Source organism: Vitis riparia, chromosome 13 (assembly GCF_004353265.1).
Source record: "Vitis riparia cultivar Riparia Gloire de Montpellier isolate 1030 chromosome 13, EGFV_Vit.rip_1.0, whole genome shotgun sequence".
Taxonomy (NCBI): Eukaryota; Viridiplantae; Streptophyta; class Magnoliopsida; order Vitales; family Vitaceae; genus Vitis; species Vitis riparia.
In genome coordinates, this window is record NC_048443.1 from 20,868,297 (window position 1) to 20,990,528 (window position 122,232).

The following is a 122,232-nucleotide window of genomic DNA, read 5'->3' on the forward strand; positions in this document are numbered from 1 at the left end:
TACACATGTAAGTTGGTTACCCTAATCATGTTATGTTTAGGATAGCGGACTTGGAGAGATTGGTGTAATTGAGAGATAGAGAAAAACCTTGAATGTGTGAGGCTTTGTAATCTCTACTATTTCATCATAGTGAAAATTTGTAGTCAAGTAAACGCATCTCTCACATTGAGAGTCAACCATTATAAATCTCGTGTGTTCTTATGCTTTAATATTTTTATATTAGTTTATTATCGCTATCGGAAAATAGGATTTCAAACATATCTTATACATAGAATATATAGGGAATTCTAAAGAATATTAGATTAGTAGGAAACTTTGAGGGTTGAGATAATTCCTTAAACATAGAATGGCCTCCTTACGTGCATACCATTTTGTAAGGAGGTTTGCTAGGAATTTAAATTTATTTGAATTGCTTAATTTTGAAAACCTCCAGCATTGATGAATGCATGGCAATTTGAGTTCGTGAATGATTTGTAATTAATTTTTTTATTTTAAAATATTAATGGTGAAATACTAAAATTATTACAAAAATGCAATTGAATGTAATGTTGTCTTTCCAACTTGTTTTGACATGGAAATATATTTTTTGGGTATTGACATAATCAGCCTTCAGATTTAAAGAAGATCTCTGTTTCAATTCAATATATGAAAACATTATTTGATTTATATTGTAATTGCATTGGAATTAGTATTCCATCTAATAATAGTAGTAAAGCTCAATTAATACTTTGATCGGAGAGTGACTTCATGTATAACATATATTTTAACCTTATTGCTCAATGGCCAAAACATTAAGGATTTCAAGTGTGTCGTGTTCCCCTACCATCCACTAGAAGCTGTTTGGGCAAGAAGAAAAGAAACAACTCCATCCACTAACACAAATGTTAGGTTCATACAGCAAAAAGAGTTGAAACGGTATATTGCATTCCTAATATATCTAGCAATTTAGGATTTCTCCATGGGAGATGAACAAACTAGTCTTCACCTACAGATGGTTCTTCATCAGATGCTCCTTTTTTGTTCCTCCTCTCATTCCATCTGGCCCATGCCCACTTGAGAATAATGAACCCTCCCAGAGCATAAACCTGAAAGAAGCCAGACTAACTTTCATTATTTAGAGAAATTTCCATGGTCTGGTCATCACATAAGCTGATACAAATTGTAATTGTAATAATTGTATGTGCACCTCAATGGTCAATCTAAGGAACTAAACCCTAATTAGGGTATAATCCTGTTGAAAAGAGCACAAGTGTATTACTGCATACACTTTCAACTAATGAAAGCCATTGTTAAGAAGGATTAACAGGTAGGGGTGACCATTATTTCACAGACTTGGGTTTCTCCTAAGCAACCATGGGGCAATTAAACAACTCGGGATGCTTGACATTGCTAAGTCAGCCTTGCTTTGAACCAATTGCTAGCATGCTAAGCAAACCTAAACAACTTGGAAGATAGAGATGCTCAAAGGAGGGCCATTTAATGAGTTTGACAGAATGTATAACCAATTCTATTTATTTAAAAGAGGGCTTACCTCACCATGCAGGAAGCTAAAAATTGGGTTGCCATAATTAAAAAGGTGCTCACCTCAGCAGCGTAAATCTTTGAAATTTTGACGATTAGATGTTAACGAGCATACCAATTGTATTTGTTTCAATGGTTTGGCCATTTCAGTAAATTGTTGAAATTGACAGACTACATGGTAGGAACTGATGTTGGTTATAAGAAACTTCTAGAGCTAGCAAGTTAAAACTAAGAAAAGAGAGGATTTAGTTGTTCCTTACAAGATAATTCAGAAAAGAAAATAGAAAAGGAAGAATTTAGAGGTAGGGGTGGAAGTTCTTGATGACAAGAATGGAGAGAAAAGTAAATCAACTAAAATGTAATTAGCGCATCCAGATTAGGACAAAGCTGCAGCAAAGAAGATGCTCAATAAAGTAGTGAAGCAAAAAAGTTTGAAATAAAAAAATAAAAAATAAAAATGAAAGACCATTACCTAGTGCAAGTCCCGTTTCATAGTTATCAGAGGGCTGACACACAAGGCTGGCCCTTCAAGTAGCAGGAGGGCAAGCCTATTGCTAAGAAGGATATGGGGTAACAATAGTTGCTCTAGAAGTGGAGAACTGAAGATGTATTTATCCACAGTCATCCTAGTCAACCCACGAGAAAAGCAAGAGTATCAAAGATAACAAAATTTAATGAATGAAAACATTCTTCGTACCAAATTTGGGCAGATTACTTTGATAAGCTAGCATCTTTTTTGCTAGTAACACAAGGTACCATGTGATTACTTACTGAATCAACTCCAAAAGTTGACTATCCTAATCGTTATAATGTAAATATTTCACATGGAACCCACTAAACTTCAGCCCTACTCTTCTTTTTGGAAACACATTTACAGGGAAACAATGTTAATTTTAGTTTGAATATGAAATAATTACAGACATTATTTTCAAATTAAAATTTTGTAATATAAACTTCATTCTTTTGCATGATTTTCAACCCAGTTTTAGTACTCCACCATAAATCTGAAATGTTATTAACCATCTGGTGAATTTTAAATGTGCCTCCACTCTGCTGTCCAGTGTCATATATCATGCCTAAAAGAAGGACGAACGAACTGGGAAGGAGATAGTGAGAAGAAGAGGGTGCGAAAGCCAATAATCCAACAAGGTCATAGGCTGAAGAGCGAGCATTGTGCACAAAGAATATTTAAATTAAGTATTTTCATTCGGTTAAAGAATGCACTTACACACAATTAATACATACAAATTAACTCAGTGCATCAATATTTCAACTTAGTATGTAGGACATTATAAGCTAGCTAAAATGATGGTGATGCCCCAAAGAAATACCGACAACAATCAGAACTGAACAACAGTGGATGCTATCTCCAATTAGGTAAGACCAGAAATGTGGAAATCTTGTGAAGCAACCAAGGAGCATTAAAAAATTTTAAAAATTCAAACATCCCCTTAATTCTTCATGTGAGCGAATTCTAAATGACCTTTTACAGTCTTATGGATACATAGATCAAATTAAAGCCATGTGTTCATATATTCATCCATCAAAATGGCAACCTTAATAACAATGAATGGAGCACACTAGTAGATATTGCTGGAAAGCAGCGAAAACTGCATTGAAATCAGGGTCTTTCTAAGTATCTGTTTATCTTAGTTTTGCCATCAAAATTTTTAATTGAAAAAGAAAGAAACAAACAAACAAACTAAGTGCACGTTTGCATACATTTTATGTTTTATGTTTTTAAACATAGAAAATTGTATATAAAATACAGTAACACTTATATACAATGTATAAACTTACCTTATATCATTAAATATTACTTTAAATTTTTTAAAATTTGAGATAGTAAAAGTTTTTTGATACCTCAATTTTTTTTTAAATAAATTTTAAAAGCCCTTATCTTTTTAAGTTTAGTATCAAAGAGTTCTTGTATTTTATGTAGAGGTTACAATCATTTTCTATTTTTAAAAAACAGAAAACAAGAAGTGTATCAGAACAACACCTAACTAACTTAGATTTTGCTGGAAAGCAGAAAGCAGTGAAAACAAGAAAGTTTTCCTGCATTGAAATCAGTATCTTTCTAAATATCTGTTTATTGCAGTTTGGCCATCAAAATTTTTAATTAAAAAAACTTATTTAAAGAAAAACACATTAGAACGAGTATGGACCACCCCCACCCCCACTCCCACAACAAACACGCACACACACTTTTTAACCTAGCAAAAATTTAGCATCAAACTCCCAGAAGGCTGTCAGGACCACAGAAAATAAACAAAACTAAACCCACAAAAGGTACAGGTGACACTTCACGTTCCAGATCTTCTCTTAGTTGATTAGGGTTTGAAATATATTAATTAATTCTTTAAAAAATAGAGGACCCAAAAATGAAAAGCATGGTAGTTCATGTGTGCAGCGTGCGCACATGAGAGTGAGAGCAAGTAAGAGGTGTTTCCAATCATGAGTTCAAAACTATTCCAACTGTTAGGCATCCTTGATATCCTAACACTATTATCATACAAGCTATTACATTAATGACTAAAGCAGGCAACAGAAGGTACATAGATAGGTCAACTTCAAACCAGCAGAAAATCCCCCTCAAACATACCCAAACAAACCAAACCAACCAAAGAACCTGTTAAAGTCAAATATATTAAATTAATGCTAAATGGAGTAACAGTTTATATTCTAACAAATACTAAAGTTTCTTTACACAATCAGAAGTTCATAATCATGTTGCAGTCCAGTTGAATATTCAGAGTAAAGACATGAGAAGATTGGCAGGGTAAGATCAGACTTTATCTGGTAAAAAGAACAAACAAAGAGAATAGAAAGAAAAAAATAAAAACAAAATTAAAATAAATAAATCAAACTTTCCCAGCAGTAATCATTTCTCCAGAGCATAGGACTATGCCTCCATCATAGCATTTTGAACTATTAACAATTTGTATTTCTTGAACTTTTTCAACAATATAATTGCATCACTTATCATCATCTCCTTCATGAATTCAACAAAACCTTTACCAGGACTATCAAACAAAAAAGACTTCCACAGCAAAAAATAATAGAAAGCCACAATATCCAGTTTATCCCATAAAAGAACGATCAATAAACTCCAAATATTCCTAACAAATTCACAATGATTATCAATTGGTTCACCTTGTCCTTATGTCAAGATAGCATTCATAAGGACAAAAATTTACCTATCAAAGAAAAAAGATAGCATCCATATGGATATTCAACTTCTTGGTGATATTTAGGTGGTGGCATGGAGCTAAAAGCGACTGCTTCCAACAAACAAGGATCCCCACTCAAGCTCAAAGATATCACCTCTGTAATCCATATGCTAGTCAACCAAAAAGAGATGCAGCCTAGTCAGATCCACCTAGGTCAATTCTCCTTCTAAAATCACCTTTTTCAAGCTAAAAAATATATTTTTTTTCTCCAAAGTATTAACATCTTTCAAACTTGTATTCATGAGCTCCATCTTAAGAAAACATTTCCATGCATTTAGTTGCACCAAATAAGGTATTCAAGGAATTTACATCCTCCCCCCCCCCCCCGATCAAAAGCATTTCATGGTTGTTCATTTTAGATCATGCCTTTCTAGATTGATACGGCACAAGTTAACTTTATTTGAATAATTTCAAATAACTTACACAATTTTCCTCCACTTAATCCAGATTCCATCCAAAATGTTGACACAGCTATCCACCCCATAATCCAATTTCCATTCAAAACGTCCATCAATATACCACATGTACCTACCTTCCATTTCATAATGAGATACTTACAATTCTCAACCAATTCTTTCAACAATGATCATTTTATAAGTTTTTATAACCTCTTAAAAAATTCTATGTGATGAAGGAAAGAAGCAGATTTTATAAAACGCTCCCATTTGAAGTGGTCTTCCCATCCTATGAAAATAATCCTCCTCTAACAATGGCATCACTTCATTTATCAAAACCTTCACATATTTTGCACCAGTACAAGCCATGACTACCAGTAGAAACTCCAAGTATTATATAGGAAGGAAACACAGACATTAGTCTGCTATATGACAATTGCAAGTATGGTTCTATGGTGTCATATGACACGTGCATTTCAACCAACTGAAGGTACATTTTATTTAGCAATAATAAAGCCAATTGATGAATCAAAATGTTTGGCATCACAAAAGAGAATATTGATAAGATAACAAATATAAGTCCATTAATGGAAGAGAGATGAATTTCTAGAAAAGATAGCATTCAAATTTTATAAGCCATGACAACCAAGAAATTGAGGTCATATGGTCAAGTCCAAACAAGACCAAAGTCAATACTGCAGAGAAAAATGCAAGTTGGCACAAAAAATAAAAGGTAAGTTCTACAGAGGACAGAATCACAACTGGGAGAGAACTTCAAGTTTCATGCTTTAATAGAAAGAGTGAAGAGCTGCATAGAAGAAAGGGTCACAAAAATGATAGTATCAAGGTGCTTGAAACTTGTTGGGCACTGCATTAAAAAGATGGAATTAAATATCATGTTTAACCAAAGATACAACTTTTGGAACACTGAAATAGTGAAAGAGGACTCTATGGGATAAGCCAATATTGACTTTGAACTGGCTGATAAGCTTTCAAAGAAATAAGAATATCAAAGGGAAATTCGTATTGATGATGATAAATTGATGTGTCTGAGCAGGGGAACCAGTGAACCAGAAAAATAAATAAAAATAATAAGAAAATAAAAAAAATCATGCTCATTATCAAATGGGAACTTTAATGATAGCCTTAATTTCATTGTAACTATCAATATAATAATAATAATTATAAAAAATTAAAATACCAGATGGGAAGATATCATGTAGAAAACGATACAAAGAACATTGAAGACTTGAACACAAAATCACAATTTAGAACAACAGTTATCCAATGCAGCACATACAAAAATAGATCATTCTTCCTATCACCCAGATAGAAGATATGGGAAAAAATGAAACAAAAATGCAGAAATCTTAGATTTTTCATCATTTGAAAACTCCCCTCACCAAGCCTAACACAACTGTTTGCCTTAGTTAGAGTGGAGCTTTTCAATTTTCATAAACCAAACTAATCACAAGGCTCTAAAATTCACCGAGTATTCCCAAAAAATGTCAAATTCCGAATTCAGATTCCACCTAATGAAATTGAGGTTTCAAAATCTCCCAAAATTCTGAAAATTAAAAAACAAAATGAAAATAGTATTGTCAAGTCTTTTCCACGGTTTTCTGAGCAACCAAACAAATAAAACATTCAACAATAAACACGACAAAAGAAAGCATAAAATTTCAAGACCAATCTAGGGTTTCAATGAGCGCAAAGCATAAAACAGACCTGCCAGAGCACCGTGGGGCTGGAGCTGTCATCGGACTCTTCGGCCTCAAGTTTCAACGGGGGAGGAATAATGGGACGTTTCTCCGAGAATCTCACCACATCAACCTTCTTCGATATTACTTCTCCTTCTCCTTCTCCTTCTCCTTGCCCTTCTTGTCCGCCATCCGCAACTCTCTGCTTGGCCTCAAACTTGGGTAGCGGGAGGTTCTTCACCAGATTCTGGAAGAGCGAGAAGAAGGGGTTCGGGGCTTTAGGGTGTTCGCTGATCGCCATGTTACCTCCCTTATCTGCCATGGATGGGGAACGAAGCCCAGTTGTGAACTTGAAGCGGCGGAGATCTCAGAGGTATCCGCCAAATATAAGGGGTTGATTACTAGACTGGTTTTCTGGATTCTAGTAGTGGTACTGGTGGGTCATGCTCCCAACAAATTCTAGCGCCTTTTCCAAGTTTCTGGTTTTGAGTCCTACGGATCTTGCCATCTTGGGTTGAACCGTTGAAGGGTCCAGTGTCCATAAGAGTAGGGTATTCCTAAACTACCCTGCCAAAAAAAAATCATTCGTCTTTTCAAGAGACGATTTATTTCCATTTAAAAAAAATGGATAAACAAAAATCATCTTAATACAATTTCTTTAAAACAAAGTTTATAGGCTTCATAAAGAGGCGATTTAAAAAAAATAATAATAATTAAGGAAAAAAATCTTCTCAAGAAAAAAAAAATCGGGGGAAATCATCTCTTCAAGCCAAATTTTCAAAAATTAATTTTTTACATTTTCCCCATTTTTAATAATATTTTAATTAATAATATATTTTAATAATAAAATTATTATAAATATATTAATTGTAAAATTAATTGATTTTATGTTTATTATTATTGATATATTATTTATAATTACAATATTTAGTAAAAATTATATTTATCATCTCATATTAATTAGAAAATTATTTTGTGTTTATCTAGATTTTTAAGTGATGAAGCATTGTATTATTAATTAAAAATAAAAAAAAAACACATAGCATTTATATAATTATACAATTATTATAAATATATATTATAAAATTAATTAATTTTATTTACTAAATTTAATATATATAAAAATAATTATAATTATTGAAATATTTATCTACAATAATATTTATAAAAGTATAAATTATGTTTAACATCTAATATTAAAAAAAAAAATTATTCTATATTAAGTTAGATATTTATTTAAAAAATTATTTTGGTCTTTATTTCTAATTTTATTTTAAAATTAATTTAATTGATTATAACTATAAATAATGAAAATTTTTTATTCCACTTCCACGTGCAGGAGAATGAATGAAGTCTTGTAGAATGTTTATTCTTCTTGTCTCCTTTCTTTCTTTTCATTTCCATCACGTTGCATTTGAGTCATTTGGATACTTTTGAGTCATGGTGAAAGACAAAAAAACACTATTCACTTTTCTTTCTTTTTTTACATACTTTTCACACTTTCAGACTTTACATACCTTTTTTTTTTTTTTACTAGATAAATTCAAATGTACAAAAGATTTTTGAAATCTCTTAACTGAGCATTTCTAAGTGATATTTTTCAAAAGTTTGTCAAACTTCTTCAAGAACATATTCATTTTTGTACTTATCAACAAAGATAAGTAAATTAAGTGTAGAAAAGAAGAGGGACTTCTGGAAGATTAGTTGAAGAAATGATTTTTTAAATGTTGTCTTCGGCAATGAGATTATAGTTAGAAGAACTATAAATCTCATAATCAAAATTTCTTGAAATCATTCTTGACCTCCAATGTCTGATTTGTTTTTTGAGGCTGAATTTAGTACAGAGCCAAGGGCTCTCTGTACCAAACAATTGATGTTTTCTTTGATTGGCTTTGAGAAGGATGAGGTGTTGAGCAAGGTAAACTCCTCCATCATTCGACCATTTAGGAGGTTTGCTTTCTATAATGAGTTCAACTGATTTGAAATCTCTGATGAAGGCATTTAAAACACAGATTGCTAATTTTCTTCCAAATCCATCGGTTTGATCAGGATGGGAGAAAATTATTTGATAAAGAACTCCATAATCCATGAGAAGAGAAGGAGTTATTCTATTGACTCATTGTTGAACTTAATGATTATTGGTTTGTAGTTGTAAGTAAATACTGTAAGTAAGAGCACACTTGCAGCCATGCCTTTCTAATGGAATTTCCTTACACAAGGGATTGATCTTTGGACAATCATTGTAAGTGTTGTCATAATGAGAAATCCAAGTGAAGCTCATCCCTTGAATAGTAATTCCAAAAGTGCTACAATCAGCAAAAAATTGCATGATATGCTCTTACTTTGCTTCCTTTGTAGCTTGAGCCTTTTCACTGATCATCTGTCTAAGGTTTTGAGGAAGATCCAAAATCTTTTGCTTGAAAAATGAAAATCTGGAAATTTGAAATTCTTGGCTTTCATCAGAAAGTTTTAGAACTTCATTTTGATTTGAAAATTCCTTTTGAAATTCATTTTGAAAAGATTTTGAAAATGCAACTTTAGATTCTTTTGTTTTTTTTTCTTGCAAATGAAAATTTTAAGATCTATATTCATTGGGATGCAATGTATATCAGAACTTGAAGTGTTAGACAAACTTTCTAATTTATCATTTAACTGTTTAAAATGAAAAGATAAGGCATTTAAAGCTTCCAACTTTTGAATATCACTTTTTGCATTCCAAAGGTTGTCTAAAATGCATTTTTGTGATTTGTCTAATCCTTCTATATCTTTATGAATCCTGAATGATAGATTACTTTTAGGAATTATTGGAAGAGTAAATTTCCCAAATGTGATCCTTTCTTGCTCCATCTGTAGAGGAAATTCAAATTTTAGTATCTCTTTTGAAGAATAAAACAAATATCTAATGTTTTTGTCTTTATCATACCAAAATTGAAAATATATTGAGTTTATGAGAGGCACATAATTTCGAATAATAAGAATTAAAAGGAGGTTTTGAATATTTTGAAATCACATTTATTGATTTATATGAGCATGCACAAATACCATCACAATCTTTTTAGTTATCTGATTCTTCTTCTAGACTTGACTCTTCACTTGATATTTCTTGTGTTATCAGTATTTGATTATCTTCTTCTGAGTCATAATTTTCACTTGATTCTTCATTTTCTTTATCAATCATTAATCCTATCATTAAATTTTTAAGTTTATCACTTATTTCTAATGAACATTTGCACCCAGGACATACAACAACATACAACAGTTCATGCACGCAATAATTAATTCTATCTAATGATCTCCAAGCATAAAAACAAAAATATTTAATGTCTAATTTTGTCTAATTTATTGCATAAATTTAAACATAAAAACACAAATATTTGAATTTGAAAATATTGTTTATTGAAAATATACCTTGATTACAGAGAGTTGATGAATACAAGCTAGTTGACAGCAGAGGGATGCCTCAGAGTGATGAATACAACAGACTGAAGGAGGAAAATTATAAGAGAGAAAAATTTTAAATTCTCAATTTCTCACTAGTATCACTCTGCTTGAGAACCGAGTGGTGTTATGAGAGTTCTAAAACAATAATTATTTGTTCCTGAAGTAGAATTGATCAAAGCAAATTATTTTTCTCCTGAAAATACTGCAAAAAGAAATTATTTTCAACAACTTCCTTCTCAAGTTAGAAATGCTTTAAGAAAACAATATGAAAAATATATGCAACAAGTTAGGATGACTATTCCTTTTTTCCTTTGGTTTTTCAAATATAGGAAACCCCTTAAAAGAATTGCAACATTAACTTCAAGAAAAATAAAAGAAAATTCTCCACATAATAAAAAATTATTAGAGCAACAAAACTTCATTCTCCTGCACGTGGAAGTGGATTAAAAAAATTTCAAAATTGAAGACTCAAAACTTGAACTCTCAATTTCTCACTATCTCAAGCTCTCTCTAAACTTTCTTCCCAACTCTGCCTGTTGATGAATTTTGCAACTTTATTTATAGGCGAGGATTCAGACTTGAAAAGAAGTTTTGAGTCGTTTGATTCTTCCACCTCTCCCGGGGCAGAAGAAAACAAAATTTAATTAAATTTTGTTTTACTTGACTCTTCTGGATTTGAGTTAGCTAGTTGACAGCAGAAGAATGCCTCAGAGTGATGAATACAACATATGGTCTTTATTTCTAATTTTATTTTTAAATTAATTTAATTTATTATAACTATAAATAAAATTATTTTTTAATTTATTAAATAATTATTTACAAATAAGTTGGATGTATACTTTTTTTAAAAAATGATTATACTTTTTGATATAGTGTATTTGAATTTCAAGACTTTTATAAGTTGGATATATACTTTTTGAAAAAATGATTTTTTTTAAATTTTTTTATTCCTTTTTATTTGAACGATTTTCTTGAAATCTATGAGATTAAAAATTGAAAACATATAAAAACTTGGAAAAGTGAGATTTGATTCACTAATATGAAAATATATAGAAAAAAAAAACCTTAAAATTTTTAAATTACTATTATCATTATATATTTAAAAATAACTTTAAATACATGAATTTTTTAATAAGTCATCAAATTATTCCCAAAAATGTCCGTTTACTTGTCATGACATCCAAATCAATTGACAATCGGAATATTCCATGTAAATGTTTCCATTCATTTTAGATATTTTATTATTATTATTATTATTATTATTTGGGAATTCTTTTTCTTTAGAAACAAACACATTGTAAGATTCTTATTTTAGTTTCCTAAAAGTTTAGGAATATTGTGCAAAAAAAAAAAAATCGTATTTAAATAGGATTAATATATTTTTATTTTCTAAAATTTTAAGAGGAAATATTTTCCTATTTAATCATAATTACCAATTCAAAAAGTAATAAGGTTATTTATTAAATAATAAATTTAATAATATATAATTATTTTAATTATGATTAATTTATTTAATATAAAATATTTATTTATTCATTTATTTATTTTTATACTATATATTAAAGTACAACCATATTGTAAAATATTTTATATCTAAAAAACTCCTACAACAAATTTTATTCTCTATTATATTAAACAATTATTAATATTATATAATAAATACAAATTTATTATTGATTTATTTATTATCAAGAATATGATTTTTTTTAATTTATTAATATTAGAATAAACTCTATTTTTTTTTTCAAATTCTTACTTTATAATTTTTCTAGGGAAAAAAATTTCAAATAATAATAATAATAATAATCTATACTACTTATAAAAGTACAAGGTGTTTTACATCTTTTGTTTCCCAAAACTACCCTTATCAATTTTTATTTTCAAAAATACCCCTCAACCTATCATTTATGCTAGGTGTTTGTAACCTACCCTATACTTAAAGCAAGCCCAAGCCTTAAATAAAAAAAGATAATAATAAATCAACCTTAAATAAAAAAATAAAAAAATAAATCAACTTACCAGCTTATCCAAAGCATCACCGTCATCATACCTAACTGATCACCTCTTTTTCAGCCACAAGCCCTGTTTTACGCTGGTTGTGAATAATTAAAATATATTACATATAATCGAGATTGTATGGCGTTGGACCCATATTACATATAATTTGAGATTGTACGACATTGGACCCATTTGCAAGTTCCTCACCCAAAACCTAGACGATGGGTCAATTGGTCTTTTGTTTCTGTTGCACCATGACAAGGTTTTCATGGAAAGTCGGTACTATATAGTTAGCTTTGTTCTTTTTCCCTATTTTGAAGTTTATTTTCCATAGACAAATGGGGTTTTCTTTTCCCTTTTTATTATTTTGTTTTTATTTTTTGGGAATAGTAGTGGGATTTTTAAGAGAAAAATGGGGTTTTGATTGTCTCGAGAAACAAACACAAGGAGGATCGAAAGATTTAGGACTAAGATGATGAATTCACTGTATGGTTATATTTATACCTTGATCAATTGGGTTGTTCTTAGGTACCACTTGAATGATGTTATACTAGAAGGAGGAATTACTTTCAATCAGGCATACGGAATGACATCATTTGAATACCTAGGAACAAATCAAAGATTCAAGAGGCTGTTCAATGAGGCAATGTCAAATCATACTACGTTGATAATGAAGAGGATACTCCAGATTTGCAAAGGGTTTGAAGGCCTTAAAGTGTTGGTTGATGTGAGAGGTGGTATTGGGGTCACTCTTAGAATCATCACTTCTGAGTTTCCTCATATTAAGGGCATCAATTATGATATGTCTCATGTTTTAATAGACGCCCCTCTTATCCTATTATCGAATGTTAGGTGCCTTACTCGGGCGACATAGTTGAGCATGCTGAAAATTAGGTAATAGCTCTCACACTTATGTTGGGAGCTTTGGCTAATGCAACCTTACTCGATTTGGAGATTGTGGAAAGTGAAAAGTGAACGTAGGTGGGTTGCCATAATCATTTGTAGACATAAAAAAATTAGTGGATTAAATTACCACTAATTTGGTCTTCAAAATGAATAAATTAAATATACGTACATATATATATATATATAGATAAGTTTCTCTAATCTCCAACTATAAAAAGGGCAATAATAATAATAATAATAATAAGAAAATTATCATTATCATTATTATTATCTTGTTGGTAAAACTTCCCGGAGAAGAAAGTTTGCTAAAATCAAGGAACTAAATCCCTTGAATTAAGTAACTAAAATTCGAGAATTTGAAATTTAAATTCTCTATCTTCACCTATAAATAAATGTGTCTTCCATCAAGAAGTGAGGAGAAATCAGAAAAATCGAGAAAAAAAAATCCTAAGGAGAACATCCAAAGGTAACTTCATAGGAGAAAAAGGGCTTCACAACAAAAGAAATAGTTTCATCAAATCTCCTTGCAAGTTCGATAAACGACAAAAGAATTGCTACACGCGTTATTTTCCATTCGACAAGGTTATTCGGGAATAAGCCACTTGTGGCCCTCGATTGATCTTTGAAATCAAGAAAACGTTATCGTCGTCTTCCAAAGTATGATCAAGGGAAAAGAATCAGAGGGAAAACATTCTTTTGGAAAGAATATTATTTTTGAGATTGTACCCACAATATTTTTAATTTCAATAAATATTTTGTTCGCATTATTTTCCTATTTGTTTTGCTAATTTTATAGGACCAAAATTTACGAAATTTGTGCGTACAAATTTTTGGCACACCCAGTGGGACATCTCTGCTTCTCATATCTTTTGTTAGAAGATTGATCTCTACTACGTTGATGGCACCCAAAAGAACTCAAGTTGTGCATATCAACAAGGGCGATGACTAGATCGTCATTGCACAATCAACACACGACGTCACTACGGGCCCCATGACTGGTAGCAAAGCAAAATCAACATCTTCATTTTCAACAAAACAAACAAGTAACTATGTTTGTTTGCTAAAATCGGTAAGAACACATGATGAGCACCAACCACTCATCACCTTGGCCTCTCTGGGGGCAAAGATGCATAGTCTTTATAGCAGGAGAAAACTCCCTTCAACACTAAGGGACTTTGGGGATAAATCTTCTTGCTTTGTTACCGATGCCAACTCTAGCACCGACTCACACTTTGAATCGCCAACTGGAATGTCAAAAGAGGAAAACTACTCCAATCGTTCCGACTCTTTTACTTCTCTTTTCTCGATGACTATGTCGGTAATGGCAACCGACACTATATCCGTAGAGGAACAATTAGCAGAGATGGCTCATGGCATCGCTAAACTCACCAAGACGGTTGAGGAGAAGGATATGAAAATAGTTTCCCTTATAAACAAGGTTGAGACACAAGTACAAAATACGGGTGAGTCAAGGACTCAACCACTTTCTGAATGTTGCATCTCCTCTCGATGATGTACCACATATGTATAGGACAATGCAAGTCAAGAAACAAATGACAAAATCTGCCTCAGTGGCGTCATTATCTGTCCAACAACTTCAGGACATGATAACTAACACCATTAGAGCGCAGTATGGTGGACACTCACAAAGTACGCTCATGTACTCTAAACCTTACACTAAGAGGATTGATAACCTATGTATGCATGTGGGTTATCAACCTCCAAAATTTCAATCATTTGATGAGAAAGGAAATTCAAAACAACATGTTGCCCATTTCGTTGAAACTTGTAACAATGCAGGTACAAATGGTGACTTATTAGTTAAACAATTCGTCTGTTCTCTTCAAGTGAATGCTTTCAATTGGTACATAGACCTTGCACCTGAGTGTATCGATAGTTGGGACCAAATTGAACGTGAATTCCTCAACCGTTTCTATAGCACCCGATGAACTGTAAGTATGATGGAACTTACTAACACTAAGCAATAGAAAGACGAGTCAATTATAGATTATATCAACTGTTGGCATTCCTTAAGCATTGACTGCAAAGATATATTATATGATGTATCAACCTAGAGATGGGCATACAAGGAATGCATTGGGGTCTCCGATACATTCTCCAAGGGATATGACCCCGTTGTGGACCCCGCATTTAGGCCATTCTTTGCTGCAGCTGTTTTTGCCACGTGGAGGAGCCCCAACGAGCCACGTGTCGCCTCCTTAGTGGCTATGAGGGAATCAACCTTGCTTTTTGGGAAGCAAATCAGAGGTTGACAGGTGGCATGAGGTTCTGAAGGCTGTTAGAGGGGCAAATCCGGGAGAGAGAAAAGGGATTCTGCAGATTAGTGGTGCTTTTGGGGTAGCTGTGGGGGCAGAGGCTGTTAGGAGGGCAAATCCGGGAGAGAGGAGAAAGAAAGAAAAGGGCATTGGTTTTTGAGAGAGGGAGAGGAGAGTTTGAGAGGGCGAGTCTGAGAGATATTTCGGAAGGAGGAGATTGTTTTCTAGCTTAGAAGAGAGAGCTTTAGAAAGAATCAGAGGGATAAGAGGAAAAGAAAAAGAGCAGGCTGGGAGTAGAAGAAATGAGAGAAACAGAGTAAGCCACAAAGGGTATGAAGCAGAAAGAGTGAAGCAGAGCAACTGGATACCCATCTGGTCTCGCAAGAAAGAGGTGTTTTCAGGCCACCTCTGTTCCTGGATCTCGCTCATTATATGGGCTTTGAGAGAAAAGATACCTTGGAAAGAAGAGGGGTCACCTGAGGATTGAGAGGGAGGAGCAAGCTAGAGAGGGGGGAGCAGGGTGCTTTTTGTTACTGGCTGAGAGATAGTTCTGTCCTCGAAGCCGCCGGCGGCGAGACGCCTCTGTCATCACCGGAACGCCAAGCAACCACAGCCATGGACTCATGATCAGTGAGGGTCCTAGCTTCGTGGCTCTCTCACCATCAAGCTTTGCAATTGTTCTCGATGGTTCTTCCCCTCTATGTACCGTGACATCAATAGATGCTGAGGGGACTGTCGAGCTTCATGTTCAGGTTGATTGACTACATGCTGAAGACGTGTTGGCGTTTCCATATTCGGATATAATGTGACGAGCTAGAGGTTGAAGAAGTCGGTGTGTTTATGGCATCTCAAACTGTTGTAGAGCAGTTCTTGACTCTGCATGTAAGCTTGAATAATGCTCACCTCGTTGCTGATTCGCTGTCGCCTCAAACCATCCTGCTCATATCCTTTACAACGGATTCTGCACTGCTGGGATTTTATTCTTCAGGGTCTCAGATTTCATGCCTGCTGCCATTCTAATATGATTTGATGTAATCCTTCAGGCTTGGTGCTGTCACTTCAGTCGTATCCGGTCCATTGGGATTGAAGCTCATTCTTCACTGTACCAAAGAATGGCACCGCTGGATTACAAGATTTGGAGATTTTGTCGAGGCTCGAACCATCCAATGCTCATCTCTACTATGTTTGATCCATCCTTACGAATCAATTATCTCAAAGGGTGTGGATGATTTGATTAGGGATTTTCAATTCGGGATATCAATGAAGGAAAAGCTTAGGGGGGTAATAGAATGGGTACAACAAGCTGGGTCTGGTCTTCATGATATGCATTTACACGGCTATCAACAGAAGAGGCCACTATTAAAAAAACTGGAAAGCGCATGAAGAGAGAATATCTCGGGACTGTTTCCCACTTTCAGAAGTGTCACATCTGATAAGTTCATTTGCTGATCTCATTTGTAATGGCTGCCAGCTATATGGTTCCCCTTTGGATATGGAGAGTGGGTATGGAAGATCGCACTTCCTCTTTGCTGTGATTGTTTCCTGAAAGGGTTGTGATTATGTTTACCGAATGGTATGCTCACCTACACTGCAACAGACCCAAATGACCTTGCAATTCTGAACCAGTTCAGAAAAGGGTTGAAGAATCCAGAGCTCTTGAACTGGCCTGAAAATGGTGATGACCCATGCTGTATCCCACGCTGGGATCACGCCTTCTGCAGTGGTTCAAGGGTTTCTCAGATTCAGGTTCAGAACCTGGGCTTGAAGGGTCCTCTGCCTCATAACCTCAACCAGCTCTCCATGCTCACAAGTCTTGGCCTTCAGAGGAACTAATTCAATGGCCAATTGCCATCACTCAGCGACTTATCGTTGCAAAATTCAGCACAGTTGAGAAATTTGATTCTAATGCAGTCCGCTTTCAGAGGCTACCTGATTTTTTTTTTAGAATCATCCAAGATCTCATATGTTCGGGACCCAGAAGACTACTTCTTCTACACCAGATGAAAAATAAGAAGGTTGACAGGGAGCGAAGTGTTACTTGCTAGGCTTTTTCTCAGTTTAATAAATCCATTGTCTAAGGTGTTGGTCATCAAAAAGGCTATGATCAGCTCAATCGGGTCCATATGGGTCTTCTACAAAGAGTCTTAGACACTAACATGAGGGTACCAGACGCTGTATGTTCAGTTCTTGCTATTCTCGAAGAGGAGGCAGCAGAAGAGTTGACATCACATGTAGCAATCGTTCTACAACACCTTCTATGTACTTTTGGGAGATATCAGAAAAGGGACCTCCGAATTTTATATGATGCTACAGGCACTTCAGCAGATGCTGTTGGAGGAGAACTGAACCATTCCAGATACCTTGATATTTTGATGTCTCCATTAACTGCAAAGCGGCAGCTAGTTTCCAATTCAGACAAAGACTTCTTTCCACTGCTAGAGTGCTTTACATCTATAGCACAAGCATTAAGTGCTGGGTTTTCGCTGTTTGCTGGACCAGTATTCCAGAGGTGCATGCGCGCCATCCAATCTCGGCTGCAAGCATTAGTAGCTATCCCATACTCAATCCCATCACTCTACCCTGGGCTCATATCAGCTTGCTCACAGTTTACTTGGCCACCGTTGAGCCACGTGTCCTCTTCTCTCCGTTTCATCCTTTTTAGGTCTTTATAAATAATCTCATACTCCTAGTTGCATGGCCACCTTTGACATGCAACTCTTCTTTTTTAAGCCACGTGTCATCCTGCTACTTTCCTCATCCCCTGTTTTTTTTTTTTTTTTTAAAAGAGTTTTCCAAACCCTATTTTGTAAATATCCTTCTTTAATTCTGATTTTTCTAATAATCCCAATTTTATCATCTTTCATCCTTAGAATTTTTAGGATCGCCCAAGAATCACATTTTTTAATAAAATTTGCTTCCACTTTCTATTCAGCAAGCAATTTTCAAATCTTTCAAGATCTTTTAAAATGTTTTAAAAATAAGCAAAGATTAAATTCCGTAATTCCGAATAATGGAATTTATGGAATTAATTCAGGCAAGATTAATCGGGTTTTGGTGGGGGCCCCGACATATGGGATTTTATAATTGATTGATTAATTGATTGATTGATTTAATTGCCATGAATGATCGATTTTATTATGCTCTGTGACATATCTCATGATTGTTATTGTACGCTAACCTCACTTCTTGATAGCGCATTGAAGATCATTGCCCAGGTATGCATCTACACCCATTCTGGTATTCCTATATGCATGTGTTGATTCTTATATGTGCATGATAGTTCCCGGTATTCACTGTTTTACTCGTCCATTGCCATGATTGCTTCATTTTATTAGTAGAGACCCGACTTTAGGGACTTAGAGGGGTGCTACGGTCTTTACCGTACCTTCCCGATAAGTAACCTAACCCCCGAACCCGATCCGATTTTTTTCGTAGACCAACCTTTTCCAAAACAAGGAGTCACACTTAGGGTTTTTCTTTCTTATTTTGTTTACCCTTTAAAAATAAAACAAAAATAAGTGGCGACTCCAAGTCATTTTTCAAACAATCAATAAAAATCAAATTTTCGAATAAAACAAAAATCGAGCTCGCCATCGAGTGGGAAACGCATGAGCACGAAATGCGGGGTCCACACCCGTACCTTTAAAGAATTAGCTACTCGAGCACATGACATGGAGCTCAACATAGCCAACCATGGTGCTAAAAAGGACCTTATCATTGACCAGCAAAGAGAAAGACACAATGGGAAATCAAGTGATAAGAATTCAATAAAACCCATCCAAGAGTCAATGACAGTAAATGCGACTCCTATCAAAATCTCAACGCAAGATAAAAAAAAGGAAGTAAAAGAGGCTAGACCAATCCAGGAAAATGAGAGATGTCGGTTCACCATGAAGGAATTAGAGGAGAAAAAGTATCATTTTCCTGACTTTGATGTGTCTAGCATGTTGGAAGACCTGCTATAGAAAAAGGTTATTGAGCTACCTGAGTGCAAGTGTTCAGAAAAAATGGGTCGTGTTAATGATCCGAATTATTGTCATTACCATCAAATCGTTAGTCACTTGGTGGAAAAATGTTTCATCTTAAAAGATCTCATAATGAAACTTGCAAAACAAGGAAGAATCCATCTAGATCTGGATGAAGTAGTAGAGTCAAATCATATTACAGTCACATTTGGGTCCCTCAATCCTGTTTCGTTACATGTTCCACCTAAGACATTGGGGACATGCGTTGGTACTATCCAATGTAAGTCATCGAAACCAAAGCAAACACAAGTGTCATGTCAAGACACCCTTTTTCACTTCTATTTTGATAATGAATCAATGTCGTATAACGAAGAAGGCTGGACATTAGTGACACGAAGAAGACCTTGTAAGAAGCAAGAATCTCATCCATACCCAAATCTTCCTAAGAAGGAACAACGTAAGCAAAATATTCATCGATATGCGAAGAAAAAAAAAGAAACCTAAAATAAAACAAGTGATTGTATAGGTTGATGACCTATTGGTACAAAAGCTCATCACCCCTATCACCTTAGGAGAATACTTCCCTCTAGAGTTCTTCAATAGAAGGATGGTGACATCAACTCATATAGTCTCTTGTCATGAGATTTTGGAAGAAAATGAGTCAAGTAAGGATGAAGAAAACACTTTTGGTGCAAAGCCAAGCAAAACCAAGGAAGATGATGAGGTAGTAGCAAACCTACAGTGCTTACCATCGCTCTTCAATATCCATGAAATGTTACAACTTCTTGAGGAAACATAAATTGCATTGATCTAGATACATAGGAATCCATCACTCTATGCTACAAAAATAAAGGGGACAAAACAGTTTGAGAACAAATGCCATAATTGTGCAACATGTTGTGCAACCATCACTTTCACTAATGATGATGAAGAGAGCATGACATCAAATTTTACCACAATTGTTTTCAAACCTTGGCATTCCAGTAATGCTACTTAAAGTATGAGCCTAAACTGCATATTGCTCCTATCCTACAAGAGCTTAAACTGTAGTAAAAAAAAATAAAAATCGTTCTTGGCAAACTTCTTAAACCGAGGAACAAACTCTTTGTATTAAAGAAGTCAAATTCGGAGATTCCAAACTAAAATCTCCAACTTCTCTACATACAAGTGTTATTTTCTTTCAGCATGACGCGTTCTCAAAAGGGTGATGCAACCCAAAAGCTAAATCCAAAAATCAAGCTTCAAAATTTAAAATCAAACTCCAAACATTCTTCAACAAGCTCATGGAAGAATATCAAACACAAACAAAAGTGTCAGTCATCCACCTTCAAAGCTAAAAAATGTAAGGTTGGGTTGTTCAAAACACTTGAGGAAATTGTTTATAAGTTTACTTGAGATCAAGTCATCATTGACCCTCAATTAAATTTTGCTCCAATAACACGTGTTTACCACCCTTGGATTAAAATCAAGTCCAAGCTTGAAACATTCTTCAACAAGCTCGTGGAAGAATATCGAACACAGTATAAAAGAGTCATTCATCCACTTTTAAGGCTAAAGAAAATCAAGACGAATTCAAAGGACTTCTTTTGTTCTCCAAAATGCTTAAGAAAGGTTTTCACAAGTTTGGTTGAGAATAAGTCATCTTTGACCCTCAATTAAACTTTGTTCCAAGGACATGAATTTATCATTCTTCAATCAAACTCAAGACAAGTGTCACTCCTGGCCCGCATGAGCATAAACTGTGTACGATACACTAAAAAAAAAAAAAAATCTACTAAGTTGAAAACTTGAAAAGACGACTTAGGAAAAAATTAGGACATATGCTTGCAAGATTAAATCTTTCTTTTAGTCTTGACAAAAGTTAAAACATAAAAAAAATAGAAATACGTTTGAGTCGATCTCCTCTCTTTGAAGGGTACATAGGCAACTCGGGAAAACCACTTGAGTTCAGTCACTACAAAAAAAACGTCTCATTTTTATTAATAAATAAATCTAGCTAAACAAATGATAGACTTTATTACATCTTAATAAAAAAAATAATGAATGAAGGAAAAGAATGAGAGCTAAAACTAAGTAAAAATGAACAACGATCACATCCACACCAAGCATGCAAGCTCATCACGTTGAGTCCTTAAGGCTTCTTGAAGTGTCTCTAAAGTCTTGACATCGACATCAATAAGCATAGGGGTTTGGGCGATAATGACGTGTTCTTTCCTCAAGCGAGAAACATCATTCTGCTTATTGGTTATAATCTCATCAATCTCTAAGATTGAGTTGTGAAGATGCTCCTTTTGCATACCTAGTTGCTCCAATTCCTTCTTAAGTGCTTCTTGTTTAGCATCGAGAGTAGCTAAGTCAACCTTTAATGATTGACGACGGTTTTCCTATACACCCTCAGAGTTTAGAGTATCCACAATCTGAAACACAACAATAGCTAAACGTTCATTTTGTACTTTCGGAGATATCTTCATAGAATGGATGCGTTGCATTGCATCGAGGTGATCTACACTTTCCATGTACTTCTCAATCTGAGACTTCAATGGTGAAGGGTTCACTCCAATCTTCGTGATAGCATTGAAAAGCTTGTCAAATTTTCCTCTCAATAATGGGAGACACTCATTGGAAGTTTTGATAATCATCTCCTTAATGTATTCTTCTATCATAAGTGTTGCTTAGCGTTGGGCATTAAAGATGATTTGTTCGACGTCGAATGTGTGGATGGAAGTAGAAGGAGTAACCACAGTAGGGCATGGAGATTGTTGTTCAACAATTAAATTTACAACTACTAAAAGTGTCAATTCATCATATGTTGTATCTCCAATTGTGGTCTTTTGACCTTGAGATTCAATCAGAACATCACTTAAGATGTTAGTAATATCTTCATCATCCAAACGAGAATGAGGCAAAGGTAATGGGATGATTGAGTGATTATCTCGTTGCATAGTCGAGGTAAAGGGCATTGACTCCCTAGTAGCAACAACATTTTTAAACCGATCCTTAGGAGATGACTCATCTCCTTCATAAAAAAATTGGTTGTCACTTGCCACCTAAGGCAAATAATTATTTTTGTTAGTATCAATGAAAAAAAAAATTACCGTTTCACCATCAAGTTTCATTGGTTGAGTAGAAGTTGGGACGTCAGCAAAGAAGACATTTACATCAAAAGGATGAGAGTTAGTCTCATCATAGTACACAGGGTTGGGTCTAATATTTCAACGTTTGAAGTGACATTCACTTGTATTTTCAGAGTTGTTGTCTGATACATAAATACCTTGTGCATTGTTATGTTGCTTCAAAGTCTTGTAATAGCGAGTACTACCATCATTGAAAATAGTTTCCTCATGCTTTAAGTGTGTAGAGGTATTAGTTTGATGTCCACCCATTGAGCGCTTAGAAGAAGCTCTTGAATCATCAGGTAAATCATCAAAATCATTCTCAATATTGTGTTTAACATTCTCCTTAGTAGAAAAACTTGAGTCATCCTTGCGCGTTCTATTCTCTAAAGATTTTGAGGATATTTGTCGAGAAGAATCAGGAGGAGGCTCTATATAAGCAGCAGTAAGAATTTTCTTATCAAGATTATGCACTCCGATCCACCAACCGCATTAAGTCTTGGTGACTGAAAACTCTTTAAGACTATGATAACCTAGTATAGTAACTTTGGAGTAGGTACCAAGCCTAATGCATGACTCCTAATGTTGATACACCGTCTCTAAAGTTCCAATATGAAAAATCTCTAGAAAACCCCCCGAAAGACCTTGAGGATACCCAAATTGCCTAGAAAACCAATGAGGATAATACGGTTGGATCACCCGATGGTTACCTTGTCGCAAATATAAATAGCTAGAGCGAAGACTTATGAGGTAAGAAGCTTTGGTAACACTAATAGATTCATTATCAGTCCAGTGCACACGGTCCTTGTGGCACAATGCCAAGTGGTCTAACTTTACGCATTTGTAAGAAATTATCAAAGCTTGAGCTTGCAAATCATCAAAACACTTAGTAGAAAACTCGTTGGCATAATAAGTCATTCGTAGGGGATGGTTCCAAGAAGGAGAAATGAAATGGGTATCAAAATATTCACCTAACCATCTGTATAAATAATGAATAGGGAAAATAGATGCATTAGTCCTAGGCTTCGAAGACAAGCAATTTCATTTAAGCCATTATAAATGCTTGCTCACACTGGAACAACAAGGCTAAATGTCTCACCTTGAGTCATTCTACTAGCTACCTTGAAAACTCCAGGATGAATCAAGTTGACACCTCTCCAAGAAAGAACAAACTTGCATAACCAACATGCCAAGAAAGCGGCTAAGTAAATCTCTTTAACATCTGTCTCGGCTTTGTGATTTTGTTTTCTTTTGTTTTGCTTGGTATCCTGTCTCATACATTTTGTTGTTTTTCAAATTAATTTCTTTTATTTTAAAATAAAATACTTTTCTCAAAATGCTCATCTTAAAAATTTATTTTAAAGATTCCTTTAGAGTCCTCAAAATCAAAATCTCATTTTCTTATAATATTATGCAATCATTTCTTGATCGGTTTGCATCTTTCTCAATTTTCAATGAAAAATTTGGTTTTGAGTAAAACATGAATCAAAGCTTGTGGTCCCAAATAAATGGGATAATCCTAGGCTTGATCTGTGTACATCAATTGGGGAATTGGTGAAACCCCTACATAAGAAAATCTTTTTAAAACCTATTTTTGCTACCACCTTTGCTACTTATTGAAATCATGTTTATCTATATATTTTTAAGAATTATATACAAGATGTGTGTGATAATTGATGATTTTGTATACTTTGATCATTTTTGTTATGCTAATTAGATAATAAGCATGCTAGGATTTCCTTATTTCCTTATTTATTATCTAACCCCTCATGTCTTGCGGAAGCACGTTACAAGTCACTTATGTTATCTAGGTACGCCCCCTAACACCCACCTTCTAAATTCTATGAATGCGATTATCACTGTGAATCGTGCCTATGTTTGATAATGCTTGGGTGTCTTGACATCTTGTTTCATTGTTCGATTATCTCTGATAAAAGCGCATGCTAGATGATATATTATTTAAACTAATTTTGATGTCTTGTGATAGCGATTAAGAAGCAGTCTGGGTACGCACCCTAAATATTCTTCATGATTTGTGATTTGTTTTCTTGTTTAGCTTGTTATTTTTTGGAAATCACCTTAGTCTACCTAGATACCCTCAATCAGCCAATTAATTGCCACATTTCCCTCAACTTAGTCAGTAGAAACCTCTTTAGGACTTAAAGGGATGCTACTTTTTTAAAGGTACCTTCTTAATAGGTAACCTAATCCCCGGACCTAGATTCGGGTTTTTCAAAGTCACGTTTTTCCAAAAACTATGAAGTCACTTTTTTAAGGTTTTCTTTCTTGTTTTATTTTCCTTTTAAAATAAAATAAAATAAGTGGCAACTCTAACTTTTGTCCAAAATTAATTTTTCACAAATAAATAAAAGCGAGTATCGCCGATCGAGTGGAAGTGCACGTGATAAATGTGGGTCCACATCATGACTACTTGATAGCCTTAAATCATGACTCATCGTAGGTCCTATCCAATGTGTAACCATACACACTAGTGCACACACCATGGGAAACCATTTCAATAGTCAAGACCAGTCATCTATCCAATTAGGAAGTAGTGCAGTACAACCTCTAATGAGTTGCCTAAACCCATGAATCGACTGTGAACAAATCATCTATTTGCAAGGAACCCATGACTTTGATCTTCTGTGCAACTCCTAATGCACCCAAGTCACATACAATGTAAAATATGCAGGTCAGAATGCTTACAAGATATAATGCATGGAAAAAGGATAGATAAAAGTGAGTTGAAACTTTATTAAATAAATAATAAAAATCAAAAGTTTATTACATCGTGCCATTCTTTTAAGGGCTCTATCCTAACACATATGTCAATGTCAAATTCCACTAAAGGAATGAGTATGACACCACAAATTTTATGATCACAAGTCCTTAGGATCACCTAATGGAACACAATATCTCAATTTCATGTGATATCATCATGTCTACCTTGAGAATACATGTTGTCACCTACCTTAATGAACAACAATTTAATCCATAAGGAATATATGACTACCTCCAGGTCTAACATGTAGAACAAAGAATTGAATATTTCAACAGTTGTTCAATATTCTCTCAAGGTTGAGAGCTCGTGCAGCATAATAACTTGATGAAATCATGACTAATTAATAGTTAATATCATGATTCACCATAGGTCATGTCCAACATGTAACCATACACGCCAATACACTCACCATGAATCCATTTTGATGACCAAGATAATGTTAGGATAAAGCCCTTAAAAGCATGATATGATGCAATAAACTTTAGAATTTATTATTTATTAATAAAGTTCTATTTGACTTTTATCTATCCTCATTCTATGCATTATACTTTATAAGCATTCTACTCTACATGTCTTGCATTGTATGCTGCTTGGATAGAAGAGCCAAGTCATGTGTTTTTTTTTGCAAGTAGATGACTTGCTCACAACTAGTTCATGAGCCTAGACAACCCATTAGAGGTTGTAGTGCACAACCTCTTAATTAATGGGATGACTTATTTTGGTCATTAGGATAGGTTTCCCATGGTGAGTGTACTAGTATGTATGGTTACACATAGGACAAGACCTACAGTGAGTCATGACATAAGGCTATCAAGTAGTCATGACCTCACCAAATTGCCATAATGTGATTGTCTCTCAACCTTGAGAGAATACTAAGCTTATGCTAAAGTTAGCAATGAATTTGACTTATAGATAAGATCTTAAAGTGATCATATATGATGGGAACCCTGGATCACTTTGTTCTTATACCTTAGATCGTATAGGTACATGCAATCTACCATAAATCTCTAAATCCTATGTAACAGAAGCGAAAAACAACATTTTTAACATTTAAGGATTTAGATTAAAGGCTTTAGAAAAATTTATCTTCAATTTGGATGTTCCCAAACTAATTTCACCTGGTGAAGAAAAAGCCTGAAAATTTTGAAGGTCTAATACACCTAAAATCTTTCATCCGATGTCTCTAACCACAATTTTAGTACTTCAAAGGATGGACAATGGAATGAAGGAAATTTTGGCTTTCTCTCTCTCTAAAAGTGAAAGACAACTCTCTAAAAAGTGATTCTTATAAATCCTTAACCTTTTATGGAGTATTTATAGGATTCCCCTACTATGCTTAAGTGACTTAAGCTCATATGAGCTTAGGTCACTTAATTAAATCCACATGGGCTTAGGTCACTTAATCCATCCCAAATTGAGTCTTAATTGATTAATTAACCACAGATGATCATCTAATTAATCAATTAGCTCAATCCAAAGACCTTGTTCATTATCCCATTTGCAACCTTGTATAATTACCAAAACGCTCTTATGCATAAGTGTGAACCTAGAGTTAATCCACCCTCATAAACCATGTCATCAGGGTAAATGAGCTAAAAGTGGGCACTAATAGGACCATAAGAGTACTAGCTTCCCTAGAATCCAATTCTGAAGTTAATTCAATATCCCGCTACAATGAATAAACTGTACTCCAGTACCTTATGTAAATAACAACAAGACGAAGCTCGGGTTTGTAACCTACTATCCACTATATACAGACTCCCTATGAACTAGTGTCGTAATCTAACAAGGTAATGTTATCACCTATCAAGATTAATTCTCCAATCCTTGAATTATAGATCATACTTATTATGTGATCAATTGACATGCTCTAGCTCCAATGAGTATAAGTCAAATGTTCATTAAAGGAAATGTTATGGTCATAGTCTTCTAAATCACATATCCTTTAGCTCACCCAATGGGACAAACTATTTCAATCCTATGAGATATCATGGTGCCTCTATTGAGAATACATGTTGTCATTAGCTTCCATCAACAGTGACCCAATCCATAGAGATATGTGACTATCTTAGTGTCTCACCTAGAAGTCAAAGTCTCTCATTAACTTTGACATAGCCTCAATATTCTTTCAAGGCTGAGAGTCCATGCAGTATAATAGTTTGATGAATTATGACAATCGATAACCTTATGTCATGATTCACCATAGGTTTTGTCTCGTATGTAACCATATACACTAGTGCACTCACCATAGGAAACCTATCTCAATGATCAAGACAAGTCATCCCTCCAATTAGGATGTAGTATACTACAGTCTCTACTGGATTACCTAAATCCATGAATTAACTGTGGACAACTTATCTACTTACAAGGAATTCATAATAATGCACCCAAGTCATATACAATGTAAGAGATATAGTCGTATATATTAATGTAAATGAGATAATAATAGGAAACCAAGAAACATAAATAAATTTATAAATGAATCTCAATATATTATATCATGTCATGTTTTTTAAGGCTCAATCTTAATAATATATTCCTTATGGATTGGGTACTATTGATGATAGTTGGTAGCAATAGGTATTTTCAATTAAGGCATCATAATATCTCATGGGATTAAGATAGAGTGTCCTCTTAGGTGATCTTAAGGAAGTGTGTTCATGTAAAATATGGTCTTGACAATTCCTTAAGTGGAATTTGATATAAGCTCTAAGAGAATTAAGATATGTTAGTTGATCACAGAATAGGAGAATCTGGAACTCAAAGGTAATAGAGGTAGTCTTGAGAGGCTGATAGCTTTCATCTTGCTAGACTCAAGGTTGAAAATATTGGTTTCGACGAATATATTAGTAACTTGATTTTATGAATATATAAGTATATATTAGAAAATATCAATGAGACAAAAATTGATTAAAACTCGTGAAAATGTTGAAAAAAAATTCAACAAATGATAAAATAAGCAATAACACACATATTGAATTTTTTTATAACAAGAAACATTAATATTTAGATAAGTTTTTAAATTTAAAAATATTAATAACTTTATTTATAAATTATATTTGTCCTATATTTAATTAATATACAAAATACATAATAAGACAATTTAACTCATTTATAATGATTTTATTTTAATTAATTTATAATATAAAATATCAAATATATTTATATTTATAATTTATAAAAGATATTTATAATTTGTAAAAGATGTTATAATATATAAAAGATATGTACGTATATATGTATATTTTCATATACACACTTAGCAATAATAAAGTTGCGGTTCAATGACTGTTGACATCCATAGCAAACTGGAGTACGTAGGTTTGAACTTTACTTAGTGCTTGGTTACGTGATTTGTTTTTTTTTTTTTTTTTTCAAAGTGTAAGTAAAAAGTTGTCCCGCATCAACAATTTGAAAGAAAAAAAAAGTCTATTGAAAAGAACGTGGCCCCTATAGGCCTATGGAAACAACATGGGCAAGGTGGGCCATGTCAGTTGGTTAGGTTAGGGATCCTCATGGCTTGACTAAAAAAAATTAAATTTTTTTTATTGATCTCAAATTGAAAAGGTGCTAACATGGCATCGAAAAAAATCACTATTAACACCAAAAAATTGGTGTAATCTCAGTATATTGTTGATAAATCAACAAAAAATGAGAATTTTTTTTGAAAAATCGATTGACCAAGATATTGACCCTAGTTATTATGTCAACCCCTCTCAATATCCAAAATATCATCGATGTTTTGATGAAATATTCCAACATTTCAATCCTCAATTAGACTATGGACATTAGTTCATGGGAAAATTGTACGCAACGGATAACAAGTCATGGACCCCAACACTTAGTGTCTTGTTATCATTTATATAAAATATTGGAATGTAGTTGATTCTTTGTAATGAAATGCTGAATTAACTTCAAAATTGGATTATAAGGAAACTAATATTATCCTATGGGTCCCAATGGTCCCTACTCGAGCTCATATACCTTAATGACATGGTTTATCAGGGTTTGATCGACTCTTAGTTCACTTTTATGCATAAAGGCATATTGTTAATTACACAAGGTTGCACATAGGTTAGTGAATAACATCTCTAGATTGGGCTAATTGATTGATTAGTAAGCCCTATGGGCTTAATTAATCAATTAAGACCCTTTTTGGGCTAGATTAAATGATTCAAGCTCATGTGGGCTCAAGTCACTTATCTATAGTTAGCGAACCTTATAAATTAAGGGTTAGTGTTTCAAATTAGTCGTTTTCCACCATCCAAAGAGAAAAAAGAGCCCTATTCTCCTCCCTCCCAAACAACCCCACCATTTGTGTACCAAGGATCGAGATATAGCCATTAGGCAGAAGATCACGAGTTATGCATTTTGCAATGGATTGAATTTTTACAAGTCCAAAGTTATATTATATTCTCACTTGCCAAAATTATTAAATAATTTCTCCACTCAAAATTTTCTTCTTCCTTTATTTCTTTTCTTAAATTCAAAGTTTAATGTGAAATGATAAAAAGTTCTACAATTTTGTTCACCTCATTACCCTTGTCCAAAATCTTCACATTTCTCTTTTCTTGTATTTTCTTTTTCTTCCCCAAGTGAGTAATCTTCCTCTTATTTTATTGTTTTAGTTTTATTTTTTGGAAGCTAAAAGGAAGGGAAGGTGAAAAGAGAAAAGAAAAGAAAAAACAAAATGAAAATAAGGGGAAAATATTTTTATAGTCTACAAGAACTTATATGTATTTGAAAGTTTTTTCTCAAAACAAGATAATTTATAAAAATAAAATTTTAGTATTTTTACCTTTTTATTTTTTGTAAAATTTTGTTAGCATAGAGGAAACACAATAAATTCAAATTAAGGATATATTTCACTTTTTTTTTTTTTTATGTCTTATTACTTGAAATATGGAGAATAAGACTAGCGCTTTTTTTTAAGTATTGGTTTCCAAAGAAAATTTTATCCTTAAAACATACAAAATTGACTTTTAAATTATTTTTAAAAAACTATGTTAAGAAAGCTTACTAAATAGACTATTCAAGTTAGATATGCAACTTAGATGGGTTAACTCGACCTAATCTGAACTCAATCAAACCTTAGAATGAGTTTGGAGGATCATTTTTAATATTTTAAATGAAGTTTTTTCTAACTAAGTTTTATTTAGGTTAAGTTTGGACCAAAGTTCAAATAACATGGGCTTAACAAAAATCTAATTTTATATTTCTATAATATTTATAATTTATATAATCTTTTATAATAATATTCATTTTTTTTTAGATTTAAAAAATATCAAATTATAATTATATTATATATTTTTTTCATTTTTCTTTCTAACTTGAGTATAAATATATTAGAAAAAAGTTTTTAACAAACATTATTGGTGGATTTTGCATCATACAATCTTATCAAATTGACCAAATGAGTCTACTAACTAAAAATCTAATTAAATAACTCAAACTTCACCCAAGCTTTGAAAAATGAATTTATATTGGACTTAGATTGGCTATTTTGGGTTAGAAGTCATGTTAGATTTGACTTAGGTTAATAATTTCTTAATTTTCATATTAACCATCAATTGTCCTAATTGCTAGCTCCTTGACATAGACCATGCGACACTAAGGGCCTCATGGGTGAGCACCTTGTACCCATGGGAGAAGCCTTGAGGAAAGAGGCAAGGTGGTGGAGGGTTTGTGGCATTAGGTTGCAACACTTTAGTGGGTGTGAGGAATTGCAGATAGGTCATGCACATGGGGCACATGCATGAAGCTACGCGTATTGGTTATGCACATGAGGGGTGCACACTAGCCATGCACACAACAACCGCTCACACAAGGTAGGCATAGTAGGGCACGCATGTGCACAATAAGTCATGTGCATGGGACACACACACAAGCAACAAGAAGGTTTTTGGGAATCTATGGATTTTCTAATTATTTAATAAATTCATTATTCCTCCTCAAGTATAGATGATGTCTTCTCTATAAACTTCTAAAACAACTTGAAATGATAATCTTTAAGGGGGATGGTTAAGTCTCAAAATGAGACAAGGTGGCATAGGTGTGGCACAAAGGGCAAGCCTTGTTGGCACCCATACATGAGCTCTATGACATGTGGTGGTGTACAACTTACAGCCGTAATCACATGACACGTGATTAAGACTCCTCTCCCAATAGTGGCATAAGGACACAATGTCTTATGCAGAGCGATTTGAAGAGCCATGGTTGCAACACCATGGTTTGTTGCTTGAATATGGCATGGAGATCGATGAAGTAGCAGCGAAGTTGGCTTAAGACACGATGTGGGGTGCTACATATGAGGGTGTAATGCCTTGTGCACGGATGAGGAGTCATGGGTGCAATGCTATGACTCATTGTTGTACCAAGAGAAGATGAGGTATGGCGTGCTGCCATTACAGTACCACAAAGGTGCAAAGCATGGGATTTAGACACCAATAAGGGGGGTAGTGACCCTTTGCTAAAACACATAGCCATGGGCAACTTATTTGAGATGATCTGACAATCATGGCGCAATGTTAAGATGTTGATGCACCAAGAAAAAGGCTTGGGCAAGATGCAAGGTTGAAACAATAATAGAATGAATGCAGGGGTAAGTTGCCTTAGCATGATGTGACTCAAAGGTACAAACCAAGAAAATAGTTTAGTACACACATGAGCTAATTATATAGGCATACCTAACAGTAACATGTAGAGTTAGACTTAAAGTGAGATTACAAGTTGAGTATGAGTATGAGTAGGAGTCTTATTCTTGTTGAAATTATAATTGTAGTTTGAGTAGGACTTAGAGTCCAAGTAGGAGTGGTTACCGCCATAACCTAGTCTAACAAGAAGGGGGTGGTGCCACTTTATAAATAGGGAGATGGGAGAGCCTCTTAGAGAGGAAAAGATCTAGAGAGCATGAACTCACTAATGCTATTGTGGGAGTCTTGCTAAAGGTTGTGTCTTTTTTCATTATTTAGTGAAGTAATGAAATACAAGTTGAGATTGGTGTTCTATCATCTCGTGGGAGTTTTGTGTGTTTCCTTATTCTAACCTCATGTGGATTTTGGAAGGTTGTCTTAAAGGGGTGTCTAAGCGTTGCATAGATGCAAAAAATTTATATGAGAGATTTTGTGCCTATGACACTAACCTACTAAGTTGACAAGACATATTTGTAGTTGATTATTATTTCTTAATTTGCATATTAGACATCAACCCATTCTAACATGTTTAGTTGACAATCCTAGTTAAATTTAGAAATATTTGATTAAAATGATGAACTAATAATACCTATAGTTGGAAAAAACAACTTTAATATATTGAATATTATATAAATAACCTTGTTTTGATTTTTTACCTTTTAAAATTTTCTCATAAAAAGTGTTTGATGTGAGATATGAATTAAAAATTGTTTTATCCAAAGGAGGTTGTATTTCATGTTTATTCTTATGAATTTGCATTTTTAATTTTTTTAATTAAATAACCCTTAGATTTATAATATTTTTATAATCAAATAATGCTTTGATTATATTTGGTTTCGAAAAAGTTTTGAGGAAAAAGGTAAAAAAAAAATAGAAAGAAAGAAAAGCGGAGAAAAGTAAAAATATATATTTAAAATCAATAAATTATTTTTATATCTTATTTTAATTATTTAATTCTTATACATAAAAATTAAATAATTTTAATACATATAATTTTTTTTACTAATTTCAATTATATTTAATTTTTCTTTATATTTTTAATAGTAAAATCAAACATAAAAAAGAAAATAAGGGTAAAATTGTGTATTAACGTTAAATTTTGACTTGCAAAGTTAGCGATGGAGAATTTTGGTGGTTGTCCGACCTGGCGGTTTTGGTGTAAATAAATGTAAATTACTGATCTGCCCATGTCGGAGACGGCCCTTAGAGGGCAGTTTTGGTATATAATCACGCCCTTACACGTGTGATTTGGACATTTTTCCTCCCTCATTTCTCCCTTGTGATTGAAATAGACCCGAGATCTCAGACCAAAAACAAAAAAAACAAAAACAAAAGCAAATCGAAGCCATCGCTGAAATTCAGTCAGTTGTCTCCGTTTCTTCTATTGTTGATCAAAAATGCAGTCTACTCACTTGCTGCTCGAAGAACCCATCAGGATGGCTTCAATCCTTGAGCCATCGAAACGCGTAACCCAACCCTTCTCTTATTTCACGTTTCGTCGTTTTGAAAAATTTCTCTTTTATTTTTATTTTACTTCTTTCTTCTCTTTTCCTGCGTTTTTCTGGTAACAGAACTTTGCGGTGGAGCTTTAGTGGTGATACAAGCAGAATTGCTTTCTTTATTTATTTGTTTTCTTGGTGATCATGACTTGGGTGGAATTTTCTTGCAGAGTTTTTTTCCTGCAATGACGAAGATTGTGGGCACGCTGGGCCCAAAATCGAGATCAGTGGGCGTTATATCTGGCTGTATCACGGCTGGAATGTGTGGTATAAAACATTTTTCCTTCTTCCTTTGTTTGATTGCCGAGAAAATGAATACTACTACTACTACTATTATCGCCATCATTATAATTTGTAGCTAATGGGAAATTTTCATTTTTTTTTTTTGTTTTTCATTTTTGATGAAAATTATAAATATTGGAAAGTTTCAAATTTGTTCACATCTATATAGAGTTAATGACGGTTGCTTCTTTGTTTTAATAGGTGCAAATTTATGTTTGCCACTTATTCTCAATTGTTGAATTTGATAAGCTTTCGTAATGATTTCTTTTTTCTTTTTTTTGGTCAGTGGCACGGTTTGATTTTTCATGGGGTGATGCTGAATTTCATCAAGAGACACTGGAAAATCTGAAGGTGGCAGTGAAGAGTACCAAGAAGCTCTGTGCGGTAAGCTTGCCGTTCTGAACTGCTCATGAATGATGATTGATTATTGATTATTATTGTAAAAATTTATTTCATTATAGTCCACATGTCCAAGCACATTAATTAGGATGAATCTTTGTTAACTTTGTAGATTTTTGCTGAATTGGATTTGCTGTATTGACTTATTCTCGAAAGTTTTGTACCTCATAGGTCAGAAAAGTAAAACGCATGTTTGTAATTTTGTTTCCAGGTGATGCTGGATACCGTGGGTCCAGAGTTGCAAGTTCTCAATAGAAGTGAGCACCCCATTTCTCTTCAAGTAGACTCTTTGGTTGTGCTAACACCAAATCAGGAGAAAGAAGCCACTTCAAACTTGCTGCCCTTAAATTTTGGTGGATTATCAAAGGTGAGCAACAAGCTGTGCCCATTTTGGATGCTTAAATTATTGTCAATGAGAAAATGTTTGGGTTATTTCTTAAATATTATATAGGACACTACTAGCATCGAGATAAGAAACATGATTAGAAGTGAGTAAGTGTATGTCTTATGGACGCATAAAATGTTTTCAATGTGAAAAACATTTGTGATAATTCTGGAATATTAGCTAGGAAACCATTAGGATATATGCAGTAGTGTGCTGGTCAATGGAGTTTCTGCATGTCTTGGCAGTGAAAGTATATTAGAAAACATGATGATCTTAACAATATCAATCATAATTTGGTTTATATGGTTTATTAGAATGCCTTTTGTGAGTGTTTAGCTAGGCTGACAATTCCGGACAAAATTCTTAAGTGTCTCCTAACTAGATTTTTCCAATCCTTCTATGGACTACTTGGCTAATGGAGATCAATTTGTTGAATTTTTCAAGAGACCAAGGTTTGTAGTTGAGGTTGGAGTTGGATGGATTTGAATCAACCATTGTATTTAAATGTTGTTTTTTACTTAAAATATTTTTGAAGGAGTTAGGAAGATTTAGGAAGCATTTTTTTTACTAAGTGTTCAAAACGCCCTGTTTGTTCATAACGCCCTGTTCCAAGATCGATCCAGCTTTAGGTTGGATCGATCCAACTTACACTTTTTTTATGAAATCTTGTCCGTTGGATCAAGGCCTTCCTTCATTTAAAAACCCATAACTTTCTTCCTGTGTTGTAGAGAGAGACACAACAACAACCATACCCTTTGGTTCTCTTCTTCTTTCCTATTTTGGGGTGTTTGGTTGCCAAGAAAATCCAACTTTCCTACTGTTTTCCAAACTGTTTTCAATGGATATTCTTCAGAAAAAAATGGGTTGATTCTTTCCTTCATTCATCTCTCAATTTCTAATTTATTTGGGTTTGGATAAAAACTCAATTTCTTCTTGTGTGGATTCAAGAAGAGGCCGAGATCAAGTTTGGTGTGGACTCCAAGTGTGCTCCAGTAGAAGAAGGTGAGAAGCTGAAAGTGGAAGGTACTGGTCAAGTGGTCGGAGAAGAATTGGTAGGCTTGAGCTAAGTAAAACCTTGTATTCAGTTTTTATTCTTTATAGTGGATGTTTTTTATCGATTGTAGGTCTATGGTTTTTGATCTCTTCGGAGGTTTTCCACGTTAAAATCATGTGTTAACTGTCTCTTTCTCTCACTCTACTCTTTGCATTTGCATTTGCATGTGAATTACATTTATAAATTGTTGGGAGAGTGTTGGTGCATACGTACTTGATTGTGGATATCATGCTTTGTTGAAAAATTGTTGAAAGAGAAGTTTATTGACATTAAGAAATTCTAAGGTTTGGTAATCTTTGTTGGGAATTTTTTTTTTGTTCAACAACACCTATTCACACCGCCTCCCCCCCTTCCCCCCCTAGGTGTATTACCTTTTACCTTTGTCTTTAGAAAGCTTCAATGGAGCTGCCTTCTCAAGATGGTTTGCTAGCATGTTTGGCTCATAATCATGATAACTCATTTTTGGTTCAGAATTTTCAAACAGGTGAGGAGCTTTCATATTGATTGTCTTGCTTCTTGTATCATTTTTTATTATTCTTCTGTACTCAGGCAGTTGATCGTCTTGCCAAACTATAAGCCTCTTTTGCCAAATTGAGTTGGGAGGAATTCCTTCATTCTAGTAAACCTGGGGACTATATCTTTTACCCATTTTGTTGGTTTTCAGCCTTCTGTTAGGTTTGTTCTTCTTCTGCTTCTTAACTTGCTAGATCTACCATGAAAGTGTTTTGAAGGGTATGTTAGTTATTGATGTTCAAGTTGAAATGGCTTTATTCTAGCTACACTTTTCTGTTGGCAAAACTACCATAAACCAAAGTTTAATTTGTCCTTGCAGGCAGTGAAGAAAGGAGACACTATTTTTATAGGCCAGTATCTGTTTACAGGAAGTGAAACTACTTCTGTGTGGCTGGAGGTAAGGCTACATTTGAAGGATGAGTTCAATATCTGTTTAATCAATATACAGTTATTCTTTGGAAGGGACAGAGGACTTGATCAATTAAGCTAGGCATGCAAATTTACCTGATTTCTGAGTTAGTCGTACTTTCTCTTATCATTTCGTTAGAACAGATCAACATATACTTGGGAGATTGCTTGTCTTCTCATTTCACGTAAGCTTGTTTTATACAAGCAAGCCTCGAACAAGCATAAATAATTTGCGGACTTCCAATCTCTGACTTAAATGAGTATACAAGATTGATATCATAGAGTTATTTGCCTCTGAAGCTCAGTTTTTATGCTGCAGGTGACTGAGGTGGATGGGGAAGATGTGGTTTGCCTTATAAAGAATTCTGCTACCCTGGCAGGATCCTTGTACACATTGCATGTCTCTCAAATTCGTATTGATCTTCCCACACTCACTGATAAAGATAAGGAAGTAAGTTCTTTCATTTGAATAAATACTTTCTACTAATAAAACCAGCCTTCGTGCTTTAGTCTAGATTCCTTTTTTCCACTCTTTAGTGGTAGGAAAGGTTGACATCTATTAATAGAAAATGTTGTCCACAAGGAATCGACTTTAGAATAGTTTTTATCTTTTATTTTTATGTGTGCAATTGTGGATCTAGTAGCATGATCTTACACTTTTGGGGGTAATTATAACTTTTAAAATCTCATAATCTCAAGATTCTTTGTTTTGAATTTCTTCATTAACATGCTATAATTGAATCAGGATTTTTCAGTAATAATTCAATAGGTTACATTTTGTATTCATTCCAAATAGATGGTATAGTTTTGACTTTGTTAGATTCCTTTTAGGTTAGCTATATGATGACTTTGTTGGAATTTTCCCCTAAAAGGAAACCTTGTGCTTACCCAGATATCTTATCAAGTGCTTCTATGATATTCAGATGTTCATTTCAGGTTATAAGCACATGGGGTGTTCAAAACAAAATAGATTTCCTGTCATTGTCTTATACCCGCCATGCGGAAGATGTTCGCCATGTAAGGACTACTCCTACTTAGTATTTTCTTCTGGTTTATCTTTCTTATGTCAAGTTAAGTTTTCTGTCTTTGATAAGATATGTTGAATTATTTTTGCATGCACTCACTCTTCTGTTTTGTAGTATTCATGGTTTTCTACATTTGCTTCCTACTTTGATAGTATGCTTAGTATCTATCCTTGAGTTTGCTACAGTAAGTAATACTTTTCTCAGTTTCCTTATCCCGTTTAGTATGGATGTTCTTGCCATCATGCAGGCTCGCGAGTTTCTTTCTAAACTGGGTGATCTCAATCAAACTCAGATTTTTGCAAAGATTGAAAATATAGAGGTGCTGGACGTATACAACTGGCTTTCTGAAACAGTTTCAATTTCAGTAGCTTGAATGTGAATTAAGTGATATACATGATTAGCCTTTCAGACTAGTTCAAATTTATTATCTGTACCTGAATGTGATTTTCATTTTATTTTCCCAAATTTTCTATTAGGGCTTGAACCATTTTGATGAGATTCTACAAGAAGCAGATGGCATTATCCTCTCTCGTGGAAATCTGGGGATTGATCTCCCACCAGAGAAGGTAAGACTTGAAATTTGGACATGGTAATTGGTAAATAAAGAAATTTCATTCAATTTTGGATGGAAATTTTGAGGGTCATGCAATTCTGTATCTCTACATGTGCAAATTCTTACTTAAATGCACAAACTGAACATGTGTGCACAAATAGATGCCAATAAAAAATTACCATATGTATAGCTTAAAGTGATAAATTCAATTCATTGCACACTTATATCAGCTGAATGCTAGACACTTATATTTTCTCACATGGATATTTGTAACTTTTTTACTGAATTATACAATGATTCTTCTAATGTTGATTCTAAATAATGAGGATCACTTATCAATAGCAATGACAATAGTCATTCTCACTTTTCTAGTTTTCCTCTTTCTTTTTGTTTTCTGATTTTCTTGTTGATTCCCCACCTTTTGGTGTTGGGGGCAAAAGGAAGGAAGGTGTTGGGGTGGGGGCATCATGTTGGTTGCCAGTGGGGCTGTGTGCATGTATGTGCATTCATTGTTAATATCAAACTTTTTGCCTAGGAGGGAAAGAAATTGCAATTTCAATTCAAAATTTTACTGGTAATATTTCTTTATGGATTCTGCAGGTATTTTTATTTCAAAAGGCTGCTGTCTATAAGTGCAATATGGCTGGAAAGCCTGCGGTGATTACTCGTGTTGTGGACAGTATGACTGACAATCTGAGACCTACTCGTGCTGAAGCGACTGATGTTGCTAATGCTGTACTGGATGGTAAACACAGATTCCTAATGCAGAATAAGTTGATTTATGTGACTGTTAGTTGAGGCCTTTACTTATATTACTGCTGCTATTATAATACTATACTTATTTTGTAGAAAATGTCTTTTTCTCACTTTCGTATTGTTTGGTGTCATCACTATTATTGCTTCCTTGTAGTTCTTGTTCAGTATGTTGTCGTTACCATCCATATGAGTCTGCCCTGCTCCTATTAGGGTCTTACTTTTCCTGTCATTTTTTATTGGTTCAGGTAGTGATGCAATTCTTCTAGGTGCAGAAACCCTGCGGGGATTGTACCCTGTTGAGACAATTTCCACTGTTAATAAAATTTGTGCTGAGGTAAGTTCTTCATTGCTTTATGTAGCACTCTTGCCATGAATTCTAGTGCTTGATTACTTTGAGTCTAAATATGTTCTTTTTTTTTTTCCCCTTCTTTTTTAATCTGTTTATTGTCTACTGCTACTTGCAATATTGAAGCAATCCTCCATTTGCATCCTTATTTTACAATTTGTGACATGCTATTAGCTGATATAATCTAGTCCACATGTTATAGGAAATTTAAAATCTACTTGCCGATTGCCTTATATGGTTTTCTTTTTTTTTCTTTTTTTCTTGGTAGAAAATTATCATTTCATTTCATTGTAATAGGAAGTATAAAAAAGATGAGAAATCCTTAAATATATATAAAATCTTATCAAAAGAAGGATAGTAGGTCTATGCTAATTCAAAAGGCAACTCCAAATGTACAGCTTAACACGGTTATAAAAATGCTTGATATGAGTAAACAACTCATTGAGGCAAAAGATCTCCAAGAAAAGGATCCAAATATTTGGCTCCATGTTGCTAAGGCATCAACCACATGATTGGCCAAAGCGAGGAGTCCAACATAAGGAACATAGTTGTGAAATCTCCTTCCACTGAGAGATTAGAAACACCCGAAGCTCTAGTTGCAACAAATCCTCCAAAAGAGCGAGAATCTTAACCTACATCTTTAGAAAAAGCTCTTACCACTATAACAAGATGATTCATGAAAAAACCTATCAAAAGAAAAAAAAAAAAAGGGTGCTTCTTAAACAATTCTCTAATCCCTAGTCAGTTTGGGTTATCTAAAATGCATTAATCAAAATTTAGCTTAACAAAACCCATTAAAGGTGGTGTAGGAACTATCTCCTTTACCAACCTGGTGCTTCTGCCTCTAGGTTCCAATCTAGTAGTATAAGGCCCTTTAGGGTGCAACAAAGGCTTCACTAGTGAAGGCCTAAAGAGACGAAGGGATGCGACAAGTCCCCAAATTGCCTTCAAAGTCTTCTAATTGAAAGCTAAAATACTTTCTTGGAATAGAGGTTTCTAGGAGCAACAAGGAATTTGGATCTTATAGAGGAACTATACCCTTGACCTCTTTAAGGAAACTAGGATGTTAGGGTGCAAACCAATAGAAACACCCATGGAGCTAAACTACAAGTTTGGACGGAATGAAGGAGGGACACCTGTGGATAAGAGCAGGTATCGAAGGTTAGTCGGTAAGGTTGTCTACTTAGCACATATTATACCTAACTAACTTTCATTGTAGGTGTGATGATCTAAATAACTCATTTGCTGAGATGGGAGAGAGTGAGAGAGAGCGCGACGGTGAGGAGGGAGAAGATAATGCAGCGAATCGAAGAAGAAGGAAGGAGAGCAGTTTCATAGTGGAGTCCAAGGTGTTTGAGATCATATTAGAAGAAAGAAAAGGACAACTCCAAGTAATCATTGTGGAGAAGAAGAGAGGGGCCTCTTCATGGGTCCGATTGGGACCGGAGAGCCTAGGGTTCTTCGTGGAGGGTCTAAACCATTGCATTAAGGACGAGAAAGAGGGAAAATGGGGAAGGGGGTGGAAGGAAAAGGGGAGATCGTACTCCCTGATGCAAGGTATCAACCGAGCGGGGTGGTTTCTCCGGTTAGGGGTTGTAGATTCAGAAAGGAAGAGTTTCAGTATATTCATTTCGAAAGGCAGAGGGGACAAAGGGGGATGGGTGACTATGGCGGAGAAACTACTACAAATGCAAGGAGCTTTGGGCAAAAAAACAAATAAGCAGGAAGCAAGGGTCGTGGGGAAATCTACCTTGGAGAGATTGTATGCGGAAGTAGTGAAGAGACCAAGTTGGAGGGTTAATAATTCAGTCAGAGTGAAGGTTAGAAGGGAGGAAACACTCGGAAATCTGCGGAAACAGGAACATTGCATTGTTGTGAGTAGGAAATCTAGTGCAGCAGGAGGAGAGGACCTGGAGAAACTGGGGAGATTATTAGCAAACTCTTGGGGGCTGAAAGGAAAATTAGGGCTGGCAAGACTGGAGAAGAATAGGGTCTTGTTGGAGTTTGAAGCTCTGGAAGAAGCAAGACGTGTTCTATCCTCAGGGAAACGATTGTTGGGAGGGCTCCAGTTGGGGCTAGAACACTGGAACCCAAGGACCGGCTACTGGGTAGAGGAGGAGTTAAGAAATGAAGTCTGGGTCAAAATCGTTGGACTCCCAATCTCGCTGTGGAACTCGACAATTTTGAGAAGAGTGGGGAAAGAGTGTGGGGGTTTTGTTGCAATCGATCCTCAAACGGAGACGTTGAGGAGCTTCAGTGGGCTCGAATCTTGGTAAAAACGAAAGGAGATATTATGCCGAGTGTGTTGGAGATTGAAGTTGAGGAGGTCGTCTACTACCTTACTCTTTGGTGGGAGCTCAAACCGGTGCTGAGGAAGAACTTGGTGGATTGTGCCGATTCGCCGGCGGGGTTGCGTGTGGAGGAAGAGTCGGAGAGCACGAGGCTTGAGACGCTAACTCTGCTAGCTGAAGTGATAGGTGCGGAGGAGAGTGGGTTGGGCCGGGAGGTGTCTATAAACCGGGTCCAACACTCGACGATCCGGGACCGGGCCTCCCTTGATGTGTTGGTGCTTGGGCCTCCTACGTCAAGCCCGACCACGGGCTCAAAAGATGCGAGGAGGGCTGGTGGGCCTATCTTGCAAAATACATCTTTGGGCTTAAAGTTAAAAGAAGTTGTGGTTGTCGTAGATGGGCCAGAGGCAAGCCCATCGACTAGGTGGCGGGCTGAAGTGGTGGACTGCCCAAAGCTGGTTGGGTCTGTTGGCCTGGAAAGGGCTAGCCCAATCACACCCCTAGCCCAAGCATTAAGTAGAGGCCCTCAGGAGAAGGCCTGTCTTCTGGACTGCAATATTACCAAAAGTGTGAACTTCTCAGAAACGGAGCCCCTAGTTGCCTGGGAAATTGAGGACTTCAGGAAGCAGCAATCGAAAGTTAGCTACTCAGCGACAGACCGGGCTCTCGAAGAGGAAACTCTGAGGTATGGGTCGGTTTTATATTCTAGGGGAAAAAGGGCTTTGGGTGCTTCTCATCTTAATTCTCTTTCTTTTGATCGGGCTCCAGAGGGGGAGTTTTACGATCGTTCTGGGGTTATAGGGGAGGAATTCCGAAGTGAGAATACAATGTGGTTGACAGTGGAGGAGAGATCTAATGAGGATGGTAATGGCTGCTGGGACTTGGGAGAAGCTAATAGAATCAACGATAAGGCCAGAGTGCGGAGGGGGATTGTGGCATGCCCGAGGCCCAAGTTGTAAGAAATGAGAATGAGGAAAAATGGGAGGAAAGTAGTCTGGCAAAGTTCAGCCACTTTCTGGGGTTCCCGATGGAGGGATTGGAAAAGGAAATCCTAAGCTTCTTGATTAAAATCAGAAAGAGACAGGAGAGGATACACAGCAAAGAGCTTCTATAGAAGTCAAAGTTCGAAAGGGAGTTAAAGAGGTTGGAGTGCTCTGTAAATTATGAGGGGGGAAATAAGCAAAAAGGCCTCTCATAGGGCAAAGGGAGTCAAATCGCAGTAGTCCAATGAAGCTAAAGGTTCTGAGTTGGAATGTGAGGGGAGCAAACGATAGCTTTAAAAGGAAAATTATCAAGACTTTCATATGGAATCAGAAGGTTGATTTACTATGTATGTGAAAAGATAAGGGAGAATCCCTAATTTTTGTTATTAAAAACTATTAATAATACACATTGGACTTGGGTATATATATACATGCTAGTGGGACCCACAATACAATAAGGAAAAAAAAGGAAAAGTAAATAACAAATAACTGAAATAACTGTACACTATTTAATACTCCCCCTTAAGTTGGAGCATATATGTTATATGCATCAAGCTTGTTACAAATGTATTTAATTCTAGGACTTCTGAGAGATTTAGTAAAAATATGTGCTAGTTGATCATTTGAATTGACAAAACTAGTCGCCACACATCCTGATGCGATCTTCTCTCTAATGAAGTGACAGTCAACTTCAATGTGTTTGGTCCTTTCATGGAAGACTGGATTGGATGCAATATGTAAAGCGGCTTGGTTGTCACAGATGAGCTTCATCTGTTCATCCTTTCCAAATCTCAACTCCCGAAGAAGATGTTTCAACCATATGAGTTCACATGTTGTCAGAGTCATAACTCGATACTCGGCTTCAGCACTAGATCTGGCCACTACATCTTGTTTCTTACTCTTCCAGGATATTAGGTTACCTCCAATAAAAACACAATACCCGGAAGTGGAACGTCTATCTGTGGGTGAGCCAGCCCAATCTACATCTGTGTAACCAATAACCTAGGTATGACCTCGGTTCTCGTACAACACACCTTGACCTGGTGTGCTTTTGATATATCGAAGAATGTGGATTACAGGATCCCAATGGCTATCACATGGTGACTGTAGGAATTGACTAACAACACTTACAGGAAAAGAAATGTCTGGACGAGTAATGGTGAGGTAGTTCAGTTTACCTACAAGTGACCGATATCTCCCAGGATCTCCTAAAGGCTCCCCCTGTCCTGGTATAAGTTTGACATTTGGATCCATAGGAGTGTCTACCGGTTTACAGTCTAACATACCGGTTTCTTCCAAGATGTCTAAAGCATACTTTCTTTAGGAAAGAATCACACCGGAACTGGATTAAGCTATCTCAATACCTAAGAAATACTTGAGTTTCCCCAAGTCTTTAGTCTGAAAGTGGGTGAAAAGGTGTTGCTTTAGTTTTGAATACCATTTTGATCACTGCCTGTAATGACGATGTCGTCCACATAAACTACCAGATAAATACACTGCCCTAAAGAGTTATGATGATAGAAAACGGAATGGTCTGTTGTACTGCGAAACATGTCAAACTCCTGAACAACAGAACTAAAACGGCTAAACCATGCTCGAGGAGATTGTTTCAAGCCATATAGAGAACGGCGTAACCTGCACACTAAACCAGACTCCTCCTGAGCAACAAAACCAGGTGATTGCTCCATATAAACTTCCTCAGCAAGATCCCCATGAAGGAAAACATTTTTAATATCCAACTGATAAAGCGGTCAAGAACGCATAGCAGCCATGGAGAGCAATGAACGAACAGAAGTTATCTTGGCAACAAGAGAGAAAGTGTCACCATAATCAGACCATAAACCTGAGTATAGCCTTTCGCAACTAAGCGGACCTTAAGGCGATCAACCTGACCATCAGAGCCAACCTTAACTGTGTAGACCCAACGACAACCAATTGTAGATTTACCAGAGGGTAAAACAACAAGATCCCAAGTGTCATTGGAGTGTAAAGCATCCATTTCATCTACCATTGCCTAACGCTAGCCTGGATGGGAAAGAGCCTCAGGGGTGCTCTTGGGAAGAGAAACAGAAGATATAGCAGAAACAAATGCAGAATAAGGTGAAAATAATCGATGGTAACTCAAAAAATTGTAAATGGGATGAGGATTACGAGTAGATCGATTACCTTTTCGAAGAGCAATGGGTAAGTCAGCAGAAGGAGGCAGAGCCGGGGCAAGAGAAGCCGAAGGGATAGGAAGTGAGTCAGCAGGTACCTTGACCAAAGGAGGAACAGTGACACGATGACGGCGATGATAAACCTGGAGTGGGCGAGAAGGCACTGCATTAGATGGCGAGGTGAGGTGATAGAGGCCTTGAGACTCACGTCTTATGCCAATCATCTTCCCCGTACTCTGGTCCTGCAAGGTCACAAATTTATCAGAAAAAGTAATAGAGCAATTAAGAGTACGAGTGATTTTTCTGATGGAGATAGGATTAAAGGAACACTCAGGAGTATAAAGGACAGAAGTGAGAGGTAGAGAAGGGAGAGGATGTGCCAAACCAATGCCTTTGGCCACAGTTTGAGAACCATTAGCTAAGGTAACAGTAGGTAAGGCAGAGGTAGTAGTAATAGAAGAGAAAAGATCCTTATTACCAGATATGTGATCAGAAGCATCAGAATCTAGAATCCAAGGTCCAAGAGAAGATGTGTGGGTAAGACAAGCAGAAGCATTACCAATCTGGGTAACAGAAATAACAGAAGCTGACTTGGTGGCCTGATAGAGGAAATAGTCATCATACTCATTGTCAGTGAGGGAAATACCCTGAGATGTGGAGGAGCTTGGAGGCTGAGGTGGTTGAGGATCAGATGATTGGGCCACGTGGGCAGTGCGGAGAGGCCGCCCATGTAACTGATAACATTGATCACGAGTGTGGCCAAGCTTATTGCAATAGGTGCAATGAGGACGTTGGCCTCTACCTCGGTTACCATTGCGTCCTCCTCGAGAGTTAGTTTGAGAAACTAACACAGAAAAATCTGAAGTGTTATTAGATGGTAAAGTCTGAGTGGAGGAGATACGGAGGAGGCGAGCAAACACATCATCCAAGGATGGAACGAAGGAACTGCCAAGAATCTGATCGCGGACGGTCTCAAGATCTGAACAGAGGCCAATAAGCGTAAGAACCATGAAGAACTTGTCAATCTATGTTCGTTGATCCCCAACATCAGTAGTAAGAGGCATCATGGTCAAGAATTCCTCCTTAAGAGAGACAATCTGGCCAATATAAGTAGATAAATCCATTTCTTGTTGTCTAACATTGACAATAGAAGAAGTCACCTTATCAAGACGTTGGATATTATTCGTGTATAACCCTTTCGCCTGATTCCAAAATTTAAAGCATGTTTTGTAGGCTCGAAGATGAAGCAGAATCTTAAGATCAACTGATTGCCATAACACACTACATAACTGTGCATCTATCTTCCTCCATTGTACTCTTTAAACCTCAAGGATATCCGCCTCCTGCGTAACAAGGCGATCCTCATAACCTTGACCCATAAACCAAAGCTCCATAGAGGCAGACTAAGACAAATAATTTTCACTGCCAACCAATTTCTTCGAAGTAATCATAGGAGATCCAGATATAATAGAGGAAAAAATGAAACTTTTAGTAGTCATATCTACTTATTTGGAAAACGAAATATGTTTGGATCGAAGAGAGCCCTAATACGGCTTCAGATCACGGTTGAAAGAAGAAAAACCGAGGATCCGCGGCTGTAAGAGACCAAATAGTAAAGAAAAAAAAAATGTGGCACTACTGGAAGGGTAGAAGAACACTTCCTAAGACACGTGCAGGGCTCGGGGTGGAGAGGAAGTCACTAGAGGTGGTCGAAAAGGCTGTTTAGAGGGCCAACGGAGACAAAAACCCCAAAAAAATGCACTTGCAGGGCTCGGATGGCACAAGCACAGAGGGAGAGTGGCTAGACGGCGCAGGCAAGGCTGGAAGTGGAAGCGCGTTGCCGGAAAGTGTTCCACGCGCCCTCACGTGCTAGCGCGTGAGGTTCAGGCTACCGGAGAAGAAACACGCATGGCCGGCGCATGACTAAGATTCTCCCTCCGGTGTTGTGACAAAACTTGAAGATCTCCTCTTTGCGCAATTGATGGTATGGTCGGTGTCGGAAAAGTCGCCGGAAAAATCGCCGAGGGTGAGGGTTTTCTGACGGCAATACGGTTGACCGGAAAGCTTTAGGAGATGGGGAAGGTGACCGGAATGAAACACGGTCACTGAAAGGTTTCCCAGAATTGATTCACGGATAAACCGGAAATAATTAGGTTTTTTTTTTCTCCCTAAACTCTGATACCATGTGAAAAGAGAGAAAAAAGGAGAATCCCTAATTTTTATTATTAAAAACTATTAATAATACACATTGGACTTGGGTATATATATACATGCTAGTGGGACCCACAATACAATAAGGAAAAAAAAGAAAAAGTAAATAACAAATAACTGAAACAATTGTACACTATCTAACAGTATCCAAGAAACAAAATTCAACCTATGTCGGAGGGTGTTGTGAGAAGTTTAGGCTCGGGGAGATTTTTAGATTGGAAAGCTCTGGATGCGGAGGGGGCTGCGGGAGGTATCCTAATCTGCTGGGACAAAAGGTCGTTGGACATTTTGGACTGGGAGGAGGGCCAATTCTCCTTATCCTGCAGGTTCAAGAATGTAGAAGATGGGGTTGTCTAGGTGTTCACGGGAGTTTATGGTCCGTTCACCAAAGTGGAAAGTGAATGTCTGTGGGAAGAATTTGGGGCGATTAGAGGTCTTTGGGAAGACCCCTGGTGCCTAGGAGGGGATTTTAACATCACCCTCCTCCAAAGGGAAAGGAGCAATCAGAGGAGAATAACTTCAGAGATGAGGAGATTTGCTGAGATTGTTGATGAATTAGGCTGGTGGATCTTCCGTTACAGGGGGGAGAGTTCACCTGGAGTGGGGGTTCTAATAACTAGTCCTGGGCTAGACTGGACAGGTTTCTTGTGTCCTCTAGCTGGTTAGATCATTTCAGTGGAGTGTTCCAAAGTAGGCTGCCCCGGCCTGTTTCTAATCACTTCCCAGTCCTTCTTGTGGGGGGTGGGATAAGAAGAGGTCCCTCTCCTTTCAGGTTTGAAAACATGTGGCTCAAGGTTGAGGGCTTCAAAGACCTTATTCGAAGCTGGTGGCGGGGGATGGAGGTTAGGGGTAGTGCTAGTTTTAAACTGGCTGTTAAGATGAAGGGAATCAAACAGAACTTGAAAGTATGGAATAGAGAGGTGTTTAGGAAGCTGGACTATAACAAATCTTCAGCTCTACAGCAAGTGGATTTCTGGGACCGGGTGGAAAGTGAGAGAAGTTTGACAGTAGAGGAAACAGAGTTAAAAAAGGAAGCTGAAGAAAGTTATAAAAAGTGGGTGTTTCTAGAAGAAATTCATTGGAGACAACTTTCAAGGGAGGTCTGGCTAAGGGAAGGGGACAGAAATACGGGCTTTTTCCATCGTATCGCAAATGCCCATCGTAGAAACAACTCCCTGGTCAGAGTTAAGATTAATGGGGAGTGGCTCTCAGAGGAGCAGGAAGTGAGGGAAGGAGTTGCTAATGCTTTCCAGTTGTCGCTTTCAGAAGATATGGGATGGAAGGCTGATATTGGGAGGCTTCAGCTAGATCAGATCAATCAGCAAGAAGCGGAGAATCTGGAGATTCATTTTTCAAAGGCTGAGATTCATTCGACCTTGATGGAGATGAATGGGGACAAAGCCCCTGGGCCGGATGGCTTTACTGTGGCCTTTTGGCAAAGCTGTTGGGACTTCACTAAAGAGGAGATTATGGAAATGTTTAAGGAATTCCACGAGCATAGTTTTTTTCTTAAGAGTCTCAATAACACTTTCCTAGTCCTGATTCCTAAGAAAGGTAGGGCTGAGGACCTGGGAGACTTTTGACCTATTAGCCTTTTGGGAGGGCTCTATAAATTGTTGGCTAAAGTGCTAGCTAATAGGCTCAAGAAAGTGGTAGGAAAGGTGGTTTCCCCTACGCAGAATGCCTTTGTGATGGGAAGACAAATTCTTGATGCTTCCTTAATTGCAAATGAGATGATAGACTCGTGGTAGAAAAGAAAAGAAAAGGGGTTCATCTGCAAATTGGATATAAAGAAAGCTTATGACAGCATTAACTGACAGTTTTTGTTGAAGGTATTGCAAAAAAATGGGCTTTGAGTCAAAGTGGTTGGGGTGGATATGGAGTTGCTTATCGTCAGCCAAATTTTCAATACTGGTTAATGGGGTTCCAGCTGGCTTTTTCCCAAGTTCTAAGGGGCTTAGACAAGGAGATCCCCTATCTCCTTACCTCTTTGTGATGGGAATGGAAGTGTTGGATGTTCTCATTAGGAGAGCTGTTGAGGGGGGATTCCTGTCAGGATGTAGCATTCGGGGTGGTAGAAGATCCCCTATGAACATCTCCCATTTATTCTTTGCTGATGATACAATTGTGTTATGTGAGACTAGCAAAGAGCACCTAACTCATTTAAGTTGGATCCTATTCTGGTTTGAAGTTGCTTCAGGTCTAAGGATTAACTTGGCCAAAAGTGAAATCATCCCAGTTGGTAAGGTGGATGAGGTTGAAGAGTTGGTAGTGGAGTTAGGATGCAGGGTGGGATCCTTGCCCTCTTAGTACTTGGGGCTGCCCTTAGGGGCTCCTAATAGGGCTACCTCTGTGTGGGATGGGGTGAAAGAGAGAGTGAGGAGGAGACTTGCGCTTTGGAAACGGCAGTATATTTCCAATGGGGGGAGAATTACCCTCATAAAAAGCACTTTGTCTAGCATGCCAATCTATCAAATGTCTCTTTTTCGGATGCCCAAGATTGTTGCTAGAAGGTTAGAGAAAGTGCTCCTGTGAGAGAAGGGGGGGGAGGGGGGGGGGAAGAACTTGGAGGGGAAAACCCATCTAGTTAAATGAGAGGTGGTTTGTACGGATAAGAATAAGGGAGGGCTAGGCCTAAGGAAGTTAGCCCTGTTGAACAAAGCCTTGCTAAGTAAGTGGATATGGAGGTATGCTTGTAAAAAAGACAGTCTTTGGAAACAAGTAATCATGATGAAGTATGGGCAAGAGGGTCTTGGATGGAGGACAAAGAAGGCCAACGGGGCGGTTGGAGTAGGGGTTTGGAAGGAGATCTTGAAAGAATCTACTTGGCGCTGGGATAATATGGCGTTCTTAGCTGGGAAGGGTACCAAAATTAGATCTTGGACAGATATTTGGTGTACTTGTACAATGCTGTCCCATTGTTTCCCCCATCTCTTTGTCATGGCTGCTCATAGGAATGCAACGGTGGAGGAAATGTGGGACCAAAATTCTGGTCAAGGAGGTTGGAATCTAATTTTTTTGAGGGACTTTAATGATTGGGAGTTGGATATGGTAAGGGATTTGATCCATGTTTTGAGGGGTCATAGGCCTTCTTTGGAGGAAGACTCAGTTTTTTGGAAGGGAGGAAGAAATGGACGGTTCAAGATCAAGGAAGCGTATAGCCTGCTGGCGAATCCTAATGACACCGCTTTCCCTTCAAGGTGTATCTGGGTGGATAGAGTTCCAACCAAAGTCGCTTTCTTCGCTTGGGAAGCGACATGAGGGAAGGTGCTTACTCTTGATAGGCTCCAGAAAAGAGGGTTACAACTCCCAAATTGCTGTTTTGTGTGTGGTTGTGAAGAAGAAAATGTAAATCATATTCTTATACACTGTATAGTGGTCAGAGTCCCGTGGGATATTGTTCTTGGGTTAGTAGATGTTAAGTGGGTCTTTCCAGAAGCTGTAAAGGAGGTCTTAATTAGCTAGAGGGGCCCTTTTGTGGGGAAGAAAGGAAAAAGGTTTGGAAATCCCTCCCATTGTGTATTTTTTGGACGGTTTGGAAGGAGAGGAATAGATTAGCCTTTAGGGGGGGGGGGGTGTGTTGAATATCCAGAAACTCAAGAATTTTTTTGTTTGTAATTTATAGAGCTGAGCTAGATTGTATATAGGTGAGGAGTCTCTCTCTCTTATAGGCTTTTTGGAGTGGTTAGCATCCACTTAAGGGGTGGTGAGTCTCTCTTGGTTTTTTGTTTTAGAGGCCTTAGCCACCTTGTATACCACCTATATGCTGTGTGGCTTTTTGCCTCTTCTTTAATGAATTTTTGGTTTACTTACCAAAAAAAAAAAACTTTCATTGTAGGTGTGGTAAGCCAATATATGCATGTACTATGTGGGAAACATTTAGAGGAAGTGAATAGAATGTTGAGGCACACGAAGATGACTACAGGAAAGGGATTGTTTTTTGGGATGAGAGTAGAGAAGAAGATTGAAGCTTTCATTGATGCTGATTGGGCTGGGTTAGAAGAAGATAATAGGTTTACCTCGGAATATTGTACATTTGTTTGAGGAAATTTGGTGACATGGCGAGGTAAAAAGCAAAGTGTAGTTGCTGGAAGCAATGTTGAGGCCAGAGTTTAGGTCTATGGCTTGAAGGATTTGTGAAATGATTTGGTTGAAGCTACTACTAAAGGAGTTGAAGATGCCCTCAGAAGGTCCTATGAAACTCTATTATGACAACAAAGTTGCCATAAGTATAGCTCACCACTCAATCCATTACAACAGAACAAAGCACATGGAAATTGCTCGTCATTTAATCAAAGATAAGATAAAAGAAAGGCTAATATGCATCACCTACATTTCTACGAACCAACATACTGCAAACACCTTAACAAAAGGTCTGCCAAGACAAAACTTTAAGGATCTGACAAACAAGCTAGGGATGTTGGACATTTTTTCCTAGCTGTAGGGGGAGTATAGAGAATATTGATTAGGATCAAGTTTGTTATGTTAGTTTTATTAATATTCTGTTTTAAAATTTAAAATATAGCTGTTGTAGGTCTGAAGTTTTAGTTCCTACTTTCTAGGGATAGGGATTTAGCTTGGCGATTCTATCTGGTTGTTAGTTTTTCTCTATAAATGTACTGGTTGTTCATTCAAATAAATTAAGAGAGCTATTTCATTTATTTTCTAGCCTCTGTTAACAGTTGGGCACAAGTGCAATAGTAGATTCATTGTTGGTGGAGGGATGCGTTTGTTCTTTGGAGGTTCAAAGATTTGGGCCTTGAGAAAAACAGTTGCAACATAATAGAAATTTTCTAAATACAATCATTGGATACTTTAGCAATAAATAAATCTAGAATCAAAAATTTTAAGGAGCAACAGTCAATATTTGATTTAGTAATTAGAATATTGTTCTTCTCTAGAAACATAAAATTTGAGCAAGTGTGCAGTTACCATATTTTGTTAGAAACCCGTACAGATATTTACAACTAGAATCTATTGGGCACTTGTTCCTTCTTTGTCCAAATTTTCATAGGGTCTGACTAAGGTTGTTTTCCATGGCTGGAACTCATCTGGTGTGGAATTGCTAAATGGTGGTTATTTCCTTTTAAGGGCTTGAGCCAGGAGAATGAGAAGCAATCTACAGAAATGCTATTTCAGCCACTTTTTGATGTTTTGGCTGGAACAGAATGCTTGGATTTTAGTGGAAAAGTAGGAAGCTTTTTAACTGTCCTTTGGTTGTTTATGAGCAAGGAGTTTGCATGTCTCCCATTGAGTTTTATTAATATGACTAGAAGAATTATGTGCTCTCCTAACTGGAGGAGAGAGGCTACTTCATTCAGTGGGCTTCTCCCTCCAATAGTAGACTGAAGTTAAGCTTGATGATGCTCATTATAGCCTTAGGTGAGATAGCAACTGCTGGGGAGGAGGGGGGAATGCAGCAGAGGTTTGAATTGTTAGAGATTATAGGGGGTTAGAGTTCTTATCTTTCTCAGGACGACCATTAATGCTGCTTTTTTAGCTGTACTAGAAAGCTTAAAAAGGTGTTATGTTTGGGGATTAGGAATCTCCCTTTTATTTTGTTATATATATATTTTAAGTGACTGGGATTTAGAATCTCATTGTTGAAGGGGATCCATAGGTTGTTATTTCTTGTGCTAGAGTAGGGGAGTAAGGGCTTGTGGCTTTATGATATCTGGACAAGGAGAATTCTTCACATTCCAAAGAACATGGAAACCTTCTTCTCTTGGAGGCCCATGTTGCCTAATTCGGAGGCCAACATGCTGGCAAGAAGGAAGCTGGATCGCCTGAGTCAGTTGTAGGGGTTCACTACTCCTCTTGAGGTGTTTGTTGAATGATCACTATTTTCTTGTTTGAGTAATTCTTGTTTCCTTTACTTGAACAGTTTTTGGTCTGTCCTTGTACATCTAATATTTAAATTTGGCTTCTATCAAAAGGAAATTTGCAGTCATGATGCCTTTTCTTCCTATCTTATATCCTAAATTATTACATGAAACCATTTTAGTTTTTATTTTTTATTATTATTATTTTTTTTGTGAGTCCAATTTGTCACACCTGATTCTGGAGTCATGATTATGTAAGGGTAGAACTTTGATGCCTTCCAGATTTTGGATACGAAGCATGGAATTAAGACTATAGAGCAGGATTTTCACCTAATTTAGAAGTTTGATGCAATTATGCTTTCTTGGCCCATAAATGGTTCTCTGCAGTTCCAAGGAAACAAGGGTGCTTCATTCTTGGATGCACATCACATGAAGTAGTTTTTAGCATATGTTTTAGAATTTGAAATGTCTTCAAGAAAAGCAAAGTCTTTGCTCACCCCCAGATTTGTTTTTCCATAATGTTTTTATATCATCTTCTGGAGCAAACTATCAATTGAAGTAATGTCTGCAGGCTGAGAAAGTTTTCAATCAGGATTTCTATTTTAAGAAGGCTGTCAAACATGTTGGAGAACCGATGACCCACTTGGAATCTATTGCTTCCTCTGCGGTATTTCTTAAGATTCCAACCCTTGATCTCTTCACGTTCTTATAATGTTAGATTTATTACTGTTCCATAGAAGTGAGTTAACTTTAGCAAAATGAACCTTGAAAACCCTAATATAGATGTATTCTTTTTTCTATATCTAGGTACGTGCAGCCATCAGCGTGAAGGCATCTGTCATTGTTTGCTTCACTTCAACCGGGAAAGCTGCAAGGTCCCTTTTTTTTTAATGATGAATTTTTTAATATTCTTATTGCTTGGGGATTTCAAAACATTTTTTTTTCTTTTTTTCTTTTTTTATTTTAATTTTTCATATGCAAGTTGCTTTTGCATAATCTGCCAATAAAAAATAAAACAAAATTGCTTTTGTATTATCCATAATATTAAATATAGTTTTCTGCAAGTTATTCCTCATATACATGTTCATTTGATTCTCTATATTATTTTGTATTAATGCAGATTGATTGGAAAGTATAGGCCAACAATGCCAGTGATATCTGTTGTCATCCCTCGGCTCAAGACAAATCAACTCCGCTGGACTTTTAGTGGTGCATTTGAGGTACATTGCTTTTGTATGACCTGGGGCCTATTTGGAAGGCTTCTCAAATACCAAAAGCTGTGCTTGGATGAACATCCGAACACAGCTGGGGCACTTTTAACGTGTGTTCGTGAGCATCAAGTTTGTTTCCCATGTTCTGATAGATTCTTTAATAGAGGAAATGATTGCCATGTCTTGATTTACAGTTCTTGAAGACTAAAATATGCTAGATATGCAAAAGAATAGAATACTTTGGGCTTCTATATTACCTTTTTCTGGAACATTATGAGACATTTTATTAATGTTGCTTAATCTATGGCTTCCACTGCAGCGGGTTTGTTTTACCATTTTCATAACACATGCTTCAATGTAGGAAATTTATTTCCTGATTCTATTGTTTTTGGCTTCTGGTGCTTGGAAAACAATTCTATTGAACATTTACAATGGGAAGAAAGTTCCTTTCTGCTTTCAGTACATGCCTTTTAAAATAACAGTACTGGAGAAAGTGGAAGCTAATCAATTGAAATATCTTTGATTGCTTTCTTGTTTGCACTATTTTTTATGATGAACCTAGAAAAGCAACTAATAGCATATTTCACCATCTTTTGTATGGGGAGTGTTGAGAGAGAGAGAAAGAAGAAAAACCTTTAATTCTCATTCATATAATATCTACTTACAATTGAGAGAGATATATATATACAAGGCTAGGAGTCCTAACTACCATACATGTGACCTATATTAACAAGGAAAGATAATATACTATAAATACATTATATTCAACACTCCCCCTCAAGCTGGAGCATATACGTCATATGCACCAAGCTTGTTACAAATACATTTAATCCTAGGACCTCTGAGAGATTTAGTGAAGATGTCTGCTAGTTGATCATTTGAATTAACAAAACTTGTAGCAACACATCCTGATGCGATCTTCTCTCTAATGAAATGACAGTCAACTTCAATATGCTTGGTCCTTTCATGAAAGACTGGATTGGATGCAATATGTAATGCGGCCTGGTTATCACAGATGAGTTTCATCTGTTCATCCTTTCCAAATCTCAACTCCCGAAGAAGATGTCTCAACCATATGAGTTCACATGTTGCCAAAGCCATAGCTCGATACTCGGCTTCAACGCTAGATCTGGCCACTACATCTTGTTTCTTACTCTTCCAAGATATTAGATTACCTCCAATAAAAACACAGTACCCTGAAGTGGAATGTCTATCTGTGGGTGAGTCAGCCCAATCTGCATCTGTGTAACCAACAACCTGAGTATGACCTCTGTTCTCGTACAATACACCTTGGCCTAGTGTACTTTTGATATATCGAAGAATGCGGATTACGGCATCCCAATGGCTATCACATGGTAACTGTAGGAATTGACTAACAACACTCACAGGAAAATAAATGTCTGGACGAGTAATGGTGAGATAGTTCAATTTACCTACGAGCCGTCGATATCTCCCAAGGTCTCCTAAAGGCTCCCCCTGTCCTGGTACAAGTTTGACATTCGGATCCATAGGTGTGTCTACCGGTTTACAGTCTAACATACCGGTTTCTTCCAGGATGTCTAAAGCATACTTCCTTTGGGAAAGGGCCACACCAGAACTGGATTGAGCTATCTCAATTCCCAAGAAATACTTGAGTTTCCCCCCAAGTCTTTGGTCTAAAAGTGGGTAAAAAGATGTTGCTTTAGTTTCTGAATACCATCCTGATCACTGCCTGTAATGACGATGTCGTCCACATAAACAACCAGATAAATACACTGCCCCAAGGAGTTATGATGATAGGAAACTGAATGGTCTGCTGTACTGCGAAGCATGCCAAACTCTTGAACAACAGAACTAAAACGGTCAAACCATGCTCGAGGAGATTGTTTCAAGCCATATAGAGAACGGCGTAACCTGCACACTAAACCAGACTCCCCCTGAGCAACAAAACCAGGAGGTTGCTCCATATAAACTTCCTCGGCAAGATCACCATGAAGGAAGGCATTTTTAATATCCAACTGATAAAGAGGCCAAGAACACACAGCAGCCATGGAGAGAAGCAAGCGGACAGAAGCAATCTTGGCAACAGGGGAGAATGTGTCACCATAATCAGAACCATAAACCTGAGTATAGCCTTTAGCAACTAAGCGGGCCTTAAGGCAATCAACCTGACCATCAGGACCAACCTTAACTGCATAGACCCAACGACAACCAACTGTAGATTTACCAGAGGGTAAAAGAACAAGATCCCAAGTGCCATTAGAGTGCAGAGCAGTCATTTCATCCACCATTGCCTGTCGCCAACCTGGATGGGAAAGAGCTTCATGGGTGCTCTTTGGAAGAGAAACAGAGGATATAGCAGAAACAAAAGCAGAATAGGGTGAAGATAATCGATGATAACTCAAAAAATTGTAAATAGGATGAGGATTACGAGTAGAGCGAGTACCGTTCCGAATAGCAATGGGTAAGTCATTAGGAGAAGGCAGAGCCGGGGCAGGTGAAGCCGAAGGGATAGGAAGTGAGTCAGAAGGTGCCTCAGCAAAAAGGGAGAGGAGCAACAACACAAGGGCGACGATGATAAACCTGAAGTGGTCGAGGAGGCATAGCATCAGGTGGGGAGACAATGGGAATGGGCAAGACTTCAGAAACAGGAAGAGACTTAAAAGTGGTGGAAAAGAATGGTGAGTCCTCAAATAAGGTGACATCAGCGGAGATAAAGTATCGATGAGTCTCAAGGGAATAACAACGATAACCCTTCTGAAGTCTGGAATATCCCAAGAAGAGGCACTTCATGGCTTTGGCGGAAAGCTTGTCCTGTCCAGGAGTGAGAATATGAACAAAGCAAGTACAACCAAAGACACGAGGAGGAAGGAAATAAAGTGGTTGGTCAGGGAAGAGAAGAGAGTGAGGAATCTGATCGTGTAAGACAGAGGAGGGCATACGATTAATCAAATAACAAGCGGTAAGAACAGCGTCCCCCCAAAAACGAAAAGGAACATTACTATGGAGGAGGATTGTACGAGTTGTCTCAACAAGATGTCGATTCTTGCGTTCAGCTACCCCATTTTGTTGAGGAGTATGAGCACAAGAAGACTGATGAAGAATCCCATGATGAGACATAAACGAAGTAAATGGGGCTGAAAAATATTCCTTGGCATTGTCACTGCGTAACACACGAATAGAAATATTGAACTGGGTTTGGATTTCAGCATAAAATTTATGGAAAATAGAGAATAACTCAGCTCGATTTTTCATTAAAAACAACCAAGTACATCGAGAATAGTCATCAATGAAAGTGACAAAATACTAAAATCCTAAAGTAGACGCAGTCCAACAAGGACCCCAAACATCAGTGTGGACAAGCTCAAAAGGAGACTTTGCCCGATTATTCAAACGCTTTGGGAACGAGACACGAGTATGTTTCCTAAGCTGACATGACTCACACGGAAGCGACGACAAAGTGGAAAAACGAGGGACCATCTTCTAGAACTTGGAGAGACTAGGGTGGCCCAGACGATTGTGAATGAGGAGAGGAGCATCAGTGGAAATGCAAACTGCAGGAGATGAATCCGAGGTGAGGTGATAGAGGCCTTGAGACTCACGTCCTATGCCAATCGTCTTCCCCGTACTCCGGTCCTGCATGGTCACAAATTTATTAGAAAAGGTAATAGAGCAATTAAGAGTACGAGTGATTTTGCTGATGGAAATAAGATTAAAAGGACATTCAGGAGTATAAAGAACAGAAGTGAGAGGTAGAGAAGGCAGAGGTAGAGAAGGTAGAGAAGGCGCGTGAGATGCAGCCGCCGGCCGGAAAATTGCGCGTGGCCGGCGCGTGGATGCTCTTTTGGTGTCGGTGCCTTCACAAAAGTTGGAGATCTCCTCCAGGCGCTCCTTCTGGTATGGTCGGTGTCGGAAAAATATGTCGCCGGAAGTTTGCCGGAAAAGTTCGCCGGCGGTGAGTGGTTTCTGACGACGATCCAACTGACCGGAAAGTATTGGGAGATGGGGAAGGTGACCGCAATGAAACACGGTCACCGGAAGGTTTCCCGGAGTTGATGACAAGGGAAATAGGAAAGAATTAGGTTTTCTTCCTTGGCTCTGATACCATGTTGAGAGAGAGAGAAAGAAGAAAAACCTTTAATTCTCATTCATATAATATCTACTTACAATTGAGAGATATATATATATACAAGGCTAGGAGTCCTAACTACCATACATGTGACCTATATTAACAAGGAAAGATAATATACTATAAATACATTATATTCAACAGGGAGACAAGGACATTTTCACACCAAAGCACAAGAGAAACTGCTAAACTACTGTGGAATAGTTGATTTAATTTATTAAATTACCTCAATGTTTGATCTTTCTCCAAGTGTTATCCATCTAAGAATTATACCAGGAATGAGTCGTTGCATTTGTCGTTGTTTCATCGTTATGCGATAAGCATATAAGTACTCTATGTAATGCATGTTAGGAATTTAGGATCAGTCCTGCATTTTCCCAGAGGAAAATTCACCTCTATGACAGCTATGTTCATTGTCAGGTAGAAAATTACTATGTGGTCCAGGCTCTATTTGGAGAAACAGTTGATGAAAAACCCAGATTGATCTGACCTACTAGAAAAAGTTATTTTTATGTAACTCCACAAACTTGCCTTTGTGGATGCCTATCAAGAAAAATGAACGTCTGTTATGAATGAGATTGTTTTTATTTCTTGTTGTGTTGTTGTGTTCCACTTAATTTTATTCATTTGCACTACATAGATTCTTGCTTCAAAACTTTGCTTTGTCCAATTGAAATTGAAGCTTATCATTGTTATCTGTTCCCTTCAATGATACTGTGCACAGGCAAGACAATCAGTCATAGTGAGGGGCATTTTCCCCATGTTGGCAGATCCTCGACATCCGGTAAGATTTGTTAAGTTTGTGTTTTCTGGGTTTAGAATATCCTTTCATTGGAGGGTGAAAAGAATACGAGAGAACTTATCTATTTAAAAAAAAATATATATATATATATATATATATATATATATATATGTGAGGGTCATAATAAATGGAGTGTTTAACCAAATTTAAAAGGGTGCTTAGTAAATCAACTTAATGACTTAATATGTCATTAAATATATTAACTATGTTTAGTGCAATAACTTATATAGAAAAAGGCCTTAATACAATTCAAGGGGGCAATTCTTTTGCCTCCCTTCTAATTGGCCCTAAAGTGAGTTTGGATAAAGTCAGCATATATTTATACCTATCTCAGCATGTCATTGTACTCTAAATTTCTACCTTATATATGAAGAGAACTTCAAAAACCAGGCTTAGATCGTCAGAAATCCAGATGAAACTTGTCTGGACATGGCAAACAGACCTTTGGTTCTTCCTTTGCACCGTCAGAGCTAATGATGTTATATTTGACACTATTGTTATTTGGTGTACACAATTATTAGTTGGAAGTAGCTTTGTGTGTATCAAAAATGTTTGTGGTAGGATTCTTTTGCCCCCACGGAGCTATTGATGTTAGGTGCTGTACAAAGTAATCAATAAAGATCTCATACAACCGTTATTTAATGCACATAATTATGGACATAGTTGGGGGTGTAGCTAACATGGACATAGTTGGGAGTGGAGAAGCTCATTATTTCTGTTTGAACTGGTCTTATATGCTTTAGTTGAGTCACTTATAGAGGAAAGGATGAAGCTAGTTCAGGAGAAAATGACTGTGTGTTGCTTAGATTGCATCAATCAAATTAAATTGCTTTTGGCTCTTAACTTTTTGCTGTGCCCATGGGCAGCAAGTCCAATTTCTTGTTTTCTCTTTCCTGCTTTGTACTTGAATAATATATTTATGAAACATCATGTTAAGCCTGATCAGAGATACAGTTCTGGAAGCCTGCACTGCATGAAGCATTGTGTTGTGTTGACAGCAAAGTGTTCATCTTCCAAACCTAAGGAACCACTTATTGCTTCCCTGGTTTTCAAAGAAAAAATTAGTAGTGGGCTCCTTTCCAGGAAGGGCTGGTTGTCATGTGGACAAACGTTTCATCCATCTTATTCTGTGTGAAATACGAGTCAATTTTGCCCAGTGGAATTAACCTACTTTTGCTTTGATTTGGCAGGCGGAATCAACAAATGCGACAAATGAGTCAATTCTGAAGGTTGCTTTGGATCATGGGAAAGCATTTGGTTTCATAAAATCTCATGACCGAATTGTTGTTTGCCAGAAAGTCGGCGATGCATCTGTGGTGAAGATCATTGAGCTTGAAGATTAGTACTTGTACTGCTCCTCGTTTTTAACACCTTTTTGTTTTTGAGATTGGAAAGCCTTGTCCATGGCCTGCTAATTCTCCAGAGTTTGAGAGAAGAGCTTGTCTATATGGCTATGTAATAAGATTGTACACCAAAGGTATTTCCGGTTGTTGTGAATAAACTCAGTTGAAGCCATGGTACCAAATTCATATTTAATGGTACCCATAAAGGTCCTTTTCTGTTGTACCCAAATGAATCAGCCATCAATAAATCCTGTTCCACAGTTAATTATCCTTCACTTGTATATTTGTATTTTCAGTTCCAGATAAAAATTGTCAATCTTTGCTCGTAATTGTTAATAAGCAAGCTGATTTGAACAAGGTTGTTAATGGTTTTTGGGGAAGCATGGGTTGGTTTAATCCAGAAGTTCTATAGCATGGCTGCAGTTTGATTTTGAAGGGCCAAAGATTCAGTATTTTTGGGGAAAAGAGGGGCTATTATTTTATGGGAAGAGTATTATGCGTCCATGTTTTGAATCATTGAATTCTTGAGAATTAATCATGATTATTTAGGGTATATTTGGTTATGAAAAAATTTGAAGGAAAATGGGAAAAAAAATTAAGTCAATAAATTATTTTTATATATTATTTCAAATTCATTTTACCTATTTTATCTAAAATTAAATAATTTTAAAAATATATAAATGTCTAACTAATTTTAATTAAAATTTATTTTATTTACTATTTTTTTATTGTAAAATGAAATATAAGAAAATTATTTTTCTTAACTTTTTTGTTATTTTCAAGACTAATTTTAAAAGATATAAATAAGTTCCACAACCCATATAGCAAAGCGCCCGTGGCCTAATGGACAAGGCGTCTGACTTCTAATCAGGCGATTGTGGGTTCGAGTCCCACCGGGCGTGTGCGCATCCAACTTTTTATTATATTCTGAAAAATAAAGAAGCATGAAAAGGGAAGATGCAAAAATTCGCCAATTTTGTGCAAAGCGTCTCTCTCACCGTAGGCAAACAGGAAAGCATTTTGCATTTTAGAAAATCAGAATTGCCACTTCCAGAATCTTGGAAGCGTTTTCACAGTGAAAATCATGACCCCATTTAATCCAAAATGACAACCAACAACATTTGACACCTTTGTTAAAGTCATTTTGCAATTACCTTATTCAGGATGAATGATTTCCATTTTGAATTTGGGATTTAAGCTGTTCCAGAATTCAAATATAAAACATAGTAAATAAACATTTCTATGTTTCCAAAAGTAAAATTTGGCCACTTTTCTTGGGGAATACCCAGAAGTTTTGAAGACACAATCTGATCAACTTAAAAATTGGAAATTATTACCCACCAAATCTGAGAGCTGTAATCTATAGCTCTTTTTCAGACAGATTATATATGTAGTCCCGTTTATATTAAAAAATGTTCTGCTTTCATTTACAAACTACCTGAATAAGTGAACAAACAGGCAACCCTCCAGTAACATTAACACAGGAATAGTTTACAATAACATGCCACAATGTGCTTCACGTTCCTGAGACATGTCCCTCTTCCATGTAAGCCACCTCCTGTTCAGAATGCTTCTGAGAAGCGTAGATCAGCTGGCCCTGGACCCAATATGCCCTTTTGTTCAGATATCTTCCCTAGTCCATGAGGCGGCTCTGTTTGCCCATTCATCTCCTCATCTCTCCAGTTAGCGCCTTGCCATTCTCTCTACAACATCAAAATCAACAAAAATTTAAGGTTACAAAAGAAGGCAAAAGGATGAGATGAGGTATTCGTTCAATTCAGTTCATACATGTCTTGGGGTTGAGATGAGATATTTACCAATCCAGCCACATGCATCTAAGCATGAGGGCATCAATGATAAATTATAAGAGATAAGGGAAGAAGAAATTCTTGAGCTGTGAGCTGTCACTCTATTCATATAGATTCTAAAAGCCAATATATTGCATACATGTTTTCAACTATCAGTGCTAACAAGAATCATAATCAATATATGGTAGTTATCAAATCATGTATCAAATCAATTACCACTACAAATTTCTGTGTATTACAGCTAGCATGTATTGTTGCCTACAATTGGACTACAAAATAAATTCAAAGAAATGGAAAATAAATGCAAGATTATGTATTAATGAAAAATTAAATGCATAAGTAATGTACATGTGCATGACAATCCGAGTGTCAAAACCTCATTCCTCAATATCTAACACAAAAGGGTGACTGTTATTGGAAACTCAAAAGAAATCACTCTTTAATATCTTTCCTCAAAAAGCTTATTGCATATTTGCATTATTGTTTAAAAGTTACTTCAACATGTAAAGATGACATTTATTTATTTATTTATTTTTGCCTCCATTGCCAAAAAAACACCATCCGCTCTCTGTGGTACATGTAACCTTATAACATTTATCACTGTTCTCTATACTAAATGGAACCTTCCAAGTATTACCTTTTTTGGAAAATATTTACAGACACATCTGAGTTTCAATTGGAGGAAGTTGAAAATTTGAGCCTAAAGATGTGCTAACACAATAAAAAATAAAATAACATACCTGTTCACAGTTGAATGTCTGACCAAGAGATTTCCTTTTTTAAGCAAAAGATTCGAAAATTCAGAACATGGATGAGTATAGGGTTCCACATGTGCTTTATCAATCAATGCAATCTAATGATGTGTAATCCTTTGAAAATATATCTTATCTACACACTAAACTTTCAGTGTCAGATTCACAGGATGAGCGTTTTACACCTATCACTTAAAGAAAGCTATGAGTATCTAATTAATTTTCCCAAATATTATCTATATCCATGCATAAATGATCTTGGACTATTAGGGAAGAATCAAGCACTGGTAAATTGCTGAAGTGAAAAAAAACTAGGCCTGGTTTGATTAGAGTTTAAGAAAAAAAAGCTTCTTTGTTTTAGGGCCATGAGTAGAACTGAAAAAAGTGGTTTAGGGAAGCAACAGTAACCATTTGAGATTTAGATGGGTTATTGGCAATGAAGGTTCATGGGTTATAGTTGCAGAAAAAAAAAATTAAAGAAATAAGAATTGAGAAGAAGGAAAACTACTAGCATCCCACTAATAGGGTTCTAAGAATTGCTCCTTGGATCCTTAGCCACCACACCTAAGGCTAGGGATTGTATGGACAATCTTTAAGATCTTCTAAATATGTTGAAAACATAAAATATTATCGCGATTCTTCTTCAAAGAAAGAAATATCAACTTATATGTAGACCATTAATTAAAAAATCACAACAGAATAAGGAGACTAACCCATCCAACTAAAACTCCATACAAATCCTAGTAAAATAAGGAAGTACTAACCAATCCAACAAAACAAATCCTAGTTGAAAGCAAATGAAGGAAAATCATTTAGTAAGCTAAACCCAAATCTGCACACCAAAGAGCAAAGAGGTCTATAAAGATCTCTAATAGGAAAAGGACCTTCTTGGATAAATAATCATGGAGGTTTCCCAAAGAAAGTAACTGATTGTAGCTTAGTGTTACCAGAAGCATCTATAATCTGCATTCCAGCAGATGGGATGCTAACATTATAGTCAGGTGGTCATATCAGTGGCATTGTAAAGTTTTGTGCTTCTCCATTACCGATGGTTCAAAAATTACATCTGGGAGGAAACATGATGGGCAGATCAGCACTTTTACTGCAATGTTGCAGACTTCTATTTTAAGGATTATAATTTTTCCTGAGTTGTTATCTCCAGACCAGGAAATTACCGATCTCTCCTTATGCATCACTTGAATCCTTGCTATTTATCTCCTTCATTTCTTCATGTGAGGGTTTGAACCTTGGTTTTGTCAAAGTCCCCTTTTATTGCCTTGGCTAAGAGTCCTTCCCAGTTATTTTCCCTCATGCTAAATTCATCAAGAAGTCTAGTGTTCTATCTAAAGTGGACATCTTTTCTTGGATGGTTGTTAATAAAAGAGTCAATCTAGAGTGTACATACCTCTTAATCTAGAGTGTTGTGTTCCATGTTCAGACAATGGTGAGAGAGAAGATAAACTCTTCACAGACCTGTTTCCTTGGGATTATGCAAAAGGTAATTCAAGTAGATAGGTACTCCTCAAGACTCCTCAAAACAATCCAAAAGATCCTTCTCTTTATCGCTGTTGATCTGACTGTCTCATATACTCTATTACTTTCTCACTACCTGACACTTTATCCTGCCTCTACAACCAATGTTACAAACGTAATTTGTTCCTTCTTTAGGCTTAACAACACTATCACGGCACGACACCTAGAAGTCAATAATGCAACCAGCTGGAACTGTGCCTATCACCCAAGAAAGAACCTTCTCTTTCATCCTATACTTGAGCGTATCCTTGGGTGACCTATCAACACTATCCCCACTTTTTTTTTTTTTTTTTTTTTTGATCAAAAACAAATATATGTATTAATTGAGAATAGAAACATGAGAAGGATGAGAAATCCTCCCCATGATGTATACTTTGGTGTTTTGAGAGGCTTCCCATACCCAATTGACCTACTTAAGTTGGTTGCTTATGTGGTTTGAAGCCATTTTGGGTCTGAAAATTAATTTAACAAAGAGTGAGCTTATTCTGGTGAGGAGAGCGAGAGAACCTTGATGAGTTGGCTCTTGTATTAGGCCGTAAAGTGGGAGTACTCCTGACCACCTATTTGGGGCTCCCTTTAGGCGCCCCTTTTAATTTGTCGGTGGCTTGGGATGGGGTGGAAGAAAGATTCCGCAAAAGATTGGCTTTGTGAAAAAGACAATATATTTCCAAAGGGGGAAGACTAACATTGATTAGAAGTACGTTATCTAGTTTGTCAATCTACTTTTTGTCTCTTTTCCGAATGCCAAGGATTGTGCGGTTAAGGTTGGAAAAAATTCAAAGGGACTTCCTATGGGGAGGCGGGACCTTAGATAGTAAGCCTCATCTAGTGAAGTGGGATACCGTTTGCTTTGACAGAAGGAAAGGGGGCCTAGGTGTTAGGTGCCTTCACTCGCTTAATAAGGCCCTCCTTTGTAAGTGGATTTGTTGCTTTGCTTCAAAAAGGGAGGCCTTTTGGAGACAATCATTAGTGGTAAATATGGGGATTTGGAAGGGGTTGGCACTCTAAGGAAGTGAGAGGAGGCTATGGTGTTAGGTTATGGAAGACCATAAGAAAGTTGTGGGATGTTGTTAGTTCTAAATTGTCCTTTTCGGTGGGCAATGGGAAAAGAATAAAGTTTTGGAAAGATAAGTGGTGCGGGGATGAGCCATTAAATGTTTCATTTCTCTTTTTATTTGCTCTTTCTAACTCTAAAGATGCAGGGGTGGCGGAGTTGTGGCAGCATTCTAATGAGAGGGGTGGCTGGAATCCTAACTTCTTGAGGCCCCTAAATGATTGGGAGATTGTTATTGTGGAACGCTTTTAAGCAAGACTTCAAGATAAAGTGGTAGAAGAGGGTAAAGAGGATAAAGTGTGTTGGGTTGATACAAAGAGTGGAACTTTCTCTGTTAGATCACTTTATGCTAGCCTAGAGGCAGGAAGGGTAGTGCAATTCCCTTCTAGTGTTGTGTAAAACGCGTAGATTCCTCTTAAAGTGTGCCCTTTTGCTTGGGAGGCGACTTGGGACAAAGCTTTGAATCTTGACTAGCTTCAAAGGATGGGGTGGTCTTTGGCCAACCATTGTTTCCTATGTCTGTCTCATGAGGGAGTCTATTGACCACATCCTTTTGCATTGTGACAAGGCAAGGGTGTTGTGGGAGCTATCATTCTCTCTCTTTAGAGTTTTTTGGGTGATGCAGTCCACAGTTAGAGAGACTCTGCTAGGCTGGCATGGTTCCTTTGTTGGAAGAAAGCGAAAAAAGGTTTGGAGGACAGCTCCTTTATGCCTCTTCTAGACTATTTGGAAAGAGATAAATAGAAGATCTTTTGAGAATATGGAACTCTCAATCCAAAGGCTGAAATACTTGTTTTTGTGTAACTTATTAACTTGGACCAAACTGTTTATAGGTGCAAGATTGATGTCCTTAGTAGATTTCATTGATTGGTTGGGGTCGGTTTGACAGAGGGAGTATCTTTTTGTTTTCTCTTCCTTTTTTTGGCGCTTTTTGGTTGCTATTGTATACATTGTGTGTACTTTGGTCTGCCCTTTTTGGCGTTTTTAGTACAAATCTCATTTACTGATAAAAAAAAAAGAAAAAAGAATTGAGTAATCCTCCACTAACCAAGGATAGCTATACAAAAGGTACAAGGATGGCTCTACAAATGGCCTATACAAGTATAACAACTCTTAACCCCTATAGGCCCAACCCTAGGGTGTATATATCGAAAGCCAACTAAGCTGAATTACACTCAAAGGATAGGGTTTAAAAATGTTTGTACAGTAAGCCCAAAAGGAAACATAAAAATGAAGCAAATCCCACATCATCTCCAATGTCTTCCAACATGAATATGAGTTATGAGCTAGCTTTGTTTCACTCACATGAACTCTGGAATAACCAACCTCCTACATTCCAATATAATTCTTTTAGTAAATAGAAAAATCATGTTTAGGAAACTATACTAGCAACCTACCTAGTTTGTTTAGAAATGTTCAAGATTAATGATCAGGCCATGCAAGCTAGAAACACCTTTCTTTTTTTTCTTTTTTTTCTTTTATAGGCAATGATGTTATTCATTAAAAAAAGCAAAAGCACAACAAATACATTTAAGTATACAAAGAGTGCCAAAGAAAACAACAAAAAAAGAGCCAAGGAGCAACCAAGACGGGATTAAAAAAAAAAATATCTCCCTTCCTTAATAAGTACCCAACCACTCAACAAGATCTATTAGAGATATTGAACCATCACCTATGTACAACTTTACCCACAAGAGAAACACTTTTCTTTGATAAAGGAAAGTATTACTCAATCCATTTTCACACACACACACTATATAAAGACTCAAATTAAAAGAAAAAAAGCCACCAGAAAAGCGACCCAAGGTATACAAGAAAAAAAACCTCCCTTCACCACCAAGGCTCAAACAAGAGAAAACAGAGGAAGAACCTCAACAAGTACCCAACCATTCAAAAAAACTTACTAACGTTAGTGAAAATCATCTAAAAACAAAATCCCTTTTCAACTTTTGGATAGAAAAAGCCTTGTTATCGAACGCAATGTTGTTCCTTGCCTTCCAATCCGTCCAAAACAAACACAAAGGGCTTGCTCACCAAAATTTTCACATACACATATATCTACACAAACATCGATTTCAAATGCATGAGGCAATAAAAATCCACAAGAAGCAACTAGGAATATCATGTGTCAATATTCATTTAGCTAATAAGCCCATGGATAATGAGATTCCATAACTGGTACTTACTGATAATGTATTTGAACTAGTTGTTCTTATTTCTTAGGAAATACAACTAAAGCAAGTTCTTACTAATAGAAGAGGGATTTTGAATCCAGGTGCATTCCTACTAGGAGTAAAGTTTCCAATCATCTAGGTGATTTGGTTGGAGATGGAACACGGAACACTATTATGTTACGGTATGGCGATGTGACCAGTTTTCAGGTAAGCTGCCCAAATCTGCCTCTACAAGGATGGACTTGGGGAGTAAGTAATCCAGAAAAGGGTGGGGGGTTCAGGAACTTCTTACAAATCAGATCAGATTTGGACTGGACCACAGTATCCTACTGCTCAACTTGCTCCACAGATTAAGTATAAATTACCTTCTATTTTATTATTAATTACAGACATATCATTCTATACAAAAAAATCTAACCCTTCTCTCTTTAGTTTTGTCCACATTGCCACTACACCTGCTCATACTGCCATCTTTCATGAGTCTGGTGTTGACATTCACTTTCTATCTATTTGACATTCTAGTTCTAAAGGTGCACATTTCTTTTCTCTCTCTTCTTGTTTGGTTGATGAGAAAAATATTTTTTTTTAAAAAAACAAAAAACAATTTTAGGGTTTTTTTCCCCTAAAGTGTTGATTTGAGACTTCAAATGTTTTAGTTTCGTTTGTATCTTTAAGTCAAGTCTTATTTTTAGATTTTTTGTTTGAATACAAAAAGTTAATAGTTTTAACTTTTATATGAAATCTAAAGTCTGAATGATACTTTTGCATTGATTCCTATTCGGATTTCAGACAAGTTCACACCTACTCAAACTTCAGATAAAAAGGAAAATGCCATGTTACTTTCTTCTTCTTCTTCTTCTTCTTCTCTTTTTTTCTTTTTTTTTTTTTAAAAAAAAAAAAAAAAATCTTCTTTAATTAGTTTTTGAGAAACAAATGAAAAGAAAACAAAAATAAATTCTGTAAAACCACTATAAGTGAGGTTTCCAAAGGCTAGAGAATTACCAAAAAAAGACCTTTGATATTCATTATGTTTTCTCCAGCATCCACACAAAATTTTAGTGTTTTGCTTTTTTCTTTTCTCAAATGCTTTTACCCTTAAACTATAGCACTGTTTTTATAATTTTCATTAAAGATAGCGTTATAATATCTTTTTCTCTAGATTCCATCTGAATCATAAGACCACTTTATGTTTTAGTTTTGTCCTCTCTTCTTCCTTAAATTGAGGTGGGAATGGGATTTGCGGTTTCCTTTCCAACATGGGTTTGGTTTGGAAAATGTTATGTTTCACTCTCCTCTGATTGGGGTCAGGAGAAGAGTGAACCATCCCACACCCACTCCATTGCTACTCCAATTATTTTCTAGAATAAGCAAAAATCACTACACCTACTTTGGCATTCCATGCACCACCTCACTTCATTAAGGGATTTGAGAATAAGGCTTTTTTAGAGCATCCCTAAGAGCTTAATTATGCTCAATCAGATAAAGGTGTTTTAAGGGCAACAAGAGTATGGTAGGGAGCTTGTGTGGATTGCTTCTGTTTCGCTAAGGCTATCTTAACCTTAATTTTGATGGTTGCTCTTCAAAGACTCCAAGAAAGATGAAATAAACCACGTTTAGAGATTATTGTGGCTTTATGGTAAGAACTCATGTGAAACAAGTTTAGTTTTGCATTGGCAATTGAACCCAAGATTACTAGAACGATCAAAGGTAGCCAAACTTAACCTGCTTGTACATAGAGTATGATGGTAAACCTCATTTGAAACATACAACTTAAGTAGAAGGCATAGATTCCAAGTACACTAAAAAGAAAACTTATTTTTTTAAAGAGGCAACCAAAAGCATAGAGTCTTCAACTGTTTTTGTTAACTACAACTTACCTTTATAGTGTAATGATTGTTTCTAAGGAAAACATATAGCATGCCCATTTGAGGTAGGTTTTAGCTTTTCTTGTTGAGTGGTAGAACAAGTAGAAGCAAATGTACGTGCCATTTTTGTCCAATTGATCTTGCGTTTAGGGACCATCTTAAAAATGCTTTTATGAAAATAAGGGCAATTTTTACTCTTTTAAACATTTCATTAATCTCAAATTGGTTCCCACATTAAGTTTGAGCAACAATAAATTCCTTAGATACACATGTTGAATTATGTGCTATACATGTTTGAGAGTTTTATTTGAATATCTTTAAAAGTTACTTTTGGGATTCAAATGCTGCTTCTAGTGTTTAGGAAATTCTCCCAAATACAGCAAGTAAATCATTCTCAAAGCTACCAAAAAAAAGTCTTTGCACATATTGCACATCTTGTGTACCACATATATGAAATTATGTATCACATCTGTATATAAAAATACAACACACAAAATGCATATTTGTAATCTATATGAATTTAGTTATTAAATGTATAGTAGTATCATATATTATATTCCATATAGTATCCTAGGTATCCTTTAGTGTCTTTGGTATACATTAAGGCTCTTGATTCAATATCCTTGTATTTTTTTAATTCTTCCTTCTGTAATTGAGACTGAAATCATGACATTTGATAATAACACTTAGACCACCATAATAATGTAGTTTGTAGGATTCAAAACCCTGATCTCATTCACACCAACACAAGTTTATCACAAACCTTGCTATTTTTGTTTGTGATATATGGACATCTCATCCACTCCAATGGATTTCCATATTCCACAAACAAGGGATATAAATGGCACAATGCATAACTTGTCCAATCTAACACTAAACTAAATACAGAATTTGGTTTCTATATTCTATCGCATGCCCTTCCTTACCTGAGGATCTATGAATGGCTTTAATACATATTTTAACACTCCCTTTCAAGATGAAGGTTTGAGCATAAGATAAAGAAACATACCCAACTCTATAAAAAAAAGATATGCTTGAATTCAACTATTTCCTAATGTTTTTAGATAATCTCCTGAATCAACTTTAGGCTAGACATATGCACGAGATAATCTTTTTTATCATTACCCAATTTTGCACAAAATAGCTACCAATCAATCTCAGTGCGTTTTTATCTTGAACAAGAAATAATCAATATCATTATTGTTTATCCTTTTGTGAGATACAAAATAGCTTCTTGATTATCACAAAACATCCTCATAGAATTCCAAATCAAGATTTCCTATTTCTTGTGAGAGAAACTAAGGGAGTTATTTAGAATCAAAATCCCCTTCCCTTCGGGCATTATTTGGATTTCTTAGGTCCCAACTAAAGCGACCTTTTTTGCTTGGGAAGCCAATTAGGGAAAAGTCTTGATATTAGATCAGCTTCAAAGATGAGGAGGCCACTGGTGAACATTTGTTATCCATGTAAAATTGAAGGAGAATCAATCGATCACATCCGTCTTCATTGCACCATGTCAAGGGTTCTATGGGCAATTGTTGTTTCTCCCTATTTGGTGGAGTTTGGGTGCTTCCTTCCACAATTAGAGAAACTCCTTTAAATTTCCATGACCACTTTGTAGGGAGGAAATGAAAGAAGGTTTGGCAAGCGACTCCACTATGCATTTTTGGACGTTGTAGGAGAGAAATTGCAAAGTGTTTGGAAATGAGGAGCAATCTAAGAATAAGTTGAAATGGTTGTGCTAAGTAGTATGTTAGCTTAGGTTGGGATGTACATAATGGAAGGCTGAATGCCCTAGATCGATTTTGTACATTGGTTAAGATCATGTTGAGAAAGAGAGAGAGAGAGAGAGAGAGAGAGTTGTTTTTTGTTTCTCTTTTGTGGATTTGCCACGTGGTGCCCGTTGTATACAGCTCATGTACATTGGTGTATATCTTTCCTTTTCACACATATATGCATATTTCTTTGCTTACCAAAAGAAAGGGAAAAGCTAAGAGAGCGTTTGGTTAAACTTAATATTTATTGCTTAATGGTTAAGTTAAATTATGCGTAAGTTATTAAGTCATTAAATTGATTTATCAAAGTCATTTAACTTTAAGTTACAATACTAAGTCATTTTACCATACTTAATATGCTTAATAACTTAAATTAAGCCATTAAAACATATCAAGTCAACAAGTTGATTTACCTAACACCCTCTATGCCTACATTATATCACACACTATACAAGCACAGCTCTACACGCCACTTCTGCACTAGCTAGAAACATATATTCCTCGTGCTTTTTCAATCACTGGACTACTTCCCACAAATTTAAGTAGCCTAAACAATAGGATAGTGCAGCATTTTCATCACTACAGCACTTTACCTAGATGATACTCACTTGGCAAGATTGAATGGAGCACAACATCATACAATGTAGGGTTGGGCAAGATTTAATTTAGGTTTGGTCTTAACCAACCCAGAACTGAACCATGTTGGTCAGTTTTGATAAAAAAGGAACCGTTAGAAATAATTTTTTAATTAGTCAACCAAATTGACTTGATTTAACATCAAGATTAGATTTGGTTCAATTGATTTGGTTTGGACCAAAATTGGACTCATATTTTCTAGAAAAATGACAGCCAAAAAAACTTGTTATCACACTAAATAATGAAATACAAGTTGTATAATACAACCCAAAAATATGATAATCCAACCTAAAATATAAAGCAATAATAAAAACATTTCATATAGATATTCATGGTTGAAAAAACTTGTTATTGTTGACAGAAGTAAGAAAGAAAAGGAGAGAAATGAGTTAGGATTAGCTTTAGGGAGGAAAAATTCAAGGAAAAGATAACTTATGGTTTGGCTCAATTTAAATTAGATGAAAAATTTTCACCTAAAAATCAAATCAATGATTTCAGTTAATAAATTGAATTCATAAATTTTGAAACATTGAAAAAAAAAATGATTAAATTGGTTCAATTTAGTTCTTTCGAGTTGATCAATTCACTGGATTTCTTGCCCACTCCTAATACAAGTAGAAGTGATATTATAAGAGAGCCAAACTAAAATGAATTCTAAATTGGTAAGTGGAGGCCAAGTATATGACTACCATTTCACGAAGTAATTGGAAGGTCACCATAGAGGATATCCTATGCAAAACTGACAAATAGTGGATGGGCAAAGGAGATGTTGGAGGTGCAATATCTATTTGTTCAAATAAGAAACTTCAAAAACCGGTTACACAGGTGAAATATATTTTACTGTAGTAGAAATCCCACATGTCTGCACACTGTTTTGTTGTGTCTAGGAAAATAACAATAGCATAAACTGCAAGCTCCCTGATATTCCATAACCACATAACGATGCATCCACTCTTCTGACTGATTTAGAGGTTCAGACGATATATTGAAGTTTCTGTTAGCACCTAAGAGTCTAATAAGACTACAATAATGCCATTCAATTTTATGGTCATGCTTTGCGTCCAAACACCATCATAGGAAGCAATTAGAAGAGCTTTGATACCATTACAATCAGGTTCAACAGTCTTAAACAGGAAGTCACTATCCACAAAAAAACAGAAATGTAGATGTATTTTACAAGGCCCCAAGAACTTCAACAAGATGAAGCATAATGAAACATTATTTTCATAAAAAGCTCCTGAACCGTTGGCCGTCAGCAAAAACTAAACTATGCATCACTGAACCATCAAATGGCACAAAAAATAAGGTCATCAGAAAACAGAAGTCAGATTCAAAGCACCACTAAAAATTGAGTGACCTCTGAAAGCAACATTTTAGGAGCATCAAAGAAGTAATGACCCATGTTGTACTTATCTTCAAACATGATGACCCTGAACTAGAATCCAGTAAAGGAAAAGAGAGAGGACCCAAAAAAAAACCCTTAAAACTACTGTTGTCCCGAAAAAGGTTTGGAGTTCCTTAAAATGAGCAAAAATTCTCCAAAATCCGTGGGCCAGCACATGGTGTACTTTAAGAAAATAAATCACAACTGCTATGTCCTAGGGTACTCTGTACAATGCTGATGTTAACACACAACAACTGTAATAGCAGAAATCTCCTTGTTTATGATTATAAATAATCCTTCATATAATATGGGTTTAAGAGGGAAGATGTAAAACCAGAGAAGGACCTAGGCAGCTAAATGAGATGAGAAGAGGAAACGCCACAGCAAATCACTCCATTTCATGTAGGCTCCAACAAGCTTTAATACAGTTTACAAAGGATAATGGTAAAAAAAACTAGAACCACCCTAATACCAATAACTAAGAAACTAATTTGAACTAATATAATGATATTTGAACTATAGTAGTCATGATATTTTATTGAACTAAGACTGCAATGATATTTTATTTGAATTTTGCATGTTTTGAACAATCACAAACACTTGCCTCCTCATAATTGTGACTTCCATCCTTGATAATAAAGGGGCTCGTAAGTGGAGGAACAATGTCTGGGTCAACCTTTTGAAATATAAATGTGGTGTATAGACCTGCAAAAGGGAAATGCCAAAAGAATGAGAACTGACAAACCAAATGGTAATGCTAGCCAGATGTGGTAATATGGGAGAATTAAAACAATGAATGAATTACCTAATACATCATATGATCGAGGAAGAAGTCTCCCTCTAGGATCCACCAGATTCGGACCAGAATTAAGCAGCATGCCTGCAAATTGTGCCCTTCAGGCAACAATAAAACAGCAGGGGAAGATCAACATGTAATTTGATCAACACAAAATGAACTTTCTACAAAAGAATAAGTTGGAAACTGAAGCCTCAGAGGTTGTTTGGGAAACTAATTTTTTTATATATTCATGCATGCCCGGAACTTAATAATAGAATGGAATAATGAAACCACTCAAACCAGTTTATGGAACAGCTCCCCAAGAACAACATATGAGAATGGAATGGGCAGTAAAACAAATTAAAAACTGTCAAGCAAAGGATACTAATGAGTTAGAGCTATTGAAATGTCTCTGAATCTGTAAAAGATCTTTGGCATTTGCCATTGACTGAGCATTAACCACGCAAATGCTTTGACTTTGGGAGTAACTTTAAACTTTCAAATAAAGTTAATTTGAGTAAAGGCAACTGGAGAATCAATCTTGGGAAGCACATGGAAAAAAGATGTAGCAGAAAAAGTTAGATAGAACCAAGGTCTCAATCCTCTCACGAATAAAAGACAAAGATAAACATTATGCAAATGGAGTGTGAGACAAAGGGTCATCAATTTCCTGGTGATAAGTTATGTCGAAATTCAAAGTTCCAAGAATGTGAAGGGTTAAAACATGCCTAGAACATGAGGAATAAGAAGATCTCTAGCTGTGAAATGCGATGGAAATTCGGATAGAGAAGGCAACGAGGCTGATCCTTTCACCATAGATCCTCCCACCAATGAATTTTTGAACCATCACCAATCAAGAAACCAACAAACTGGGTGAAATTAGGGAAACTAGGATATAGCTACTGTAAATTTTTATTTTTTTTATTTTTTATTTTTTTGATAGGTAAAAGCAATTGTATTAAAAAAGGAAAATATACACAATGTATACAAGAAACCCAAAACAAAAAGGTGCGGTCACAAAAACATCTGCACCCGCCTTATAGATCTCCTAACCAATCTACAAAATCAAGTGTCGACAAGGAGCCTACCCCAATATACAATCTTACCCAATCCCCAAATAGATACAAAAAAGAACTTTTAAAAGAATGACCTAAACATTCACAATTCCCAAAGGTTATCCTATTTCTTTTCCTCCAAATGGACCAAAAAAGGCATAATGGAGCAACCTTCGAAGCCTTTTCCCTTTTTCTACCAACAAGAAAGCCTCCCTAACTCAAGAGTAAACCTCTTACTAAAGAGTGCATCACCCACTGTACACCAAATAAAGCAAAAACTAGCTGCCGCAAAATAAGAGCTTTTGGGCAATGAAGAAGAATATGATCACTCGTTTCTTCTTCCTCTTTGCACATGTAGCATCTATTACGCAACTTCCACCCCCTCTTTTTTAGTTGATCCAAAGTCAAAATCTTGCCCCAAGTTGCCTCCCAAGCAAAGAAGCGGACTCTAACAGGGGCCCAAGAGTTCCAGACTGTATCATGAGGGAAAGGATCCGCCCCCTTACTAGCCAAGGAGGAGTAGAAGGATTTAACAGAAAAAATACCACTCTTTGTATCAACCCACTCCACTGAATCCTCAGAATCCATAGAAAGAGAATGGTCATGCAGACTCTCAAAGAAGTTGTCTACCTCTTCCAGCTCCCAATCATTCAACTGTCTACTGAACCTAGGATTCCAGCTACCACCATCCCAAGCATCAGCCACCCGAGCATCTTTAGAAGAAGCTATAGAAAAATGGTTTGGGCAAGCATCCCTCAACAGCTCATCCCCACACCATCTATCCTTCTAGAACTTCACCATGTTCCTAGAATCAACCTTAAAATGCGTTCTAACTTTGAAAACCTCCCATCCTTTTTTTATTGCCATCCAAATTGAATGCACAGAAGAATGTACAGAAGGTTGGAGAATCCTTCCAAATTGAAAAACTAACAAGAGGAAAGAAAAGGACAAGTGACAAAGAATAGAAAGGCCATAATAGCTGCCCATGAACACCGAGGTTAGAAAAACACCATATCCATTGAAAGTGATTTACCAGAATTGATATTACCCAAAAAAAAAAGGTGGGGCCTTCTTTGCATCTGTCTGGAAGAACAAATATGCCACATGATCCTATGTCCTTGCTATAAATAATGCATTCTTCAATAACTGATCTCCAGTAATTCATAATTCAAATTCTGCAACAAAATTATGCTCTCCTGAGTTTAAAGCTCCTTTAGAGAACCTTAAAACCAGGCATTGGCTACCATGCTAACCTTCCAATTAGAATTCAATAAATTCAAGAGTGAAAAAAGTCTTGATTATAATTTGAAACCCATCCCTTTAGAAAGTTAATTCAAACTAAATAAGTAAAGCTTTCTATAAATTATAATATACATTAGTTTTAATTTCTTTCATTCTTTTAATACCAAAATGTAATCCAAACAAAAAATACATTGCTGCTGGTATCACCATGTTGATCCTGTGGTTCCAAATATATGACATGGATAGAACATGGAAAAAAAATGCCTATACAAAGCAAGATCTGATCCACAAATCAGAATCCACAGGAAGCAACAGAAAAGGACCACATGCTTAACAAAGCCATGGGAAGCAACAGATGGAGGTATACATGCGGGTTTTTACAAGGAGGGGCTAGTTTTTGTGGCTTTATTTCCTGGTCACTTTCTACCTTCTTTTGTACATCTTTGAAGAATTGTTTATCCATCTTGTATTTACCAATTGATTGATGAATGGAAATGTTTTTTTCTGATAAAAATAATAATAATAAAATAAAAATGAAGTAAAATAACACAGATAAACCATGAGTTGCAAAACAAAAATCCACATACCTGTTATCATCATAAAAGTCAGTCAGGTTCTGAATTTCCACATACTCAAGACCTGCCTCCCTGGCCAACCTGAGTTAAATAAGGTAGACTGTGTCAGAAGATCCCTTGCATGTCAAGAATTCAAAACTGCTGAGAAAATAAGTGAAATGGAGGAAAGAAGTGTTAGTCTGCTGATGTTCTGTAATCAATTTGACTAATTTATACTCAGCACCATTTATATGTTGAAAAATACCCTTCCTATTACAATCAAGGTTTTCAACCTCTATTCATGTTACTTAACATTACAGGCACTTTGGAGGAAGAACTAAATCATTGACATTTTGAAAGAATCAGTAACTAATAGAAGAATTGGTGTAAGATATTCTTGTTATAGAATTAACAAGTTTTTCTTTGATACTGAGATGTTGGAAAAGTCACAGAGTTTATGAGATTGAAAAGCTGTCTACATATTGTGAATCATTGCATTTACATAATACATTTTATAACACTAGTATTTTATATATAAACCCTAAGGAAGAATTAATATGAGGAACTAAATAACTTTCAACAAAATGAACTTTTTTTGTTTTTTCAGAACAAAATGAACTTATTATCTGTTTCAATTTCATTATGTTAATTGTTTATGCATATTTCCACCTATGTTTCAATTTAACTTTAAATTTCTGAGTATCCTATATACAAAATAAATATAATAAAAAGATGTAGAGAAAACACTGACCAATATACAATATGATACATGATTTTAACAGCTTTGGTGCCAACCAAGAAGGCAGCTAATTGACATTATCTATTGATTAAACACTGAGTTATCAGGTAGTGGTTTAAGAAGAACAACCTGATCAAGCTTGGGAAGTGAACCAGGCAATAAGTTTCGGCAGAAGTATCATTGGCAAATTTCAGCTGGTATTTCTTTCCAAAAAATGGAAACCTGGAAAACATTGCTCATCAAGTAAGACAAAAACAAGTATTATCAAAATGTATCTATAAAATCATTGATTAAGCAGGTGTATTGGGAAGCTTAGTTTCATTTATACTTCTCTTCTTCAACTTCAAAAGTGATCATATAGCTCTCTGATCGAATGCAATTTGGAACAATGTTCGGCTTCATGCTGCTGCCTCTGTTGTGGTATGCTTCAACATTCTTCTGGTACTTTGCCCTGTGTTGCAACAAAATAACAATGATAAGAGACTAATAACAGAAACTTGAGATCTAGATCATAAGTTGCAAAGGCAAAGAAGTGATTCCGAGGATGGGATTAATATTAGAACTCTCCCCCTTTCTATTAGAACAGTGTTAGTTCGCTATTACCGCCGGTCAGGCCAATGAGAATTCAATTGTGATATTGCTATGTGCGCCACTAGAGCTTTGATCACATGCTTTGAGCCGAGTCAATGAGTTTGAATATTCGTGTACGTATGCCATGTAGATTGAAAAGGGATAAGCCCTCACTGACTAAGTGAAAATAATAGTTTTTATTTCAAAAGAAAACCCACTTGTTGAGCAGTGAATTAGCATCTTCCCTGGTTCTATTCCATGCATAAAGCGTTAAAAGAATAACTACCATTTCACGCTTGATCTACAATCTTGCAATTCACTGTCCAACGATGAGGTCACTGTGAGTTAATTACACATTAAGTTCCTTCAAACAAACTCTTCAAATTTCAGTTTCAGGCTTTCAGCTTAAACTTTAGTCCTGGTTGAGTGAAAGTAACACAAACTGTATAGAATTAGAGCTTTAAAATGATCAAATTGAAATGAATCAAAAAAAATTTTAATCCATCAAAATCCAGAAAGCAGCTCTCAAACTTTCAAGGTTCCAAGTTTCATGCTCAGTATGAGAGAGAGAGGGGTTCTGGATAATGCATATCTCTTGTTTTCTAAGATATGGTCTCATCTTCACTATGATGGAAAAGCCCTAACAAAGCTTTATTTATTCAGATTTCATATTGCACTTAGTACCAGCAAAAAAGAGCTGAAACAAAGATTGGAGTGAGTCCATCAGAAAACAACTTTTATTGGTAATACAAAGTAAAAATTACAAAAGATGGTCAAAGAAAATAAAAACCTTGCATGCAGGATGCAATATAAGTTATGAACTCCAGAAACAACAGGTCCAAAGGAAAAAAAGCAATAGGGTCTTTGATAGTCGTAGGGCTATACCATATGGTAGATGAGTCAGGTGTAATGCCAAAAAAGTAACCCCCTGGTTTCAGCAAAGATGCCACGTTATGTAGAAGTCTTCTTCCTTTATCTTCGTTTTCAAAACCCAACTGCAAGTAAATAGCCATCTCAATTTCATTCTATTCTCATGTTTTTTTGGGTTAAAATAAAAAGGAGGAAATAAACAAATAAACAACAACAATCATCAAAAGAAAAAGACAATTTGGAACCTGTAAATGCTGCAAGCAGCAAACAACATCAGCAGTATTGCACTTGTCCTGCAAATTTAATTCTAGATTTTCCTGCCAAAGAGATATAATGTCAGAGAACAACTATGCAAAAGCAATTAAAACATACACAGCTGAAATACATATACATGCATAAAAAAATCTGATATTTATAACATAACCAAAGGATTAACATGTTGAAAAACATGCTAGAAAGTTATGATCAGTCCGGGAAAAAAAATTACAGAAAATTTCAAGTATACAGAAAGGGGGGAAAGTAAATCCTGCCAATTAAGAGACCCATCATCATATTTACACTTCTCTTGACATCAGAAACTGCTAGATGTCAATTTGTCAACTCGGCCAAATTTTAAGAATTTCAGCACTTAAAAAAAGTCCTCTTGAATTCAAGATCTAATTGCTAATTAGAATAATAAAAAAAAAATAATAATTTGGTTTGACTCCTGGTTTGAAATTTTATTGTTCTACATTCAACTCAATTAAAGAAAAAAAAATTCTGAAACTCTTCCTGTTAATGAAACATTTTTAGTGACCTTCATATCCATTTGAGCTAAGCCTCAAAAGCTCCAAAGTACCTAAAAAGCTTGCTTGGTAATGGAAATGAGAACCATGTCATATATTTTCCAGGACAGAAAAATGCAAACAACACACAAAATGAGTTCCATGATTTTCAAAAACTGTTTCTGGAAACATTTTCTTTTTGATAGGTAAAAAAAGGGTTTGCATTAGAGATGCCTAAAAGCGGCAAAAACAGTACACACAAAGCATACAAACGACACCCAAAAAAGCTGTGGTAAGGAGACAAAAAAAGGTCTTCCCCTTACTTGACAAACAACCAATCTATATAGTCAATCGTAGACAAAGTGTGGTCCTTTATATACACCCTAGCCTAATTCACAAAAGTATACAAGAAAAAAGATTTTCTGAATTCATAAAATTCAGAAACATTTTCTGAAAATAGATCATTAAAAAAAGGTTAAAATGTTGATTTTTCATTTTTTTTTTTTTTAAATGCAAGCACTTTAAGAATTGAAAACCATCCAAAATCAAATATGAATGGAGAATGAAAAAACCATTTCACTTCTGCCACTAAATAGATCCTTATTTCCTCTGCTTTTCCTCAGACTTCTACATAACCAAACAAGGGGTGAAGTAATTTTGAATACTAAACATGAATTTCTGTCCTTACAAGACCAAAATCAAGAACCATAAACAAAGAAATCCCTAAAATCAGCGGCACCCAGTTGAGGCAAATAATAATTATTTACTAACAACAACTACAAGTTAATAAATAAATGGATAAGCTCACCATGGAAGGATCTAGTTCATAAAAATCAGCATTGTAAGACTTCCTCTGACTCTCCCAAACCTCCTTAGTGTGGCTTAGTCCAGAACTTGAAACATCTAACACCACACCCCCAAAACACCAAAAGTCATCAATTTGCAATCAATTCATCCAGAAATATTTACAGAGTACCATTTGGCTAGCGTTTTGAAAACACCTTTTTGGCCTTCAAGAGATAAAAACACTGAAATGTTTGCTTTCACAAAGCAAGAAACTCCGTTCAAAAATAATTAATAAATAAAATAAAATAAAACGTTGATTACCGATTCCGATGTAGTGACCGATTTGAGCTTCGTCCCACTTGTCTGCGTCGGATCCTGCTCCGGCGTAGAGATCGCACACCTTCACAAAACCAACCGAAAACGACACCGTTCATCAGCAGTGTTTTAGAAAGAGTGAGGTGAGGAGAGGGTCAGGGCACGTACGGTGGCGTAGGGAGAGACGAAGATCTTGATGAGGGCAGTTTTTGCGAACTCGAAGAGTCGATGGTGAGTGGACTCGGTTCTTGGAGCCGGAATTGAAGTCATGGTTGGCCTGGCAGTAGCTTCCCAGTCAGGCCGACTCGGTGTATGAAGAGAAAAACCAAGGCGCCAAAAAGTGGAAGAGATGGGGGCCCTATATTCCACGTAGTAACACCGAATTGTGAGATGGATGTTGTGGATGCTTTACACGTCATCGTATCACAAACAAATGGACGGTGGAGTGGATGAAGCCGAGGACCGTTTATTGACGTGGAGCCAGGTTTTTAGCCTTTTAGGACCTTTTTCTCTATAATTTTTATAAAAATTAGTCACATATAATTCAAAACTTTTACTAAATTTAAAAAAAAAAAAAAAAATTCTTAGACATCAATCTAAATAATTCTTTTAAAAAAAAGGCTAAATTAAATAGGATTGAAATTTGGTTAGACCTAGCATACATCTATATTTTTTAAAAAATTAATTATAATTTGAAAAGACAAATTTACCCTCTTCAACCTAGCCGTAACCATCACTCCCATTCTTCTTCTTCTTCTTCCCTTTCCCATTTTCTCTCTTATTGCCCTTCTCCTCCTCCTTCTCTTCTTCCTTGTCAGCTCTCCTTTTTTCTTTGGGAGAATTCTGTTTTGGGCCCAGTTGGGCCCAAAAATTAACAATTGGTCCATAGATGTTACAAATTTAATAGAAAGGCTATGAGATATTAACTGACCAATATGCCCTTCATTATTTCCAAGTCAAATGGTTGTAAATTAAAGTGGTTTCATAGGTGTTAAACCTGAAATGTCATGTCATCTAATTGAAAAATCTGAAATAAATGGCAAAAAGGGTCACCACCCTCCTACCCATTTCTCTCCCTCCGTAAACACCATGGTCAAAGACGAAGCCAACTGTGAATGTCCCCTAATCGGTTTCTTCAGCAACCGAGGATTGTGAGCAACTCAGAAAAGTCTTCGCATGTATGTGATCGTCATTATTCCTAAATCGAAATGAGGGTGGGTGTGAATTAATTTTTCTGACATTTTGATTTGATCATGTTGGTTCCTTTGATGATGTGGTGGATGTTTGTTTACTGGATTAGTATAAGGTTTGAGGAAAGACATCCGTTTTGATCTCGTGTTGGGGTGTTCTTAAAAATTTTTGAACTTAATAATAGCGTGTTTTTGGGTGCAGGGTGGGGTATAAATGAGGCTTTAATCATATCCATCTTGGCTCATACAAATGAAGCACAAGCTAAGTAAATTGCAGAAACTTCTAGTTAATCCATTGGAAAAGATCTCCTAAAAAATGGCATTTCACCTGTTTGAAAATTCTTCACTTTATAATCTGGTTGTTGGGTTTATATTCTAGAGAACAAATGGGTATGGTGCAGACGTTGAGCTGTGGGGACTAGTTAGTGCACTTATGATGAATAGGAAACTAAATTGGGTTTCGTTTTCCCCTTTTTCATTGAGTCATGACATTGGGAAGTGGTTAACCGGCCCATATGCACTCGTTAAGTTGTACCTAGGTTGATTTCCTGTAACTGTACAAGGCTAATGTACTAAATGTACAAGGGTGTATATCTTAAGGGTGTTCAAGTGATTTTGAAGAACTTACTCATTTACTTTTTTCAATTGTGGGGGACATTCCTCACACATATTGCTTGACAACACACTCATTGCACTCGTTTTATTTCATGTCTACCATGTTAATTCATTCTATTAGCTCCCCTACTAATGATGCATATGAACCAAAAAGAGGGTTAATTTTTTCCTCATTTTTCCTTATCCAAGAGAGTGGAACCATTGTTTTCCCACCCATATGCACTTGTTCGGTCGTCCTTATTATGGATTTGGTTACTGTACAAGGCATTTACACTAAGTGTACAATGCAAATGTGTTAACTGTACAAGTGTGTACAAGGCTACCTATCTTGAAGGATTTCAAATTTTTTTCAAAAAATTCCTTGCTCATTTCTTTTTTCATAGGGGGACATTCCTCGTACTCCTTCCTCATTTCCCTTCGTACACATTCATTGGAATGTGCTAGCACACTTATGATGAACGGGAACCTAAATTGGGTTTCATTTTCCCCCTTTTCACTGATAGAAAGTTATGTCATATGCTTATTGGCAATTCAATAATGGAGCAATGATGTCATGTTTTATCATGCCTCATTGAGCGTTGAATTTTACATAGCCTCCAAAATTAAGTTCTTGTAGTTGTAAAGTTTCCATTAGTGTCTACATAACCATGCATGCCTTCATGAACTTGGTAGAGTTTACACCTACAAAGGCAATGGTCTATGTGTAACTTAGTGTGTTGTTCTTTAACCTGTGCCTAGGATCATGGATTTTAAAATAGGTTGTTTGTAGGTTTAGCATATCACCTTGATGCTTTGGTTGGTTATTTGTAGATTGATGGTTGGACCAAACTTGGTTTACAAGCTCGACCAGATTGTAGCATCGCACCATGCCTAAATTGTCCTAATTGAGCTTATTTAAGGGTGCTATAAAGTCCTGAAAACTTCTAAAACATTGTGATGTACCTTTTTTTTAATTAAAGCTATATTCTTTCAAACCTCCCTTCTTCCTATGTTCATCATCCTTACCTTTGATGTCACATAATGTTGCCTAGCATGACAAACTAATTTCGAGTGATATAGTAACTTCAAAATGTCTTGATTTATCTAAGTGTTGTATGTGTGCTTAAAAAATGGCAAGAAAACATTCAAGTTGTGACAGTAGGCCATATTAATTTATTATGACTCAGTTATTGCTATAGTTTCAAGGCACCTTGGAGGATGCGAGACTGACATTACCCTCTTTGTTTTGTTCGCTTTCAGATTGAAATTTTGGTTCAAAAGACCGAGAACTTTGATGAGTTGATGGTTGTTGCAGCTGAGGAAAGGGAAATTGGAGACTATAAGGAACAAAACTGAATTAATATGTTCTGATCATACTTGTGTTAGGAGTTTTTAATTAAATATAAAAAAACAATATCAATTGATATACAGAATTCATAATGTTTTTTTAATTATTACCATTACTTAAGTCTTTACATTTGCTTTATAAATAAAGCTTCAGTCCCACATAATGGACATGTTGATCAATTACTTGTTGTATTTAGAATCTTGAAAATTTTTCTGAATGCATTATATAACTATACTATAATTGGATATAATTGGAAGAACCTCTTCCATATACGATTGCATAATTGAAGTAACCCGTAGCCTTTGTGTGAGGGCAGTTCCACAAAGAGATGGCAGAGTGTCTTTTGGTTTTCGCACAACGTTTTTTTTTTTTTTTCGCACGGTGTTGGGTGTGCGAAAATTTCGCATAGTGTGCGAAATGAGTTCGCAGGGTGTGCGAAATTTTTGCACAGCGTTTTTTTTTTTTTTTTTTTCGCACAGCGTTTCGCATAGTGTTGGGTGTGCAAAATTTTTCGCCCAAATCCAATGGTGATCGTCGACGCCAATGGATCGATAGAGATGAAAAACTCCACTGTCTACACCTAAAATCAAATGGTCGAGAAATATGAGATTGAGAGATAACGAGATTGGCACAGAGGATTAGGGCATTCTTTAGGCGGAAGTGAGGGATGAAGTCGGGAATGTGAAAACGCCTAATGCAGACTCTAATTTGGGGAAACAAAAGGAGAAATCCAACGTGGATTTTAGTTTTTTTTTTTTTTTTAATACCCAACAAAGGGCATTTTCGGTAGATTATACTTGGGCTATCCTTCTTATCAATTTTGAGACTTTGCTTGGGTGGTGGGCTTAATTTTGTAACATCTATGGACAAATTGTTAATTTTTGGACCCAACTAGGCCCAAAACACAATTCTCTCTTTTTCTTTTTTGCCTTTTTTAAAAAAAATTAATTTAACCGAAATAAAAAGAGTAGTTGTGGCATGCCGCCGATAGACGGTGACCGGCGGTCAAGCCATGGCCATCCCCTTCTATCCCATCTCTTTTTTTTTTTTCAATTTTTTTTCTCGGTCAGCAAAGGTTGACCATGGCTTTCGATTGGTCACAGGGGCTACCGATGGGATGCCATGGCTATCCCTCTCTTCCTCATTTGATTTATTTTGAGGGTGAAAACGGCCATGGCTGTTTGAATAAAATAAAATATTTTGTTAGTGGATTGTCGTTATCCTCCCAACGGTCATCAATTTCCCTCCTAATTTCTCCCTCCATACCTAAATTTTGAATTTTGTTAGTGGATTGTCGTTATCCTCCTAACGATCATCAATCCCCTCCTAATTTCTCCCTCCATACCTAAATTTTGAATTAGCGATTGCCGTTACCCTCCCAACGGTCATCAATTTCCCTCCTAATTTATCATTCCATACCTAAATTTTGAATTATCGATTGTTGTTATCCTCCCAACGATCATCAATTTCCCTCCTAATTTCTCCCTCCATACCTAAATTTTGAATTGCCGATTGCCGTTATCCTCCCAGCGGTCATCAATTTCCCTCATAATTTCTCCATCCATACCTAAATTTTGAATTGCTGATTGTCATTACTCTCCCAATGGTCATCAATTTCCCTCTTAATTTCTCTCTCCATACCTAAATTTTGAATTGCCGATTGTCGTTATCCTCCCAACGGTCATCAATTTCTCTCCTAATTTCTTCATCCATACCTAAATTTTGAATTGCTGATTGTCGTTACCCTCCCAATGGTCATTAATTTCCCTCCTAATTTCTCCCTCCATACCTAAATTTTGAATTGTTGATTGCCGTTATCCTCCCAACGGTTATCAATTTCTCTCTTAATTTCTCCCTCCATACCTAAATTTTGAATTGTCGTTATCCTCTATCACCCTCCAACGTTTCAATCTTGAATTGTCGTTGACGTTCAAAACCACCCTTCTAAAATCCTTCAGTCTCTCCCTCATCTTCAGAGATCAACCATCTGCTCCTTGTCCCAGTTCAATTTCTTCAACGTTGTGTTCTCTGTTTCTGACGTTCTGTTCTCTTATTTCTACCTCCACTCTTTCAAAATCCATTCAATCTCTTCCTCATCTTCAACTAAGATCTACTATCTGTTCACTGTCCCACATCAATTTCTTCAATTGAAATGGGGAGAAGGAAAATCGAGATTAAAAAGATTGAATCCAAGGACCGTTTGAAGGTGACTTTCAGCAAACGACGAGCTGGATTGTTCAAGAAAGCCTAGCAACTTTCACAACTGTCCGGGGCAACTGTTGCTGTCCTTGTCTTCTCACCCACCGAGAAGTCTTTCACCTCCTCTTTTGGTGGAAACTTTGATGAGACGATTGCTTCTTTTCATGGAGGTCAAGTCCCAGAATCCACATCCCAACCTCTGTGGTGGGAAACAGATTTGAGCTCCCAACCCACCGGGAAGCCTTTCACCTCCTCTTTTGGTGGAAACTTTGATGAGACGATTGCTTCTTTTCATGGAGGTCAAGTCCCAGAATCCACATCCCAACCTCTGTAACGCCCAAGTTTTTTTTTAGGGGCAATTTAGAATAATATTAATAATATGAAATTAATTAATTAATTATTTTAATAAAATGGAAGAGGGGTGAAAATGTAATTTTACGAATAATACCCTAGGTATAAATTAGGAATTATGTTCTTCCTGTTCTTTTCTGAAACGCATTCCTTTTTGCAGAGAGTTTCAGAGAATGTAAGATTGGAGTCGGATTTCAGGGTTTGAAGAATAGATTTCTATAGGTAAGATTCTAACCCCTAAATTAATATTTTAGATTCATTAGTTAATTTTAAGTACATTAGATATTTTTTGGAAAACCCAAATCTAGATTAGGGTTAGTTTTTGTTTTTTTAATTCGTTTTAATGTCAAAATAGTGAAAATTTAAGATTTTGATTTATTGTTGGAAATTGGGAGATCTTAAGTTTTTTAGATGAAAAAAAAAAAGGATTCATGGGAAGATTTCGATATAAACTAGGGTTAATTTATTTTGTTTAAATAATAATAAATAAATATATTGTTAATCATGGCTTAAGGGATTAGAAAAAGAATATAATTTGATTTAACAAAAAAAAAAAAACGCGTGTGCACTGGTTGCATGCGTGTGGGAACCGTGCATCCACTTTTTTTTTTGTAAGGATTTCATGGTTGAAATCTAGTTGGTGGATTTTCACATACTTTATTATTAGACTTTGATGGAGACTTGGGTATGTAATATTTAATAGTAGCAGGACTCCGTATTATTAGACTTTGATAGGTACTTGAGTACTGAGTACTGTATTATTTAATAATGGCATGGTTTTGTGTTATTAGAAACAAATAAGGAATTTATTAATTTATTTAAATAAGGAATATATTAGTTAAATTATAGATAATAGTAATAGTTATTTATCTTATGTTATATTAGGTGAAGAGTAGATTTTCCAAAATTATTTTTCTCCCAAGTTTTCAAGGACTTCTTTTGAGGTAAGGGAAATTAATGCAGTCGTTATTTTTTTTAGAAACAAATTTTTATATACATCTTTTGGAAATATTTCGAATTAATATTCATTTTATGCTTGGATCAAATATGTTTTGTATGAAAAGTATGTTAGAACTTTATATTTTGTTTACAATAGAGAAATGTGGAGATATTATGTTTTGCAAATTCGAATAATTGAAATAAGTGTTTGACTCTGGTTTGTTTGGCCCTTGTCAACGGGATATAATAGTTGAACTTTACATTTCTTGATGGGGAATGTAATTGATTTGGACCCTAGCCTCTATGAGTTTGGTTAGAGGTTACTAGTACTAGTAGTGTTTGGTTCCGTCCACCTTAAAGGAACAATTTGAGGCTAGCCACCTATTTGAAAAGTCCCACCTAACTGGGCATTATTTGATGTTTGATGACCAGAGTAAATAAATGATTTGAATGTTATGACTGAATTTGATATGAAAATGTTTGAATCAGAAATGAAAGTGTACAATTAAAAGTTTTGAATGTATTGGCAAAACTGACTCAAAAGTTTATGAAAATAATTAATTATAATATCTCCTATTTTGCAAGTGAACTTGAAATATTTGATCCATGGACTGCATTAATGTTCCTTATTGGGCTTTGAGCTCATTCCTATTTGTTGATTACTTTTCAGGCACCCTTAGTTCGGGCGAGAAGTGATGACTAAGTCGGGGAATAGTCATCATTAAGATTTTGCTTAGAATGTTATTTGTACATTGTTAGCTTATAAGTTTATGTTCATTTGGATTATTTGGTTTTTGGAAGCTATTTAGATATTGAGCTTTTAAAAAAATATATATTTTTTTTATAATTTGAAGTTGAGATTTGGAGATTATGAAAATTTGGTTAGCACTTGATTTATTTGAGTTTGCAATCTATTTGGATAATGGATTTTGGTTGATGGATGCTTAGTTTTAAAGTTAAGTTTGAAGATTTTAGAATTTGTTCCGCTACTCTAAACAGGTTTTTGGTAATTGGTTACTTCTTGTTACAATATGATTGTTTAGGTCAGGTTACACTTTAAGCCTTCGGGTTTGAGGTGTGAAATGACCATCACACCCTTAGAGTGGGTCTTGGGGCGTAACAACCTCTGTGGTGGGAAACATATTTGAGCTCTCAACCCACCGGGAACCCTTTCACCTCCTCTTCTGGTGGAAACTTTGATGAGACGACTACTTCTTTTCAGGGAGGTCAAGTCCCATAATCCACATCCCAACCTCCGTGGTGGGAAACAGATTTGAGCTCCCAACCCATCGGGAACCCTTTCATCTCCTCTTCTGGTGGAAACTTTGATGAGACGATTGCTTTTTTTCAGGGAGGTCAAGTCCCAGAATCCACATCCCAACCTCTGTGGTGGGAAACAGATTTGAGTTCCCAACCCACCGGGAACCCTTTCACCTCCTCTTATGGTGGAAACTTTGATGAGACGATTGCTTCTTTTCAGGGAGGTCAAGTCCCATAATCCAAATCCCAACCTCTATGATGGGAAGCAGATTTGAGCCGCATTGCTAATTTGGATCAACTCTAAGCATACAAGGAGTCATTGCTGAAGCTTAGAGCAAATGTTTTGGACAGAATCCAGCAACTACAACACCCAGAAATGTAACAATGTTTGTGGGTCCTTTGATAGTGGTGCTATGTTTTAGGTCTTTAATATGTGCTTATTTTTTCAGTTAGGCTGACCATTCAAGTCCAAATATAAACCCTACTGTATATAACAGAATGACTGTGAAAACTTTTTTTTTTCCATGTAGTGCTGAATGTTGAAGTCAAAATGTGAAATGTTAATGTCGTTAATGTAAAGTAAAATTTTCATTACCATGTTGAAGTTGTTAATGTTGCTTCAGTTTTTTACTTAAATATTGTTCTTAATTTCTCGTGGTAGATTTTTGCTCTGCTTGATTTCTATTGATCATATAGACTAGTGAGTGCTTAATTAGCGAAAAAATAGATGCTTGAAAACTGTTGGTTATATGCTTGAAATAAGTTGATTTAAGTTGAACATATCCAACTATGATCATTAACTGCATTAGTGAGGAGGATTAATTTGATTTAAGTTAAAAGAGGTTGAGGACAGAAGAAGAAAACTTTGGTTAAGGTAGTGAGCCTTGTGACAAAAACTACAATTGTTGATAGAATGGAGTGGCAAGAATGGTTTTGTTTAACCAACTTGAATTAGTTAGAAATGGTGCTCTTACCATATTTTTGGTTGTATGATTATATAATTTTTTTTTCCCTAATAGGAGTTGTTACTAAAAGAATATAGTTACTCAAGTATGGTTATAGATGCCGAAATTGGAAGTCTAGGGGGTTTTTCCCTCTAAATCTTTCTTCTAAGCTCTTTCGGATGATAATATTGTGATATTTGATTATAATTAGTTTAATTTTAAAATATATTTAATATTAAAAATATGATACATTATAAAATAAATGATGATAAATATATAATTTTTTAATATTTAATTGATATATTAATAATATTAAAAACACTATGAAGAAAATTATGATATATTTTTATTAATCAATTAAATGAAAAATTTTCATTTAATTAGAAAATAGTTATAATTAATTTGTTCTTTAAAGTGTTTTTTTTAATATTTTGTTTATATCCTAAATTTTAATATATATGTTTTTGGGTGCAGATTTTCTATCAACGGCCACGCTTGCCCTAGTGGTGCCATTGCTGCTAGTTGAAGCTTTTGTTGGGGGTTCGAATCCCCTCAACAGCAGCTCAATTTTTTAATTTTTTACAACGGTCATCACTTCTTTCCCTCCTAAATGTCTCCCTCCAAAACCTAAATTTTGAATTGCTGTTATCCTCTGTCGCCCTCCAACGTTTCAATCTTGAATTGACACCCAACGGTCACCAATTCTTTCCCTCCTAAATGTCTTCCTCCAAAACCTAAATCTTTGAATTGCCGTTATCCTCTGTTGCCCTCCAACGTTTCAATCTTGAATTGCCGTTCATTCTGCTCTCCTCTGTCTCCATCCAACGTTGGAAACCACCCTTATAAAATCCTTCAGTCTCTCCCTCATCTTCAGAGATCAACCATCTGCTCCCTGTCGCCCTCCGACGTTTCAATCTTGAATTGCCGCTCATCCCTCCAACGTTCGAAACCACCCTTATAAAATCCTTCATCTCTCCCTCCTCTTCAGAGATCAACCATCTGCTCCCTGTCCCAGGTCAATTTCTTCAACATTGTGTTCTCTGTTTCTGACGTTCTGGTCTCTTGTTTTTGCCTCCACCCTTTCAAAATCCATTCAATCTCTCCCTCATCTTCAACTAAGATCTACTATCTGTTCACTGTCCCACATCAATTTCTTCAATTGAAATGGGGAGAAGGAAAATCGAGATTAAAAAGATTGAATCCAAGGACCGTTTGATGGTGACTTTCAGCAAACGGCGAGCTGGATTGTTCAAGAAAGCCCAGCAACTTTCACAACTGTCCGGGGCAACTGTTGCTGTCCTTGTCTTCTCACCCGCTGGGAAGCCTTTCACCTTCTCTTCTGGTGGAAACTTTGATGAGACGATTGCTTCTTTTCAGGGAGGTCAAGTCCCAGAATCCACATCCCAACCTCTGTGATGGGAAACAGATTTGAGCTCCCAACCCACCGGGAACCCTTTCACCTCCTCTTCTGGTGGAAACTTTGATGAGACGTTTGATTCTTTTCTCGGAGATCAAGTCCCAGAATTCACTTCCCAACCTCTGTGGTGGGAAACAGATTTGAGCTCCCAACCCACCGGGAACCCTTTCACCTCCTCTTCTGGTGGAAACTTTGATGAGATGGTTGCTTCTTTTCGGGGAGGTCAAGTCTCAGAATCCACATCCCAACCTCTGTGGTGGGAAACTGATTTGAGCTCCCAACCCACCGGGAACCATTTCACCTCCTCTTCTGGTGGAAACTTTGATGAGACGATTGCTTCTTTTCAGGGAGGTCAAGTCCCAGAATCCACATCCCAACCTCTGTGTTGGGAAACAGATTTAACAGATTTGAGCTCCCAACCCACCGGGAACCCTTTCACCTCCTCTTCTGGTGGAAACTTTGATGAGACGTTTGATTCTTTTCTCGGAGATCAAGTCCCAGAATCCACATCCCAACCTATGTGGTGGGAAGCAGATTTGAACCGCATTGCTGATCTGGATCAACTCCAAGCATACAAGGAGTCATTGCTGAAGCTTAAAGAAAATGTTTTGGAAAGAATCCGGCAATCACAACACCCGGAAATGTAACAATGTTTGTGGGTCCTTTGATAGTGGTGCTATGTTTTAGGTCTTTAATCTGTGGTTATTTTCTCAGTTAGGTTGACCATTCAAGTCCAAATATAAACCCTACTGTATATAATAGAATGACTGTGAAAACTTCTTTTTTCCATGTAGTGCTGAATGTTGGAGTCAAAATGTGAAATGTTAATGTGTTAATGTAAAGTAAAATTTTCATTACCACGTTGAAGTTGTTAATGTTGCTTCAGTTCTTTACTTGAATATTGTTCTTAATTCCTCGTGGTAGATTTTTGCTCTGCTTGATTTCTATTGATCATATAGACTAGTGAGTGCTTAATTAGCGGAAAAATAGATGCTTGAAAACTGTTGGTTAAATGCTTGAAATAAGTTGATTTAAGTTGAACATATCCAACTATGATCGTTAACTGCATTAGTGAGGTGGATTAACTTGATTTAAGTTAAAAGAGGTTGAGGACGGAAGGAGAAAACTTCAGTTAAGGTAGTGAGCCTAGTGACAAAAGCTACAACTGTTTGATAGAATGGAGTGGCAAGAATGGTTTTGTTTAACCAACCTGAATTAGTTGGGATGTATGGTTTTTTTTCAGTAAAGTTGAATTTTAATTATGCTCCAGATGGTTTTTTTTGAGAGGGGGCTTTTTTTTTTTTTTTTCTTTTTAGTTGCTCAAATTCCACCTTAATGAAGAAATTAAGGGAATGTGGTGTAGGCTTAATGTTTATATGAATTCTCTCGCACTGCCAGGTACCACTGAAAGCATTGCATTCCTCATGATGGGAAAATTTATTCTTGGTGGCTACAATGGCAAGTATAATAATGACGTAATACCTTTTGGAAATAGTTAACTTAAATTTATGCTCTTTATTATTATTATTATTATTGAGGTTGGACTTGTGGGTGCATGTTCAATTGTCATCTGATTGTGGAAAAAAATGTAAAGTGAAAAGTTTCATTATTGTATTGAAGTTGTTAATATTGCATAAATTCTTTACTTGAAGTTTTTAATATTGCACTTAAATGATTTCATTTACTTATTTAGGATTATAATGAAAGACCTATTTATGATTAGCGTATTCTAGCATCAACAGCATCAATAATGAGTATATGGGATGGTATATTTGATCCATACAGATGTTTTCCTTGATTAAATGGTTCTGTTCATATGATCATTTTGGACTACACAGAGATGCTAATTTCAGATGATCCATATAGATGTTCCTGGTATTCATTATGAATCCCAAGCCAACAAACTCTACACGCCCTAAGATATTTCAGTCACCAGCAGCGGTATCTGTTACTTGTCTCAAGCTTTTCCATATCTGCTTATAGCCTCATGCCTGCTGTCCTTATAATTCAAACCCAGTTTTAGGTTGGCTCTTCATGTTCTAGGCCCTTCCAGACGTTTAGCATAATTTTCTTTTTCTTTTCTTTTCTAGTTATTTATTTGTTTTTGTTCCTGTTTTTGGGCGTGTGTAAATTGAATTTGAAACAGAATTTTGTCTGTTAGATTGTAAATTCTGTCTATTAATAGAAGACCCATCTGCAATTTTTTGTGGGTTTGATTCAGGAAAGATCTAAATAAGATGGTGGGTGGGTGGTTGTTTGTATGATGGCACTTAAGTGTTTGTAATTAGGTATTTTTCTCATTGGTATCATAAGCTTTGGATTATTAATTTGTTAGCAATTCTTTCATGTGGTTATCCAACATTGGAACTAGCGTGAAACACTCAAATTTATGATCCAATAGAAGGGAATAGGGGAAATGTGGGGAAAACGAAGATGTTGCATCCAATGAAGTTGTTTTATGTTATTTGAAGGGTTCATCCTCTTATGAGGTAACCCAGTATGCCAAACCCCACTGTGGAAGAGAAGGTTGCAGAAAGGCCTCCAGAGATGCAAAGACGTGTTATTTGTCCCCAAGAAATGTGATTCTCTTGATCTTTTGTTCAAGTCCTGATTTTAGCTCCAAGTGTTTATGTCTTCAATCATAGCCTGGTTGCCAAATTGGGTTAACTGAGGGATGACATAAACTCTGCATATACCAAGGCTGTTTAATGCACCAAATTGATAGGCATAATGCCATCAATATGTGTTAGCTTCACTTGATGCTTTCTTTCAAAATCACTTTAGATTTGGGTTCTCCTATTCTGGATGGGCAAGTTGCCTAATTTAATTTTTGATGAAAAGAAACAGGGGCCTAGTCAAATAAGATAGATTGTGTTCAGATAGTCAAAGTTGGCATTAAACTGATATGAAGAGAGCTTCAGGAAATGTAAATTGGCGGAATGGATATAACACTCTAGACTCCATAAATTATATGTTGGAGTTCTTCACCCTTAGAGTAGGTAACTTAGTTTTAATCCTAGTTTTGTCAGCAACTAGAAAGTTTTTCCTGGCTTATGCTTGAACTTCAAGGAAATGTTTAAACCATAAGATACATTTTCTTTCATGGTTTTGGGCTTGTAGCCTTCTGAGTTTTAATTTTCATGGTGCTGCTAGAAGAATTATATGCACTAGATGATGAGTGGTTTGTAAATTAAAGTAGCAATACCAACCTCACTTTCTTCTCATGGGCTTCACCATTTCAGTTTTTTCTATCTGATATATGTTGAGCTTTAGGTATTGTCTTAACCATGTGCAGGAGTTGATTTCAAGATTATGCTGCTCACAATTGGTGGGAAAAGATCGAAGCTTACAATCTGGGACACGGGTAATAAGCACTAAGGAGTTGTACTAGGGTTTCAACTTCCAACTTCATGGGATTCCAAGGGATTTTCCTCCAGATGCTTCCACTAACCATTTTTTTTGTCACATTTTGGTTGTTATAATTGCCTCATTTATGGTTGAAAATTTTCTTTGCTCCATTATTGAAGTTTAGAAAAGAATAAGAATGCTTCTTGGTTGTCTTTAGGAGTTTCTGTGAAATACTGTAAGCTCAATGGCAGTTTATCTCATGCAGCAGAACTATGGATAAAAAATTGGGGTAGTTTTATATGTTGTTGGGTAAGGAAAAAGTTTTAATGCTTTTCTTTTAAAAGAAACTTAACTCTGAATGTAAAAAAAAAAAAAAAAAAAAAATGAATGATTTGTGAAACTTTTGTACTCTGTAAAGGGATGTCACCCCTCTTTGCAGCATATGATTTGGAATGGAAGTTTGAAATCTTGTTGTACATTAAATATAATACCTGTAGAATCATAGCATAATTGGGAACTAGTGAAGGTGACATTTGTGTTTTTTTTTTTTTAATTAAAGACAATTCAAGTTGTTTGTTAGCAATTTTTTTTTTTTTTTTTGCGTTGCAGCTGGACAGGAGAGGTTTGGAACATTGACAAACACTTACCATAGAGGTGTCCATGGCATTATTCTAGGTATGTGATTGGATATTCTAACTTCTTCTTCCATTTCTTTTTATTGATAGGCTCACTATATGTGCAAACCCTTTTTTCTCCAAATCCATATATTGTGGTCACATGTCTAATATATTTTTGAATTGTTTATTTATTTATTTTTGTTCATGTGTTTTGGTTTGAAATAATTAGCACTTCATCAATGAATGAAAGTTAAAAAGAGAAATGGATTAAAGACACCAATATGAAATAAAGGCATTAATGACTATACCAAAGCTCTAGTATTTGGAGTCCCATGGAAATTGAATGAGTCCATAAAATTTTTTAAAGCATTCATAAAATAGATCCTGTTTGGTTCTAGTTCCATAATTCTCTGCCAGATAATATGAATGGTTCTTCTTTCTTCTGAAGTTGTTCCATTTTACATGCTCTTATTGGTGCCATCATTGGTCTTCTTTGACAATTTCTGAAGCATCTTCATCTGCACGTTAATTTTTCCATGTAATGGGGTTGGTCTAAGTTTTCCTCTGTGTCCCTTGTTCTACTCTTATCTTTAACTAAAAAATTTCACCTCTTCATGATGTTAGCTAATATTTTTGCGTGCATTTTCCATTTGTCACATGTTTAATTAATCCAAGCAACAAGGGCAGTAACATGCTTTCTACTGCTTTATATGAGATTGCAAAATCTTAAAATGCTATGAAAATGAGGCCATGTGGATGCCAGTCTAACACGGTAGCTTTGACATGGACAAAGACTATGATAGCAGCCTTTTTTGTAGGTTTGTGTTGTTATTGATTTATTTCCCTTTCATTTTCTGTCACATGGAATTTGCTTCATCTCCACCCCAACCCTTTGCCACTTGAGCAAGTCCTCGAAAGCCTCAGGCCCAAGGGATATGATAGAAGTGTTGCTGTTCTCCAGGCTTTTATGCCATGTATTGGTAATTTTTTTCCAACTGTTTAAGTGTTTTGTCCATGTGACATTTTGTGCAAACTAATATTGGTTAGGGTCGCATCATGCTTGGATGGTTTGAGCTTAACCAAAACAAAAGATACTGGTTTCATTAAAAATTGTTACCCCACCTAGGCATGGTTAGGATTTGGTTGAAGCCTTGGCAGCTTGAATTTAACTATTGCTCGGCTTAACATGTATCACTGTATATATTTTTATGACATATGACTATATTTTTAATATAAGATGTTTATATTTGTTGTTGTTGTTTTTTTTTTTTTTTTTTGGAGGTTAAAAACTTGAAAAAATTTTCAATTGTAACAAATTACCTATAACACTATGAAGTTAGGTGATGATTGAAAGTTTGGTGTCATGGAAGGTGTTGGGTTAGGTTAAGGTTTGCTCCAAGTTGGGTGGAGGTCCTAAGGACAAAAGGTTCTAGCAATCATAAAGAATGAAAAATATCTTCCCTGTTTCAACTACTAATCGTTGAATATTTAGTAGACGACTAGTTTGTGGTTGGATGTTTGGTACCAGGTTGGGTGGAGGTCCTAAGGACAAAAGGCTCTAGCAATCATAAAGAATGAAAAATATCTTCCTCGACTCAACTACTAATTGGTGAATATTTAGTGGACAACTAGTTTGTGGTTGGATGTTTGGTACGAGGAGTACGAGGATTACGTGCTCAAGGACTAATTTCTAGGTCTTTTCTCCTTGCTAGTTATGGGAATGCTTTGTGTAATGCTTTGCTCTCTCTCATGTAGATAGTGTCCACTCTATACCAATGGATTCTCAAGACTTTAAAATGAATTTACATGGTTAAAAAAATTTCCTACATATATAGTACTAGAAACTTTTTCTCTTATATGTGGGATATCACAATTACCCCCCAATGCAGACACGATGTCCATAGCATTGGTGGGCCTCTTGTACTAACGAATTTAAAGGATGTCCTTTAAATGTCATTTAGCTTAGTTGGCTTGCGGTACGTACACCACTAGGGTTGGGCCACCATTAAGAGTCGCCAAGCTGTCTTTTCAATTGTATAGCGGAGTTTTTTAGTGGTTTAGATCAGGTTTGTATATTTGTGGAAGGATTCCTCATCCCTCTCATGAAATCTCTATATGATATTAATACAATTCTTGTTTCTAGTAAAAAAAAAAAAATGTTAAGACCAATTCGCCTCGTAACTTGTTGAGTCGACAATTGATATTGCAACTTTTAACCATGCTTTTTGGTGAATTGACATGACACCTTTGTTTCCTAAAGGAAAAGGAAGGAATGGAAGAATGCAAAACCCTATGCATATCTAGCATACTTAGATGAAGTGAAATTGAGACAATTTTTGAACCAATGGAGAGTTTTAAGTTAAGATTAAATGACTTTTGCATGAAGTCTGTTCCTATGGTCAGGGAATTCCTTAGGAAAAAGAAGCCTGTCCTTTATGGGTTGCATTAATGGGTGGTTGTTAGCTTAGGATCTTGTTTTAGGTTTTTTTCCATTTTTAATTTGTTTTTTACATGTGTTTCTTGTATGGTTAACTTGTATCAGGGCCCCTTTTTGACACTTAATAATATATTTTTTGCACCTGTTAAAAAATATAACTAAAAAGCTACCTGATTCATACCTAATCTGAGCAATCTGATAAGTTGGTTCATCAGGAGTTCATCTTATCCAACATTGGTCTTGGAAAAACTTTCAACCTAAGGTGAGGTTGGGTTGTGATTTGGTTGATCTCCAACCTGATAGCCCTGCATTGTGGCCTAACTATTATTGAGATAATATCGCCGAAAAAATATTCAAAGAATCTAAAGTTATAAATTAAACAATTTTTGGAGTTCAATTTCTTTTAGTTGTTAAATAGTTTAATTGAATTTACTACTTAGTCTTGAAGTGATGCCAAAGCTTTTCAGTTTAAAATACTTTAAACCTTCAATGGTTATGTTTCAACACTAAAGTTTAAGTACTTAATCTTTAATTCTACTAAACATCATTGAGAAAAGAATGATGGAAAGTGAATCAAGAGTCATTGTACCTGGATTTTAAATTCTTCCTATATATTTATATAGACAAGAGTTACTGTTTTATGGAGACTATAATTAAATGGTGTATTTGTGAGAGTGATGGATAAATACCAATTGAGGGCTAGATGGGGAAATTAAGGAGAGATGGTTCCATCATATACTGCATGGACCTACCTGCACCAAAAGAAATGATATGGTTCTGGTTTAAGGTGCTAAAAAGAGAAAGGAGGGTAAAAATAATATGGTTGAGTCTGTGCATGTGATTCAACAGTTGATATCGATCTTGATGTAGTTTAAGGTGCAGTTGGATTTGTATAGCTCACTTCATTTATTGGGGATAAGGTTTTGTTGAATTGATTTTAGAATACAGTTTTTTTCTTGTTTAAAAACAAAAATGAAGTTCATGTTGTTTATCCTTTATCTGCAATTTTTTCCCCTGGAACCTTTGTCTTTATTGTTAATTAGAATTTATTTATTTATTTATTTTGTTGTTGTTGTGCAAAACTGCATGCATCAGCTCTAGTCAGTGGAGTGGCATTGGGTCTTGCAAATCCTACTCTTGGTTGTCTTGCTGACAGGTATTCTTTGTCAAAAGTAAGCACTTTTGGGATATTTATCATCTCTGGTAAGATTCTGATATTACTCATTCTTTATCTATTATATTAACTTACAATGTCAACCTTGCCCTATTATTATTTTAAAATTTTATTTTCTCATGCTACAGGTTTGAAGCTGCATAGTGGAGAAATTGGTGCAGCTGCTGAAGCATGGCCAGTTGGAATTTTTGGGCTAGTATGAACTTGAATTTCTGATGTGTGATTATGCATTTTGTAGGTTCATTCTTCATCTTTTGTTCTTCTTTTGTACTCTTCAATATTTTCAAAATGGGTTGGTGTGTGGTGGGGCGCCCCTGTTTTTGGATCTACTTCTTTCACTGATACTAACTATACTTGGTCCTGTTATCATTAGCATCTGAAGTCATAAACAGAATTTTGACTCTTCTTGCACTTTCATGCATTTAATTGTTTTTTAAATATTGGGACGCAATCTAATATGTCATTTAATATTTTCCTTTGTCTTAACTAAAAGTTTCCTTACCTTAAAATCTTAGGAAAGAATCAAGAAAGATTTCTTTTGATGGGTGGAGGTTTGCCTCACTCCTGTCCTATCCAATTGAAGTTACTGATATTGAACAATGGCATTATAATGGGTTTCAATTGTACCCTGCTAATAAATATAATGTGAGAGAGGCTTAACTTTCTTCATTGAGTTATTGGTTTTTAGGGATATTTCTTTATGCATTCATACTTTACCTTGTTGAACTTTCAAGAAAATGCAATATATTGTAGATTGGATGATTTCTCTTCTACTCAAAGTGAGAAGGTTATTCTGCAAAATATCATCTTCTCAGGCCTTGTTGTCCTATTTCTCATGTTGTTTCTGTTGCTCTTGATTACCTCCCTTTATGTTTTACTTTGTCTTTAAAATTAACCTTCCAGCCTTCCAGTGTTGGTGCTCCAAGTTTAGGGATGCAAAATCTCTAAATCTAGAGTTAATATTCATCAAAATTGACCTCAAAACATGAAAGAAGGAAACTTTTGATTTTGCTGGGCTCTAAGGAAGCTACTGTTAAGTAAGATCTGTCTGTTAGACTATACTGATAAAAAAAAAAAAGGATCTCTCTGTTAGACTATATCTAGATGGTTGAATATTTTTTGGTTTACTAAAGTTACATTTTTATTTTTATTTTCCTTTCTTTCTTTGGGAGGGGAGAAGGGAGGTGTTTGGGATGGGTGAACAATTTATCTATACTATGTGTTGCTCTTCAATTTTTCTTATCATCAGTCTAGAAAAATGTAGAATGCGTTTGCCTTGCAAGAATCTGTTGATTGTTTCTCTTGGGTATGATGGCCATTTCTTCTGAGGGCTACGGAAAGAGGGAGGAATGGTGTGTTTTTTTAGCCACTGAGTGATTTGGTTGGAAGAATAAGCAGGATCTTTGGGAAAAGCGGGGAACAGTGGAAGAAATATGACACATTTCAATTCTTGATCTCTCTCTCAGTGTATGTGGCTATGAAATTTTTGTATTCTGCAGAGTCTCATTGCTAGGATATTGTAGGCTGCTTATATGGAATGCATCACAAAGAGGAATTCATTAACCAGGAGATTGGTCCTCCATATGGAAGTTTCCATCTGAATGTTCAACGGATGCTCAGTAGGAAACCTCTAGGCTTGATGGGTTTTTGGGAACTCATAAAGATAATGATGGGGAAATGATATGTGTTTTTTCTCAAACCGATTGGGAATAGAAGTAGTGATGGACTTGAAAGATAGGAATCTCATGATAAAACTAGATTCCTTGGTTGTTATCACTTAAAGATTGCCTATGTTTTCTTTCATGTTGGGGGAAACACAATTAGATGAAGTTAATTCAAACCCGTTTGGTAATCCAAGAACAATCCTTACATTTAGAGTCCTTTTACAATTAAGAACTCATTTCAGTTGTGTATCATAAGAAATTCAAACAACTACTTCAAATATAGTATTGGAAAGCACCTCTTGTGGAAACCTCAAATTTGAACAACTAAGAGAGTCCTTGAGGCTGGACCATTGGATGAGGAGAATGCGTGATCCAGGGACCTGGGCTCTTCCCTTTTATGCAGGTCCAGGTCTTACTAGGAAGCCAATCTGTTGGCTAAGAGGAGAGCTAGGACCTTGGAGGGGTTTGTATGGGATGATGTCCCCACTTGATGTGTTGTAGGACCAATATTTCCTATTGATGGAGTGGCCTTTTGGGTTGTATTTTTACCTTGGCTATTTCCTGCTTTCTTTTTGAGAAGGATAGCCCATCCTTGTACTTCTTATCTTTCTTCTAATAATAAATTTGATTTTTTCAGTAAAAATGCATTTATGCTGTTAACCAATTATTCCTGTCAGCCCAAAATAATTTCAAAACAGTAATAGACTAACTTTTAAGAAGTTATATGCTTCCTATAAAAAACTGAAACGTTTGGATCCTATTTTGCATCAAAGTTCATCTTCAAGCTCAGTTTAAAGAAAAGAGTGGTAGGTTTTTGAAGTGAAAAGTGTTGAATGCTCTTAGTCTTGTGATTTCTCTGATAGTTGTAGAGATTTCTCCTCCCCTGTTACTACCAACATTAGCATTATAGTGATGGTTCATTTGAAACTAATATCATTTGGATACTACCTTTTAGTTCCAAATTGGTTTTTTTTTTTCCATTCATAGAATATACCATCTTTTGCTTTTCATGGACACTAAGCACATAGGGCAAACACTACTCAGTTGCAGATAATGGTGTGTGTTCTTTTGTTTTTCATTGACACTGAGGACATCGGGCAAACGCTAACTTTTGCCTTTGAAGTGAGCACAGGATCCACAATCTTGTGCTGGTGCAGTCATCTATTATTTCTCTCTTGCCAATTTGCAAACTGTTTAAAACCTTTTCTGACTTCTACAGGACTGGCTATATTTAGCTGTATGCCAACAACATTATCAAGTGGTGTGGCACTGAGTCAGGCGTGTGAGTCTTTCTCCCAAAATCATGGTTCTGCATGGAGTAGGTTTTAAATTTAACTGAGGATTTGTATTGCTAAAACACAGCTTGCTGGGGGGAATTCCGCACTTGCTCTTGCAATGACAGTGATATCTAATCTCTTGGGAATTTTGATTGTAAGTACATGAGGAACATCATTAGTATCATGAAAAATATTAGCTTTGAGTTCAGATCTTATTCTGAAACACAATTTGACATCTTCTCCATGCAGAGTTTATTGCAGAGCTATAATTTTGGTGCTTATTAGTTATTTTATATTTGATGTATTCTATTTGCATCTTGACTTGGACACCAGATTTAGTTAAACTTCTATATATGAAATATCTGATGATGAGCTTCAATTGTGCTACAGAATTATGTCCACTTAAAACTTGGTCTACACTCCAAAATGTCTTACTTTGCAAATATCAATTTCATGAGAACCATGGGTACAAAGCTTATGATCACATTTTCCTTTTCAATTAGCTGTCTGTATTCTCATATTCTAAAAGAAAATTCAAATCAAGGCTACACTTAAAAGAAGTTGCCTGTAATTTCTGGTGTCTTTCTTTTACTTATCTTGCCTGTCTTTATTCTTGCTATTTGTTTGTTCTTCTTGGTTACTCTCTGTGCTAGGTGTTGGTTCAAATTTTAGGTGCCCCTTTTCTCCTCAAGTTTCAATCCTGAGTTCTTTCTACATCCATCCCACTCTGTAGAACAAATGGTTCTCTTCTGGGTGGTTGGATGCTTGGTATTATGCTTTCTCATGCAGAATATTTACTAAATTATAATTCCTGGGTTTTTGAATGACACTCTTTTTCATGCACAAGAAAGATTTTTCTTTCAGAAAGTATATGTAAAACTTGAATAAATGGAGCTTATATGTGTTAGACCAAAGGAAATGATATCCATTATGTCATGGAAGTACAGTTTTGTAGTCATTACTTTATGTATGCTCTTACCAAGCACATGCCTTCTTTATGTTTTCTGTTTCTAAGTTCTTAATAAAGTCTTATTGGATTGACTTCTTTCTGGTAAATGAAAGGTTAAATTTTTCTAGGATGTAAAAAATTGGAATGGATGATCATAGGTAGAAATTTTAATCTTTTGTAGATATGGCTATAAGTCTTTTCAATCTGATTGAAGGAGGGTAAAAAAATTGTTATATTATGGGCATCTAAGAAGGGGAGAGATTTATGGAGGAATGATATGTGCCTTTTACTAAATTGCAAGTGTGCTAGAGGTTTGGATTGCTCTCTCTTTTGGACTCCTTGCTTGGTGAATGGTATTATAGATCACTTAGCCAAGTGAGGAGTTAGTCAAATGATGTCCTTTTTAGGGGATTTTTCCCCCTTGAGTTGTGGAGAGTCTTCTGTGGAAGAATCACATTAGGAAAGCCATGGTTGTATAATTTTGTAATTGAGGAGAGAATTAGGCAATCCCATCACTAAAGGGATGGGATGTAATTAAGTTAGGAAAGTTTCTATTTTTAGTGCTAGGAATTTTTGTATACATATGGATCTCTGTGCAGACTAAATATTAAGGAAGAATTTTATACCTTTTATTCCTTCCCATTCCTCTTCTACATCTTTATATATTTTTGTCACATTCATAAGCTGTATAATTTCTGAAAATTGTTTTGAAAATAGAGTGTTTTTTTATAATACATTTTAATTGTTTTCTAGGGACTGCTGTAAAAAATAATTATATAAATGTGGAGAATTATTGAAAATAAAACATTTCATATAAAAGTTATTTGGAAATATAACAAATTGGTTGAAAACATTCCAAGTTCTCAAACAGACTTTTGAAAAATATTACAGAATTGTTTTTGAAAATTGTTTAAAAAAAATTGATTTTTAAGAACTATTTTCAAAATTTAGATGATGGAATCCAGAAATTAAGTTGCTTGGATCCCTGTGCAACTAAGTTTTTGGGTGACCTGACATAGAATAGAAAGTAGGATTTTTTTAGGGACAATTGTGTTTTTGATCTAGTTGGGTCCAAAAATTAAGCTTTGGTGTATATAAGTTCTCCATTTAAGCCCAAAACCTAGAGAAAGTGTGAAAATTGAGAAGAAAGATATGAATTTTTTATCTTTCTAAAAATGACCTTTATTGACTATGAAAAAAAAAAGTAGAAAAACATTTATTTAAATTTTATTCCTTTTGTAAACCTCAATAAAATTTAATTTAATTTAGTGATTTGGAAAAAAATACATCATTTTCCAAAAAAAATAAAAATAAAAATAAATTATTATTATTATTATTTGAAAATCAAACATATTGGAAAATATATATATTTAAAATTATGTGTGTAAAAAATAACTAAAAATATGTCAAAATTATTTTTTTAAAATGATATATTTTTAGAATATATTTTTTAAAAAATTAGTTTTCTAAAAATAATAAATTTCAAAATAATTATTAAAAAAATTAAGATAAAAGAGTTTATTAAATATTTTCTATCACAATATTTAAAATAGTTTTGAAGGGTATATTGGTCTTTTCACATTTTATATCCTTCTCATAATTATGTAATTTTTATGGGCCAAATTTTAATTTTTGGGTTCAGCTGGGTTCAACACATAATTATCCATTTTTTTATGTTGCATTTTTGAGATATAATTGGAGGACACTGCTGTCTATTTATTGTGAGGCAAAAATAAATAATACTTATTTATTTTGAATAAAATAACTGGTCTGGGAGAGAGTATAAGGGATGGGCCGTCCGACGGAGGCGTTAGTGGAAGCTGCGCTACGTGTGCTAAACACCGCCGACCCATTCGACAAGGCCCGACTGGGCGATGAAGTCGCGACCAAGTGGCTCCAGGGCTCCATCACTCTGCCATACCACCCATCACTCCATCTCCCCGTGCCTGACCGCCCCGCCAGGCTCAGTAATGTACGCTCACTACCTCCTTCCTCAATGCCATTTCATGTAATACTCTACCTGTTCGATGAAATGCCTCAATCACCCTGCTGCCGCAGGTGAAGCTGGTTCCGCCCGGTCTCATGCCCAAGCTGGGAAAAGCTGGCAGCTTACAGAGTCGGCAGGCCATTGTGCATAGTCTTGTCCACACTGAAAGCTGGGCCATTGACTTGTCCTGGGTATGACCCCTTTTTTACTCATCTTTCTAACCATAGACGGGGCAATGATAATTATCTTGTGTGTAATTTCTTAAGCTCTGACACAATCTTCAAATCCACTGGCGTTTAAAGCTTAAATTCATGGAAGAAGGAAGCGACGACGGATGTTATTTGATTACAGCATGACTCAACAATGCTGTAATATTCTAAAGATTCTGGGTTGGCCATGGTTTTTGTTTGTTGGTTTATTTTTCAGTTATCATGTCTTCTCACCCCCTTGATATGAGTGCTTTGTAGCTTTCCTGTTGTCCTTGCTCCACATTTCACTTAAAAATCAAGCAAAGCACTGCCTTGCTTAGTGTATCAGTCTTGCTCTTTGCATTTGGTTGAACATTCTAAAATGACTTTCTTTTATCATGATTTTTTCTTTAGGTGATAATTAGTCAAAGGAATTGTGGCTGAAGGAGAGATTCTCATTGTTGGACTAAGGGTGAATGGTGTATGGTTGATGAAGGATGTTCTTAAGAAGTAGTGAATTACGTCCACTTCTTACCGACTGATCTGGGGTAAATTGAAGAACTAGTATTGATGATTTGTCCTTCAAGCTTGAAGGATCCCTTTTCTGTGGAGCAAGTTCATGCTGTGTTGTTCAGGTTGGAAAGGAGAAGGATAAAGCCCTTGGGCCAAATGGTTTTCTTTGGTGTTTTGACAACATTACTGAGACTTTGTTGATGGAAGGGCAGAATTTGGGGCTATTGAAGAAGTTCTGAGAATTCAAAACCACTTTTCTTACCACTTTCTTAGAATGCTTTTGTAAGGGGTACGTAAATTCTGAATGTGGCTCTAATGGAAAATTATATCATTGACTTGAGGTTGAAGAGTTCCAAAGGTGATGTTATTAGTAAGACACTGAAAAAACTTGTGCTCACGTTAATTGAAGTGCTAGGTAAGATGGTCTTAGGGTAGAAATGGATTGATTTGATTTGGTTTTGCATCTCAACAAGGAGGTTCTATGTGATGTTGAGTTGTATACCTTCTGATTTTTTCCAAAGCTCAATGGGCTTTAGGTCGACCCCCTTTTTCCATTCCTTGAGGAAGGCAAGGGGGCTAGTTTTATATTGTGTTTTTTGGGTGGGGATTGAAGAGGGAGATGAGACCCTTCCCTTTTGTGAGCCTTGTCTGAAACAAATGACATAAATGAGTTGGATCCTTTTCTAGTTTTGAGGCTTTTTTAGATCTAAAAGTTCAAATGGAGAAAAGTGATTAATTTCTAGGGGAGAGGTCCCTAATGTGTAGCAGCTAGTGTCTTTGCTAGGCTGAGCGGTGGGCAAGTTGCCTGCCATGTGCTTAGGTTTACCTTTGGAAGCCCCGTTTAAGTCTTTATTGGTTTGGTTTGGGATATGATAGAAGAGGAAATTTATAGAAGGTATTTCTTGTGGAAATGTTGTTACCTCTCAATGGGTGGGAAGCTCATTCTGCTCAGAAGTACCATTTCCAGCTTACCTAGTTACTTTATGTTTCTCTCGGTCATTCCTAGGTTCTGAGTTTGAGACTGCAAAAAATCCATCTAGATTTTCTTTAAGGAGGTGGAGCTTTTGAGAAGAAACCTTACCTCGTAAATTGGTTGTCCATTTGTATGGATAAAAAGAAAAGGGCTGTAGCTCGTAGAGCCATATCTTTCCCAAACAAAGTTTTGTTTGGAAAATGGAGTTGGAGATTTACTTTGGAAAGAGACTTTCTTTGGAGGTTGGTTATTGTAAGAAAATATGGAAAGAGCCAAGAGGTTGGTGTATTTGTGAAGGGAGGTATATGGTGTGGGTTTGTGGAAAGCAATAAGAAGATGGTGGAGGATGTTTCACACTAGAACCAGATTACAGGTGAGCAATCAAATTAAGTTGGGTGAGGGATGTTTCAGGTTAAAACCAAATTAGAGGTGAGCAATGGTAATAGTGTAGACTGGATGTTTTTGAGAGATTTTTCCCCTCCTTTTATTCTAGCAGTTTCAAAGGCTGATGCTTGGGAGCTTTTAGGTGATTAAGGGCCTTGGAATCCTAGTTTCTCATAACAATTCCATGATTGGGAATTGTGTAGTGTTGGAGGTTTACTTAGGAGGCTTTAGGAAAAGGGAGGACTCAGAGAAGACAAGGATTGGTTTGGCAGGGTGCTAAGACTAGGAAATTCTCTATTAAATCTTTCTATTCTGCTTTGGAGGTAAGAGTTAGAGATGTTTTGTCCTAAGGGAAGTTTGTGTTCTGAGGCCAATCCGAGGTGTGCTTCTTTGCATGGGACACAACTTGGCATAGGATTTTGGCTTTAGATAATTGCAAGACTGGAGGATGATCTGTTGAGCTGTAAATAGAATAGGAGAATTATTTTTCTATTATGTTAGTTTCCTATTTCTGTAAATAGATAGTTTTATTAGTTTCCTATTTTTGTAAATAGATAGTTGTATAATTTAGGAATAAGTTAGTTTTCTATTATGTCTCTTGTTTCCTATTTTTTCTCTTGTAATTTTGTATATAAACTGTGTATAGTCAATCTAATAGACAAAATTTATTATTTTTCATCCCATATTTCGTGTCATGGTATCAAAGCCAGGTTTTTAAGACCTGGGCATCATTCTGACCTTCATCGCCATTTTTTTGGCCTTTATAGGTAGATTTTTTTTTTTATTCACGTGTTCTTTACAAACCTACTGGAACTTGTTTAATAGTGAAGAAATGGAGAAGCTGAGAAGCTTGTTGGGATCCCTTGACAAACCTACTGGAACTTGTTCTTTGGCTCTTTCAGGTACACCGTACACCTTCACTCTCTTTTTGCATAAATGCCTCACACAAGGTTTATGATGACTCTTGGATAATAGACTCCGGTGCCACAGACCATATGACCTTCAAATCTCAAGTTTTCCATACCTATACCCCAAGCTCAAGTAACAAGAAAATTGCAGTGGCCAATGACTCTTTAGCTATCGTTGCAGGTTTCGGAGACATATACATCACACCTACCCTTATTCTTAAAAATGTCCTCTATGTACCAAAATTGTTGGCCAACCTTGTTTCCATTCAAAAGCTTACCTATGATCTTAAATGTTATGCTATTTTTTTCCCTTCTTATTGCGTTTTTCAGGAACAAGGCTCGGGGAGGAGGATTGGACTTGCTAAGGAAAGGAGCGGTCTTTACCACCTTGAATCATCTTAGAAAACTAGTAATAATTTGTTGTTGTCTTTTCTCAGTTCCTCAAATAAAGATATCATTTGGTTGTATCACCTACGTTTAGGTCATCCATCTTTTAGGGTTTTAAAGGTCATGTTTCCTCATTTGTTCCAAGGATTAGATATTTCTAAGTTAGAAGGGAGCAAATGAGAGCTTGCTTCTCAATGACGGACCGAGCGCTTGAAGAGGAAGCTCAGAGGTATGACTTGATTTTCCATTCTAAAGGAAAAAGGGTTTTGGGGATACCTCTTCTTCTTTCTTCTCATTCTGATCGGGCTCCGGAAGGAGAGTCTTTCGATCGTCCAGGGGGTATAGAGGAGGAATCATGGGGTGATAAATCAACATGGTTAACAGTGTATGAGGGGAATTCTGAGAATGATAATGGGTTCTGGAAATTGGGATATGCCAATAGAAACAGAGATAAGGTCAGGGGTAAGGAGGGGAATCCTGGTGTATCTGAAAATCAAGATACCGGAAAGGAGAAAGAGGAAATATGGGAGGAATGTAGTTTGGCAAAATTCAGCCAATTTCTGGGATTTTCAACGGAGGGGTTGGAAAAGGAGGTCCTGAGCTTTCTGATTAAAATCAGAGAGAGACGGGAAAAGATTCACAGCAAAGAGCTCTTGCAGAAGTCAAAGTTTGAAAGGGAATTAAAGAGGCTGGAATGCTATGTCAATTATGAGGGGGGGGGGGGGGGGGGGAACAAGCAGAAAGGTCCTTCACAGGGCAAAGGGAATTAGATTGTAGTTGTCCAATGAAGCTGAAGATTCTAAGCTGGAATGTGAGGGGAGCAAATGAAAGCTCTAAGAGGAAAATCATTAAGAATTATATAAGGGATCAGAGGGTGGATTTAATTTGTATTCAGGAGACCAAAATTTAGGCGATGTCGGAGGGTATTGTGAGAAGTCTAGGCAATGGAAGATTTATAGATTAGAGAGCCTTAAATACAGAGGGGGCTGCGGGTGGTATTTTGATTTGCTGGGATAAGAGGGCCCTGGATATTATGGACTGGGAGGAGGGTAAATTCACGCTGTCTTGTAGATTCAAAGATTGTAGAAAATGGGGCTTGTTGGGTGTTCACAGGAGTGTATGGTCCATTTACCAAAGTGGACAGGGAGGGCATGTGGGAAGAATTTGGGGCGATTAGAGGCCTTTGGGATGACCCCTGGTGCCTTGGTGGGGATTTCAACATCACCCTGTTTCAACTGGAAAGGAGTAGCCAGAGGAGAATTAGCTCAGCAATGAGGAGATTCGTAGAGACTGTTGATGACCTAAGGCTGGTGGACCTTTCTCTTCAGGGGGAGAATTCACCTAGAATGGGGGCCTAAATAACCAGGCATGGGCGAGATTGGACAGATTTCTAGTTTCCCCTAGCTGGTTAGATCAATTTAGCGGGGTCACTCAGAGCATATTGTCTCGGCCAATTTCTGACCATTTCCCAATCATTTTAGAGGGGGGTGGAATAAGAAGAGGTCCTACTCCGTTTAGGTTCGAAAACATGTGGCTTAAAGTTGAGGGATTCAAAGACCTTGTTAGAACCTGGTGGCAGGGAATTGAAGTCAAGGGCAGCGCTAGCTATAGATTGGCTTTTAAAATGAGGGAAATAAAAAAGAAGCTGAAAATTTGGAACAAAGAGGTTTTTGGGAGGCTGGAAGGTAACAAAGCTTCAGCCCTACAACAAGTAGATTTCTGGGATCGGGTGGAAAGCGAGAGAAACTTGACTGTGGAGGAATTTGATTTAAAAAAAGAAGCAAAAGTAACCTTTAAAAAGTGGGTTCTGTTGGAGGAAGCCCATTGGAGACAACTTTCAAGGGAGATTTGACTAAGGGAGGGGGATAGAAACACGAGTTTCTTCCATCGAATGGCAAGTGCTCATCGAAGAAACAACGCTTTGGACAGAATTAAGGTTAATGGGGAGTAACTGTTAGAGGAGCAGGAGGTGAGGGAAGAAATTGTGAACTCGTTTCAGCAGATGCTTTCTGAAGATATGGAATGGAAGGCGGATATTGGAAGAATTCAAATTAATCACATCAGCCGGCAAGAAGCAGAGAGCTTGGAGGTCCCCTTTACAGGGAATGAGATTTATACGGCGTTGATGGAGATGAATGGGGATAAAGCCCCTGGTCCGGATGACTTTACTGTAGCTTTCTGGCAAAACGCTTGGGATTTTACCAAAGAGGAGATTCTGGATATGTTTAAAGAATTTCATGAGCATAACTCTTTTGTTAGAAGCCTCAACAATACATTTCTGGTTTTGATTCCTAAGAAAAGTGGGGCTAAGGACCTTGGAGACTTTAGACCTATCAGTCTCTTGGGGGGGCCTTATTTGCAAATTGGATATAGAAAAAGCTTATGACAGCATCAATTGGAACTTCTTAATGAAGGTCCTTAAAAAAATGGGCTTTGGGACTAAGTGGGTGGGATGGATGTGGAGTTGCGTGTCCTCTACCAAATTCTCAGTTCTTGTTAATGGAGTGCTAGCTGGTTTTTTCCTTAGCACTAAAGGGCTTAGACAAGGGGATCCTCTATCCCCTTATCTCTTTGTTATGGGAATGGAAATGTTGGACGTCCTCATTAGGAGAGCGGTGGAGGGGGGATATTTATCAGGATGCATCATTTGGGGTGGTAGTAGAACTTCTTTGAATATCTCCCACCTATTTTTTGCTGATGACACAATAGTGTTCTGTGAGGCAAGTAAGGAGCAAGTTTCTCATCTAAGCTGGATTCTTCTTTGGTTTGAAGCGGCTTCAGGTCTTCGAATTAATCTAGCCAAAAGCGAAATCATCCCAGTTGGAGAAGTGGAGGAGATTCTTGAGCTGGCAGTTGAGTCAGGGTGCAGGGTGGGATCCTTGCCCTCTCAATACTTGGGACTCCCTCTAGGGGTTCCTAATAGGGCTACTTCTATGTGGGATGGAGTGGAAGAGAGAGTTAGGAGGAGACTTGCGCTTTGGAAAAGGCAGTACATTTCCAAAGGGGGGAGGATCACTCTTATAAAAAGCACCTTGGCTAGCATGCCAATATACCAAATGTCTATTTTTCGAATGCCTAAGTCTGTTGCTAAAAGAGTGGAGAAAGTTCAAAGAGACTTCCTATGGGGGGGAGGAAACTTATCTAGTTAAATGGGATGTGGTTTGCACAGAAAAGAACAAGGGTGGGTTAGGCTTAAGGAAAATAGCCATACTGAATAGAGCCTTGCTTGGCAAGTGGATTTGGAGGTTTGCTTGTGAAAAAGATAATCTTTGGAAGCAAGTGATCACAACGAAGTATGGGCAAGAGGATCATGGATGGAGGTCAAAGAAGGCTAGTGGGGCGGTTGGAGTAGGGGCTTGGAAGGAGATTATGAAAGAATCCGATTGGTGTTGGGAAAATCTGGTGTTTCTAGTTGGGAAGGGCTCCAAAATCAAATTTTGGAAAGATACTTGGTGCACTGATTCACTGTTGTCCCATTGTTTCAATCATCTCTTTGTCCTGACTGCGCATAGGGACGCAACGATTGAGGAGATGTGGGACCAAAATTCTGGTCAAGGAGATTGGAACCTAGTCTTTTTGAGAGACTTCAATGATTGGGAGCTGGATATGGTTGGGGAGTTGCTCCACACCTTGAGGGGTCATAGGCCTTCTTTGGAGGAAGATTCAGTTATGTGGAGGCGAGGAAGAAATGGTCTATTCAGGGTCAAGGAAGCTTATAGGCTGCTGGACAACCCTAATGCCACAGTTTTTCCTTCAAGGAGCATATGGGTGGATAGGGTGCCAACTAAAGTTGCTTTTTTTGCTTGGGAGGCGACGTGAGGGAAGGTGCTCACTCTGGACAGGTTCCAGATAAGAGGGGTGCAACTCCCTAATTGTTGCTTTTTGTGTGGTTGTGAAGAAGAGAATGTAAATCATATTCTTATATACTGTATAGTGACTAGAGCTCTGTGGGATATTATTCTTAAGTTAGTAGATGTTAAATGGGTCTTCCCAGAAACTGTAAAGGAGGTCTTAACTACCTGGAGGGGCCCATTTGTAGGGAAGAAAAGGAAAAAAGTTTGGAAATCCATACCGTTGTGTATTTTTTGGACAGTTTGGAAGGAAAGGAATAGGTTAGCTTTTAGGGGAGGTGTGTTGAATATCCAAAAATTAAAGAATTCTTTTGTTTGTAACTTATGGAGCTGAGCCAAAGTGTATTTAGGTGAGGAGTCTCTCCCTTATAGGCTTTTTGGAGTGGGTAGCATCCACTTAAGGGGAGGTAGTCTTTATTTGGTCCTGTAGCTCTCTTTTTGAGGCTTTAGCCGCCTTGTATACTCCCTGTATGCTTTGTCGCTTTTAGCCTTTTTCTAATGCATATCTTGTTTACTTATCAAAAAAAAAAAAAAAAAATTGCGAAACTTGTGAATTGGCAAAACATACTCGTGTATCTTTTCCTATTAGCAATAAAAGAAGTTCTCATCCTTTTCATTTGATTCATAATGACATATGGGGTCCTTCGACTATACCTAATGTTTCTGGGGCTTGTTGGTTTGTATCCTTAATTGATGACTGCACTCGGGTTACATGGATCTTTCATCTTAAACAAAAATCTGATGTTAGCATTGTTATACCTAATTTCCATTCAATGGTTCAAAACCAATTTGGGGTTAAAATAAAAAGCTTTAGGACAGACAATGCTAGAGATTACTTTAACCAGATTTTGTCACCCTATTTTCAATCACAAAGCATTCTCCATGACTCATCTGTGTTAACATACCCCAACAAAATGAGGTAGCCAAGAGGAAAAATGGGCATTTACTCAACACAACCTAAACCTTACTCTTTCAAGGGAATGTTCCTAAGTCCTATTAAGGGGAAGCTGTTCTTATTGCCACATACATGATAAATAGAATTCCCTCACGAGTGTTAGACAACAAAAGCCTCGTAGAGATACTTAAGAGTTTCTATCCACACTTCAGAACCTCAAATGGGCTCACTCCTAGGGTATTTGGGTGCATTGCATTTGTTCATGTCCACAGTCAACATAGAGACAAGCTAGACCCCCGAGCCATAAAATATGTCTTCCTTGGTTACTCATCCACTCAAAAAGGATACAAGTGTTACAATCCCTCAACTAGAAAATTTTACATCTCTGCAAATGTCACCTTCACAGAAAATAAATCTTTTTTTCCCTAAGTCCTCTCTTCAGGGGGAGATTTCAATGATGGAAGATAGTCCTTGTGAGTCATTTGAACCTCTTGATCTTCCTCATGTCTCAACCCATGGTGATGAAGAACCTGAGTCATTCGAGTAAATCACACTTGAGTCACCTAATTTTACCATTGAACCCGTGTCATCCTCTGTTCCAGCCAGTGTCACTTGCAATTTTCCACAATTTTCTAAGGTATATTCAAGGGAAAAGGCCATTCCAGAACAAAAGCAGGTCCAAGAATCCAACTCAAACCCTGGGAATGAAATCACAGTAAGATCAAACCCATCTTTACATACATAACCTGGTGAAACTTCCACTGACTCAACAAACAACCTAAACCTAGACCTTCCCATTGCTGTCAGAAAAGGTACCAGAGAATGCACTAATCGACCACTCTATCCACTATCACACTATGTGTCTCTTAAGCACCTATCACCAGCCCACAAGAATTTTATTATGAGTCTAAACACCACTATCATCCCTAACACTGTTTCTGAGACATTGACAAAAAGGGAATGGAAGGATGCTATGAGAGAGGAGATGAGTGCATTAGAAAAGAATAAAACATAAGAGATTGTTGATAGACCGAAAGAGAATAACATTGTTGATTGCAAGTGGATTTTCACAATGAAGTATAAGGCTGATGGATCTCTTAAGAGACATAAAGCAAGATTGTTAGCCAAAGGGTACACTCAAACTTATGGAGTTGATTATCAGGAGACTTTTGCTCCAGTTGCAAAAATGAATACTGTAAGAATCCTGTTGTCACTGGCTGTCCACTACAATTGGAAACTCTTACAGTATGATGGTAAGAATGCATTTCTTCATGGTGATTTAGATAAAGAGATTTACATGAACATCCCACCGGGATTTGAGGGAAACACAGGTAACAAGGTGTGTAAGCTGAAAAAGGCCCTTTATGGGCTAAAACAATCTCCTAGGGCTTGATTTGAGAGATTTGCAAAAGTCATGAAAGAGTCTGGGTACAAACAAAGCCAAGGTGACCACACTCTCTTCATTAAGCACTCGATTGCAAGGAGAGTAACTGCTCTTCTAGTTTATGTTAACGACATCATATTGACTGGAAATGATGAGAGAGAAAAACATGAAGTGAAGCAGAGATTAGCAACAGAGTTTGAGATAAAGGAACTAGGGAAATTGAAGTACTTCCTCGGTATTGAGGTGACATATTCCACCCAAGGGATCTTCATCTCTCAACAAAAGTATGTGACTGATTTATTGGTAGAAACAGGGAAGATTGGGTATAAACCAGTCTCTACCCCAATGGATCCAAACCACAAGTTGGGAGAAGCTAAAGAAGAACCAGTGGTGGATAAAAGAATGTACCAGAGGCTAATTGGTAGGCTCATATACCTTGCTCACACTCGGCCAGACATCGCCTACTTGGTGAGTGTAATCAGTCAATTCATGCATGATCCAAGAGACATCTTCAAGTTGCTTACAGGGTGCTGCATTACTTGAAAGGCAACCCCGGGAAAGGAATTTTGTTCAAGAAGAACAATACTCTTGCTCTAGAAGCATACACCGACATTGACTATGCAGGTTTCCTAGTGGATCAAAGATCAATTACAGGGTATTGTACTTTTCTTGGAGGTAATTTGGTAACATGGAGAAGTAAAAAACAGAATGTGGTAGCAAAGTCGTCTGCAAAATCAGAGTTTAGGGCCATTGCTTAAGGGTTGTGTGAACTACTTTGGTTGAAGATTATTTTAGATGATTTGAGAATCAAGTGGGATGGTCCTATGAAGCTCTATTGTGACAACAAGTCAGCTATCAATATTGCTTATAATCCTATACAACACATAGGACAAAACATATTGAGATTGATAGGCATTTCATCAAAGAAAAATTGAAGGAAGGAGTAGTGTGTATGTCCTATGTTCCATCAAAACATCAATTAGCTGATATCCTAACAAAAGGGTTGAACAATTCAATGTTTCACGATCTTGTATCTAAGATGGAAATGGAAGACATTTATTCCTCAGCTTGAGGGGGAGTGTTGAGCTGTAAATAGAATAAGAGAATTATTTTCCTATTATTTTAGTTTCCTATTTATGTAAATAGATAGTTTTATGATTTAGGAATAAGTTAGTTTCCTGTTATGTCTCTTGTTTCCTATTTCTTCTCTTGTAATCTCCTATATAAACTATGTGTATAGTCAATCTAATAGACAAAATTTATTATTTTTCATCCCATATTTCGTGTCATGATCTTTCCCAAAAACTATTGTTGCTTGTGTAAGAAAGCAGCTAAAGGTATCACCATCCATTATGGGCAAGGGGACTGTGGCACCTGTTGTACTTTCTATTTGGTCTCCCCTAGGTGCTCCCCTATGTAGCGAGAGAAGTGCGTCTAGACTGTCATGACAGTTTTTGGGGAATAGGAGGAAAGTTTGGATGGTTGCTTCTTTATGCTTGTTTTTGACTGTATGCCAGGAATATAATCTTTGATTTTTGATGGAGTGGAGTGATTGCATCAATCTCTCAAAGATTCCTTCATTGGTTCCTCTTCCATTGGTCTTGTCAGTAACTACAGGATTGTCCTTTGACCTTGTTATACTTCATTGATTGGTTAGACTCTAGATAGCGGAGTGTGGTTGTTTTTGCTTCCTTTTTGCCACTTGGTGACCTTTGTATCGCCCCCTTGTACTTGGAGCATACCCCCTTTTTCTATTAGGCACTAATAATAATATTCCTATTTGTCTATTCAAAAAATAAATAAGCAAATAATTAAATAAATAAAAACACTTTTCTGTTGCTGATATTTTTTACTGCTCATGAATTAATTCATGTTTTTCATTTCATTTCTTGATTTTTTATAGGATATAATTGCTCGTTTTGGTGAACAAGAGGCCATGCCAAGAGAATTCTTCACTGATTTTGTGAAGGTGGCTCAGTATGAAGGCAGGCACTTCACCCTCCTTGCAGCACGACTCGAGGAGCTGGGTTCATTCTATGGAGCATTGCCGGCTCATGATGGTCTCTGGGACTCAGCCACTGCTACTTCCAAGGATCTGTTGGCACGATTGGCAGTTGAGCACTGCGTCCATGAGGTAAGATAAGTTATAGAAATCTCTTGTTTTTGCTTAGATGAATTATATGGAGTAGAAATCATTCCATGTTGTTTCCAATGATGTTTGAAGCATAAAATTATGACTTTGAGTAATCAGGAAGATCTACAATCTATCTCACGGAATGGTGATAATTATTCAAACCTTAGGGAAAATACCCAGGGTTATAGGATTTGATGCCTCAAGGCCTGTTAGCAGCTTAAGCTGCAATAGGTTGTATGGGAGCCTAGTGCTCTGTCATCTATTCTATTAATGCCAGGAGGTAAACCCATTTAAAATGTTATGAACAACAAAACCTGTATGCAAAACAATATGGAACGATCTCTATAGGGTGACTCTGAATGTCAAATGGAAACTGAATTGTTTCCACTCTGTATATGATACATTCATCATCTAGAATGGAGCTGTTTAAAAAAAAAGAGCAATAGCTAGAAATTAGTTTAGGGGCTTTTTAAGATTTCACGACACAATGACATTTTTACTTTTTAAACATCTTTGAAAATGACCTTAAAATCACCCTAGATGCTGGATTTTTCTTTTCATCTTATATAGGCTTAGGAAAATGAAATTGATGATTCAATTCCCATGCATTGTCTGAACAATTCATTAGTTTTTTTTTTTTTATATCTATAAATGTTGTTTTGACAACACAATTGGGTTATAAAACAGGCCAGAGGACTTGATGTGCTACCCACAACCATATCTCGTTTTCGCAATGGAGGTGACAATAAGACTGCAAATTTATTGGAGAGGGTGGTTTACCCAGAAGAGATCACCCATTGTGCTGCAGGAGTAAAATGGTTTAAGTACCTTTGTCTGAGGTCTAGAAATCCAATCACGGATCCATGCAGCTTGATATCTCTAGAAAATGAAGCCACAGAAAGAGAAACTACAATTGTAGAGGACGAGAAATATGTGATTCAGAAGTTTCATGCAACAGTGAGGACACACTTCAGGGGGCCATTGAAGCCTCCTTTCAACGAGGAGGCAAGGAAAGCTGCAGGGTTTGGCCCTCAATGGTATGAACCTCTTGCTGTCAAAGAAGCAACCCAGAATGATGAGAAGTAATTCAGTTTTGATAGCAACATCCATCTTCCTTTTTTTTCTGAGCAGAATAAATTGTTTCTTAGGTTCTTCCATTCCCCAAATAGTTTGCCTGAAGAATGTGGCAGCACTTATGCACGTCTGCTTCATCTGTAGTTATATTCTCAGGGAGAAAAATTCTTGAGATGCTTTGTTTATTTTCAGAAACACATGGGTCCTCGATGACAAATTGACAATTGTTTCGAACTTTTCTTAAAAGAAAGATTATGCTAATCCTAAAATAAGGTAAACCGAAAACCTTATTTTACATCAACCTCAGAGACAGGAATGGCACAATCTTTAACCTTAGGAACAAAAATAAATTAACAACAAATGGATGGAAAATGAAAAATTTAATCCCCATAAGAATCAATTGATAATTGATCAATAACTGAAACGATGTTGGACCATTACAGAACTTCGATGCAGTAGAATTTTGATAAATAAGAGTTCTTTCAGAATGGAAGAATTCAACCATTGCTCAGAAGAGTGCTAGTGGAAGATGAAAGCCAATCGATCTCCATTGACGTCTTTCAAAAACTTCTGCTGTTAAACATCAATACTTGGTGGTTACCGTCATCAACCACCAATATTATCTCCATTGATGTCTTTCAAAAAACTTCTGCTGTTAAACATCATAACAGTGACCAATGTCATCTCTATTAGTGGTTTTCAGAAACTTTTGTTTGTTAAGCATCCATGCTTGTAAATGAAATCAAATTTAATTTCATGTACTAACAATTGTAAGATAAATCTTGTGAATTTGTGAAAGAAGTATGCTAAATTGATACATTTTTTGGGAAAAAAACTTATAAAATGTATAGAATACACTAGTTAACCTATAGAGCATTAAACTAGGAAAATATAGAAGATATCAATCAAGGGTAATAATACAGTAAAAAATATACAGCTAATTCATTGAAAATAATGCCCATTTGAACACTTCCCCTCCAATTGATGCAAAGATATTTGCATCCTAAGCTTACTAATTATCCGTTGAAAGTTTGCGTTGGGGATTCTTTTGTGAGCACATCTACAAGCTAGTTGGAGGATGAAACATACAGAGTATAAACTTGTTGAGAGTTAAGCTTTTCCTTTATAAAATGTCTTATCAATTTGCACGTGCTTGGTCGGAAATGTTGAATCTGGTTGTGCCCTATGTTTATAGTAGTTGTATTGTCACAATAAAATATCATTGGGCTTTTTACTCACTTGCAAATCTAAGAGTATTATTTTCAACTAAAGTAGTTCACATATCCTCTATGCCATTGCCTTGAACTCTATCTTTGCAGTGGAACGGGCCACCACTAGTTGTTTCTTGCTTCTCCAAGTAACTAAATTCACTCACAAGAAGGTGCATTACTTGGTAGTTGCGCTTCTATCTGTCATGGAGGTAGCTCAATCAACATTTGTATAAGCTTCTAACTTAAGTTTACCACCCTTCATGAAACAAGGGGCCTTTGCTTAGAGTTCCTTTCAAGTATCTAACAATTCTATAAATAACTTCAAAATGTGGTTTAAGAGGAGCATGCATAAAAATGTCTTACCACACTCATAACATAAGTTATATCTAGTCTTGTGTGTAATGGTAGGTAAGCTTCCCAATCATTCTCTAATAAATACCTCAATCGACTTGGTCTTCCTTCTCTTATTTTTCTCCTAATTGATGATTTACCTCTATTGGAGTGTTAATGGGTTTGTTGCATGTCATACCCATTTCTTGAAGGATTGAGTGTATTTCTGTTGAAAGATAAAAACTCCCTATCGAAACCTAGCCACTTTAATTCCCAAAAAGTATCTTAGACTTTCAAAGTCTTTGATTTCAATTTTTTTTTACTAAATAGACCTTCAATACTAAAATCTCTTCATTTTCATCATATGTCACAATAATATCATCTACACACACAATTAGAGTAGTAAGAGACCAATTGAGGATAGTTTTATGGGTAAGGTGTGATCACCTTAACTTTAGAAATAGCCTCTATCAAGAATAGACTTGATAATTAAATCTCGAGGTGATTGCTTCATTCCAATATACCAAAAATGTTTTCTTAAGTCATGATACATCTTTGCTCCTCTTTGGTGAACAATGTATGAAGAATAGTAAGTATTCTCAAGAAACTCTTTTCTCAAATCCTCTACATCAGGCACACAAAAGTGTGGTCTATATCAAAAGATGCCCTTGTCATTCATACTAAAGTCGGCACCACCTCCATGATGGGCTACCTCGATCAAGGCTACTAATTGGGGATCACTACATTGGGCTGCTCCATGTTTTGACTGCTTTCACCTTGCCTAGGTCTACAAATATCCTTTCTATAGCCTAAGAATGTAACATGGTCTAACCAAAATTCACACTTCTTTAACTTAGCATATAACTGGTTGTCTCTAAAGCTTTAATATATATAATATTGTAAGTATGAGGTATATAATTCTAAAACTAAGTAAAATCATGCAATATAACATCACTCACAATAAGAATTCCAAACTCGAGTTGTTGTAGTACTTCCATTATGACAACTCAAAATCCAACCTTTGTAATAAAAGCACTATAAGAGGTTTTTCACACTTCTTTTCGTTTTTGGTAGGTGAATGCTTCTATTTATAGAGGTGAATGAGAACCTAAAGCAAATGAATTTACAGGTAACTCGTTGCATGACTTACCCAGGTGTCCATGAAAGAGAAAGGATTAATGTCTTTCTTATTGGCAAATGGCAATGTGTTTAATCCTTTTAGTTGTTTGAGTTAAAAGCAAGTCCATGAGTCACTATGCTCGATTAAGAAGTGACTTAGTATTCTTTTGGTTGCATGCATTCTAACACCTCATGACTCATGTTTAGTTGTACGTATTTCGACACTTCATGCTTGCTAATGATAAGCTAAAAGGTGATGCACTTGATTTTTAAGTACAAGGCCTAAAACACATGGATCAAGTTATGTGTATATAAAGTTTGATATGATTTGCAAACACGCCTCAAATCTAATACTTCATTCAGGGGTTTAAGTTGAGTATAATCATGTTGAAATCAACTTTGTGTTGATTTGCATAACCAATTAAATAAATTGATAGTTTTTGGGTTAACATGTATAATAGGAATTTGACCTGAATGGACACATTCAATAATTATGTCGATAACATAATTATAAATTTAAATTATTCAACTCATATATAACTTATTTTAAATAAATACATAAATTAAGTCATAAATATGTTTGATTGAGATATTATCATATGTACTTATACAAGACTTAACTTGATTATTAAATTGGTTGAATGGATTGCATATTGAGTTATGTGTTTAATAATTAGGTAGTATTTGAGTTTGTGTTTAGGATTTGTTGGAAAAGTAATCTTTTTTTTTTAAAAAAAGGTTTCACATCTAAATTAGTTTTCAAAATATTTACCAAACTAATTTCTTAGCAACATCAACTTTTATTTTATTATTTTTTTTTCATGAACAAATTACTATTGGTGATTGTGATTTTAGCTAGCTTTAAGGTTAAAACTAGAGTTGGTGGCTTTTAAAACCGTAGTAGGTGGTTGTGGTTTTAATCTTAAAGCTAAAACCATAGTCACCTACGGTTGTGTTATGAGAAAATTTAAAAAAAAAAGAAAAAAAGAAATAATGCGTAGATATTGATGTGGCATGGACATACAACTTTGGCGAATATTTTGAAAACAAATCTAAATTGATTTTTTTTTCTTGAAAAAGTTTACTTTGATGGCAAACTCTTATTTGTTTAACCTAATTATTATTCATGCCAGTATTTTAGTTAACCTATTTGGTAGAATGTCTAAATGTTGATATGACATGAACACAAGCTACAAACATGAATTGTCACCTCTCTATTGAAGAGAGTTTTTTTTGTCAGTAGAATCTTCCTATGGGGTGTTTGATCTACACCAAAGTTTAGCAACTAACTAGAAACAAATCAAAATATGTAATAACATTACCCCAAGAAGCAATTTATTGATAAATTTGTGGGTATTTGCCCCAAAGCTTTCCTTTTACATCATTAGTATGATAAAGAACAACAGATAAACCTAAGTACAGGATAAAAATTTCATTTTTAAATATGTTGAATCCAATGAATCAATAAAAATAACTCAAGCAACTTAAGATGGTACTAGAAAGGCAAAATGTTGAAGACCATGTATCCCAAGGACAAAATCTTATCTTTTGATTAGGATTTTTAGTTATGCTTTTATTAATCAAATTAGGATCTACCATTCACTCATATTCTAATGTATAATAGTTTCGTACCACTGACTTTTCAATCAAATAGGGTAAAATAGATTTGAAATTAAGAATATACAGGTTAGTCATTTTGATTTGATACTTAAAGTTTATTTTACTTTTAAGTTATGATACTAAGTTATTTGATCAAATATGTTTAATCTACTTAATAACTTAAATTATCATTAAGTAATATTAAGCTATTAGGTTGATTTACCAAACTCTGACTAAGTTGATATCTTAAAAATGTGTCATTGATTCTTATACCATGGTGGTGTTTATTTTTTTTATTTTTTTAACCTAATATTAAAGCTAATTTGCTTTCAAATTTTGATGATTTGTTTTTAATTTATTTTTTCTACCTATTTTTTTAATTAAATAGAAAAAATAAAATATTTAGTTTTTTTTTATTGAATGCTAAAAATAACTTAAACAATTAAAACAAAATCTCAACACCATCTCACCCTATTAATAGTTAATGCTTAACAAAAATAAAATAATAAAAAAACAAACTACTTAATACTATTAAGTTGTATTTAGAATTAAATTAAATTATATTTAAATATAAGTAAGAAAGAAAAACATAACACATATTCTTCTTGAGCTTGAAATATGGACTTTTCCAACGGACATTGTTAATTTCTTACATTATATTACATTTACATGTGAAAAGCTTATCTTGAGTTGACAGCCATGGCTTGTCCAAGCACCAAAAGGAGTACTGCTTCTCCCTCCACCTATAGTCGAGGTGGGCATGG

The 122,232-nt window shown here is 36.1% G+C and overlaps 5 protein-coding genes and 1 non-coding gene across 7 annotated transcripts; 4 read left to right on the forward strand and 2 right to left on the reverse strand.

The window, feature by feature from the left end:
* Positions 1-839: 839 nt before the first annotated feature.
* LOC117929248 lies at positions 840-7,347 on the reverse strand. The gene is made up of 2 exons (XM_034849518.1): positions 6,878-7,347; positions 840-1,085 (listed from the first exon to the last, which is right to left on the reverse strand). The coding sequence occupies exons 1-2, from the start codon at positions 7,169-7,171 to the stop codon at positions 975-977; spliced, it is 405 nt and encodes a 134-aa protein (XP_034705409.1). The 5' UTR covers positions 7,172-7,347; the 3' UTR covers positions 840-974.
* A 25,977-nt stretch (positions 7,348-33,324) lies between these two features.
* On the forward strand, positions 33,325-60,439 carry LOC117928630 (pyruvate kinase 1, cytosolic-like). 2 transcript variants are annotated; one of them, XM_034848569.1, is made up of 16 exons: positions 33,326-33,488; positions 33,692-33,788; positions 34,090-34,187; positions 34,414-34,569; positions 36,474-36,551; positions 36,882-37,013; positions 37,499-37,579; positions 37,835-37,906; positions 38,064-38,153; positions 38,741-38,885; positions 39,142-39,230; positions 53,277-53,372; positions 53,513-53,580; positions 53,826-53,925; positions 58,749-58,808; positions 60,017-60,439. In XM_034848569.1, exons 1-16 carry the CDS (start codon positions 33,420-33,422, stop codon positions 60,167-60,169), a joined length of 1,584 nt encoding a protein of 527 aa, XP_034704460.1. In that variant the 5' UTR covers positions 33,326-33,419; the 3' UTR covers positions 60,170-60,439. The 2 variants fall into 2 exon arrangements, with proteins under 2 accessions (XP_034704461.1, XP_034704460.1); XM_034848570.1 differs by lacking the exon at positions 58,749-58,808 and having other exon boundaries at positions 33,325-33,488.
* Positions 60,440-60,998: 559 nt separating this feature from the next.
* Positions 60,999-61,071, forward strand: TRNAR-UCU. The gene has a single exon. It is a non-coding gene; the product is annotated as a tRNA-Arg (tRNA).
* Positions 61,072-61,482: 411 nt separating this feature from the next.
* Positions 61,483-81,141, reverse strand: LOC117929308 (mRNA cap guanine-N7 methyltransferase 2). Its single transcript, XM_034849589.1, has 11 exons — positions 80,992-81,141; positions 80,830-80,908; positions 80,531-80,625; positions 79,204-79,275; positions 78,974-79,083; positions 77,847-77,969; positions 77,648-77,740; positions 76,813-76,881; positions 73,956-74,044; positions 73,755-73,855; positions 61,483-61,872 (listed from the first exon to the last, which is right to left on the reverse strand). Exons 1-11 carry the CDS (start codon positions 81,091-81,093, stop codon positions 61,732-61,734), a joined length of 1,074 nt encoding a protein of 357 aa, XP_034705480.1. The 5' UTR covers positions 81,094-81,141; the 3' UTR covers positions 61,483-61,731.
* A 9,671-nt stretch (positions 81,142-90,812) lies between these two features.
* LOC117928402 (transcription factor of morphogenesis MCM1-like) lies at positions 90,813-91,712 on the forward strand. The gene is made up of 2 exons (XM_034848290.1): positions 90,813-91,029; positions 91,075-91,712. Exons 1-2 carry the CDS (start codon positions 90,813-90,815, stop codon positions 91,710-91,712), a joined length of 855 nt encoding a protein of 284 aa, XP_034704181.1.
* A 12,582-nt stretch (positions 91,713-104,294) lies between these two features.
* Positions 104,295-117,510, forward strand: LOC117929184 (uncharacterized protein HI_0077). The gene is made up of 4 exons (XM_034849433.1): positions 104,295-104,503; positions 104,590-104,709; positions 115,905-116,135; positions 116,823-117,510. Exons 1-4 carry the CDS (start codon positions 104,321-104,323, stop codon positions 117,219-117,221), a joined length of 933 nt encoding a protein of 310 aa, XP_034705324.1. The 5' UTR covers positions 104,295-104,320; the 3' UTR covers positions 117,222-117,510.
* The last annotated feature ends 4,722 nt before the right edge of the window (positions 117,511-122,232 follow it).

What these genes read in the sequence shown, in the direction of transcription:
- LOC117928630 (XM_034848569.1), top strand. Translation starts at nt 33,420, where the DNA reads ATGCAGTCTACTCACTTGCTGCTCGAAGAACCCATCAGGATGGCTTCA. An exon ending in ATTTTGGTGGATTATCAAAG is followed by an intron (nt 34,570 to 36,473) that starts GTGAGCAACAAG and finishes TTGTCCTTGCAG; the next exon opens with GCAGTGAAGAAAGGAGACAC. An exon ending in CTTTTAGTGGTGCATTTGAG is followed by an intron (nt 53,926 to 58,748) that starts GTACATTGCTTT and finishes TACTGTGCACAG; the next exon opens with GCAAGACAATCAGTCATAGT.
- LOC117929308 (XM_034849589.1), bottom strand. Translation starts at nt 81,093, where the DNA reads ATGACTTCAATTCCGGCTCCAAGAACCGAGTCCACTCACCATCGACTC. An exon ending in TCGTCTCTCCCTACGCCACC is followed by an intron (nt 80,909 to 80,991) that starts GTACGTGCCCTG and finishes GGTTTTGTGAAG; the next exon opens with GTGTGCGATCTCTACGCCGG. An exon ending in CCTGACTCATCTACCATATG is followed by an intron (nt 77,970 to 78,973) that starts GTATAGCCCTAC and finishes GTTGCAACACAG; the next exon opens with GGCAAAGTACCAGAAGAATG.
- LOC117929184 (XM_034849433.1), top strand. Translation starts at nt 104,321, where the DNA reads ATGGGCCGTCCGACGGAGGCGTTAGTGGAAGCTGCGCTACGTGTGCTA. An exon ending in GGGCCATTGACTTGTCCTGG is followed by an intron (nt 104,710 to 115,904) that starts GTATGACCCCTT and finishes GATTTTTTATAG; the next exon opens with GATATAATTGCTCGTTTTGG. An exon ending in TTGAGCACTGCGTCCATGAG is followed by an intron (nt 116,136 to 116,822) that starts GTAAGATAAGTT and finishes GTTATAAAACAG; the next exon opens with GCCAGAGGACTTGATGTGCT.
- LOC117928402 (XM_034848290.1), top strand. Translation starts at nt 90,813, where the DNA reads ATGGGGAGAAGGAAAATCGAGATTAAAAAGATTGAATCCAAGGACCGT. An exon ending in GATTGCTTCTTTTCAGGGAG is followed by an intron (nt 91,030 to 91,074) that starts GTCAAGTCCCAG and finishes GATGGGAAACAG; the next exon opens with ATTTGAGCTCCCAACCCACC.
- LOC117929248 (XM_034849518.1), bottom strand. Translation starts at nt 7,171, where the DNA reads ATGGCAGATAAGGGAGGTAACATGGCGATCAGCGAACACCCTAAAGCC. An exon ending in GCCCCACGGTGCTCTGGCAG is followed by an intron (nt 1,086 to 6,877) that starts GTCTGTTTTATG and finishes GGCTTCTTTCAG; the next exon opens with GTTTATGCTCTGGGAGGGTT.